This window comes from Mizuhopecten yessoensis, unplaced genomic scaffold (assembly GCF_002113885.1).
Source record: "Mizuhopecten yessoensis strain PY_sf001 unplaced genomic scaffold, ASM211388v2 scaffold3311, whole genome shotgun sequence".
In the NCBI taxonomy this organism is placed as follows: Eukaryota; Metazoa; Mollusca; class Bivalvia; order Pectinida; family Pectinidae; genus Mizuhopecten; species Mizuhopecten yessoensis.
Window position 1 is genome coordinate 247,066 of NW_018404981.1, and position 138,394 is coordinate 385,459.

Here is a 138,394-nt window from a genome sequence, read left to right on the forward strand (position 1 = left end):
ACAGATGACCCATATCAGTCGTCTCTGATTTACGATCACGAAGTAGGGTATCTATCTAACCAATCAGAATACAAAACAGATGTTAACTAAGTATAAAGTGTATAATGAAGATCTGACTTTAATCAGATTGCCATCTATCACCGTACAGGGCGTTTCCGATACGACAACCTTATTGTTCATATGTACATAATCTGCAAATGAAATTACAACACATTTAAAAGATAGAAGGAGAAATAAAGGAAAGGAGCTACAGAAAGACTCGATATATTTGACTGATATTTACTATGTAACTACTACTGAGGTTATATAAAAGGACCCCGAGAAAGCAGGAGGACAAGAAAAGAAATATATCTCAAGTGTTGCAATGAGGAGAGGGTTTCTTCTATATCCCCAGTGATTCTGAAATGGGCCAACACTTGTCGCCACTTACGGTATCATGTAGTGGGGCACACCAAGCTTATGCTTTCCCTGTCCCGCACCATTCCGCCCCTTCTTCCTCTGTCCCTCTCCGATACACCCCTTACTTGCCCTCTTCCGGCCCCCGTCTCGTCCCCTTCCTCTCATCCTTCCCCTGTCCCGACATATTCCATTTTCCCCCTGTCCCGTGCCCTATCACTTTTCCTTCACTTTCAATAATTTCTAACGACTACTTGCAGCAATGTGCTGCTGAAACTTGCACTAGACAAATGTTCGAAGATTTGAGAACTTCAACAATTGAAGTTGGCTGCTTCTAAGTTACAAAAGAGACAAAGCAACGTGCAAATTACCAATAATCAACAGGCTAAGATCTTTAATGCTAAGTTCTTAGTTCTTAGTAACACAACGACAGGGCATGTCTGACTGTTACGACTGAATGAACGCACGTGACATAAAGCGTCACGTCTGTCGTGTAAAACATAACAATGTGTTCCTTGAACTTTGTAACCATTAACAAAGACATAATCAATAAATTTGTACCTGTGGTATTCACGTGCCGGAATATTATAATACTTGACTAAGACATCAAGATAGTTCTCTCAAAAAGGACATTGTTTGTGCGATTTTGGTTAAAGATCCAACTGGCTCGCATTGTGAAAATCGGCCTATCACTTCGTTTCGAGTTCTTGTCTCATTCAAATTTTCGTAATGTATATGCGTTAAACAACTGAAATATTCCTAGAAGTTTGAAACAACTTCTCATCCGACTGTGGCAATCGGGAACCGTCGGCACTTTCCGTTTTCTCGTTAACGGAAAGTGCCGGCGGTTCCCGATTGCCAACTGTGGATGCGCACTCGTCACATCTCGGCAGATTCCGTACCTACATCAAACGTTAGATGAAGGGTACCGGAATCGGCCGAGGTTAGCCGAATGTGTGGATGCGAACTGTTATATAAGTTTAGACATCTTTAAATCTATATTAGATCCAGCTAAAGATTTCTGAACTTGAACTAGTTCACACAAAAATAACTTGACTTAGTTTAAACAATATTTATTGAAGAATAAAGTAGTACAATACTGTAATCAAAAATACCCAAGAGGGTTTGGTAACAAGCTTATGTAAAACCAATTTGACTTGCTTCGTTCTTAACGATTTGAAATTTTCTAAGAAATCACATGTAATTGAAATATTAATATAATATGGCTTCATCAGTTGGTATAGCTTGTGTCAAGTCCTTTTGTACAAAAGATATGCATCAAGACAGTTCAAGAAAACATCGGACGGGAGCATACCTATTGAACGTGCGCACAATTCCAACATCACTCCTGCCATATTTTCCCACTATTTTTAGTTTCAACACTTCTGTTTCAAGTTTTTCAGTCGCGTATGAAACATTTTTGAAATACTTTCCACCTTAGATTAGTGATCAGTGATTTCCTTGAAGTGTTTGCAGTCGCGTATGAAACACGTTTTAACGTACTTTTACACCTAGTAATTACGTTAGTAATTTCGAATGTTCTACTTCAGACGTGAAGATGAACTCGAGTGTAAATATATGTTTATTTCCTTGATCATTTCAAGATTTAAGTATGTACTTATAACAAGTGTGTCTTAATTCAATTCTATCTTCAATTGAAGAAAGTGTAACTCAATTAAACTACACTGTCCTATAACTATTCGAAGATATGTGCAATACAAATGATGTTTTCTTCAGTTAAATTAGAAATATGAACAGATACGATATATTAAACCCATGTTTCATTGAATGGAACCTATTTTCAATTGAATTGACCTTTCTTTAAATACCTGAAGATAGCTACAAAGCCCTCAATTCAGTTATTCAAATCAATAAGTTGCACATGTTTTCAATTACTTGAAGTTAGATGCAATACTTTGATTAAAAGTTAAGTTGGTGTCCAATATGTGTACGCTAACAAAAGAAATGTTACGTCTGTCTTAATATTGTTTCCTAAACTTGATAATTTTCATTCCAGCAAATTCTAAGACCACATATATTAAGCCTTACAACTCCTTTTTACTGAGCATTTAAGAGGCCAATGGTACTGCTAATTACACTGATACACAACCGAGAGTATATTTATAACCTATCTTTAAGATAGTTTTGTTTCACTTATAACTACCATTTCATCTGATCTAATTACAGCCAAACTATAATAAGTCAGAGATAACATTTCCACAGTTCAAATAGTAACACATAGTATGAAAATAGCATTGAAAGAAATCCTAAGTCCTTACGACAGCCTTGATTGGCTCAAACACTTGTGAAATTAACCTTGAACGTAAGTGACCCGATTGGACGAGACTGGCTGTGTGTTGTATATGACCATGCCCCGATTCTCATTCACAAAACATTTAAACAGTCTACGCTACTTGTTAATGTGTATACATGTGTATGTTTGTTACTATAAATAGACTTACTTTCGTTTTTACCGAAACCGTAGTAGTAGTAGTAAAACCAAAACACTGTTTGTAAATTTTTTGATATGATGATTTCACTTTTAGCTCTATTATAAAATTCCACACAATCAGGAATCGATTTTTACATAGGTTTCAGAAATATGGTATAAAAGTTGATTAAAACCCCATACCTTATCACTAAACTAGAACTAGCTGAGGAAAAGAGAGGTTTATTCTTACTAAGCAAATTAATTAAGGTGTTTTAAAACCATGAAGCAAGGTAAGATATACGACCTATGAAAACATTATGATTTATGAAGTCTTTAGTTCAACATTCCTCGTCTGACACGATGACCTCTGAAACCTCACTGCCTAATCTAAACATTACTACTAAGACTGTACGGAATAGTCTTACATATCTAACTTGACAACATTCAGTGCGATCTAGAGGAACGCCTGGTTTAGACAATTTCCTGTATCATAAGGGTTCAGAATACACAGGTTTTCTCCTCACAGAGGTTTAAGTATGCAGAGTGGGGCAAAGCAGAATACCAAGGAGATACGGTTCAGTATTTTAAAAAAAAAATTGTACCTGGAAAAAACACTTTGGACTTGGTTGATATACAGTTTCAAATGTTTGATTTATATAAAAGTGTATACCTTAGAATAATAGAGTTAAAATTCTGGTTTAAACATGTTTTCTGACTGTGGGGGTTCTGGTTTATACAGGTGTCTGATTCCACAGGTTTTAGGTTTTAGTGGAATTGTATACCGTGGAACAACACAGTTTGAGTTCTGGTTCATAGGGTTTTCGGACAGGTTATCGCTAAACGTGCCTATTTGTAAATTGAAGGGAAAACGAATTATGACCTTTTTCATTTCTCTGTTGCAGAAACATTTCAATTCAAATGTCTATGCATTTTTCATTTCAAGGAAAAAGTCTTTTCGATTGCTGTTTTGAAATGAAGCGTTACCTTTAGTCTTTGCAAGATTTAGAAGATTTTTTTTATTCGAGTAAAAAACCTTGTTGTTTTCTAGAAATGTGATAATTACATGTGTACCTCCTTTACTATCAATGTACATATAGCATGTATGAAAAAACAGATGCGATGTAAAATTAATGAAAACAAGTTTCGTTTATTTAAATTTTAAGTGAAAGCGTTGTGGATTTTGCAAACGATTTTTGGTTAAGCTATACATTTTTTGATTGAATAAATATTTGTTTCAGATATCTGTTTGAGAGTTCTAGCGTTGCTGGGGATATTCGCTAGCGCTAGTGTTGGTGTTCCGATCTCCCCCACTTATGATGAGAAGTGGAGGTACCCTTGTGGACTATCGGCAGTCCCCCCACCGCCCGACCTTCCGTCATTGACACCCGGACAGAGGACTGGTATGGTTAAATCCATCTTAACGCATTTTGAGGAAGCAATGTTACGGATCGGGAACTTACGAAACGGCTATGTGAGTTGTACTTAGTTGTGCATTTTTTCCTCATTTCTATTCACGTAATGTGACTCGTCTGAAGAGATTTCGCGAGATGTTTATTCTCGCCTGAAGTGTTGCTTTTGCGAATTTCAACAACGAGTTCTAACCATAGACAATTATACACGGGTCATCATCATAGATCCGTTTTAACTATTATCAGAAATAATAAAATAAAACAGCTGATTATTGTAGGATATAGTGTTTTGTATTAAAGTAGCACCTATATACATGGGCCCTAACGTATACAATGATGTGTTAGGCCTTAAGGTACTTCGTTATCATTACGAAGAAAAGGTCCAATTCAAAACTGCTATATTATTATCATTAATGAGTTGTTAACAAATACAACTACTCAAATTTCGATCGAACAACTGTAATTCTATCAGGTACACCACAAGATGGAACACTTCTGTATCAAAACGACTAAACAATATTTTGTTAAAGTTACAATGGTGATAATGTGAATGGTACTCTCACAACCTTAAACCATCGCATGCTTCCAGAGACCACATCTTGCCTGGACGTTGATGTATGGCAAGCCAAGTTGTCATTTATTCATGGAGCAATGTTGATCCAGTACTTAACCAAATTATATAAGATATCTCATATATTATATAAGATATCTTATATATTATATAAGATATCTTATAAACATATGAGATATCTTATAAACATATAAGATATCTTATAAACATATGAGATATCTTATAAACATATAAGATATCTTATTTTAAGTTTATGAGATATCTTATATCTTTTATAAGATATCTTATATACTTTATAAGATATCTTGTAAAAGATATAAGATATCTTATAAAAGATATAAGATATCTCATAAACTTTTCTTTATAAGATATCTTATATCTTTTATAAGATATCTTATATAATATATAAGATATCTTATATCTTTTATAAGATATCTCAATTAATTTTCTTTATAAGATATCTTATATATTATATAAGATATCTCATAAAAGATATAAGATATCTTATAAAGAAAAGTTTATGAGATATCTTATAAAGAACGAGACTCTCGCGAGACCGACAAAGAAGAAATGTTTGAAAATGACTGCTCCCGTTGTACTTAGATCACGAGTCCGATAAACGGGAGCTGTGTAAAACTAGCTTATTTTTCAACAGGAAGTATAACTAACACCAATATAGAATTTTAGTTGATATATTCAAATATTAATTATTATATTTACGCATACATTTTAAAATATTAGTGTTAGGAATCACACATTAATATATTCTAAAATGGCTGGAATAATCCAGAGTTATAAACTTTTCCGAAAGAAACTCGAGTGTTCTAAAGAGCCATTGAGAACTTAGAAAATGTCTGTGAAGTTGCTACATGTTTATTTATTCAAATGACAATTTAGTTTCGTTGGCCTAAAATCCAAAGGTTTAGATATAGTTCTTATTAGTGAGAATCACTGTCATTTATTAATCTGTTGTACGTCATTTTCAACCAGAATGAGACAAATGAAAGTAGTTTGCTGAGGATTTATATTGTGAAGGTGTAATGATGCCAAACTCGGTAAGAGCGCAGAAATATTGTCATAATCAGTCACCACATACTCAAATATAAAGTGAGATTTTAAAATTCATCTTGATTTATGTTATTTTTCGTACACAGCCTCGTTGAAGAATTCTAGTTTGGTTTGATTTGGGGAGGGGGGAGGGGTTTGGTTTATATTATTAATGAGGTCTTGTCTTATAGTTGATGTCAGAAAGCTAAGCTGAGTTAGTTGATTCAACATTTATCATTCACATCACTTGTCTTCTTTGTTGTAAGCAAAATTTATTGATTTCTGCTGATTTTCCTGTGTTATAAATTCATGGTTTAAAGTTTGTGTTCATGTATTTTGTGAGTTAACAGGTAAAGGACATGTACATCTGTTCAGTGTTCTTCCAAACCAATCAAATTAGTTAACCTACCCTCAGTGAGTCGCCCACCCCAAGTAGCTTGTTTAGATTTTGTCCCATTTTTCAAAGACTGTCCTATATGTTAATTTAGACCTGGTGGTATAGAATCTTGCAATCTACCAGATATAAGCAAATCTAAAATACACGAAGAATATTTATAATGAAATACAATTTATTATACCCAGGACATTAACTGCTTATTTTTACATTTGATCTAACTTGACCTCTCTAGGTTAATTTTAAGTCCAAGAAAAAATTCATAATAAAATATATTTATACTATATATGTGTACATATCACTATAGCAAGGTTATTTTATTATATTAAATTAATCTCATCATCTTTATTTATGAAAAGTGACTGGCACTAGATCATAAACTTAGGGAACTTAGATATAATTTCAAAAATGAAGAATGTCTTGTATTTCAGTTCCTTTTCCAAATTAATTTTATCACTCAGGGGAGCATATGGTACAAATAGGACTTTTCCCCCAAAGTTTGAAGCAGATTCCAAGAGAAATATTCAGTTTACTGATACATGTGCTTAACATTTGGGTTCAAGACTCAAAAACTTGTGGATAAGTATTGTATAACTCTTTTTAATAATAACATCTAGGATAGATATTTCAGCCCAAAAACATTTTTTTTTTTGATACAGAACAAATTCTGTTTGAGAATCAACTGTTTTGAACAGTTTTTTTTTTAAATATATAGCACCGACACTCAATCCATATTGATATGAAATATTTGAAATTTGAATATTTCTATAGTGCATAATTCCATAACCTTAAGTCTATAGGGACATGTCAAATACTACCAGGTACTCGTTTATATATACAATGGAAGATATTATATATAATGAATGGGCATCACAGTATATATATATATTTTGCAGCACACTTAATAAGCATGTGACATGTCCCTGTAACCCACATCTAATTATAGGTAAGTAGTGGGATTATTAGTGGAAGCCAATATCAACACATCCAACTAATACAGTACTTTAAAACAAGAGCCCCATGGGCCTAACAGGTCACCTGAGTTGTAATGCAATTGTTATTTGTTGTTGTGATATGTCAAAAATAAAAATTACATATATATATATGTATAGCAGGGAATTTTGCCCCTCACCAGGGAGGAATTAGTACCCAAGGGGTTGTGAAATTCACATTTTGATTAAGCACATCAGGATATTTCCATCCATGAGAAGGTTTTTTAACATATCTGGATCTGGAAGTAGACAATTATTGTTTGAGCTATTTTGGCCCCTTTTGGCTCCGCCCCTCAGGCCCTTAGCGTCCACATGATCACATCATGTAAATGTATCCCCTCCCCAAGAGTAAAAGGGCGACAATTGAAAAAAAAAACCTTAAGATATACACCTCATATACATCAGATATACACCTTCTAAACATCAGGTATATACCTTCTATACATCATGTATACACCTCCTATAGGTCAGGTATACACCTTCCATGCATCAGGTATATATACCTTCTATACATCATGTATACACCTCCTATAGGTCAGGTATACACCTTCCATGCATCAGGTATATATACCTTCTATACATCAGGTATACACCTCCTATAGGTCAGGTATATATATACACCTTCCATGCATCAGGTATATATATACCTTCTATACATCAGATTACACCTATACATCAAGTACATCTTGTATGCATGCACATATACATGAGGTATATGTAAGGTCCATATTCTCTGTAGGTAAGGTACCTCATCTTTATAATAGTTGTCTGATATTGGTTCATATTGATTGCATGCACAGGAAATATAACATGTTTGCTTGTGCTGGAGTTTCCCATTTATGTTCCCTTATTGTGGCCTCTCAAGAACAAGAAGCACAGGCACATTATTAATAGCTCACCTGGAATAATATTTTTCATTAAAAGTTGTTGATTACCTCTTACCATACAGGAAATATCAGCTTGGGGATCTCAACAATTTCCATGTTATGACTGAAGGAGTAAGTCCTCAGGGATGGGGTGGGCTCCATTAGGGACTATCTTGGTATCATGAGTGTTTTTCCTCTGCATGCCCAGCAGCATTTGGATGGGATCTTTACTGATTTCATGTAAAATTTGGGGACTATAAGCCCCTTGTGGCAGGGCAGGACCCTGGCGCCAATCATGTAAGCATGGATGTATTCAGATGGTTACATGGTGGGGGATCTTAATTATCTTTACACCCAAACTTCCTCTATTGGCACCCAAATGCTCTGGCCCAGTGACTGATTTGCCTCTGTTTTTTTCAGACCTGAGATATGCTACAATTACAGGTTTTTGAAGATGAAATGTCTTATTTTCCTCTTTACCGGAAATATACCATGTATATACTTTGTATCATGTACATTGTATCTTCTGGAAAATGAGTCAATACACTATATATAATAGAGATGATAAATACAGGTACCTTATGCAATGAGGCTGTATTATAGAGGATACCCTTACTAAATAAATAAGGACTTTTTATGTACCCTGTATACCACTCTCTATATACCATTCTTTATATACTCTGTAAACCACTTCTTATTTACCCTGTTTACTAGTTTGTATAATCTGTATACAAATCATTATATAACCTTCTCAATATTTCTTTATAAAGATATCTTTGTTGTGTTTTATAATAAACAAGAGGCACTGAGTTAGGACAAGTCTTTCTAACAAAAGTGTATCCAAGTTTTGATGCTCAGCAATATATTATATATATATATATTACTACATCCAGGTATAACACATGTAGTTACTACTACTGACAGGTATTACACATGTATATATTATCACAGATAGGTATTACACATGTAGTTACTACTACAGACAGGTATTACACATGTATATATTATCACAGATAGGTATTACACATGTAATTACAACTACAGACAGGTACTACACATGCATATACTATCACAGATAGGTATTACACATAAATACTACTACAGACAGGTATTAAACATGTACTACTACATACATGTATTACACATGAATATACTATCACAGACAGGTATTGCACATGTATTTACTACCACAGACAGATCATACACATGCATTTACTATCACAGACAGGTATTACACATGTATATACTATCACAGACAGGTAATACACATGTAATTACTACTATAGACAGTTATTACACATGCATATATTATCACAGACAGGTATTACACATGTATATACTATCACAGACAGGTATTACACATGTAATTACTACTACAGACATGCTGTAAGTGTTACCATGTATCTGGCTTGTGTGAAATGCCTTTTAGGTCACAAAATACAATTGTATCTCTACAAAATATATCTTATAAGTGATCAATATCTCAAAGACTTTAAAGAACATGCACCTGATGATGAAATATCACTTATCTGTATACATATGTATCAAATAATGAAATATTACTTCTTGTCTGTAATAGTATAAGTAAATACAAGTTTATAACCAGTTTGAAACAATGAATTAATGTTCCTTACATTACAGTATATTGATAGAACATAGAATTACAAATACATAAGTATGTTCTTTAATGTCTGTGATAGTTAAAACAATTTTATCTGAAACAATATAATTAAAGATACATAGCCTGTCTGTGATAATAAATACAGGTGTATGACCAGTCTGAAACAGTAAATAAAAAAAAATGTCCCCATGTCTATCTATATGTTATACTCCACAGAGACCAAAATGGCTTTAATGCGGTCTGTGATAAGCAGCCGAAACAATTAATAAATGTTCCTAATATGTTTAATGTCAATTACCTGTCTGTGAATTTGTACGGGTAATATTACAATTTTATCAAATTTCTTTAAAAACATTTAGAGGAAATCCGTGAAGAAAATCAAGATAAAACATTTTAATGAATAAATTGTAAGTAATACATGCAGTAGGATCGTTTTCCTTCAGTTATGAAATACATAGGAACATCCATTTCTCCACCACTTACCCCCCATCTACTTTATAAAGCTTAACCTTTTAAAATAATGTTAATACCGCTATAACCAGACCTATTTGGTGGCATTAAACTCCTACTTTCACTTTCACATACTTCATTTCCGGTTAAGAGATACGTACGAAACTAAGGCTTTCGATTTAATGCTTTACCGAGCGCTGTGGAGGAGGGTTTATTATCTCAAATTCAAATCTCGTTCTTTATAAGATATCTTATAACCGAATTATATAAGATATCTCATTTAATTTTGTTTATAAGATATCTTATATATTATATAAGATATCTTCTAAAAGATATAAGATATCTCATTTAATTTTCTTTATAAGATATCTTATATCTTTTATGAGATATCTTATATAATATATAAGATATCTTATATCTTTTATGAGATATCTTATAAAGAAAGGTATATAAGATATCTTATAAAATATATAAGATATCTCATTTATTATATAAGATATCTTATAAAGTATATAAGATATCTCATAAAGTATATAAGATATCTTATATAATTAAATAAGATATCTTATATAATTTGGTTAAGTACTGGATCAACATTGCTCCATGCATAAATGACAACTTGGCTTGCCATATTGATGTCTATCTTTCAATTTTACATCAAATATTCTTAAAAAGAAATTTTCCATTATTTTACAATCGTTCACAAGACACACTTGTGAAATTTTGGATGGCCTTAATCGATATTCTGCTATCGTACAATTTACATTCAAGTTACTATATATATATCTATAGAAAGAACTATGTACGTCTTCTTGTTAATGAACTTTATTTTATCAAATTGACCAAACCTTCCTCTATTTCCTAGAGAGCCGACCGCGTGAATGGGCAGACGTCCACCGAGTTATGCAGCTTAGACTTTGACCTGGACAACATTTTCAAACATGTTCCCAGATTTCCCGACATGGATTTAGTTCACGGGAACATTTTGGACCTATGCAGTGAGGTAATTTGTCTTAATATCCACTTAATGATGTCTACCTATTAATTTTAATCTCTCATTTTGAAACTTGCAGAACTGTCCCTCACTTTTCATTTAAGCAATATTAGAAGTGATTTTAAATGCACTGAAATTCTAGTAATTCTGCATGTAATATTCCCTTAAACTTTGCAATACGAAAATTGCTTGTTATACCCATACCAATTACCAAACCCATGTCCACCCCTCCGCTACGTTTAATTCGACTAAATACTGCGGAGCCAACGAGAGGCTGAAAGAACGTCACTATCGACTTTTCCCCTTTTCGCCTCATTTCATCCCATTCTTCCTTGCCACAAAAAATATCCCTGTTCGATTGACCCTCTCATTTTCTGACCAGAAGTCTCCGATGTCAGAAGTCCTTAAGATAGTATGACGTTGTAGCGGTATTCAAGTGTCACATCATTTAAAAATATCACTTACAAAAATAAGCAGATGTGTCAAAAAATGTGAAAGTTTCAATACCATAATTGATCTATAATGAGCTATATGTGTAATCATTTACGACGTCTCCTTCCTATTTTTGGAGATTTTTCGTACCTAACTACTAAAATGAATATCGAGTACAAATTGAACACACGGAACAATAACGGAAAGAGTCCGAATAAAAGAGACAAAGTCGTATCTTGTTCCATAATGTTTTCTCCTACCGGAAGTTTCGACCAACAGAATGAGTGTCTTACATCCGTAACGAATCATCTCTCATTTATAATAATATACAACATTTGATATAGCGCCTTATCTAGCTAGCTAGAATAAGCTACTCTAAAGCGTTTCACAGTACATAGATATACAATTTATACAATCATATCAATACAATTAGCATATATATACATTTATCAATATAATTTTGAGGAATTCGCAGGAGCTGCCTTATCAGACGCTTAATACTTGTTTAAAATCATGTTTTATATTTCGCCTAAAAGTCTTTTGTTTGTCTGCTAAAAAGAAAAAATTAAGTTATGGAACGCTAAATATCTTATATACATGTGTATGATTCCAATGACCTACATGTATACACGTATTAGGTTTCTGACTATGGTTTATAATGTTTATTTTTTAGAGTTCTACGCTTAACCTAAATTATCAACGAAATAGTAATGTATTACACGTACCTAGTCAAGCTCCCGTGATCATTCGTCATCGTTCATAGTTTATGTCAGGATTTCTGTCCTAATTTATAACCTGTTTCATATTTTCTAGATTTCAACACCACTTCTAAGTGATTATGAGAAGATGACAAGCGTGATGATATTTCTGGAACAGACCATAAGAGAGGAAGATTATTACTCTGGTGGGCAATTTACTCCGGACTTAGGGTCAATGCATGACTCGATCAAACAGGCCATGTGTCTTTTCCAACGCCTGGAAAACAGATGTATCCCAAGTCAGTCAACCCGGAACTCAACAGATCTTCTCAACAATTACGAGCAGACGACCGCAGGAAAACGGTATGAACGTGATTACCTTCTGGTCAAGGACACACACATCCTTCTGAAGGGATTTTGGATAAAATATAACAAATGTTATGAATTATTTACCAATTCTTTTTAATCAAGAGTCTAGATCCTGGTGTCTGCGCCTGTGATTCTCGCCATACAATAACAACGCAGACCAAAACTTGTAATACGATCAGACCACGGCGTTTTTATAAGACACAAAAAAGACACAAAAAATATGTTTGGGGGTATAAACACTAACCAAACCCTTTAACCTTTGTCATTTTATCTCTAACCTTAACCTTACATTCCCCCTTAAGGCAGAACTCGAGTATGGTCAAAGATAGGGTTCCTAACATCCTAATTTCGGACGCTCTTTACGATAAAATGAACCACATGTATACTAACTATTTAAGTTTTCTTCTATCTCCACGTTTTCAGACACTATCGTAAGTTCGGGCCTTACTCGGACTATATTCTAGATCTTAAATAATTTACATGTGCCTGTTTATACATTAACTATTACACTTTTCTTATTTATCTTCTGATACATTCCAATTTGTTAATGAAATATGAATATTATTTAAGTTAAGATCTATGTTACATTATCTCGTCAACCACTCGGAAACCGTCGGCACTTTCCGTAAATTTAATTTTCACAAGCAAACAATCATTATTTTAATTTCTTTAAATTTTTCTAGGGTCGTATATTTGTATGTTTATTTGATTTATCCCTTACCATGTATGCATTTATTTTTGTAATATATTGACGATTATTTCATGAGTCAAGTTGACCTTTAAACATTTGTAACCTTTGTGAATCCGTTAAAATGTCGTTATCAACATGCATTTATCTTTTGTTAATTGTTTAAGATGTTGAATGTTGTAAGATTTATGTTTTATGTTCACTTAACAAACATTTTGTAACCTTTTTTTCACGTTAATATTAACTAACCATCACTTGATATGTAAAGAAAATTTTCATAAACGATGACTCCGCAAAACGTGGACTTGACAAGTCTTATGCATTTTCAATATCTCATGATATCACTGGTTCTTACATGTGCTACGTCAGAAAGGGAACGTATGATACAGAAAGCCACTTAAAAGCACTTAATACTACAAGTTCAAAGAATAACACTTTTGAGCTTATAGTACTTAAAAACAAATTTTAAAGAAACAATATTTTCGTAAGTATTCAATTAACACTTGTCTGTTTGAAAATTCAAAAGTATTGTAAACAATAAAAGATATTGCAAAAAATAATTCTATTCAAAAAATTACAAACAAAAAATTGTGTCAGAGGGTGAAGCACACCATCGTCAAGCATATTTCTTCTTTTCTTTTCATTTATGATAATATTTTGATTTAAATTCCTATTCATAAATGTTTTCTTATTGAAAAAATAATATGCTACGTCAGATCTAATTTAAATACTGGATAATGATAATTATAAAATAATTATTCATGTGGTGGTATAAAAACTTGAAACGCTTTATGACATTGTTAGGCTTACAGGAAATGATGGCTTCGTCATTGTCGCGTGGTTGTTTAAGTTTCCATTTGTGATAAGTAAGAGTATATATAGAAAGTGTATCATCCCTTTCCTTAAATTTTCATCAAGTGGGCGAACTTTATGTGTATCTTCGGATGGTCACAAAAGTTATTTTGATTTGAAATTCACATCAGAAAAATGAGTTTTGAGATTTATTATGACAAATCAGAAAAATCCAAACGCATTTCGTCAGAACCAAACCGAAATAGAGTCTGTAAAATCTGAATTGTCTGTTAAGTGAATCTGATTACCAAAATAACGATACAAATTATATAAAAATAAACTGGTACTTTACAGACGATTTATAAACAATTGAATTATTCCATACCTTTCCTACGTCCAATTGTATCTAAATTGCTAGTGAACGGTCGTTGATTATTTTTATTTATATACAGTACATACCATTAATAACAGTACACTGTACTAATATTTCATATTGTTTTAACCAATTATTTTGTTATTCCTTATCGCCTTACGTAACTTTTCACTCCTGTGTACATTCCTTATTGTCGTACGCAACCTTTTTCTCCTGTGTACATTCCTTATTGTCGTACGTAACCTTTCGCTCCTGTGTACATTCCTTATTGTCGTACGTAACCTTTCACTCCTGTGTACATTCCTTATTGTCGTACGTAAACTTTCGCTCCTGTGTACATTCCTTATTGTCGTACGTAACCTTTCACTCCTGTGTACATTCCTTATTGTCGTACGTAAACTTTCACTCCTGTGTACATTCCTTATCGCCGTACGTAACATTTAACATGTTGTTTTGTTTACACTGTACCCACTAATCCAGTATAGTAAATTTTATGTAATAATACTCCAAGTATAGCTGTTAACATCGATATTACGTCACTCGTTTCATAGGATATTTCAATGTATACAACATAGATACAATATAACCCCGATATATGTATCCCCATTTGTTTCCCTTAGAGCCACTTCGCTTCATGGTTGCTAATCAGTTTCAGCATTCCTATTTTCAAAACAATACTTTAATTCTGCCTCCGATATGTTGGAACCCCCTTTATAACGCCAACGTACTACGTGCGTGGCAATGTACAGAGTTTACTTAGATGACTAAGTTATCAATGTTGATTATTTTGTAGATTGTATCAATCAGATAATGCCATTAAACTACGGCCGTTTTATACTGTTTAAGTGGACGTTTTTACGGTGTGAACATTTTCGCTTCTTTCGAGTTCTCTAAATTAGCGCGAAATTATGACATACACTAATAATTGACTACACACGCTAATGTAAACGTACATAGAGACTGGTCCAGTTTCATTATCTATTAATGCTTAATTGGTGGGGTTTTTAATTTGAAATGCAGCAGCGTTGACGACTTGAAAATATCCACTTAATCAGTATTCCTACTATACGCCCTTAAGTAATTGTACCTTAATTAGCATATTCATATTTTTAATTAACTAATGAATTACTGTGATTCATTGATTTAACGATTGACATTGATTTAACGCATTAGAATTGAGCAAATCAATTAAAAACAACACATTTGATGTAAACATCAGTAATAAACTTTGTATATTTAAATACGAGGGATCATGTTAAAATATGTATCGAACTGAATTGATTGAAACAGGGATATTTTTGCAAAGCTCGAATGTGATTTTTTTTAACCAAAATGGGATTGTTAAAAAAGATTTTGAAATTTGTTATTATACCTTTTTTTCTACGTGTGTTGAATTGTGGTTTACAACCTGTGTACGACTCACGGGGCAGTTGAAGGGAAGAACTAACCACACTTATCAAATGGGATAAGAACGTATTTTATTGACGAACGTATCGGTCCAAAAAATGTCGAAGCTAAAATAATTCCGCTAATGTTAGCAGCAGGTAGCGAAAATAATAAGCCCATGTGTAAATACAATACATATGCAAATGAACCACGGTAATCGCAGTTTCGCTTATTAAGTACGCTAATATTGGGCACAACAAAAAGGTGCGTGTTAATAGTAATCTTTATAAGATGCATTATTATGTAATTACATATTGTAACCATGTTTGTACAAATGTACTGCCAGTCCAGAGTACTCACCGTTGCATTTAAACTTAATCATGACTTAATAGAATGTTTGTGAACTTATCCAAGTTAGTGACTATTCATATATATATATAGATCTGTGTTGTTTGTGCATTTACATTTTTATTGTTTTACACGAACTATTTACAAAAGTATATGTTTACATTAACAAAAGCACCAGTTATTAATGCTTTATATATTTTACAATAAAAATGCAAGTTTACCTCACATCTTTGCCTTTTTTATTTTGATTGTTTCCTTATTATGTCATATAATTAAGCTTTGATGCATTTTATTACCAAGGTTTAAACCAATCTGATCATTTCGCCCCTTTCTGTTGCATGCTCCATAATGGCCGAGCGTGGTCCGCTTGAATTTTCCGAGATATAACACTTACAATAATTGTTCAAAGAAGAAAGGACCAGAGCACAGAAGAAAGGGATTTGAATAGCCCCTCTAATGAGTGGGCTAAAAAAAATCCTGTAGTATAATACGTCTCTGCGCAAACAACCTCTAAATTGAAGATGGCCAGGCATTTTGTTTTTCCAATCAGTCCAAAAATGTAATATGCGTAACTAAGGACCATGGGTAACGTTGATGTGAAGTTGGAATCAAATCTCTCTTCTACTTTTATGAAAATAGTATAAACAACATGAACTCTCAAAATTCAAGATGGCCATCCGTCTTGGACTTTCGTAACAGCATTCATGTGAAAATTGAGGTATCTCCAGTACTTTCCACGAACGAAGGGTGATTTGAACAGCCCACCATCTGATAACGGTAGATATTAAGCCTCTGCACAGATAGCTCCTTTCTAACATAAATAAAACTATAAGCATTTGTTCACTTCACTTTTTCTTTATTCTGACAATCAATATCATACCTCCCCTTCACAATATTCTGCCACAGAGATGCGGCCGGGGTGCTGGAAGAGTCTGATTTGAATCGCCTCCAACAGGTGATGTTTTCACTAACAAAAACAAATTGTCCATTAACTGGACAACACCAACCAAACGACATCACTCTATGCCTTAGTGTTCTGGTTAGAGTATTCTAATTACATACCAAACTAACCTCTTTTCTCTGACATAAGAACCGTTTATATCCGGTAATCTCTAAAACAGATTGCCTATACAGCCTATAACAGCCTATAACAGCCGAGGTTTTGTAAGCTTCAACAACAGCTTACTCGCTGCCTCCTTTATACATAGGTCTTACTGTTTGGTAGCATGCAGTAGTTATTGCTACAATAAAGTCTTCATTTTGTGTCTAGAATTTCTATTTTAGCAAGTCAAAGTTTGGACTTATTCTTGCAGGACCACAAGTATAAGGTTTTGAAGTCCTGTTGTTACGAAAATATAGATGTTTACACATGCAAATACAAATATTGCAAACATTGATCTAATGTATTATCAACTCATAGCAAAAAATACTGTTTGCAGCAAAATTTTGCCTTTTGAATTGTAAAAGCACATTTTGTCAATAAAAATACTGCAAAATTTCATAGCTATGTCAGAAATTTACAGGGAATTATCCAAAACACTTGACATAAATGTGCATCAATTTAAGTGAAGACTTTTTAACACATTTTTTTTTTTCATTTAAACACACTTGAAATCTAACCATGTCATAAAATGATGTACACAGTACACGCATATCATAAATAACAGTTTAAATTCAAAATACATGTAATCAAAAATACTTAATGCATGTATTCATCAACTGGTTACCAGGATTGATGGAATTTTTGGTGGTGTAAAATGTACAAATTAGTTATATACTATCATCACTACACCATCGGTTTCAACAGACATATTGCTATTAGTATTAAGTAAATAATGTGTGGGGTTTAAATTATTAACATACAAAGAATGTTGATTTCAAAATATTTCCCGATGTTCCTACAACAAATATTTGTTCTGCCTCTGTTCTGCTTCAAAGAAAAAAAATGTCTTCATTTTTTGTTTCAAAGACAAGCCTGTTGATGTAAAATATCTAGCTTTCTACTGAATTTTTTTTGTTGTCAAGCCACAGAATTTAGCTATGAACATCAGGTCGCATTAAATCCTGACAATATAATCCTATACATGTATGCCGACTAACACTGACCTATACAACAAATATAACAGAAACCTTACACAGGCAAAATAGGACTACACACAGAATGGGCCTCTTCTTAAACCCATAGGAAAAAAAGCGCTGTAACTCAGGTATATTTCATGATGGACTATTCATTCAAAACAAATCACCAATCTCAAGAAATTAAATGTGATCTACAGAAGGTTCATCATTTTTTCTGAATATTCTGTCATGCCTTTACATGTTTTATAGACAATAACTAATACAGAACAAATGTATATCAATTATTGGTATTACTCTGCAAAACTGCAACAGGTAACGACACTAGCCTAAACAAGTCTGTAATACAGATTTTCTGTTTAAATAGGTTATTTATACTATAATTTTTAAACTACAATTGCAGAAGTTTCAAAAAGTGAACAAAACACAACTGTGAGATTCTTCATTGCTAAAAGTCCTTTTCAAAGTCTCCTTACTATATTTCCAAGTAAGAAAACATGTTTTTCCCATGGTCTTTACATAACTGTGACATTAAAATAAACAAAAAAAGTAATGAGGAAGCAGAAAACAGTCTGTAGATCGTTGTATTATTTGACATCACTTGGTGAAAATTGTTGTTCGATTTCAAATATGATGGATCATATATATGGAAAAGCGTGTATAAACATGCTCTGCATATCAATTGGGAAGGAATGCAACATTTCAAATGTGCAATAAAAAATCATGAGAAATCAAAATTTCAATGTACAAAAAGTTGAACGTGGCATTTACAAAAAAATAAAATGTACCATGAGAATTTAGTTAGGTTTAAATACTTTAAATTATTATGATGAAATGAAAGGAACTGTTAAAAACACTGTTGCCTTGACATAAATTTTTTATACAAACTTCTGTATATATTGCTTAAAAATCAGAGAACAGTAATAATACACATTTATTTTATGATTCTATGAGCAGAAAGGCAATACGTATCACATGCAACACACATATTAGAAATGAGATGAAACTCTGAAAAAAATGGTGAGATAAACAATTCTGCAAAAGAAACACCAAGGTCATTTTTTGCAGATTATCAATACAGAATGTTTAAAAATTGGACAAAAATCTGATAACATGGTTGACAGAATAATAGACAGATATAGTAAAGACATCTTGCTTGATCTCTACGACAGCCGACAACACTGGCGACTGTCAATACACATGTGTATGGCTAAACACCGAGATACATGTGAACTACGCAAGACATCTTCGGGCGAAAATTAACACCAGATTCCAATAACAAAAGGCGAACAGGAGGACTAGATAACAATGATCTGTACAAAAGGACGACAATAATGAGTATTATATAAATACAAGCACTACGCAAACAATCAAGGAAGAAACAATAACACGTTATATGTAGATGCCATTGTCGTACATTCAAAGGTACAATTCAACAAAACGGCACAGTTATCTACCCTTTGGACAATAAAATAAAATCAAGTCGCTGGGATGCAAATGGGGCATTGTTGAAACACATGTAGAAACAAATGTCTTGGAGAAAAACACAAGTTATAAAAGGACACATCTGTCATTAAACTGCAACTGTTTGACAAGGTGAAATTGTTTTATAAACCTAAATGATTTATTTTTAATTTTTAAGGTACATGTTAACAATTAGAGAGTTTCTACAGACACATCATCACTATTGTTTCTTTAAATACTGGTTGTTACTATCTTTGAGAGTTCCTTTCCTTTATTTAAACAAAACCCTGTCTACAAAAAAGTGTATCTCAACCACTTCAGGGTTAACTTGGTTGTTCTACAGGTTGTACTTACAGACCCTACAAAGAATACCTTCTAATGTTTTGTTTTGTTTTGTTAAACAATACATAAATAACTGTTTTATAACTATTGCTTCATTTATATATTTCTTTACAAACATAATCTTAAGAATTAGAAGCTAAAATTTGGAAATTATCATTGTGATACACTAATCTTAACCTCTATATTATTATCTAGTTGTGCAGTTATTAACTCAGAACTAGAAAATAATGTCAAATATATTTACCCTTTCATCCCCATGTAACTTTAGTAGACTCTATCATGTAATGATCTGAATGAGTCCATTATGGTCCACAGTGGTGAAAGGGTTAAATGTTGCGATGATTCAAGATTGTTTCTTCTAGTAGGATTAAACCATAAGCAAACTAGTTACACAATAAGTCTGAACTCACAAAAGGAATGTCACGGTGAACATTTCAAAGATTGTTTTTCCTCTTTTTTTTGAAACACAGTGGCCATTCTTTTGATAACACTATTGACTATGACAATATAAATCTACACAATATATAAATAACAGGAAACATTAATAATGAAATGTAATTCACACAAAACATTCAACAAACTTAACTGCACTGTATATACAACAATCAGGCTAGCAGGAATAGCCTGCAGCCATTATGAAAACCTTGTAAATCTGGATTCAGAATAATTCTGAAATCTACCTTTCATATTTCATTCACAATGTAAGAATGCTGAAAGCTTCATTTAATCAAGAACATTTTTATTTGTTGTGTTGTAACTAATGTAACCCAATAGTCTGGATTAAAGAGGTTGTTCTATTTAGGGAATCACTTTTGGAAAGCATCGACTAATAACTAAAATCCATCAAGAATTTAAACAAGGAAATTATCAACAGAGATAAAAGACACAGTTTTTATGTTTTTTATCATGCATGAATGCAAGTTTTTTTATAAGTATCTTAAACAACGAAGAATTTCAATTCTACAATATCTCCATACTTGGTACCGAGATACATGAATGAAATGTTAGATGTACTATCATTCTAACTAGATACTCTGATTATATGCTCACTAATGGGTCAATGGAACCCCATGCCTTTGTTCATGAAACATCAACACGGGTAATGAACAAAGCTACTTAAGTTTCTTTTTTAATGTAGCAGAGTTGCAAAGAGTAAAACCGACAATGACCCTTTTTTTGTTTAACTCATTCACCCCTGAAGACACATTTGAACTCTTCAAATTCAAATGTTGGAATAGTTCATTAAACTATTCCAGGGGTGAATGAGTTAAAGGTGCTGAATTATTTTGTTTTCTTGTAAATGACTATTAACTGAGGTAATGAGTCACATCTTTTAACAAATCAATTGTTATAAATTCTCTTTAGGAAATTTATATAGATCTATCAAGAGAATTTATAACAATTGATTTAATAGAGGAAACACTTTTTTTCCCTTTTTATAAAGAATTATTTAATTTGTTTTTCACTTGTAATGAGTGTTAACAATTAAATAACGACAATATGATCACAGAATTATAAATTGACTTTGATAATGACAACCTGTTCCTTGACACGACGTCAATATCAACATAGTAATGATTCGGGAGAATTTTATTCCTCAATTCCATTGCAGCACAGATTTAGAGAGCACCTCTCGACAGTCCCACAAGTGAGTTTTCCCATCATTTCAACATGCTTTTCACCCACAACTTAATTTAATCATGTACAAACTGTTACTCGCATACATCCAACCACATATATAAATATCTCAAACACAACTAGTCAAGGTTTCATCACCCCCTGGCCAAGCGTTATATTCTATATGATTTTGGTGTGGAAAAACACCACCTGGTGTCGCATTAACCATCTTTTTTTTTTTTTTAAATATTTCTGGTCATAGAGTTACGGATGATGAATTCCTTTTATATTAATCCTCACAAGTTAATCCTCTCCTATAACCTACTTACTTAAGATTATAGGTCAAACTTGAGGCTGAACTCACAAAAATGGTTATAAATCTTAACTAATCTTCTCTTTTGAATATCTTCTACATAGACGTAACATTCATTCAAATCTTTTCACACACAACTAATCCCTCCATACAACTATTTAATATATTAAACTGATACACATAACACAAGATATCACAATTTATTTTATATATTTCCTAAAGCAGAGGATTATACAATCTGCAGTAGAGAAATGCCATTTATTAAATGTAGTTACAAGATTGTTGTCGAGAATTCATATGGTTTTTTTTGCCAAAACAACTTGATTGGACAAGCGAAGTACTGGCACTATTGCCGAGATGCTTATCTATTCCAAGTAGAATTCCCTCATAGCCAGCACTTATTTCATGAACCCATTGTGAAATTCACACTCTTCTCTATTTATTTTGGTTGAATCACATCTATCTACCTGGTACATCATTATCATACGGCTCATCACAAAAACTGAGTCAACAGCGCCAAAGTTACACAATGATCTTATTGCATATCTACTTCATAGGTTTAACAGAAAACCATTCTGTACACAGATTTCGCACTATGCAGTATATACCAGGCATGTGCAAACAAACACCGTTATTTATTTCAATTAATTAGATGAAAAGTTTCAGCAAGGATTTTTTAAACAAAGTAAACAAAATTCAATGTATCTTTTGAATTTAGTAACATTTCCTTACATTATCTAGGAAATTTCACCAGGCCTGGCTACAAAGAATTCCCCTTGAACAATGCATGCTTTTCTCAACAACAAAACTGCTTTTGGGCTTGGCAATATTCCAGTAATGGCAAGATCAGTTTAAAACATTTGTACTGTAATTCCTACAAATCTTTCTGACAGATATATTTTCAAGGGAACCACCCTTTATCATGGTAACCAATATTGAAGTTACTTCATGGTTTGTCCTTTCAAAGTGCTTTTTACTGCATGCAAAATATACAAACTAGTTCAATGTCAGAAATTATATATAATTCTCAGGAAGTTAATATTTCTTCCACTTCTGTCATTAAAAAGTATTTTCTATGTAAAGAGAATCAATTCACTGGAATACTACCAAGCAGACATTTCCATTACAATCTTCACGACTAGTCTTATAATTGTTTAAAAATACAGTGGAGGCAAATTTCCCCTTGGAAACAAATGTAGCAGGGATTTGCAGAGTAGATTATTCTACTAGGTCACATTGATAGTTTATATACACAAACATATAAATATATATCTTTAAATAGAGTTTCAGGGCTTGCACGATACATAAATACATGCAGAACACTTGAGATGTGCCGAATTATCTTTTTTTTTTTTAAGTTTAAAAGCGTTTTTATGCTTTAGAGTCTTCCATGTATATATTTCTTCTCTCCAATATCTCATCTCAAATCCCTCATAGTGTACTTCAGTCTGTTTTTTTTTTTAAAGAAACAAATACTCTTCATCCCAACTGCAGCTATTGTGCAAGTATCATCAACAAAATCAACAAGGTAACTTGATTTTCCATTCAACATTGGTCATACTTTTCTAATAAAACCAGAAAATATACAACAAATTTATGTCCTTTATATAAATTGAAGATATATATAACATATATTTCTATTTTGGGAGAAAAAAAATCAATATTGGTCAAATGAATTACCATGCATTAATTTGGAAGATTCCATTATGGTCTACAGTGGTGAAAGGGTTAAGTGAAACTAATCAGGAAGTTTTGTCAGATTAAATGATCAAGTATCATCTAAAAAGACATGTCAACTGAATATTTTTTATTTTTTTTGCGTCAGTGTTTGCCCAATGTACAAGTTTTTATTTCTTCTTCTATGCCCTTAAGATATCAAGTTGAAAATCACTGTACTCTACCATTCCAGGTAAATCATCAGTTATTAACATATAAACCACAGACATACAAACACTAATAAAAATACATACACATAGGGTATTTCTTTGGTACTACATCTATAAAGCATTTATACTTCTCAACACCACAAACACATTGCTAAAATACACGTCATTTATACACTTTTCCACCTATACAAAACTTACTACTTGCAGGTGCTCACAATAAAGTTGTTTTGAATCATAACATATACAGTACCTCCATTTGTTACTGGTACATATAGGTGCACAAGTAAGTGTCTAACTGAGTGCAATGTTCTATGCTGCAATCAAATTTGAATAATAGTTAAGAAATGTATTACCTCTGTGTCAACCCTGTTGGGTAGCTTCAGGCTATATTGGTGATTTTTGGTAACAGGGTTAGCTTCAGGCTATATTGGTGATTTTTGGTAACTATATAGAGACATAAATATCAACAACTACACAAGGAATCTATGGTATTTAATGCAGTACCTACATTAAAATGGATCTAAATCTAACCAATACATGGGTGTATGAATGGTTGGTGTTTTATTTTATGTATTATGGCAATGTATATTGAAGATCTTTTAAAGCATAGTTTTTTTTAAGATAAGTCACATCATAGTTGTGTGAGAGCAGTCAACGGTTATAATTAGAGGAATGTTATTACGTCTACACCAACACAAGATGCTTGAATTTTAATTTCTAGTACATAAACAATACTGCATACCAGGAAACTTTTGCCCAGTCAAATATTCACCCTTCACCAATAAATTTGCACTTTACGGAGTGAGAAAAAGGCGAAAATAAAATGGGGCAAAAATTCCAAAGTATGCAGTAATGCTACTCAGATTTTGTGCTTGTCTAAGATCTGTCCTCCATGTGCAAAGATTTAGACTACTACGTGATGCATGTGTTGATTTTCTGCGAAAATATAGAAAATATTTTAGGTGTAAAAATTCTGATATTAGGACAATCATTCAAAATATTCTTCTTCATTGTATTAAAACGATGTGACTTGTCTTTATACATTATGAATAAACGGAATTAAAAATGATGTGACCAACTTTTCAAAATATATAAAATGAAGTTTCGGGAATAAGCACCAAATATAATGGGGGAAAAAAATAAAAAAAATAAATTGGAAATTAAAATAATTGTAGGATATGATCTCCTGGGCTCACACAAGGACTTTGTGTGCACTGGTTAGACAAAGAACAGCTCTATAATACACATACGAAACTTATATATACATCATTTATCTATCTTAACATGATAGAACATAAATTCTAAAGAGAACAAACAAAAGATGGCATTTTGAAGCTTTGTTTTTGGCAAGTAATAAAAACTGACCGCTAACAGTGATCTTAAGTTTTTACTGAAGACCACCAAGAAAGCTTTCAATTACAACAAAGCAAAAAATATATTTTTTGAAATGACTAGATAAACACAGTCACTGTTTGTTTTTGGGAGCGTTGCTAGAGGTAGTCTTTCGAGGGAAGGCTGAGCACTTCATGTTGGTTTGCAGGGAGGTTTTCCCTTCGCCCTGTGACTTTTGAAGAGTAGCTGTTCCTTTATCTCCCGTCTTCATTTGCCCTCTCTTGTTGTTTTTGTTGTTTGATTTTGCATCAAAATATGGATTTTTTTTGGTATGCAATGTCTTGGACTTGCTATCACCATCCTTTGCGACCTGAACAGAAACGTTTGACAGTCTCAATCCACTGAGGAACTTGTTTTGAAAAAAACTCAAAAGATGATATATAACAGGACAGGTGTCTGCTACTGAAGTGTGTTGTAGAACTTCTTGCCAGTGATATATTCACCCCTTATTTATAAAATCCCTATTTGCCATGTTATTTCCTCCTTCACAGCAGAACTATAACTTATACATGTTAGCAGTGTAAGGACTAATATTGACTTCACCATAATGATGACTTTGACCCGAGGGAAACACACAGAAGATGAACTGAATGGAGTATTTCTCATACTCAGTATTTTAGGATATATGAATGTGCAGATCAAAGTCATGTATATTGTTTGTCTCATAAAATTATTTTATATGTTACTGTATTTTGTATGTTTCAGTATTGGCTACATGTACACCTGGTCTAGAATTTGTTTGTAACTATTTTCTGTCTTTCAAATAATTCAGAATTATCCATGAAGAATGTACAAACCTTCCTCAAATCTGGGAAATCATCCACTCGCAATTCAAATTTTGTACCTTTTGATTTACTACCTGAAGCGCCACCTTTAACCCTGCAACACATAATTTTATAATGACATTAAATTTTGAGCAACAAAAGATAATAAATTTCTGTCAAATGTTATATTGATATTACTAAAATATCTGCAAAGATTTCACATGAATAGTTGTAACACAAAACTTTACAGATTTTAATGAAAGTTCAGTCCTTTTTTTATCCAAGTGGGGTGGTGGTTGGGGCGCAAACTTTTATGTGACCACCACCTTTACAATAATTCATTTCCTAGGGCCAACTAGAACACCGACAAGTTGACAAGGGCTCCACACGATGTGTCTGACCGTACCCGTGTCCAATGTCTTTTTTTAGTAACAGTGAACTTGACCTTAGAAAGTTTTGAATCCCTATTCTACATTTACATATCACTGTATACAATCATGTTAAGTTTCAAAAGATTAATCATGTGGATTCCAAAATAAGGGAGCACCCCCCCCCCCCCCCCCCCCCCCCCCCCCCCCCCCCCCCATTTTTTTTTTTTTTTTTTTTTTTTTTTTTTTTTTTTTTTTTTNCCCAGTCTAATTTTTTTTATTAACAGTAGTCTTGCCCTTGACCTGGGAAACCTTTGAAAACCCCTATTGCACATCTACATATCACAGAGTATTCCCATGTCAAATTAAAAAAAAAAGATAAGAATTTTGGATTCTGAGATAAGAACTGTAACGTTTACCTCCAAGGTGTATTTAAAGTAATAGTGATCTTGAGCTAAGATAATGTTCAAACCCCTTTCAAATTTAAAAAGATCTCTCTTTTAGATTTGAAGAATGAAAGTTTGGAAGGACAGACATCATGATTACAATAGGGCACCTGCATAGATCTCCGTCTCGGGGCCCTAATAATACAAATATTTTAATATGAAGTATTGTTAGTTTCCATCAGGCACCCATATATCAACTGTAGTAAAATTCAGTAACATTTGTTACAGTTATACTGTAAAACATGATTAATTTTTATCGTTTTGACACATTTAACCAGAGAGCAATTCCAACACCCAGAGACAAATATTGAATATATACTGCCATCAGTACTGATAACTAATGAAGAACTCTTATATTTCAATATTAACACATTGATTCATAAATGTAGCTTTAATAAAAAGAGTGTTTACTGACTTTGGATAATATCCATGCAGGAATGGACACATCTCTGCTTTAAAGCAATCTCCTTCTGCCCAGAACCTGCAGGTGATGTTGGACACATCGTGGACAAATTTACAGTCCATGCGTCGACAGACTCCCTCCATGAAGAAGCTACAGGGTTTCTTTTTCCCACCTTCACATAACAATGGACACACAAAGAATAATAATGGATTATAAAGGCATCATGATATAATTAAGTTGGTTGCAGTGATAGAAAACAAATCCATTTACATTTTGTAACACAGGCATTTATATGATTTTAACCCAATGGCACTCTTTACATAAACCAGAGATTCTGATCAAACTAGCTGTCTGCTTTAAAAGTCTGCATTTACAATTATACTTATTCTGTTCCATGTGTTTTGACAAGAATGCATGGTAAATAAAGGCAATGTTGAAGCAGCAACCAACCAACAAAAATTGTATTTATTTGTTTTGAATGACTTTTCAATCTAAGATGCAAGCTAGCATATATAAACAACTGCTAAATAAGTAGGAGAATGGTTGGAAACTATCAAGAACAAATTAACTTTTGGAACAATCTCCATTTTTCCATTGCAATCCATTACATGGACTTTGAGAAGGGGAAAAACTGGTTATTTACGAATTATAACATCGGAGAATTTTCCTAACAGTATCATATAACTGGGTATCTGGATAATAGGTTTTAAACATTTCAATATAAAATATAAATAAGACTTTACCTGATCCCTTTACTAAAGATTGTAAGTTGAGATCGTTTTCATCATGTTTTCCTTTCAGCCACTCCTCTTCCAAATCGGTGGAGAAGACAGCTTGACTTGGCATTGGCATAAAAAACTGTGGATCAACAGTTTCCTACAAAATACAAAAATAATAAGTGTAATTTCCTATGCAATGCCCCATATGTATTGGTTTAAATCCTTTTTTAATAGTATGTAACATGATATTTATACAGATTATGCTGCAGGATTGTGAATCAATCATATGCAATATCACTAAATAATAGTTGTGCTAAGTACATGTAAATGTTTGTTGTACAGTATTCTATTTTGAAGGTACGTGTGATTTAAGTTTTAATAATTTGAGTTAAATGGAAATGATTGTATTTCAAATTAATTTTGACTTCTAAATAATATTTTTACACAACACCGTAATCCATATGAATTATCATAAAGATTGGAGACTTTGAAAACATTTGATTTTCTATACCTGTGACTTTATATTATGGTTGCCCAAGTCTGCATGTGCATTCTTTCTCTGGTGGAAAACAAGTTTAACCTTTATAACATCTTCATCCTGCTGGAATGGTTCAGGTTTAGAAGCATCTTGCCATTCCTCGATGGCTACTCCATAAGTCAATTCAGTGTTATCAGAGTGATGCCTATCGGAACATGTAAAGTTGGACACATTTCCTACACTTTCACCAATGTTACTTGAATCATTCTGAATGCATTCCCTATCACTTTGTTGCACATCTTCTTTAAGAAAATGTCTCGTGAGAATGCCGTTATCTGAGGCAAAAGGATTAACCGAATAGCTGGACTGTGAGAGATTTCTCATGTAAGGTTCGACAGAAGCTTCTCTCTCCGAATATTGTTGATCCATGAAAATTTGTTCTTCCCTCGTCGTATAGTCCTGCCCAGTACTCCACACACTTTGCGAGACTGGATAGTCAAGGTTGTCTGTGTCATCAAGCAGTTCTCCTTCACAGTAATACCCGTTTAGGAGCCATTCTTCCTCTACCTGATGCATCAGAAATTCCTCTCCATCTTCTACCTCATCCCCCTCAACATCCTCCTCTTCTTTCCCACCTTTTGCATATTTCAAATTTTTGCGTATATGAGCCTCGTTTAAGCACTGTAGTCCTAAACCTCCTTCAACCTTGTACATTACCCAGCCATCCTCCCTGCTGAACACCTGTTTCTCTCCAGAGGACTTCTCAACAGTTATACATTCAAAGACATTCCCTGCAGGAATACTTGCAACAGGAGGCACACATCTTTCAGGAAATGCATACCTAACATTTCTTGAACCTTCAAATCCTGTATCTCCTGTGTCAAAATCTTCATAGCCAGAATCTGTACAAGCATTCTTCACTTCCTTTGGTACATTCTGTGGTGTGTTTTGTTCCGAGACTGTCAAGCTTTCAACATATCCATAGATGTCAAAGTCCTCAAGAGCATTCTGGTAGAACTCCGTACAGATACATTCTGGGCCCCCGTCCTGTTCCCAGTTTCTATTCTGTATGAAATTCCCACATTTGTTACATATATTCCCATATTCTTCACCATCACAGTTTGATTCTGCTGTTTGATAAGTAACAGAGGTATTGGTTTGAATGTATTTGTCATGCTCCTTCCTTAGTTTAAACATAGGGATGAAACTTTCTTCACTGGAGTCCGATCCAACATCTTGGAACTTTTGATAGGGTGTTTTCGATGTTTTGGGGCAGCCTCCAAACAGATCTCGCAAATGGAAGTCTGAAGAGGAAGCATCTGAGGCTGTATCACCATTCTTTTCCACTGGTGTCTGGATTGGCTGAAAATGAGTCTTTGGGGAGAAAAACAGATGTTCTTTTGGACTGCTGGATTCCATTTTCTTTTTTGGTGTAAGAGACAAACATTCATCAAAAAACTTGGGTTCATTCCGATTGCTGTCAAGATGGTATTGCTGAAGGTTTGGTTCACTTACAGCATGCTGTATTCTCCTTGGTACGACATCCTGAAAAGCTGAATGTTCAGACGGTACAAGTTCAAAACTTTTCGAAAGCTGAGAATTGGAAGTCACAGATTCTGCTTTTGACCTCAGTGACGAAAGTTCATTCAATGAAAAACTTCGGTCAAAATCCTTTCTGTAGTCATGGGAAAACAAATGTTGATCTTCATTTTCTCCATCACTATCGTCATTCATGAAAGCACTTTCTTCTTCTTCAGAAATTAAGGAAAAAGTTATTTGTGGGATCAGGGTGTTGAGGGATGTATCATCATCAGATTGGTTGTTTCCCATGAAGTTTACACTTTGCATAATATTTGATTCAGTGGAAGTCTCCTGTATGTGATCGAGGTGCTGAAACGGTTTCCATGGATATGCAAATCCAAGCATTTTCTTCCCTTGGTAGTTGACATCCCAGAGCTGTGATGCTTTTCCACCAAAAGACAGTTGTGGACTGCTACTCATATCCCAACCTATAGCTGAACTGTCATCAACATCAGTATCTCTGCCAAAGAGAAATTTGTTGGGCCAGACACTCATCTGAGATGGTTCGTTACTACTGACTGGTATGGAGATCTCATGATCAACTACATTGGATGCTGGAGACAGAAAGTCTGTGGACTGAAAGGAAGTATATAATGATGAAAATGGATGGGTGAATGAATCATAGTCTGGGACTGAAGTCTTCTCGTCCGAGTGGTGTGACATCCAGTCAATGTTGGGTCTGTGCTCCATCATGGTAGTCACCGAAGCTGACGAGTTGGATGAGGTAGAGGAATCTGTGTTGGACTTTAACACAGGATCAAACAGAGATGATGAAGAACCCTTGAAAGGCAAGTTGTCTTCCCTGTAATGGTCACAGTTGATCTTAGACTTGTCATTTTCAAATTCATCTGGGACCACATAGCCAACTTCGTCTTGGTTTCTTGTAGTCTGGTAATATGTAAGACTGTTTTGAACAGGTGATGCATAATTGGACTCATTTTCTAGTTTCTTCTTCTCTGCTTCATCTTTATGTGGCACAACAACTTCTCTGAAATCTTTTTCAGTAGCTGTCCAAGGGGATGATGACAAGAAATATGATAAATGATTTGGGTGGGCGAGGGCATCTGGAACAAGTTCTCCTTCAGGCATAACAAAAATATCCTTTTCTGGTGGATTTTTTTCTTCCAATAGATTTTCAAAACATTCTTGCTCCACCATCAAAGACTGCAGACCAAAACTGTCATCATTATCTAAGCTTGTATTTTCCTCCAGGCTTAATTCCTGCAGACCAAATGCATCGCTGTCCTTGAATACTGAATTCCTGTTATTGATATCTTCAAGGCTAAGTAACTGCAAGCCGAGGCTTTCTTGACCTTCATCGTTGTCTTTCATAACCAGTGTGTCTAAATCAGGAGTCCCTTCGACAGCTTTCCTGCTTTCCTTTCCACTATCTATGTGTTGTTCAACATTTGCGTCAATATCCCTCTCACATTTCTTGGATGGACTAGACGTGGTGCTCAGAATGTCTTGGTCATTGGTCTGATTGAAGCATTCAAATGAGGGATAGCTGTGCCTTTTGTACAATCGTTGATGAAATGGAGTAGATTCATCCTCAGCTTCAAACAACTCATCGAACGGTTGGGTATACCAGAAATCTTTCTCCTGAACTTCAGGACTGAATCGCTCCTCTGATAGTGAGGCAGGTGCTGTTTTATAATAAGGTCTTCCAGTTTTCCCCAGGAAATCACCATGTTTAGAGCCTGGAAGAAGTATTTCTCTCAGAAGGTTTTCAACTTGGCTACATAGCTCTCTTTCTTTGTCCATGGTAAGTTCTTGATGATAGTCAATGGCTGAATCTGAATCATAGTTCCAATCTTGAGACCAATTTGCAAAACGACAAAACTTTCCAATGCTGTCACTGTTTTTCCCACCAATTCTTCCCTGATGACGAGCCGATTTCCTTTTCTTACTGCTTTTGTTTTGTCTAGATTCACTTCTTGTTTTGGTTCCTTTGTCTCTACGCGCTCTTTGTTTACTTTCTTTTTCTGATTCGTTTCCCGAGTCAAAATTAACACTTAAGCTTTCACCAGTGGACTTTGTGATGGGATTTTTCCTCCATACATCAACACTGTCTTGATTGTAGGGCGATGAAAAGTCACTGCATTCTGGTTTTTCCTGTCCATGTAATGCTGGGAAAGCGGCATAATACCTGCGAATTAAACATATAATATTTCAGACATGGCTTCAGTATTTCTAAAATTACCATCGTAATACCACCTACCTTTCTTCAACAGATAGAAATTAACTGCACAAGGACTGAAACACTTTTTTTTCCAAATTTTCTATGCTTATTTGTTGTTATAGCTACTTAATAATGTTTCTGTATAATTTACAAAAGTCAGAAATGCATGGTAAGAAGATATTTTTTTTGGAAATTGTGACTGAAAATTGAGAGGAAGAAAAAGAAGAAAAGTTAAACAAGTGCTGCATGTTGATATTTACAGACACACAGCAAGCCAATTCAGGGATAGACACTAACTTTTTTTGTTTGTTGAAGAAATTGTATTACTAGTCCTTCGTCAATGTAACTAGTCCAAGATTTCATCATAAGGAAACATTGCGATCTACAGCACAAAACATCAAAAGTAATCGATTGTAGAGGACCTAAATATCTACTGCCATATAAATATGAGGAATTTTAGGTAAATTTTGACGATTATAATGCAATTGATCTTATTTCAAGCAGTTTTCTAAATTTTAGAAAGTAATATTCTTATTTTTCACAAGTCCAAAGGACCAGTTAGGTTAGGTGATTCACTAGTCCTTGCTGAAATCTACTAGTCCAAGACTAGCAGACTAGTGTTAGTGTCGACCCCTGCAATTGCAACATATCAATGATTTTCCCCTGGATCAAACTGACAGTGGATAGGTAAATCATTTTCCAAATTAACATCAGAGGCCTTTTCCCAGTTAATCCCAAAAATCCCTTGGTCTTCTCCGCTCTAAACCAATCAAATACCATGTCATTTATTCATCTTAAAATTGATCTCCAATTAATCATTACGGTAATTGCCAAAGTTACCATGACTTAGATTAAAATTTAATCAGTCAGGGGTGTTTTCTGTGATTTAGTTATGAACATCACCAGTCACAACGATATCAAGAGGAGCTTGGAAAGAGGTCATGTAGAAGTGTCCAGAGCAAAAATACCGGTACATTGAAACTGTGTGGCGGCATCTAGCGACACTTCCATTGGGGATTGGGCATTACAATGGATGTTAGATTAAAGTTGCTGCCCAATGCTATTGCTCTTGCTTGGTTTACCTACCATGCAATATAAAAACTAAAATCAGATTCCACAAAAAAGCTAAAACCCTTTGTTTTCAGGTGCAAATTAATTAAGCACCTTTCAGCTGGATCTGGGCTGCTGTTGGATGTATCAGTTTCATCAGTAGTGGTTGAACTATCAGAGAGCTGCAAAACTTCAGAGTCTTCAGGGTCTGAAAACATACATAAAGTTAATTCTAAAAGTTACCATGTGCATGTATACGTTTATTATAGTCAAAACAATAAATCATTACAAATGCAATATCGAATTACTACAGTAAATTAAACTGATATAAGGAATTTGTAATATGCTAAGTGATGTACATGTAAAGGTGCATGTGGCTATTTCCCCAAGGAGAAGGCGGGGACATTTTAGGCCAAATTTATGCCAATCCCATTCCCATAGAAAATGGTGCTATCTGCCCCAAAGTTCTCGGCAATATTTCAAAGTTTACAAAAATAAATAAATAAGCTAGCCATAACTGCTCCAACTACATTCCCTTGCAAATTAATAATTATTGCTGATTAGCAATTACTAAAATCTAAATATCCAACGATACATAAACAGAATAAATATAATGGTACTTACTTGCTGGTTTACAAACTTCTTTCAGCTTTGTACACAACTCTTCAACCAAAACCTCAATACCAGTGTCCTGAAAATTAGCACAAAATTATATTACACATTGGGCAATTATTCTAGATACACAACACTTCAAAACAATGATCAACTGATCATGAATCAAGCAGGAATTCATTAATGAATATTGTATGTTTATAGTTCAAATTTTCTAGGTATTTGCCATTATTCCATTACAAGATTAGCTTTTTAATTCTACTGAAGTCATTTTTTTCTGTCATGCAAAAGTTTTGTAACGATACCTTTTGACATCAGCCACTATTTGATTGATTAAGAAATGATATTTATCTTTCCTAGCTTTGTTTGCACAACCAATCATTAATCGTGAAATTCCAACACTACTGGTCAAGTGGTAATTACATTTGACTTAGCAAACTTCTCACCTCTTCTGACACAGCTGCCTGAAGACATTCAATGGCTGCATTCTTTTTTCTGTCTTCTGTTTTTTCCGAATTTGCTTGGTTCACTTTCTCTGGCTTCTTGACTTTGCCTTTCTTGTTCACTTGAGGTTTATATTTGTTGAAATCAAAGTAGTCTGGACAGTCAATCTCTTCATCATCATCTTGCTGCAGTAATTGGATTATGTGGCGCGAGTAGATTATGGAGTCAATACCCCTACTTTCTAGCTCATTCCCCAACCATACCTGGACCGATGGCATATGCAAGGTCTCCATGTGTACCTGCTTCTCCAGGTACCTCATGAGAGCAAAGCAAGTTTTTTCTTAGCCTTCAGTTAATATTTGACCTTTAGGTCTACAAGCAAGGGTTTGAATCCATTGGTTTGATAGAACTACCACCACCATAGAAAATTCTGAATTGACTGGGACATCGTTGATGCCTTCTGGAGTTACTGCCAGCTCCCAGAAATGATAAATGGATCATTGTGAAATGTGATTGTAGCTGCCGTTGTCGTGATGGAGATGTCCTGCCTTATTCCAATTCTTCAACTGTACCCTGGCAGGGCACAGTCAACGAATGGAAGACTGCAGAGGAACATCTTGGTTCGTTTAGGAAAGGGTCCATACCTACAACATATAATATACCCAAAACTGTAAATTCATGATTAAATGTCCACGGAGATTATGCTTCCAACAGATTCTATTGATGTGTTACCTCTACAATTTTTATGCATTTAATTATATAGCATCAAGTATGTTTTTGTACTTTTAATCATAAATTTGATACTTATAATTTCAATGTTAATTATGCTGAGGCGATCCACATCAGTAAAACTATTGTAACAATTTTTGCCAATAGAAAAAAAAACTTCTGTGAAAAATAATGTATTATTTCAATAACGCAAAGTATGATATACAGTTACTCATTAATTTTATGCCATTTATAATAATCTGTTTACATATTCAATACATTGATCTATACAAGATATGATATCATCTTTTGCAAACAGTTTGTTATCAGTGTTTCTGCATCTTTTAAGACTTTTAAATCTTCAAGTTTTGATGCATTCCTTTTTGTGACCATTTTTTAGTGTTCATAGGCCATATAACAATATTTTATGATGCTGAATTTTCTGAATAGGAATGTCTTGTCCAATTCATTCAGCGGATTATGTTAATGCATTAATTAACAATGATTTGATCAGGGTTTAGATGTATACTTTGTATACAGTCAGTTTGGAACAGTGCCAGCATTCCTAGACAGACCCAAGCAGTCTGAAGGCATTAATTTTTACATTTCTAGTGTTAAATTGTATTCTTGTACAAACAAATTAACAAAAAACGAGGAAATAATTTAGAAAACTCTTCTGTATTTTCCTCGTTACTAAAACAAGACACATCATGATCACGTTGAACGAACAGGTGTGAATCTTCGCTCGAGGTTTTGCGAGGTCAAGGTCGAGTCAATGACGCAATGTTATCTTCCGGGATGTCTTCCGTTTTTGGGGACCCAACAAAGTTGTTAGTTTCCCTCTTAATTTCCAATTTACATTAATTTATAAAAAAAAATGTCTGGAGGTCCGAAAAATGAATACGATATTGTAAACAAGCGATGAAAACCCCGGTCAGCCTATATTCATTGGTCTATATTTCGTTACCCCGCCAACCTGTCAGGACGAAAGCCAATAACTGCGACCATAACATTGACAGATCCAGCAGACCAGAACATCTACGGTATCAATGTAGTATTCCAAGCTGGTTTAAACAAATTATTTTACAAAATTTGTATCGTCTCTAAACCAAGTTTTATCTATAATAATATTTCATTTTAGAGGCGGTATATTTACCGAGAAACATAACGTCCTGGATCAGTAGATATCCATGGGTCGTTCTCGATAAGCAGACGTTTTAGACATTGTTATCGACACATTAGCTTAAACTTTCCACAGATCGGGAAAACAATATATTATTAAGTTGGAATAAAAACGAAATAAACATTGTGTGCTTCGTAAATTATAGGATGGCTGGAAAAGACATTGAAATCGTAAAGATGCAGATATGCATCGGTGGTCCTAATTTTTGACTTCCTTACCTGCGAGCCGAGGTTCTACTCGAGCATCGTTTTTACAAGGCATAGCCTGTCTTCATTTTAAATCCTCATGGTTATAGTCGCACATATCAATATAACGGTAACACTTTAAATACCTGTTGATGTCGATTAAATTACATGACGTCTATTCAGTAACCACGTAATTCGTCTAGTTTTTCATTTCCAGCTGACCCCAAAATCTACCGGATATGAATACATCGCAAAATATAGTTCCACTTATATCTGCTAAATCAGCCATTATCGTTATTCTTTTTATAAATTTTGTACATTTTTTCCTAATGGAAATTCAAATTGAGAAATAGTTTTTGCAATACTTTACCTTAATTCCTCACTTACAATAAGCGCGTATGATTGTATGCATTACATAATATGATACGCCAAGCAACTGGGACTACATTCAAATCGCTCGCAGACACACAAGATGACAACCGATTTGGCGCGGAAATCAAATTCGCAAGGTGCCCGAAGGACTGTTGTCGAGTTGTTTGTTCACAGTCGAGTTTAATACATATATACAATAGATGATGTACGTTGATTTGTGATTGGTTGTTGTCAGTGATGTGAACTCATTCTTTATTTTGTACTATTCTCGTCTTATGCCAGTTATGGCTTGAACAATTTCTTTTATAACACCCTAGACGGTAGATCTACAGAGATCCAGTCGACCTTTATATTGCACAGAGACGCATATATTACGTCTCTGTATATAACAGTCGACTGGCTCTCTGTAGATCTACTGACTTGAGAAAACAAAGGGTTTTATTTGAAATTTTCGAACACATTTCATTAATTTACTTGTATTATTTTTCTTATCTCTAATAATAGATTATCCGATCAAGTATTACATTATACGGATAATGTTAAGTCATATTAAGAAATATGCCCGAATTCAAGATTTTGCGTATATAAAATATTTCAATTTTAGGTGAGACACAATCCGCATGATATCACATTTTGATGATGATGATGGTGGTGGTGGTTGTGGTGTGTGCGAGTTAGGTGTGAGTGTGTCCTTGCGAGTGTCTTTGTACACCCTCCTCTCACCGTCTATAGTGTATGTAACGTATTACACCCTCCTCTCTCTGTCTAAGTATGTAACGTATTACACCCTCCTCCAACTGTCTATACTGTAACAGTATGTAACGTATCACACCCTCATCTCACTGTCCATAGTGTATGTAACGTATTACACCCTCCTCTCACTGTCTATACCATTACTGTATGCAACGTATTACACCCTCCTATCACTGTCTATAGTGTATGTAACGTATTACCCCCTCCTCTCTCTGTCTAAGTATGTAACGTATTACACCCTCCTCCAACTGTCTATACTGTAACAGTATGTAACGTATCACACCCTCATCTCACTGTCCATAGTGTATGTAACGTATTACCCCCTCCTCTCACTGTCTATAGTGTAGGTAACGTATCACACCCTCATCTCACTGTCAATAGTGTATGTAACGTATTACACCCTCCTCTCACTGTCTATAGTGTAGGTAACGTATCACACCCTCATCTCACTGTCAATAGTGTATGTAACGTATTACACCCTCCTCTCACTGTCTATACCATTACTGTATGTAACGTATTACACCCTCCTATCACTGTCTATAGTGTATGTAACGTATCACACCCTCCTCTCACTGTCTATAGTGTATGTAACGTATTACACCCTCCTCTCACTGTCTATAGTGTATGTAACGTATCACACCCTCCTCTCACTGTCTTTAGTGTATGTAACGTATTACACCCTCCTCTCTCTGTCTAAGTATGTAACGTATTACACCCTCCTCCCACTGTCTATACTGTAACAGTATGTAACGTATCACACCCTCATCTCACTGTCCATAGTGTATGTAACGTATTACACCCTCCTCTCACTGTCTATAGTGTATGTAACGTGTTACACCCTCCTCTAACTGTCTATAGTGTATGTAACGTATTACACCCTCCTCCCACTGTCTATAGTGTATGCAACGTATTACACCCTCCTCTCACTGTCTATACTGTATGTAACGTGTTACTCCCTCCTCTCACTGTCTTTAGTGTATGTAACGTGTTACACCCTCCTCTCACTGTCTATACTGTGTGTAACGTGTTACACCCTCCTCTCACTGTCTATACTGTGTGTAACGTGTTACACCCTCCTCTCACTGTCTATAGTGTATGTAACATATCGCATCCTCCTCTCACTGTCTATAGTGTATGTAACGAATTATACCCTCCTCTCACTGTCTATAGTGTATGCAACGTATAACACCCTCCTCTCACTGTTTTTAGAGTATGTAACGTATCACACCCTCCTCTCACTGTCTATAGTGTATGCAACGTATTACACCTTCCTCTCACTGTCTATAGTGTATGTAACGTAGTACACCCTACTCTCAATGTCTATAGTGTATGTAACGTATAACACCCTCCTCTCACTGTTTTTAGAGTATGTAACGTATCACACCCTCCTCTCACTGTTTTTAGTGTATGTAACGCATCACCCCCTCCTCTCACTGTCTATAGTGTATGTAACGAATTACACCCTCCTCTCACTGTTTTTAGTGTATGTAACGTATCACTCCCTCCTCTCACTGTCTATAGTGTATGTAACATATCGCATCCTCCTCTCTCTGTCTATAGTGTATGTAACGTATTACACCCTACTCTCAATGTCTATAGTGTATGTAACGTATAACACCCTCCTCTCACTGGTTTTAGTGTATGTAACGTATCACACCCTCCTCTCACTGTATATAGTGTATGTAACGTATCACCCCCTCCTCTCACTGTCTATAGTGTATGTAACGTGTTACCCCCTCCTCTCACTGTCTATAGTGTATGTAACGAATTACACCCTCCTTTCAATATCTATAGTGTATGTAACGTGTTACTCCCTCCTCTCACTGTCTTTAGTGTATGTAACGTGTTACTCCCTCCTCTCACTGTCTTTAGTGTATGTAACGTATTACACCCTCCTCTCTCTGTCTAAGTATGTAACGTATTACACCCTCCTCCAACTGTCTATACTGTAACAGTATGTAACGTATAACACCCTCATCTCACTGTCCATAGTGTATGTAACGTAGTACACCCTCCTCTCACTGTCTATAGTGTATGCAACGTATTACACCCTCCTCTCACTGTCTATACCATTACTGTATGTAACGTATTACACCCTCCTATCACTGTCTATAGTGTATGTAACGTATTACACCCTCCTCTCACTGTCTATAGTGTATGTAACGTATCACACCCTCCTCTCACTGTCTATAGTGTATGTAACATATCGCATCCTCCTCTCACTGTCTATAGTGTATGTAACGTATTACACCCTCCTTTCAATATCTATAGTGTATGTAACGTGTTACACCCTCCTCTCACTGCCTATATTGTATGTAACGTATCACACACTCCTCTTACTGTCTATATTGTATGTAACGTATTACACCCTCCTCTCACTGTCTATAGTGTATGTACCGTATCACCCCCTCCTCTCACTGTCTATAGTGTATGCAACGTGTTACACCCTTCTCTCACTGTCTATATAGTGTATGTAACGTACCACACCCTCCTCTGACTGTCTATAGTGTATGTAACGTATTATACCCTCCTCTCACTGTCTATAGTGTATGCCACGTATTACACACTCCTCTCACTGTCTATAGTGTATGTAACATATCGCATCCTCCTCTCACTGTCTATAGTGTATGTAACGTGTTACACCCTCCTATCACTGCCTATATTGTATGTAACGTATCACACCCTCCTCTTACTGTCTATATTGTATGTAACGTATTACCCCCTCCTCTCACTGTCTATATAGTGTATGTAACGTACCACACCCTCCTCTGACTGTCTATAGTGTATGTAACGTATTATACCCTCCTCTCACTGTCTATAGTGTATGCCACGTATTACACACTCCTCTCACTGTCTATAGTGTATGTAACGTATACACCCTCCTCTCACTGTTTTTAGTGTATGTAACGTACCACACCCTCCTCTCACTGTCTATAGTGTATGTACCGTATCACCCCCTCCTCTCACTGTCTATAGTGTATGTAACGTATTACCCCCTCCTCTCACTGTCTATACTGTATGCAACGTATTACACCCTCCTCTCACTGTCTATATAGTGTATGTAACGTATCACACCCTCCTCTCACTGTCTATAGTGTATGTAACGTATTACACTCTCCTCTCACTGTCTCTAGTGTATGCAACGAATTACACACTCCTCTCACTGTCTATATAATGTTCATTACACCCTCCTTCAATTGTCTATAGCGTAGAATAAAATATTAAAATAGCATTTCCATGTGGTAGTATTTGACGAGACTGTTCACAGGAGTGTGGATTATTTTTTCATTCCTAATAATACATTTTGTGTATTTTTATGTAAATAGAATACATACATCATACAGTGAACTACAGTATGTCTTTTGTCACATCATCTGTATTTGTTCCAATGATTGTTTCATAATTTGTAGAAGTCATATTTGAAATAAGATATGTGTTTACGTGGGGCAGTCGCCAGGTACCCTTTGTACTCCTGCTTTCATCCACCACCAAAACCTGGCACGTCTTTAAATGACCATAGCTTTGCATAGGACGTTAACACAAACAAACAAACAAACAAACCAAAGAATGCCAGAAGTTTTATTTCAGGAATGCGTTTCGGATTCCTCAATATTTACAGCATAGTTCGCTATGTATATTGGAAACACTGCTGTATACGTATCTCGTATGATTAAAGTGTTTGAATTTTGTTTGACATGTTATCTTTGTTAAATATCTACATTAGAGTGATTAATGTACTGATGAAGAACGATGTTTAAGTGGTACACCCTTATTGACCATCACGTTTTGGCCATTTATATACTGTATTGTACGTATGACTACTCCACACATGTGTAGATTACTTCTTACACTGACGGCCCTACACAGGTGAGTTACAAACCACCTTTAGCTTGGTGTTCCCTTAAGAATAGTTGATGTTTCGCTTTTTTCAATAAATCTAAAACAAAATGCGTGCAAAAATGAAAGCCGTTCATGCGATACCAAGGGAGCGTTTTTCGTTTTGCATTCCTTCAAATTCCTCATTCAAACTTTGCGGGGGGGGGGGGGGGGGGGGGATAAAATAAAATATAATATATAAAAAATCAAGAACCAAAAAGGTGCCCGAAGGCCTCATCTGTATGTGTCTCGGGGATACTGTGAACATCTATAGGTGTGGATAATTGGCGATCAATTATGTGTAATAGGTATGGTGTTGAAATCCTGTTAAACTGGTTACTATCGATGACGGTGACAGATCCAAACCTGTCATACATACCCGAGAGCATTGGAAAGTAATGAGATACTTAAATAAATCAACTTCAAGTCATGTGCTTATTTTTCAGGTTTTCATATTATCTTTGTGTTTAGTTCACTTCCGTTCCGTGGATGTATTCGATTTTCTTTGGTCACTACCGCAGGGATATGTCACATGCCATAAAACTGAAGATAAATGAGCGTCACAATATACCGTGACGCCAATTATATATTTGACACGCTCCTGTGGTCACTACACGGTATAACTTGTAAGCATTAAATTAAAATACTTGTTTAACCATTGAATTGTGTCTCAATCAGACAGGATCAAAACCGTTTTGTCTCCCTTTTCCTGATTTCAGCTATTTGACTCTGTATATGTTTTGTCGTCAATGTTCGCAAAGCTCTTACAAATTCATTACAAAATTAAGGTCTGGCTTTCCTCAGGGAGCTGTACACTTAGCCTAGTTTTCCGTTCCCTGTTGTGTTTTTAATCCGATTCCGTATGTGTTCTTACAAAGGGATCTGCATTTCTTTACTTATAGTGCATTTGTGAAATATCATGTTATATAGCATAGAAATTGTGGTTTTCTCATAAATATTTCAAATTCCTTTCATAATATTAAGTTCAGTTTGACGGAGCCGCCTTGTATATGAAAATGAAAATAATTATAGAGACGATAAAATGTTAGGTCGTATTTTAAAACCAGTGTACTTCTGTGCGCAACAAAATTAGGAAGGTGTATGCTCGAGTCATGCTTTCTGTCTGTCTGTTTGTCCGTTTGCCTGTCTGTAGTCATGATTTGTCTTTGCCCCCTTTGATAAAAAAAGTATACAAAGGTCATGATTTTGTTTTGATAGGTCTTCTTTGGGCTTCCATCCTAGGTACTCGCTGAACACATGTCCTTATAGTTCCCTTCCAATATCCGTGAACTAGTGTAGGGCTTACCAAAAACATAGGTCGTTATGTGTACGTATTAGTTATATTTTTCTTATAAAACAGAGTTGCTGCCCCTTTTTATGCATTAGCATTGACCAGGCATTTATTTCTGTATGTTATATAAAGAAATGGGACCATGATCAGTGACTATTTAGTCTTGAAGGTTTAGTTTCCTTTTCAACGATAGCTTTGTTCTGCAATTTAAATACCGTGTGACACCTCGTCTCAGATACTTTTACTGTGTCTGTATGGAAACTTATCATTAGCGGGAAGGAAAGTGAAGCTCTCTGGGCCAAACTGTAAATATATTACTGAAAGCGAGACTCTCCGGGCAAATCTGTAAATATACCATTGCAAGGGGGCTTCCTTGGACGCTTGGAATCCACCACGTGACCCTGTCTTTATCAATATGCTATTTTAAACATGGTACTATTTTATACTTTTGCTAACAAGTCACCAATATTTTGTCAAATTAATAGTTCTTAATAGTGAACGCAGGATTGTAGATACAAGTTATTGCAACTTACTAATTAACGCTCTCTCTGGGTTCATACATTCATAGAACTTACTAACGCTCTCTCCGGCATCATACATTCATAGAACTTAATAACGCGCTCTCTGGTATCATACATTCATAGAACTTACTAACGCTCTCTCTGGCATCATACATTCATAGAACTTAATAACGCTCTCTCTGGCATCATACATTCATAGAATTTACTAACGTCCTCTTCGACATCATACATCTTTACAACTTAAAAACGTCCTCTCCGGCATCATACATCCTTACAACTTTCAAACGTTCTCTCCGACATCATACACCATTACAACTTATAAACGTCCTCTCCAGCATCATACATCTTTACAACTTATAAACGTCCTCTCCGGCATCATACACCATTACAACTTATAAACTTCCTCTCCGACATCATACATTCTTACAACTTACATACGTCCTCTCCGGCATCCTCCTCCATTACAACTTATAAACGTCCTCTCCGGCATCATATATCATTACAACTTATAAACGTCCTCTCCGGCATCATACATTTTTACAACTTATAAACGTCCTCTCCGGCATCATACACCATTACAACATATAAACGTCCTCTCCGGCATCATACATTCTTACAACTAATAAACGTCCTCTCCGGCATCATAAACCATTACAACATATAAACGTCCTCTCCGGCATCATAAACCATTACAACTTTTAAACTTCCTCTCCGGCATCATACATTCTTACTACTTACAAACGTCCTCTCCGGCATCATACACCATCACAACTGACTAACGTCCTCTCCGACATTATACATTCTTAAAACTTACTAACGACCTCTCCGGCATCATACACCATTACAACTTATAAACGTCCTTTCCGGCATCATACATCTTTACAACTTATAAACGTCCTCTCCGACATCATACATCCTTACAACTTACTAACGTCCTCTCCGGAATCATCCACCATTGCAACTTATAAACGTCCTCTCCGGCATCATACACCATTACAACTTACTAACGTCCTCTCCGACATCATACACCATTACCACTTATAAACGTCCTCTCCGACATCATACATCCTTACAACTTACTAACGTCCTCTCCGGAATCATCCACCATTGCAACTTATAAACGTCCTCTCCGACATTATACATTCTTAAAACTTACTAACGACCTCTCCGGCATAATACACCATTACAACATATAAACGTCCTCTCCGGCATCATACATTCTTAAAACTTATAAACGTCCTCTCCGGCATAATACACAATTACAACATATAAACGTCCTCTCCGACATTATACATTCTTAAAACTTACTAACGTCCTCTCCGGCATAATACACCATTACAACATATAAACGTCCTCTCCGACATTATACATTCTTAAAACTTACTAACGTCCTCTCCGGCATCATCCCCAATTACAACTTACTAACGTCCTCTCCAACATCAGACATTCTTACAACTTACAAACGTCCTCTCCAGCATCATACATTCTTACTACTTACAAACCTCCCCTTCCGGCATCATCCACCATTACAACTTACTAACGTCCTCTCCAACATCATACATGCTTACAACTTACAAACGTCCTCTCCGGCATCTTACACCATTACAACTTATAAACGTCCTCTCCGACATCATACATTCTTACAACTTACAAACGTCCTCTCCGGCATCATACATTCTTACTACTTACAAACGTCCCCTTCCGGCATCATCCACCATTACAACTTATAAACGTCCTCTCCGGCCTCATACATTCTTACAACTTATAAACGTCCTCATCGGCATCATACACCATTGCAACTTATAAACGTCCTCTCCCGCATCATACATTCTTACAACTTACAAACGTCCTCACCGGCATCATACACCATTACAACTTTCTAACGTCCTCTCCGACATCATACACCATTACCATTACAACTTATAAACGTCCTCTCCGGCAACAAACACCATTACAACTTATAAACCTCCTCACCGGCATCATACACCATTACAACTTTCTAACGTCCTCTCCGACATCATACACCATTAAAACTTATAAACGTCCTCCCGGCATCATACACCATTGCAACTTACTTACTAACGACCTCTCCGGCATAATACACCATTACAACATATAAACGTCCTCTCCGGCATCATACATTATTACAACTTATAAACGTCCTCTCCGGCCTCATACATTCTTACAACTTACTAACGTCCTCTCCGGCATCTTACACCATTACAATTTATAAACGTCCTTTCCGGATTTATACACATAAACCTCCTCACCGGCATCATACACCATTACAACTTATAATCCTCCTCTCCGGCATCATACACCATTACAACATATAAACGTCCTCTCCGGCATCATAAACCATTACAACTTATAAACGTCCTTTCCGGCATCACCGGCATCATACACCATTGCAACTTATAAACGTCCTCTCCCGCATCATACATTCTTACAACTTACAAACGTCCTCACCGGCATCATACACCATTACAACTTTCTAACGTCCTCTCCGACATCATACACCATTAAAACTTGTAAACGTCCTCTCCGGCATCATACATTCTTAAAACTTATAAACGTCCTCTCCGGCATCATCCACCATTACAACGCATCATACATTCTTACAACTTACAAACGTCCTCACCGGCATCATACACCATTACAACTTTCTAACGTCCTCTCCGACATCATACACCATTACCACTTATAAACGTCCTCTCCGACATCATACATCCTTACAACTTACTAACATCATACACCATTACAACTTATAAACGTCGTCTCCGGCCTCATACATTCTTACAACTTACTAACGTCCTCTCCGGCATCATCCACCATTACAACGCATCATACATTCTTACAACTTACAAACGTCCTCTCATGCATCATACATTCTTACAACTTACAAACGTCCTCTTCGGCATCATACACCATTAAAACTTATAAACGTCCTCTCCGGCATAATACACAATTACAACATATAAACGTCCTCTCCGACATTATACATTCTTAAAACTTACTAACGACCTCTCCGGCATAATACACCATTACAACATATAAACGTCCTCTCCGGCATCATACATTTTTACAACTTATAAACGTCCTCTCCGGCATCATATATCATTACAACTTATAAACGTCCTCTCCGACATCATACATTCTTACAACTTACTAACGACCTCTCCGGCATCATCCCCCATTACAACTTATAAACGTCCTCTCCGGCATCATATATCATTACAACTTATAAACGTCCTCTCCGGCCTCAGACATTCTTACAACTTACTAACGTCCTCTCCGGCATCTTACACCATTACAACTTATAAACGTCCTTTCCGGCATCACCGGCATCATACACCATTGCAACTTATAAACGTCCTATCCGGCATCATACACCATTACAACTGACTAACATCCTCTCCGACATTATACATTCTTAAAACTTACTAACGTCCTCTCCGGCATCATCCACCATTACAACTTACTAACGTCCTCTCCGGCATCATACACCATTAAAACTTAGAAACGTCCTCCCGGCATCATACACCATTGCAACTTATAAACGTCCTCACACCATTACCACTTATAAACGTCCTCTCCGACATCATACACCATTACCATTACAACTTATAAACGTCCTCTCCGGTCTCATACATTCTTACAACTTACTAACGTCCTCTCCGGCATCATCCCCCATTACAACTTATAAACGTCCTCTCCGGACTCATACATTCTTACAACTTACTAACGTCCTCTCCGGCATCATCCCCCATTACAACTTATAAACGTCCTCTCCGGACTCATACATTCTTACAACTTACTAACGTCCTCTCCGGCATCTTACACCATTACAACTTATAAACGTCCTCTCCGGCATCATACACCATTACAACTGACTAACCTCCTCTCCGGCATCATACACCATTACAACTGACTAACGTCCTCTCCGACGTCATACACCATTACAACTTATAAACCTCCTCTCCGGCATCATACACTATTAAAACTTATAAACGTCCTCTCCGGCATTATACACCATTACAACTTATAAACGTCCTATCCGGCATCATCCACCATTACAACTTACTAACGTCCTCTCCGACATCATACACCATCATACACTATTAAAACTTATAAACGTCCTCTCCAGCATCATACACCATTGCAACTTATAAACGTCATCTCCGGCATCATACACCATTGCAACTTATAAACGTCCTATCCGACATCATACACCATTACAACTTATAAACGTCCTATCCGGCATCATACACCATAAACGTCCTCTCCGGCATAATACACCATTACAACTTATAAACGTCCTTTCCGGCATCATACATTCTTACAACTAACAAACGTCCTCTCCGGCATCTTACACCTAACGTCCTCTCCAACATCATACATTCTTACAAATTACAAACATCCTCTCCGGCATCATACACCATTAAGACTTATAAACGTCCTCTCCGGCATCAGCCACCATTACAACTTATAAACGTCCGCTCCGGCATCATACACCATTACAACTTACAAACGTCCTCTCAGGCATCATATACCATTATAATTTATTAACGTCCTCTCCGGCATCATACACTATTAAAACTTATAAACGTCCTCTCCAGCATCATACACCATTGCAACTTATAAACGTCATCTCCGGCATCATACACCATTGCAACTTATAAACGTCATCTCCGGCATCATACACCATTGCAACTTATAAACGTCATCTCCGGCATCATACACCATTGCAACTTATAAACGTCATCTCCGGCATCATACACCATTGCAACTTAAAAACGTCCTATCCGGCATCATACACTATTAAAACTTATAAACGTCCTCTCCGGCATCATACATTTTTACAACTTATAAACGTCCTCTCCGGCAACAAACACCATTACAACTTATAAACCTCCTCACCGGCATCATACACCATTACAACTTATGAACGTCCTCTCCGGCATCATACACCATTGCAACTTATAAACGTCATCTCCGGCATCATACACCATTGCAACTTATAAACGTCATCTCCGGCATCATACACCATTGCAACTTATAAACGTCATCTCCGGCATCATACACCATTGCAACTTATAAACGTCATCTCCGGCATCATACACCATTGCAACTTAAAAACGTCCTATCCGGCATCATACACCATTACAACTTACTAACGTCCTCTCCGGCATCATCCACAATTACAACTTACTAACGTCCTCTCCAACATCATACATTCTTACAAATTACAAACGTCCTCTCCGGCATCATACATTCTTACTACTTACAAACGTCCCCTCCGGCATCATCCACCATTACAACTTATAAACGTCCTCTCCGGCAACAAACACCATTACAACTTATAAACCTCCTCACCGGCATCATACACCATTACAACTTACTAACGTCCTCTCCGACATCATACACCATTACAACTTATAAACGTCCTCTCCGGCATCATACATTCTTACAACTTATAAACGTCCTCTCCGGCATCATACACCATTACAACATATAAACGTCCTCTCCGGCATCATACACCATTACAACTTATAAACGTCCTCTCCGCCCTTATACATTCTTACAACTTACAAACGTCCTCTCCGGCATCATAAACCATTACAACTTATAAACGTCCTTTCCGGCATCATACAACTTTACAACTTATAAACGTCCTCTCCGGCATCATACATTCTTACAATTTATAAACGTCCTCTCTGGCATCATACACCATTACAACTTACAAACGTCCTCTCATGCATCATACATTCTTACAACTTACAAACGTCCTCTCGGGCATCATACACCATTGCAACTTATAAACGTCCTCTCCGGCATCATACATTCTTACAATTTATAAACGTCCTCTCTGGCATCATACACCATTACAACATATAAACGTCCTCTCCGGCATCATACCTTCTTACAACTAACAAACGTCCTCTCCGGCATCATACATTCTTATAAACCTCCTCTCCGGCATCATACACCATTAAAACTTATGAACGTCCTCTCCGGCATCATACACCTACAACTTACTAACGTCCTCTCCGACATCATACATTCTTACAACTTATAAACGTCCTCTCTGGCATCATACCCCATTACAACATATAAACGTCCTCTCCGGCATCATCCACCATTACAACTTATAAACATCATACACCATTGCAACTTATAAACGGCCTCTCCGGCATCATACATTCTTACAATTTATAAGCGTCCTCTCTGGCATCATACACCATTACAACATATAACCGTCCTCTCCGGCATCTTACACCATTACAACTTAGAAACGTCCTCTCCGGCATCATACATTATTACAATTTATAAACGTCCTCTCTGGCATCATACCCCATTACAACATATAAACGTCCTCTCCGGCATTATGCACCATTACAACTTATAAACGTCCTTCATCCACAATTACAACTTACTAACGTCCTCTCCGGAATCATCCACCATTGCAACTTATAAACGTCCTATCCGGCATCATACACCATAAACGTCCTCTCCGGCATAATACACCATTACAACATATAAACGTCCTCTCCGCCATCATACACCATTACAACTTACAAACGTCCTCTCATGCATCATACATTCTTACAACGGCATCATACATTCTTACAACTAACAAACGTCCTCTCCGACATCATACACCATTACAACATATAAACGTCCTCTCCGGCATCATCCACCATTACAACTTACTAACGTCCTCTCCGACATCATACACCATTACCACTTATAAACGTCCTCTCCGACATCATACATCTCTACAACTTATAAACGTCCTCTCCGGCATAATACACCATTACAACATATAAACGTCCTCTCCGGCATCATATACCATTATAATTTATAAACGTCCTCTCCGGCATCATACACCATTGCAACTTATAAACGTCCTATCCGGCATCATACACCATTACAACTTATAAACGTCCTCTTCGGCATCATACATTCTTACAACTTACAAACGTCCTCTCCGGCATCATCCACCATTACAACTTATAAACGTCCTCTCCGGCATCATCCACCATTACAGCTTATAAACGTCCTCTCCGGCATCATCCACCATTACAACTTATAAACGTCCTCTCCGGCATCATACACCATTACAACTTATAAACGTCCTCTCCGACATCATACATCTCTACAACTTATAAACGTCCTCTCCGGCATCATACACCATTACAACTTACTAACGTTCTCATCGGCATCATCCATCATTACAACTTATAAACGTCATCTCCGGCATCATACACCATTAAAACTTATAAACGTCCTCTCCGGCATCATCCACCATTACAACTTATAAACGTCCTCTCCGGCATCATCTACCATTACAGCTTATAAACGTCCTCTCCGGCGTCATCCACCATTACAACTTATAAACGTCCTCTTCGGCATCATCCATCATTACAACTTATAAACGTCCGACTCGGCATCATACATTCGTACAACTTATTACAACTTATAAACGTCCTCTCCGGCATCATCCACCATTACAACTTATAAACGTCCTACTCGGCATCATACATTCGTACAACTTACTAACGTCCTCATCGGCATCATACACCATTGCAACTTATAAACGTCCTATCCGGCATCATCCACCATTACAACATATAAACGTCCTCCCCGGCATCATCCACCATTACAGCTTATAAACGTCCTCTCCGGCATCATCCACCATTACAACTTATAAACGTCCTCCCCGGCATCATACATTCGTACAACTTACTAACGTCCTCATCGGCATCATCCATCATTAAAACTTATAAACGTCCTCTCCGACATCATGCATTCTTACAACTTACAAACGTCCTCCCCGGCATCATCCACCATTACAACTTATAAACGTCCTCTCCGGCATCATCCACCATTACAACTTATAAACGTCCTCTGCGACATCATACATCTCTACAACTTATAAACGTCCTCTCCGGCATCATACATTCTTACAACTAACAAACGTCCTCTCCGGCATCATACATTCTTGCAACTTATAAACGTCCTCTTCGGCATCATACATTCGTACAACTTACTAACGTTCTCATCGGCATCATCCATCATTACAACTTATAAACGTCCTCTCCGACATCATATATTCTTACAACTTATAAACGTCCTCTCCGGCATCATCTACCATTACAACTTATAAACGTCCTCTCCGGCATCATACATCTATATATATATATCACATATTCCATATCATCTATTCGTTATCTCTTTTATTATTTTAACCCCCTTTTTATTTTTTATTATCTACACATACAATGCGAATGCTTTTAAAATGAACCATTTTATCTGATTTTATCTTCGCTACTCACATGTTTGTTAAAAAAATTAAAAATAAAATCAAAAAAATCACCATGGCCCTAAATGACCACAGCCGTCGATGGGCCGTTAAACATAAACAAACAAACAATATAAACGTCCTCTCTGGCATCCTCCACCATTACACTTTCCATGTTCACACATTCCTACATGTATGTAAAGGGCTTTAGCCGATAAATAATGTTAGGGATTTGTATTATAAAAAAGCAAGGTGAATTTTTTGCATAAGAATACCAATGGTCATTTTACGTCCATAATCTGAAAAACCACACCCCATATTGATAACGTGTCTGTTTTCATTAATGATAAAGATGAAATACAAACTGACATAATACGAATACTGAACTTAAATACTTTTTGTTAAAATCTATTACTTATATCCAAATACTATCGTAAAACAAACGATTGCTCGTCGATAAGGTGTTTATATGGTTAACATGCATTGCTCAAATTAAAAGTAGTCGTTTAACATACATTTTAATCGTGACAAATAACTGGGTTACCTTTTAATGACGTTGACGTTTTGGACAAAGACAAAATTATTGAAATGGCTACATTGGTCACAACAAGAGGAAACTCCAAAAAGCTTTTCAAGAGAAGGATGAGGCTCAACATAATCAAGAACCCGTACAGAAGTAAGGTCGTGGACGAGTGGAACTCTCTCCCAAATATTGTTATGTAGAGGCCATCTCCCTGAATAGTTTTAAATCCCGGCTAAACAATCATTGGCGTCATCATTACCAGATGTGTGTACCTACATGCTTCGACATTTTTCATATCGGTCTGTCGTCGATTAACGACAGACCGATATGAAAAATGTCTGTAAAACGTCAGAATAATTCGGACTACTACATGCTACTCCGGACACCACTACAGAACAGTATCAGCTTACATCGACGTCGACGCTACATGAAAACTTCATGAAATACATAGGTAATTTGAATCTGACAGCATTGTTAGTTAAACAATGCAAATTCACATGTCACACTTAAAACATACTTTTTAAAAACGAACATTTTTAATAATAATATTAATAATATTTATTCAGGTAAAATATAGGCATATTACAACATATAAATATCACAGAGTAGAGTACAGTACAACATTAAATTTTGCGACAGTACTTGTACCTTAAATAACAACATTGAGCACTTGTTAATATATGAGATCAATAGGTTAGATTTTTTACCGAAGTTGCAGCCTTTTTCCTATAGGATAACCCAAAAAGCTAAAAGCTTATTTCCATAGGGGTCCTTTTAAAGAAACTAAAGTTCAATTTTAAAATTGAACATTTGTGGACATCATTCATAAAATAAACTGCTACTCCATTAAAACATGATGGTCAGTTTAAAAGTACACTTAATACTTTCTTCTATTTGAATGTGAAACATACAGTAAAATATTCAATAATCTAAAACATAGAATCATATTAAAAGTACAGATATTCACTTTCTTGTTTTCCTTTCATAAGCTTCTGTAAATGACTCTTCACTTTGCATTTAAAAGTGAATTGATTATTTTCACTTTTGATGTTTTCAGGAAGTGAATTCCAATCTTTGGTACCCGAAAAATAAAAAAAAGTTGTAGATTCAGAACCTTTTAAATTAAGAACAATAAAATTACATAGATTTGAGCGAGTAATATACGGACATGGATTCCTGTTAAAAAATTGATACATATATTGAGGAGCTTTTCGATGGAAAATATTGAACATATGGTTAAGTCTAAGTTGCCTTGCCCTGGTATTGACATCCAGCATGTTTACACAACTAAAATCTTGGTATGACAAACTGTGTCTATTGTGTACATTTAATACAAATCTTATCACCTTGTTTTGTGCCACTTGTAGATTTTTTTTATTTTTTTTTGACAGTCCTTCATACAAGCTAGCACTTGCATAGTCAAAGTGACATAGAATAAGCGCAGAGCACAAGGTCTTCCTGGATTCGAAAGACAAACAACTACTATTCCTATACAGAAATTTTAATCTCTGATTAACCATTTTAATTATGGAATCAACAATCTCTTCACCAGATAACAAGTTGTTAATATATTTACCAAGATATTTTACACATGATGTAACTGAAATAGTATGATTATTACAGCTTACTGTAAAACTCTCTTCACCATAAATCTTTTTTTATTTTACTCTTTGGACAAAAAATAATACTCTCAGTTTTTCCAATATGTAACAATAACTTATTATCGACTATAGCCAGTCATGATAAGATTCCAGCACTGATAATAGTTTTCTGGATATAACCCTAGGGTCTTTGTGTAAAATATGATCGGTAAGATGTATTAAACACAAGTCAGAGTATGTGCTTCTAAAACCTGACTGTAGCTCATATAGTAAATTATTTTTAACAAGGAAAGATTCGAGCTGATTATACACCGCTCGTTCTAGAATTTTAGATACGATACTGAGAATGCTTACAGGTCTCTAATTTTCAGCACCTAGACTACTATTTTTTCTTAAAAAGAGGTTTAACTTTGGTCATTTTTAAGTCATCAGTAATCTGACCCTCAGAAATAGACAAATTGATTAAAAAAAGTAATAGGCATTTTAATGACAGAGGCAGCATCCTTTAAGAATCTACCTGGTATGACATCAAGGCCCGTACTCTTAGATATATTAAGTTTACATAGTTCCTTATATACAAACTCTTCGCTTACATGGGTTAAATGTAACTTTTTATCACTTCTACATTTGTAAAATTGTTTTACACTATTTTATAAATCTAAAATGTACCTTTTGCATTTGGTAGTTTTTTAACAAGTTTGGCCGCTATGCTAGTAAAGAACTTGTTAAAATGGTTTGCCATTGGTTTGCGACCATCACGGCACTTTTCATAATTTATGTTCAAGACTACCTTTGATTCTGATTTGGTGTTTTGTTGATAACCCAAATTTTCAAATTGTTTCCACAGCTCCTTCGGATTTTTACTGTTTTCTACAATCTTATTATTAAAATATTCAGTTCTAGCAGGTTTACACATTCTCTATACCTGGTTTCGATATTTATTGACTATCGATTGAATATATTTTGTAAAAACTGTTTATTTGCATTGCTCATTATTGAACATTCAATAAGAATTCAGGGGAAATACCTCTATGAAATATTTTGCTATTATCCACGAGTTACTCCCCTTCAAAAGAAATCTTGTAACAAAAGTACGTGTTGTTATTGTGCAGAGGATGGGACCGAGAGAGGGAAAATGTAATTTGAGTATGTAACTGGGATTTAAATACACGTTTGGCTCAGGTGGGTTTTTAAAACGTGTACGGACATTTCTGAAAACCAAAATTCATATATGTACCTTAATATTAAGTCTTATAACCTCTCCGAAACAACTTTTACAAACTTTTGTTTGATGGGTGTTTTTGACTTCGTCTGAATCACTGATGGCTCCGGGCTGTCATATGGTTTGTTTCTTTACCTGTAATGACGTGGTATGTACCCCAGTGGGAGCGTCTGTGTGTTTTATTATTTTGAGTATTGTAAAATGTATCGTGGTTTAATCGTTATATAATTAGAAATATGGCAAACCAGAAGTCCATGGTTCATCAAAAGCGGGGACATTTGAAATTCAATAGTTTACTGCTAAGATAATACGAATTGACTACAGTAACACGTATCTATAATTGTCAGCTATTCAGTGGTTGCCCCTACTACAGTGTTCGCTCATATATATTTAACTTTGATCTATAATTTCTTTTGGAAACTTAGGAGTCCGCATCCTTTGACCATGTTGGAATGACGTCATAACTAAAAAACGTAAACATTCTTCTCTTCTAGTTTTTCTTCATCAGTTGAAAAACAGTCCTGCAAATTGAATATTATTATTTGATTTTTTTTTAATAATACACGACTCCTAGTAGCACCTAAATGTATTAAGGATTTAAACATGATATGTTGGACAATTATTCATCTTTATGAGATTATTGAGTAGGTTGGGAATTCCCTTGGCTTCCTGAGGTTGCAATTGTCTTCCAGGTTTGCTACATGAAAAATCATAATTTTGTATTTTACTTTTAAGATTGTAAATCTCGTTATATATCGTTCATTAATTAGACATCACTAAAATGTCAACACTTGAAAAACTGTTCAACCAAAGTTGTTTTATAAACAATTGATACAACAATTTTTGATTAAAGTGATCATCACCCTGGTAAAATACTAGCTGCTTCCTACCGACTCAGCTAGGGAGAATTTTTCTTTAGCTAATTTGGTAGAGTTTAAGGCTAGTAAGACAGAGGTCCTGGGTAAGACTCCTAGGGGAGGCGTTTAAATAAATATTAACCGCTGTTACATTAGCGCCCACGTTCAGCTCAGGTTGGGAAAATTTTCCTACGGTCATTTGGTACTGTAGAGCGTAAGACTATTATATATATATACCTATAGTAAGCCAGAGGTCGGACCCTGGTACCGGTTCGATTCCTAGCGGAGGCATTGAAATATAATGTCCTCTGTTATATTAGATTGATTGATAGGTTTTACGTCCGCTTCACTACCGAGTGGTTCGGGTATCCAGCAGACGATTGTTACATTAGAAAATTGAGGGAATATGTGACCCTAATTACCTGTTGAGATCTGCATTGAGTGATAATTGATTTATCAACTTGTTTTTACTTGTAAGTTTCTACTTTACAGTGAACTTCAGATCTTACTTTATAGACTTTCATACACAAAAAGTTCCAGAAATTTCTCACATTTTAGTTGAAGAGAAAATAGACCTGATACATGTACAATGTTTTCCCCAAATCAAGTCTAAAACTCCCAAAATGTAACCAATGTCATGCATGAAACCTGATGAATAACAAGTACAGTATACATGTTGTATAAATCTGGCAAATCATGACCTATGTCTGTTCTGCTTTTATGGTGATGTTGGTGCCAGGGATGTCGGTAAAATTCACGAAAATGAATAGTGTCACTGTCAGTCTGATTTTACTGATTGACTCTGACAATAAACTGATACATGTAATCCTAATACAAAGATTGGAACTCGTAAGCCATTTTTCTGAATTGAAAGTATTGAAACAAATTTTAGTGATTAGCAAAAACCGAACAGAAAGACTTCATATATATATATGCAAAATTTGTTCATAGTAACAACTTAAAAAAAAAAAAATCTCTGAGAGTCCCCTTGTCCTAGTTCAGAGTTACATTTACCTTATCAGGTTATGAGTCTAATTTTAAATTCTGTTTTATTCATAGATTTATTTAAATGATTACACACTTTACAATCGCTTCTTGTTTTGTTAACAGGTTGATTCTTAATTAGATACTCATTTCCCTCCATTCGGATTCCATTTGCTTTACATACCTAATTTTACTACTCTGTTTATATATTTATATAACTATTTGTTAATTATATCATACTTGTAAAAAAATCTGTGCTTTTACAGATATTGCTGACCAAAAATAATTTTACAACACCTCAAGTTTCCCACATTCAGAATAGAAAAGTTCCCAAAACAGCCAGGAAAAAACACTGAATTGTACACAGGGGTCTGTTCTCTCATTTCTAGTAAGGTGGCTATCAAATGTCAAATAATAAATGAATCTTGAAATTGTGAACTGTGATTTTTATGAAAACATAATATTTATTAATATCAATATAGAGAACATGTCTAAGGTCAGATCCTATAGACACAATACTGTTTTATGATCTGTATATTGTTCTATAGCTATTACTTTGTTTGTTGGAATGCTACAATATGTTATATACATTTTCTGAATTATCAACCAACACCAAATGAAATAACAACACAAAAAGGTACAAAGAAATCCATTTCTCATATTTTTGGTGAATGTATCAAAAGTGAATTCTGAATCACAATATTGTTTTGTTTGAATACCAATGTATTAATATTGACCTGTGTTACTGAACTAAACTTGATAAAAAACTGATGACCAGGCAGCTCTCAATCTGTTAGTGTTGATCATGATAATAAGAGCTTGTACAGCGTCCACCTATAGAGTTGATCATGATAATAAGAGCCTGTGCAGCGTCCAACTTTAGAGTTTATCAGAAGAGTTGATGTCCTGGACATGATTCTTCATCTGGTATACTTGTATGCATTTTCTCACTTGTGAAATCTTTCTCCTTTTACACTGATCCAAACTTGCCTGTGTACAATCTGGAAATCTGTAAAACATGGACCATATATATACCTTCAACTAGTTAATTAACAGTCATACATGACAAAGTTCTACAGGTTTGAAATAATTCATAAAAAATCTGCATGATAAGAAAATTTTCCTCACCAGATATTCAGAAACGAAATGGTGGTCCCTGGACTGTTAGGTTTATACATGTTTAATAACTATGAAACCTTGGACTGCTACCATCGGTACAAAACAATGATGTATAATCGTTGGAAAAAATATAGAAAAATGTGACCTGTAGATACAGTATGTTGAAATTTAAACATATCATAAGCAAGACTGCAAGACCAGTAGACTGCTACCATTGGTACAACACAATGATGATGTATAATTGTTGAAAAAAAATAGAAAAAAATGTGACCTGGAGATATGTTGAAATATATTATAAGCAAAAGAATGCAAAAACAACAAATTTTAGAACACATTTTTCGATAATTAAGTAGAAATTTATTTTGTGCATAATTCTGTCTCTCAACATATGCAAAGGGAAACTTGTCAAAATCATCAGAAAATCAGTTATAAAGTTATGTTTTATGATTTTGTTTGTTTTTAGGAAATTTTGCTCATCAAAACAGTGATGATGATGACTACGAACAACCATACCAACATTAGAAATTGATAAGGATGATTATGATGATGATGATTTCCTTTTATTAATTTGTTCTTTAATTTCTGTGTTGTAGGTAATTTGGAAGCTTGATATTTGTACAGTGTATATAATCAAACAATGGAAGAAGACAGACACTCCCCAATTCCTGTACCGAAGGGTTCTTATAACTTAAACTTTGATGAGATTGATGAAGACTCCAATCCATTTCAGACAAAGACAGTTCTTGGACAGTCCCCTCCAGTAGGTGGAAATATAAATCCGTTCCAAACTATATCGAAAATGGGCCATTCGCCCCAAACAAATTCGAACAATAACATTTATGATATAGATATAGATATTGGGGAGGATCCGTTTAAAAGTAAAAACCAACTATCATCATCTCCTCCTCAAACAGAACAAGTGCTCCCCACAAATTCTTCCCCAATGTTGCATGAATCCTCCCCTGTAGAGTCAGGACAAGAAACAGTAAAACAGGGCAACAAGATACCTCGCTCACCTGAAGAACCTCAGCAGACAGCTACATTTACAGAACAACAAGGCCTTTCAACAGCTGATGAAGCAGACAGCAATCCCACAGACAGCAAGCCCACAGACATCAAGGAAGAATCGGATACCGCAGGCAGTGCACCTAAAGAAGACAAGGTGAAAATGAAACCTCCAAGGTAAAAAACAAAATTCTGATGGTCAGGAATTGGAATGAAATTATTAGCAAAAACAAAAAGATACAACTGCCATTATGCATATATATATGGAAGAGAATTATATCTAAGTCAATTTTGTTAAATCTTTATTTATAATTTAAAAAATCTTTCACTTTCTTTCTTATTCCTTAGAAGTGTGTATGTTAGTTGCTATTTATCATGTAAAGAACATCATTTTTATTTCTATCTATATGAACATTACCTAATGTCTTGTTTCCAACTTTCAAATTCAATGATTTCGAAAATGTTTTACTTTTAATATTTTTTATTCAAAGTCCTAACCATAACTTACTTTATGATAGTAGTTCCCTTCCCTATTTGCATACATTGTACCATAACAGTAAACCTGTCTCTGAGCAATACAACATTTTAACCAAATATTACAGCATCCCAAGGAAATTAACATCTTAAAATAAAGCTAATGATGCTGTTACTAATATTACTGACTCAAAGGATATTAAAAATATAAAAGCCATTCAGTATGTTAAAATGTAATATGCTGACAATAATAATATTTTTTGTTTTGTTCATACCCAGTAAAAAACCTGGCGGGAAAAAAGGAATAAAAAAACCTAAGATCCGATCCAAGTTTAAACCTCCAGAAAACTTTGGAATACAGGTGAGTTATCTGCCCCTAGTCCACTACATTGAATTGACAGAACTTAAGTAAGCTTCAATATCTGATTTTAACTAAACAGTGTTTTCTATGAGTTGGATAGAATGGGTGGATGAGCATTGGTAGTATAAAATGGGTGGATGAGCATTGGTAGTATAAAATGGGGAAAATATACAAATTGATGGGGGAGGTACAAAGAAAATTTTCTGAAGAAAACACAGCTATACCACATTTTTATAAAGTTTATCTAAGAATTATATTACCTTTTAAAATGTTAAAAAGATTTCTGTATCTGTTAAATCTGTTTTTGGAATTCCAGCAAGAATGCCTTTTGCAAATTAGTTTCAGCATACAAAATGAAAACCTGGATAGATGTTGGTTATCTCAGGGCAGCCCTTGATAACTTATGACTTTATTACCCAAATGTTAACTTATGTAACGTGTATTTATGTAAGATATAACGAAAATAACAGAAGTAGGAGGGAAACCTATGGAAACTTGAAGCTGTTTTTCAGGAACTGTCGTTGTTTTTTTTGTGTTTTTTTTAGATATTTCTGTAAGTATATTTCCTGTGGAGTAGGCAGTATTTACAATTTACATTTGATTAATAAATGCTTATCTATACAGAAGTAACAAAAATATTAAGATATCATTTCAGTTATTGAATAAAAAAATAAAAAAATTGTTGTAATTCCGATCATATACCTATTGTAAAGGGGAGTGAAGACAAACTATTTATTGTAGAAATATACTTTGAAGTTGTGGAATATTAAAAAAAAATCAATTCACCAAGAACTATCTTCTGACTTCCTAGACCATTAGCACATATACGAATTACAGTTCTTTACTTGCATTTCGATTTAGGGAGGTGATGATGATATTCAAATTTTCGCTCCGAAGAAGGAAAGTAATCCATCACCACCAAGAGAAGAAGACCCACCTAGAACGGAGGAGCCGGTCAAGGAGGAGGTGCCACTCAATGAGGAGGCGGACCCAAAACAGCAAACAACCAATGAGGAGGCTGGAACTGGGTCAGGTGAAATTGACTCCTCCAATCAGATGACCCGGAGTTTGGAGATGATGCATGACTTTGGAGCAGCTGAGATGCCAGATTCTGATGAGAACGAAGGATTTGTGCCTGCAAATGAAGGTACATTAATTGTCAAAGAAAAATTTCAAATATATTAATTTGTTTACTTGTCATGGCTTTCTTATGTATCATGGGTAAATAACGTTATTTTTTCATTTCCATTATACAATCCTTTGATAAATCTTTGAAATAGTTCACGAGTGTTTTTACAAAACCAATAACTGTAAGAACTATTACGTACACCTGTATGTTTTCCAATCTGAAACTGTTTGTGTCTTTCTGTCATACTGTTAGAGTAATCGGGACTAATTAATGAATGATGTCAAATTAAGATTATTACACAAATGGTTCTGATTGATGTTTGTCACTGTTCAAAACTTGTGATATAGATCTAGAGTTTGTCTAAAATTGATCATTTTCCCAAACACTCTTGTAGAAAGTGAAATTTTCTTTTTTGATTTGTTGATTTGAATGTGTTTATCGGATGGAAATGCAACTTTTTAACATTGATAACAATATGCAACACAGTTCCATTCAAACAACTCCCATGGTGCTCGCTAGCACATCTTGGAGACCATGCATGTCTGAAGAGAACTCTGTTTTATACCACCATAACTGTTAAAACAGATAGATTTTAATCCTGAAGAGACTGGGATGATAAAATGGACATTCAGTACATTTTAATTAGCCTACAATTTAAGATAAATAAATGCCAAAATTAAGATGCAAATCAGGTAGCTTTATATATAATTACCACACTTGTCGACTACGTATGAGGGAGACACCCGATTTTGGATGCTAAATTTAGTATTTTCTTATATTCTAAGATCGACTGATTTCATTTCAAAGAACTACTCTAAATTTTGAGCATGCTCAATCTCCCCCATGGAGATTGCAAAAGGTTGGCAAGTATGCTTTACAAATATGGCCTTAAAAAATACTTAATGTTTCTGAATAGTATAGTGAGAGATAGGTTCTTTTACGACTATTGCACGATATATATTCTTTTGACAGACAGATACCGATGTTTCTATTAAAACCTTTTTGCTAGATATTCTGTATATTTTTCTGTTCATATTTAAATACATACAGTACGTATATGCATAGAATTATGGTGAATATTGCCATTTAATTTTATTTAAAATTTTACGTTCATTCCTGTTGCAGTTTTCTCTGACACAGCTGACTGGGAAATGTTGGAAAAATTAAGTGGTAAAGGCCAGGTAAGATATCTTTTAACCTTAAACTAAAGCCAAATGCTCTACCCAAATTGTCTATGTATTGCATTGATTTGATTTTTATTATATCAATAAGAATAGATTATTATTCAGAAGTATTGAAATTAAAAAAATATTGTAAATTATTAACAGTTAAATGTTTCGAAAATGACAGATTTAATGATATCTATTTTACTGCATTTAATAAAAAAAATGATCACATTAGTGTGTTAACCCAAGGTAGGTTTATGTTTTAAATATTTTGTAATTTGTTTACCTGTTTCTTAGAAAAGATATGACTTTCCTCTATAGCCGAGGGTAATTTTGCACCTGCATTGCTATTTTAACAAAACAAAACAAAAGAAACCCAAAGAAGATACCTGTTTTGTTGAGGATCCTTGTATACAGTGTGCACATATAGTGGACTTACTTTGATGCTACATGTACTTGGTTGTTTCAGGGAGATCTAGTGCGGGATTCCTTGTACACCAAGTTTGATCCACTTGTACAAGAGAATAGTACTGCTAATCAAGGTAAGTGATTTGTGCCAATATTCCCTGTATTGTAGAGATAACCTTACATTCCTAACCATTTCTACAACTACTGAGCCTGTGATATTGTCATCTCCCTGAAGTGTTCAACGTTTTTTAGGTGTTCTATAAACCAACATATCTTTAGCGGGCTTTTCCAGATATGAAGGGTAGGGTATTTTGATTTTGACGGGTTTATGTCTGCTATTACGGCCTGGCAGCCTTTCAGCAGACGCGAAAAGGTAGAAAAATACAAGGGACAAAGCATGTAGAAAAAGAGGAGAAAGGGAGAGGGTAGAGGTGGAGAAGATGGGAGTCGTCTGACCTATATGTCCTATACAGGAGATGCTAAAATTTTATAAGACGACTCCTGGGCTGAAAGATAGTTTACCTAATATTGTTCCATAGCGCATCAGGATGTTCGGACGAGGGAATAGAGAAGGGCGGAGGGATGACATCTCACCAACTCTCCCTATCTTGAAAGGAGATTCCCGATTTTATATCCTAAAATTGAGCATTTTCAAATTCATTTTCGCCATACCCTGGCTCGTCAGTCGTCTGTTGTCTGTCTGTCGTCCGTAGGTCAACTTTTTCTTTAAACGACTTCTCCTTCTTAACCACTGATTGGAATTTAACTAAATTTGACTGGAAGCAGCCCTAGGTGGTGGGGATTCAAAATTGTACGAATGGTAGGGCTGACCCCCCAGGGGCCTGAGGGGTTGGGCCAAAAAGTGTTATTTGGCTATATTGCTTTAAGCAACTTCTTCTTTGGAACTAAGTGATGGATATCAGCCATATTTGACTGGAAGCATCCCTAAATAGTGGGCATTCAAAATTGTGCAAATGGTGGGTCTGACCTCCCAGGGAGTTGAGGGGCGGGGAATTTGGCTATTTTGTTATAAACGACTCCTTCTGTATAACTGTGCACTGGATATCCATCATATTTGGTCAGAAGCATTCATGGGAGGTTGGGATTCAAAAGTGTACAAATGGTGAGGCTGACCTCCCAGGGTGCTGAGGGGTGGGGCCAAAAAGGGTTATTTGGCTATATTGCTTTTAGGGCTATTCCAGTTAAAAATTTCACCCACAAGCAGACTTCCCTTTTTTCAAAGGGGTACCACCAACAGAAGCGATTTCTTTCAGATTGTCAGATGGAATAGAAGTGTTTTCTTCCTTTAGAACACCACTCATTGAAGCAATTTTTTTTAAGTCAATGAAACAACCACCCACAGACGTATTTTTTAATCAGTGAAGCAACCACCCACAGCAGTGATTTTTAAATCAGATTGTCGTAATATGGGCGTTACCACGACTGATATCGCCGGCATTCACCTACAAACAACTCTGAACTCCAATGGACGAATTTGATTTAGGCCTATGTATTTGAATAGCATGTGAAAAACGTATCTTGAAGACATGTTAGGATATCTTGCCTATACATTTTGATGTGGCACTAGCTTTGCTGGGCCGAAATATTTTTTTGGGGCGAGTTAAAAATTTGAAGCACAGTAGTGGCCCAAATGATATTGGTGGCCCAAATAATTTTGTGAAGAAATATTCCACAGCATTTAACACAATGCTTCAGCACATTTAAATTCCATATAACATGACAATGTTTGTAATATGTAAAACAGAATAAAACGTTATATTTTCTTAATTCTTCAACACAAGTTGAAACCTGACATGATCCACTCAATTCAGGTCTTTAGTAATTCCCAAAGAACAACACAAAACTTGCACCTCAAAGAAGACACCCTGGCTGTATTTTTACGGAGTTCGGAAGCGATCTATTGCTCAAAAAATGACACAGAAGTTTTTATTTTTTTATTTTCAGTAATGCTACCAGGAACAGAAGTGACTTTTTTCATTTTATGACATGGTTTAAGAGTGATTTTCTGTCGACTCCCACCTGGAATAGAAGTTTATTTTCATGAACATCTGCTAGTGGGTGACATTTTTAACTGGAATAGCCAGTGATTGATATCAACCATATTTAACGGGAAGTATTCCTAGGTAGTGGGAATTCAAAATTGTACAAATGGTGGGGCTGACCCCCCAGGGGGCTGAAGGGGGGAGGGGGGGGCAAAAGGGGGCAATTAGGCTATATTGCTATAAACGAATTCTTCTGTAGAACTATGCACTGGATATCAATCATATTTGGTCAGAAGGATTCATGGGAGGCGGGGATTCCAAATTGTACAAATTGTGGGGCTGACCCCTTGGGCTAAAGTGTGGGGCCAAAAATAGTTCATTACTTGGACATGGTTGAGATTCCCACCCTATAACCATATATACAAATACTGAGTATAAAAAGAAGAATGCACATATGCTTCCAGGCCCACCCTTGGAGACATAGTCCCTGGGTCATAACTTTGAAATGGTTGAGATCCCCACCCCAAAACGCTGGGTATAAAGAGACAAATGTAGTCATGCTATCAGAATAGACCCTGGGGTCTGGCCAAACCCCTAGGGACCTAGTTTCTGAATCACAGCTTGGAAACAGTTGAGATCCCCACCCTATAAAGAGACAAATGCACATATGCTTCCAGGATGGATACGTGGTCTGCACCACCCTTGGAGACTTAACCCCTGAGTCATAACTGCGAAACGGTTGAGATCCCCACCCCAAGACTAAATATACAATTGTTGGGCATCAGGAGACAAATGCAGTCATGATATTAGAATTGACCCCCGGGTCTGCACAACCCATGCAGACTTAACCCCTTGGTCATAACTTTGAAACAGTTGAGATCCCCACCCCAAAACTATATATACAATTGCTGGGCATAAAGAGACAAATACAGTCAGTCATGATATTGTAATTGATCCTGGGGTCTGGCCACAACCCTAGGGACCTAGTTTCTGAAATAGTTGAGATCCCCATCCCATAACCAAACATAAAATTGCTGGGCATGAAAAATCTAATACAGATATGCTACAAGGATTGGCCTTGGGGTCTGGCATATTCCCTTGGATCTCACTTGGAGAATATTTTGCCATGATTGCTTAGATATCCAGTGAGTGATACAGGCCTTCTGTGCCTCTTGTTTAGTTATTCACCTGAGCTGTTGAACGATGTTGTTTTAAACTTCCTGTACATACATGTGTAAATGTGGACTAGGGGCGGTGGTCTGTTTACAGTTGTCGTCTGAATAATTGGTCGTTTGGTTATAGTCGGTGATGTAATTCTGTACAAAATAGGGTCAAACTTTATTAAACAACCGTTTGTTTAATAACCCTTGGGTGGTCGCTTAATACAGATTCCACTGTACTTAGATAAGTGTACAGCTCAGTGAATAAAGAAATAATTACTGGTGGGAGACTATGGATTGCTTTGCAATTCTTTACCTTACTTAGCCTTAATCTTACAGTTCTGCTTTATATAGGTAGGGGGGGGGGTATTAGTTAACCTTTGGCTTACAGTTCTAGTTAATATTACTTGGTTCTAAATTATTTAATTGTTATGAACTACAAAACTTTTTTCAGCCTTATAGGTGAGATTCAAAAGATATAAACCTTCATGTGGTAGAGCTCTCAACAATATGGGGGATATGGGGTAGAGCTCTAAATAATATGGGGGATATGGGGTAAAGCCCTCAAAAAAATGGGGGATTTGGGGTAAAGCTCTCAATAATATGGGGGATATGGGGGAGAGCTCTCAATAATATGGGGGATATGGGGTACAGCTCTCAATAATATGGGTGTTATGGGGAAGAGCACTCAATAATATGGGGGAAATGGGGTAGAGCTCTCAATAATAGGGGGGGTATGGGGTAGAGCTCTCAATAATATGGCGGATATGGGGTAAAGCTCTCAATAATATGGGATATGGGGTAGAGCGCTCAATAATATGGGGGATACGGGGGATAGGGGGTAGAGCTCTCAATAATATGGGGGAAATGGGGTAGAGCTCTCAATAATATTGGGGATACGGGGTAGAGCTCTCAATAATATTGGATATGGGGTAGAGCTCTCAATAATACGGGGGATACGGGGTACAGCTCTCAATAATATGGGGGATATGGGGTAGAACTCTCAATAATATGGGGGTTATGGGGTAGAGCACTCAATAATATGGGGGAAAGGGGGTAGAGCTCTCAATAATATGGGGGATACGGGGGATAGGGGGTAGAGCTCTCAATAATATGGGATATGGGGTAGAGCTCTCAATAATACGGGGGATACGGGGTACAGCTCTCAATAATATGGGGGATATGGGGGAGAGCTCTCAATAATATGGGGGATATGGGGTAGAACTCTCAATAATATGGGGGTTATGGGGTAGAGCACTCAATAATATGGGGGATATGGGGTACAGCTCTCAATAATATGGGGGATATGGGGAAAAGCTCTCAATAATATTGGGGATACGGGGTACAGCTCTCAATAAAATGGGGGATATGGGGTAAAGCTCTCAATAAAATGGGGGATATGGGGTAAAGCTCTCAATAATTTGGGTGTTATGGGGTAGAGCACTCAATAATATGGGGGATATGGGGTACAGCTCTCAATAATTTGGGTGTTATGGGGTAGAGCACTCAATAATATGGGGGAAATGGGGTAGAGCTCTCAATAATAGGGGGGGTATGGGGTAGAGCTCTCAATAATATGGGGGATACGGGGGATATGGGGTAGAGCTCTCAATAATATGGGGGATACGGGGTAAAGCTCTCAATAATATTGGGGATATGGGGTAGAGCTCTCAATAATATGGGGGATATGGGGTAAAGCTCTCAATAATATGGGTGTTATGGGGTAGAGCACTCAATAATATGGGGGAAATGGGGTAGAGCTCTCAATAATATGGGGGATATGGGGTAAAGCTCTCAATAATATGGGTGTTATGGGGTAGAGCACTCAATAATATGGGGGAAATGGGGTAGAGCTCTCAATAATATGGGGGGTATGGGGTAGAGCTCTCAATAATATGGGGGATGTGGGAGAGAGCTCTCAATAATATGGGTAGAGCTCTCAACAATATGGGGAATATTGGGTGAGCTCTCAACAGTATAGGGGATATGGGGAAGAGTTCTCAACATTATCGGATAAGGGGTAGAGCTCTTATCAATATAGTGGGTATGGGGTAGAGCTCTCAACAATATAGGTGTTATGGGGGAAATCTCTCAACAATATTGGGAATATGGGGTATAGTTGTCATTAATATGGGGAATATGGGGGTAGAGCTCTAAACATTATTGGGGATATGGGGTAGAGCTCTAGCAATACTGAGAGCTCTTGGACAGAGAGCATAGGGCAGAGCTCTCAACTGGGGTAGATCTCTAAACATTATTGGGGATTTTTGTAGAGCTCTCAGCAGTACAGGGGATAAAGGGCAGAGTTCTCAACAATTTGAGAGATATGGGGGTAGAGCTGTCAACAATACCGGAGAAATGGGGCATAGTTTTCAAAAACATGGAAACATTGGGTGGAGTTAAAAAAGGACCTGTGAATTGAACTTGTTCAACGTTTTTAGCTCACCTAGGCCGAAGGACCATGGTGAGCTTATGCCATACCGCAGCTTCAGTCCTCCGTCAGTCGGTTTTCCGTCCGTCAACTTTTCCTTTTAAACGCTACTAGTCATGAACGACTAAGCAGATTTTGACCAAATTTGGTCAGAAGCATCCTTGTGGGAAGGGAAACAAATTTTGTATAAATGATGGGTGTGGCCCCCCTTGGGGCTGAGGGGCGGGCCCAATAGGGGAAATATAGCAAATTCTTTAAAATCCTTCTTCTTCTGTAGGAATAAAAGGATTTGTTCCATATTTAGTGTGAAGCATCCTTGGGTGAAGGGGAACCAATTTTGTATAAACCGTGGGTCTGGCCTCCCAGGGGCCTGAGGGGCGGGGCCCAATAGGGGAAACATAGCAAATATTTTAAAATCCTTCTTATTTTGTAGGAAGGAAAGGATTTGGTCCATTTTTGGTCTGAAGCATTCTTGGGTGTAGGGGAACCAATTTTGTATAAACCGTGAGTCTGGCCCCCTAGGGGCCTGAGGGGCGGGGCCCAATAGGGGAAACATAGCAAAATATTCTTTAAAATCCTTCTTCTTCTGTAGGAATGAAAGGATTTGTTCCATATTTGGTCTGAAGCATCCTTGGGTAAAGGGGGAACAATTTTGTATAAACCGTGGGTCTGGCACTCCAGGGGCCTTAGGGGCGGGGCCCAATAGGGGAAACATAGCAAATTCTTTAAAATCCTTCTTATTCTGTAGGAATGAAAGCATTTGGTCTGAAGCATTCTTGGGTGAAGGGGAACCAATTTTGTATAAACCGTAGGTCTGGCCTCCCAGGGGCCTGAGGGGCGGGGCCCAATAGGGGAAACATAGCAAAATATTCTTTAAAATCCTTCTTCTGTAGGAATGAAAGGATTTGGTCCATAATTGGTGTGGAGCATCCTTGGGTAAAGGGGAACCAATTTTGTATAAACGGTGGGTGTGGCCCCCCCCTCCCCCCCTGGGACCTGAGGGGCGAGGCCCAATAGGGGAAATATAAGTAAAACCTTTATAACCCTTCTTCTACCATAGGGATTAAGGGATATTATCCTAATTTAGTCTGGAGCATCCTTGGGCCAAGGGAACTCAATTTTGTTTAAGCAGTGGGTGTGGTCTCCCAGGGGGCAGAAGGGCAGGGCCGAATAGGAGAAATAGAGGTAAAATCTTTAAAATCCTTCTCCGACCATTGGTATTAAGGGATTTTATCCTGATTTAGTCTGGAGCATCCTTGGGCCAAGTTGACTCAATTTTGTATAAGCAGTGGGTGTGGTCTCCCAGGGGTCAGAAGGGCGGGGCACAATAGGAGGAATAGCGGTGAAACCTTTAAAATCCTTATCCGACCATCGGGATTAAGGGATTTTATCCTTATTTAGTCTGGAGCATCCTTGGGTCAAGGAGACTCAATTTTGTATAATTGGTGGGTATGACCCCCCCACCCCCCATAAGGGCAGAGGGATGGGGCTTTCTTTGAAGTTTGTTCTTGCTCTATCTCTAGTGCTGGATGGATCTTTCTGAAATTTCATATGTACTTACAGCACCTACCATGGAGTGCTATATCTTTACTTCATACCAATTATTTTAAACATATTCAGGTGAGTGATACAGGCCCTCTGGGCCTCTTGTTTAAGGAAATTTAAGGCGTAAACTGCAAATTTTGGGAATTAGTTTTCAATAGGGAATTGGGCCCATTAGCGACCCGAATATTTAATTCCATATTACTTGGTTCTCAATGATTTCATTGTTATAGATTATAAAACTTTGAAGCTTAAGACTTTCAACATTATAGATGGGATAGATATTATCAAACCTTCATGCTTTACTTAATTAGTTTGACTCCCTAAACTTGATATCATGCTTGTGGACTTTCCCTACAATCACACAGTTCATGTATTGTGTCACCACTACATGTACACCATGTTGTCAGCTTGTTGACAAAGCTTGTTCCTTACCTGGATCGAGGTCACCTCCTTCTCCACTGGTAGACTTTTCATGGTGGTTGAAATAATTCCCGGAAATGTCTTTCAGTGCTTAAGACCAAAGTCCCTGACCCATTATCACACAATCGTGGACAACATGCCACATGTTGTACCATTGCTGAAGACTATCTGCAAAGGCACAAACGTTTTAGCTAACCAGGGTGTAATCAATAATTCATCGAGAAATGGGAGACCTGATCAAGACATTATTGTCTTGGCTGTGTTGTTGTGTGACAGGGTTGTTTGGTTGAGGTTTAAAGGTACAAGTCGGAGTAAGGTTGAAGCCACAACAGTAAATAGTTTATTACATGGTGTATTACCTGTAGTTTGAAGTACAATGTAAGTAAATATGGGTATGAGAGCTTGCATACAAAGGCATTGGAGAGGTCACCTTGGAAGAATTAGTCATAGATTAACTATAAGCTGTTTTGTTTGGTGTGTAAAAGTTGACAGTGTACTGTATACATACATGTACATATGCCAGTACATACATAATGGGACATACAATGAACACTGAGTACCATATTTCTTCTGTTACACCCTCTTCCTAATTAATAACCACCCTTTCTTTCTAGACACAAGTTTCTGGATAGAGTTGACAAGATAGATAGGTATTTAGTTAGTTCCTTTTAAAAACAATATACTGTATTCACCATAATTAACCCCCTTCTCCCTATATACATGTAAGTGCATGCCCCTCCCCCGTTTTTGGAAGGTATTGAAATTATATAGACTCCCTCCTAATCCAGACCTGGCCCAGTCAATGATTTACAGTACTAGTACATACAGTCATACACTTAAAACTTCCTGTGAAGCGGATGAAACATTCAGTTACTAAAATATTTATAATGTTCTTTTCAACCTTTTGAAATACAATGGTTGAAGCCGCATAACTTTTCCCGTCATAACTCCCATTTTGTTGTCTCCAAATAAGTGCCCCCNAAATGCAGCACAAGAACATCGGTATATAAATACATTATTTTTAGCAGATATAACTTTTGTACATGGACAGTAAATCAGGATAATTATGTTACTGTTAGTTATTTAATTATCTTCTAAACTTATAAATGTGATTAAACCTTTAAAACAAGTAACTTTAGCCGACATGCTATCATCTTGATTTAACAAATTTAATCTTGACATACTCTGAAAGTCACTATGATCATGAGAGATGTTTTTGCAAACATAACTGAATAACAGATGAGCGATACAGGCCCATTTAATTTTACCTCTTTATGTTCCGTAGCTATGTCATGAAAAAAACTGCAAGTGTGAAAATTGATATTTCAAAAGCTCCTTCCTGGGACAGAACGATTCTGAGTTTCTGCTATTTTATGTCCTATTAATTTCTTTGACTCACTGATATTCCTATAAATATGGGTCCCAGTCCAGTCTCAAAATACAAAAACAAAACGTGTGTTGTTATATGTTAGCTTAATGCATACAGATGGTTGATATGAAAAATTGATAACTTCCACTTCATTTAGAGGTAAATAGCATGTATTATATACATTGTGTTGGAGTTGGGTGGATCCTTAATCATATATATATTATTTATGTACCTGTGTAGGTATTACAGGTATGATCAACAGGTAAGCCTTGGCATTGTCACAGGTACAATTACAGTAATTGTTTGATGTGACAAACAGATTTATATGTTATTAAGGTTGTTTATATTCAATCATACACCAACTGTCCTTGTACACACACCAGGCTAACAGTATAGTGTACAGGTGACTTTCTCCTGGTACATTCACAGTGGTAAACCCCTATCATATGATCTAGATGGCACACCTGCAGACAGTATCTTAAATTTTGGAACACTTATCTAACACCTGGAGGATAGCCAATTGTATCTAAAATTGTTGTGGTGGAAGCTGATTTCATTAGAACATATGCATGTAATTTAAGTGATAAATAGTGTATATATATATATAGTACACTGTTAACGACAGTGAAAGAAATTGGACACCAGACGCGGACAGTTATGCTTCTATTCTTGCCAAGAAACATGTGAGGAACGGTGGAAGTGGATTCTGTGTTGGATTGTACTTCATTTGGAAATAATGTATTCTATCATACAAAATGTACATTCTTCACATTTACATACAGGTAAACATTTCACACTGCCTGGTAACTGCTTACTAATTACATATGGATAAAAGCTACATACCAACTACAGGTGATGGGCTGATGATTGATTTTAATCGAAAATCGATTGGATTGCCCTTTCCGATTCCAATTATCGATTACAAATGCCATAATCTATATCAATATATGATAAAAATGCATAAAAGTTGATTGATATCCATTCATTATAAGAGAACAAAACCTATTGTATAGTGAACAACTCTGTCCATTGATGTAATAGTAGTGTTTTCACTTTATTTTGGTATTTAGTCCAAAAAAATTATAAACTGATAATGCAATTGATAATCGGTCGGTTTACTACTTCTGATAACAAACGGATTTATAATAGATTTTGATTTTAAAACGATTGCCCATCACTACTAATTACATACAGGTAAAAACTACACACTGATAACGTATAATTACACACAGGTAAAACTGTACACTTTCTACATACAGGTAAATACAATTCACTAACTACATACAGATACAAACTACACAATAATTATATACAGGTATTGCAAAGAATTCTTATAAACTTGTAAAATCTACATACCTTTTTCATTTAGAAAAAGTCAAATAAGTCTACTGTTATAATTGGATCAGGTACCAGTGGTGCCATATTATGGTAAACAAAAACGTTTGTTGAAAACCAAGGAAGGTGGACATTTTAACAAATATTCAACATACAGTATATATCAATGTGTGTTTATTAAGGTGGTTTATATAACCCAGAAGACTCGGAATCATGTTCACTGATCAGTGGACTCGGTATGCTTTTTCATCTTTAACTAGCAGAGTGGACCTTATATGCACAGGTGTTGTTTTCTGTGTTTGGGGGTGCAAGTCTTTGGAACAGCTAAGGTCATGTGATATAGGACAGGTGTGATCTTATAGATATGTTTCATTCAGGTGGAAGCTGTGAAATCTCAGGTTGAGGACGTTTAAATCCGATGCTTTTAAAATCTTGTTATTTTTGCATTGAAACGAACAACTCAAATGTATTGTTTAAATGTTGAAATATATATAAAAAAAAAACCAACGGGTTATTGTTCTAGCCCAATATACACTGTACATGTATGTATATGATATGATCTCTCAGTATTCTTGTACTTATTAAACTAACAAAAAATCATATTTAGATTAATCTGAAGTCCTTGTGCCAGGACAGTCCTTAGTATAGGAAAGACTTGATGTCAGACAAGATAATTATTTTAATCTGAGATCAATTTAAAAAGAAATATAATTAAATGTGTAATTTTAATTAAATTAATTGATTCCTTTGAGGTGCTGAATTATTCAAATATGACTGTAGCCCTAATTTTCATTCTTTATAAAACACACTAATTTATTAAAACATCTGGAAGTTTCCCCGAAGGAACAATTTCATGCTAATTTGATCACTTCGGAAGTGTATTCCTTGTACGAGTTGGTGAGCCAGAACCCCAAAAGTTAACATTAGCGTGACACCATTGAAGTTTCAAAATATCTCACAAGCACCACTAGTAAACAAACAAGTTTTGTCTTTCAAAGTATTGGACTGAGAATAAGGAACATGAACATATTTGAAAAGAAACTTCTGAACATTTATTAACAAGCTTCACATGAAGCTAACCTAGCTTTAAATACAGTATGAACTGACTATAACAAAAGGGGAGACAACTGGTTTGGAAAACACATGTTTGGGTCACTTTAAAATATAATACTCTACACACAAAGTGTGTCTGCTTTGTACAATGACTGAATTAAAGGTAAGTTGACTGGAAACACCTGATTGTTTTCACCTGATCAGGTGTATTCTTGTTCCTACCTGCAGCTGTGATTACCTGTTAGGTTTAATTTGTATAGGAAGGATTTTCACCTGGGAAGGGGACTAGGCCTGAGTGTAATTCACTTGGTGTGCTTTCCGTTTTCAAAAATCAGGCTTTAAAATTGAAATATTTCTTTGAAAATGCACTTTGGCATTGTACAGGTCAGCATTTTGAACCGTGAAAATAACAAATCAAATTCATTGATTTATTTCTATTTCAAGATTTTATGAAGCGAACAAATTTTCTTTTGCTTTGTTTCTACTTCCCACCTACATATTGGATTGTGCTTGCTTCCTATAGTGGCAAAAATTAACATGAAATGGACTCATTTCCCTCCTTAATTATGTCAGAATCTAGGAAGTAAAACGATAAATACAGGTCGCATGTAATAGATTAACATGGGACATTTCACAGTTATGTTTGTTTTTAGCCTTAGTGGTGTAAGCTGACAATACTTTCTACACAGAGATCTTTTGTAATGGCAGCCAGTTATTTACTTATCTCTTGTAAGCTTTAGTTTGTTGAGTCAATGCGATTGAATGGATTGGGGGGTTTGTATACATTCCCATAGTACAGGAACACTCCGGTGGACGGGTGAGTTAGACCAGTAATGGCTGGTAGAACGTAAATGTAAGATTTGTGATTTGGATCGTAAATGTGAGATTCGTGATTTGGATCGGCTTTTAAAAAAATTGAAGGGTGAGTTTTAACATTCAGTTTACAGTAAATGTGTGTTTTGGATAACAAGTTCATGTGGTTGTATGTTTGACTGTTGTGTTCTGTAGAAGTGTGGTAATGTGGTGTTACCTTTATGGGTACACAGTCACCCTTAGACTACATTTCACACACTCACTGCATTAAGACCCTAGTGAATTGCTAATTCTGTGTAGAAGAAAACCTCGTTAGCAAATAAAAAAAGGTTTGGGAAAACTAATTTTATGGATGAATTAAATAGGACTTGGCTTGTTAAATTAAGGCAGCTTTAGGATATAGAATTAGTTGAGAAGAACTAATTCTGTATAATCAATTTATACAGATCAAGATAATCTGAAATAACAGTTTGTTAACTAGTAATTTAATTACCAGATATATATCAACCACTCAAATCCACCTCAAGCTATGTTTGAGTTTAATTTAAATTAAGTTACATTTTGCCAAAGTAAAAACTTAAGCTCAAACTGAACTTGAGGCAGACCTAATGGGATTGTTATATCAGAGCCAGGTGTTCTGAACATACAGGTACACATTATACAGTTTACCATCCATTATACCCTTGTCTTGACTGTGGTATAAGGTGTCAAGCCTGTTTTCTACACAATTGTCTTTCTGTTTACAAAAAAAAAATATCTTAAATACTGTAGGTAGCTATACAGAGTTTTAAACCTTGTCTGTAATTGTAAAATCTAGGGTATAGTTTTACATCCATTATAGTCTTACCTTGACTTATTCCTTCAGTAGTAATTTTAACTTTCTCCAACGTTTTGCTCCTGTCTTCAGTCAATGGGCCATTTACTATCAATCTGTTACTTGCCGCGTAAAACATGTAGAAGGCAGTGGTGTACTGGTGAACGGTTGGGCCATCAAATATCGATCTGAATGGGTTGTCGGGTCATCACATATAATATTGATCTTGTTATACTTACAGTATAGAACATATACCTACCCTGTTTGGGGCACTCAAGCCTGATGTAGGGCGACACAGGAACCTCCGATACCTGATGTGTTTGTTGTACAAGGATCAACAGCAATTTCTACTGTGTGATGTTTGTTCAGGATCTACCTGGTCTCCACACTGTTGTAATTTCTACAACCAGTTAGGACTTTTGAATCGGATTCCGATGTCCTGCATATATTAGTGATAAGCTGGTCTTATAGACGCTTGTTGACATGCACAGTCATCAGTACCGACCCACGGTACACACTGCTAGATATTGACGTTTTATTTGTTGCTAGTCAACCGGTCGCTGGAATTTTATTTCCCATTCAGCCATTTTTGTTTGGTATAGTGAGCGTGTTTCTACACTGATATGCTAATTAACATACAACCTGCCGTATGAGGACGGATGTGAGACTATTTACCAGTATAATGAAGAGGTATGCAGATTTCTGTAGCCCTATAGTACTTTAATACTTTGGTTGATATATATCTGTATGAGGGTACACATGGTGAATGGATTTAAGGATTGTGTAACAGTATAAGTGTATCACATCAAAGGTGTAACGGGCGCAGTACAGAAACTGTAGGGGAGTCCAGTATGGTATTGTTTACAGTGGAAAAAGGGAAATCTGGGGTGGGGGAGGCTAACAGGTGTTTGTGTTTAGATTTTCATGGAGTGTATTATACATGTGGTTACAGGTGCTTTGGAGCAATATAATAACTGTTGGATAAGAAGATTAACTACCATCATTGTTTATTATAGAAACATGCATGCACGCATGTGACATTTAACTGACCAGCTTGTTTCTCTCTTAGGTACTGCAAAGTTATACTCAGGTATGAGCAAAGATAGATCAGGAAAGAGTAGTATAAAAGACACAAGGGAGAAAAAAGTGGTGAGGGAATGTAGGGTCAGATAGGTGGTGTGGGGCAGGGGTAGATAGGTGGTGAGGGTGAGGGGTAGATAGGTGGAAAGGGGCAGGGGTAGAGAAGTGGTGAGGGGCAGGGGTAGATAGGTGGTGAGGGTGAGGGGAGATAGGTGGTAAAGGGCAGGGGTAGATAGGTGGTGAGGTGCAGGGGTGTATAGGTAGGAATGGTTAGGGGTAGATAGGTGGTGAAGGTGACGGGTAGATAGATGGTAAGTGGCAGGGGTAGATAGGTGGTGAAGGGCAGGGGTAGATAGGTAGTGAGGATGAGGGGTAGATAGGTGGTGAGGGGCAGGGGTATATAGGTTGGGATGGTTAGGAGTAGATAGGTGGAAAGGGGCAGGGGTAGATAGGTGGTGAGGGGCAGGGGTAGATAAGGTGGTGAGGGGCAGTGGTAGATAGGTGGTGATGGTAAGGGGTAAATAGGTGGTGAGGGGCAGTGGTAGATAGATGGTAAGGGGCAGGGGTAGATAGGTGGTGGTGGTTAGGGGAAGATAGGTAGTAAAGGGCAGGGGTAGATAGGTTGTGAGGGGCAATGGTAGATAGGTGGTTAGGGTAAGGGGTAGATAGGTGATGAGGGTGAGGGGTAGATAGGTGGTGAGGGAAAGATAGGTGTTTAGGGGCAGGGGTAGATAGTAGGTGAAGTCAGGGGTAGAAAGGTGGTAAGGGGTAGGGCTAGATAGATGGTGAGGGGCAGGGGTAGATAGGTAGTGAGGGTGAGGGGTAGATAGGTGTTGGAAAAGGGGGATGTAGATAGGAAATTAGGAGGGAATAGGGGGGTGGGGGTGGGGTAATTAAGTCATATATATATTTAAAGAGGAGGAAAGTTTTTTCAAACAATGGAAAGTGGAAAAGGGGAGAATAGATACCAATGTAGTTAAAAGAGGTGATTATGTATAGGAGGACTATACGAGGGTAGACATGGGAAGTGGTAGGTATTACTAGGAGGACTATACAAGGGTAGACATGGGAAGTGGTAGGTATTACTAGGAGGACTATACGAGGGTAGACATGGGAAGTGGTAGGTATTACTAGGAGGACTATACGAGGGTAGACATGGGAAGTGGTAGGTACTACTAGGAGGACCATACGAGGGGAGACATGGGAAGTGGTAGGTATTACTAGGAGGACCATACCAGGGGAGACATGGGAAGTGGTCGGTATTACTAGGAGGACCATACGAGGGTAGACATGGGAAGTGGTAGGTATTACTAGGAGGAGTATACGAGGGGAGACATGGGAGGGGGTAGGTATTACTAGGAGGAGTATACGAGGGTAGACATGGGAAGGGGTAGGGATTACTAGGAGGACTATACGCGGGGAGGCATGGGAAGTGGTAGGTATTAATAGGAGGACTATACGAGGGGAGACATGGGAAGTGGTAGGTATTACTAGGAGGAAAATATGACGGTAGGTATTATGCAGTGCTTTTTGGCTGGGGACTCTTTGGGGCCTAAAATGCACCCCATTCCCAATTGAAATTATTTCATATTTATGCTTAATTCCCAAATTTGCTGTTTACTCCTGGAAATTTCCTGCCCAATTGGCATACTTTCTTTCCAAAATAAGATGAAACGGTCCTATCCCAAATTAACAGAAAAATCGCTGGCATTGAAAGTGGTAGGTATATATATATATGACTTAAAAGATACAAGTACATCTGTAATAGAGATGAAATCTAAAGGTCTTCCTAACAGTTTGTTGTCCTCATGAAACATTCATTATGTTTGTATGTTGGTTATTGATTGATGTGAGCTAGAGTCTAGGGTTTAATGCATTAAGCTCTGGGCATATACATCATCAGCAGCACAGATCGATCTCCATTGTCTTTGGTGATGTAGAGGACAACATAAGAAAGCTCATGGAGTATGATTTACTTATAAGCTCATTAATGATATAGGCACTGTTAACCTTTGTTCTTGGAGTCTTAATCGGTTATTTGACCAATAGGTACTGTAGTTCATGGTGTCTGGTTATCATACAGGACCATTAACTGTTGTAGATACTGGAGTTGGTGGTATCTGGTTATCATACAGGGCATTAACTGTTGTAGATACTGTAGTTCATGGTGTCTGGTTATCATACAGGACCATTAACTGTTGTAGATTCTATAGTTCATGGTGTCTGGTTATCATACAGGGCATTAACTGTTGTAGATACTGGAGTTGGTGGTGTCTGATTATCTTACATGATCATTAACTATTGTAGTTACTATTGTTTATGGTGTCTGGTTATCATACAGGACCATTAACTGTTGTGGATACTGTAGTTCATGGTGTCTGGTTATCATACAGGATCATTGACAGTTGTAGATACTGTAGTTCATGGTGTCTGGTTATCTCACAGGACCATTGAATGTTGTAGATACTGTAGTTCATGGTGTCTGGTTATCTCACAGGACCATTAACTGTTGTAGATACTGTATCTCATGATGTCTGGTTATCTTACAGGACCATTAACTGTTGTAGATACTGTAGCTCATGATGTCTGGTTATCTTACAGGACCATTAACTGTTGTAGATACTGTAGTTCATGGTGTCTGGTTATCTCACAGGACCATTAACTGTTGTAGGTACTGTAGCTCATGATGTCTGGTTATCTTACAGGACCATTAACTGTTCTAGATACTGTAGTTCATGGTGTCTGGTTATCTCACAGGACCATTAACTATTGTAGTTACTATTGTTTATGGTGTCTGGTTATCATACAGGACCATTAACTGTTGTGGATACTGTAGTTCATGGTGTCTGGTTATCATACAGGATCATTGACAGTTGTAGATACTGTAGTTCATGGTGTCTGGTTATCTCACAGGACCATTGAATGTTGTAGATACTGTAGTTCATGGTGTCTGGTTATCATACAGGACCATTAACTGTTGTAGATACTGTAGTTCATGGTGTCTGGTTATCAAACAGGACCATTAACTATTGTAGATACTGTAGTTCCTGGTGTCTGGTTATCTCACAGGACCATTAACTGTTGTAGATTCTATAGTTCATAGTGTCTGGTTATTTTACAGTACTATTAACTGTTGTAGATACTGTAGTTCATGGTGTCTGGTTATCTTACAGGGCATTAACTGTTGTAGATTCTATAGTTCATGGTGTCTGGTTATTTTACAGGACTATTAACTGTTGTAGATACTGTAGTTCATGGTGTCTGGTTATCTTACAGGACCATTGACTGTTGTAGATAGTGTAGTTCATGGTGTCTGGTTATCTTACAGGGCATTAACTGTTGTAGATTCTATAGTTCATGGTGTCTGGTTATTTTACAGGACTATTAACTGTTGTAGATACTGTAGTTCATGGTGTCTGGTTATCTTACAGGACCATTGACTGTTGTAGATAGTGTAGTTCATGGTGTCTGGTTATCTTACAGGGCATTAACTGTTGTAGATTCTATAGTTCATGGTGTCTGGTTATTTTACAGGACTATTAACTGTTGTAGATACTGTAGTTCATGGTGTCTGGTTATCTTACAGGACCATTGACTGTTGTAGATACTGTAGTTCATGGTGTCTGGTTATCTTACAGGACCATTAACTGTAGTTGATACTGTAGTTCATGGTGTCTGGTTATCTTACAGGGCATTAACTGTTGTAGATTCTATAGTTCATGGTGTCTGGTTATTTTACAGGACTATTAACTGTTGTAGATACTGTAGTTCATGGTGTCTGGTTATCTTACAGGACCATTGACTGTTGTAGATAGTGTAGTTCATGGTGTCTGGTTATCTTACAGGGCATTAACTGTTGTAGATTCTATAGTTCATGGTGTCTGGTTATTTTACAGGACTATTAACTGTTGTAGATACTGTAGTTCATGGTGTCTGGTTATCTTACAGGACCATTGACTGTTGTAGATAGTGTAGTTCATGGTGTCTGGTTATCTTACAGGGCATTAACTGTTGTAGATTCTATAGTTCATGGTGTCTGGTTATTTTACAGGACTATTAACTGTTGTAGATACTGTAGTTCATGGTGTCTGGTTATCTTACAGGACCATTGACTGTTGTAGATACTGTAGTTCATGGTGTCTGGTTATCTTACAGGACCATTAACTGTAGTTGATACTGTAGCTCATGGTGTCTGGTTATCTTACAGGGCATTAACTGTTGTAGATTCTATAGTTCATGGTGTCTGGTTATTTTACAGGACTATTAACTGTTGTAGATACTGTAGTTCATGGTGTCTGGTTATCTTACAGGACCATTGACTGTTGTAGATAGTGTAGTTCATGGTGTCTGGTTATCTTACAGGGCATTAACTGTTGTAGATTCTATAGTTCATGGTGTCTGGTTATTTTACAGGACTATTAACTGTTGTAGATACTGTAGTTCATGGTGTCTGGTTATCTTACAGGACCATTGACTGTTGTAGATAGTGTAGTTCATGGTGTCTGGTTATCTTACAGGGCATTAACTGTTGTAGATTCTATAGTTCATGGTGTCTGGTTATTTTACAGGACTATTAACTGTTGTAGATACTGTAGTTCATGGTGTCTGGTTATCTTACAGGACCATTGACTGTTGTAGATAGTGTAGTTCATGGTGTCTGGTTATCTTACAGGGCATTAACTGTTGTAGATTCTATAGTTCATGGTGTCTGGTTATTTTACAGGACCATTAACTGTTGTAGATACTGTAGTTCATGGTGTCTGGTTATCTTACAGGACCATTAACTGTTGTAGATACTGTAGTTCATGGTGTCTGGTTATCTTACAGGACCATTAACTGTTGTAGATACTGTAGTTCATGGTGTCTGGTTATCTTACAGGACCATTAACTGTTGTAGATACTGTAGTTCATGGTGTCTGGTTATCTTACAGGACCATTAACTGTTGTAGATACTGTAGTTCATGGTGTCTGGTTATCTTACAGGACCATTAACTGTTGTAGATACTGTAGTTCATGGTGTCTGGTTATCTTACAGGACCATTAACTGTTGTAGATACTGTAGTTCATGGTGTCTGGTTATCTTACAGGACCATTAACTGTTGTAGATACTGTAGTTCATGGTGTCTGGTTATCTTACAGGACCATTAACTGTTGTAGATACTGTAGTTCATGGTGTCTGGTTATCTTACAGGACCATTAACTGTTGTAGATACTGTAGTTCATGGTGTCTGGTTATCTTACAGGACCATTAACTGTTGTAGATACTGTAGTTCATGGTGTCTGGTTATCTTACAGGACCATTAACTGTTGTAGATACTGTAGTTCATGGTGTCTGGTTATCTTACAGGACCATTAACTGTTGTAGATACTGTAGTTCATGGTGTCTGGTTATCTTACAGGACCATTAACTGTTGTAGATACTGTAGTTCATGGTGTCTGGTTATCTTACAGGACCATTAACTGTTGTAGATACTGTAGTTCATGGTGTCTGGTTATCATACAGGACCATTAACTGTTGTAGATACTGTAGTTCATGGTGTCTGGTTATCATACAGGACCATTAACTGTTGTAGATACTGTAGTTCATGGTGTCTGGTTATCATACAGGACCATTAACTGTTGTAGATACTGTAGTACATGGTGTCTGGTTATCATACAGGACCATTAACTGTTGTAGATACTGTAGTTTATGGTGTCTGGTTATCATGCAGGACCATTAACTATTGTAGATACTGTAGCCATGGTGTCTGGTTATCTTACAGGACCATTGACTGTTTGTTGTAGATAGTGTAGTTCATGGTGTCTGGTTATCTTACAGGACCATTGACTGTTTGTTGTAGATAGTGTAGTTCATGGTGTCTGGTTATCTTACAGGTCATTAACTGTTGTAGATTCTATAGTTCATGGTGTCTGGTTATTTTACAGGACTATTAACTGTTGTAGATACTGTATTTCATGGTGTCTGGTTATCTTACAGGACCATTGACTGTTTGTTGTAGATAGTGTAGTTCATGGTGTCTGGTTATCTTACAGGACCATTAACTGTAGTTGATACTGTAGCTCATGGTGTCTGGTTATCTTACAGGGCATTAACTGTTGTCAATTCTATAGTTCATGGTGTCTGGTTATTTTACAGGACTATTAACTGTTGTAGATACTGTAGTTCATGGTGTCTGGTTATCTTACAGGACCATTGACTGTTGTAGGTACTGTAGTTCATGGTGTCTGATTATCATATACAGGACCATGAACTATTGTAGATAATGTAGGTCGTGGTGTCTGGTTATCATACAGGACCATTGACTGTTGTAGATACCCTAGTTCATGGTGTCTGGTTATCAAAAAGGATCATGGACTGTTGTAGATACTGTAGTTTATGGTGTCTGGTTATCATGCAGGACCATTAACTATTGTAGATACTGTAGCCATGGCGTTTGGTTATCTTACAGGACCATTAACTATTGTATATACTGTAGCTCATGGTGTCTGGTTATCTTACAGGACCATTAACTGTTGTAGATACTGTAGTTCATGGTGTCTGGTTATCATACAGGACCATGGACTGTTGTAGATACTGTAGTTTATGGTGTCTGGTTATCATGCAGGACCATTAACTATTGTAGATACTGTAGCCATGGTGTTTGGTTATCTTACATGACCATTAACTATTGTAGATACTGTAGCCATGGTGTTTGGTTATCTTACAGGACCATTAACTATTGTATATACTGTAGCTCATGGTGTCTGGTTATCTTACAGGACCATTAACTGTTGTAGATACTGTAGTTCATGGTGTCTGGTTATTTTACAGGACCATTAACTGTTGTAGATTCTGGAGTTGGTGGTATCTGGTTATTTTACAGGACTATTAACTGTTGTAGATACTGTAGTTCGTGGTGTCTGGTTATTTTACAGGACCATTAACTGTTGTAGATAATGTAGTTCATGGTGTCCTGTGCTGTAAGACTGATTCGTTGTGTTAAGTTATCCATTAATGTAGTGGTTAATAGAGTCTGTTTAAGACCTTTAACTGTTATACTGATATATGATGTACTATGTTTAAAGCTTGATTTCATTGTTTCATTAACTTCAAGTTATCAAAGTTTTGCTATGACTGATGTAATAGGCAATACCTGAAGGTTACACTACTATCCAGAGAACAACACAAATGTTCTTACATGTGTTTCTACATTTTGAGTATTGTTTAAATGGAATGTGTCATATTCCGCCGTAAGGGGCTGAAGGTAGAGATATAGAGAAGGTAACATAGGATAGATATCTTAGAAAGAGAAGAAAGAAGATAGAGAAAATGGGGTTGGGGAGTGATGCAGGACAATTACCTCATACAGAGAAAGAGAGAGAGAGTTAGGGAGGGATATTGATATTGGACATATATCTCAGAGGGAGATAGGAGGATAGAATAACAAGGGTGGTGAATAGGGTTAGGGTTGAAGGTAGCAAGTTAACAAACAAAAATGGGGAGAGGTAGATTAGGGGCTGAAAAAAGGATAAGAATTGTTGGGGAGATGGAATCTCAGAATGAAGAGAGAGGGGTCAAAGTTGAGGCTAGAAAGTCAAGAACCCAACTTAATATAGGATGGAAGAATAGATGAAAAGAAAAATCAGGGTTCTGTGTCAGGTAGTAGGTAATGAGTCATGAATAGACAGGGAGGAGAGAATACACTTGTGATATTATTATGGTCTAAGGAAGGAAATGACAGAATACTTACTTGAAAATTGACAAGAGAGATGCTTTTTGTAAGGTATAAAGAGGAATATATTCTGGCTCCAGGAACGGTCTAGTATATAGAGGTCCCAGGTAAGTATAGAAAAGTAAGGGACGTGGAGGGGAGAGAGAGGGGCCTATAGCGAGGAAAAAGTAAGGGACGTGGAGGGGAGAGAGAGGAGCCTATAGCGAGGAGAAAAGTAAGGGACGGGAGGGGAGAGAGAGGGGCCTATAGCGAGGAGAAAAGTAAGGGACGGGGGGGGGAGAGAGAGGGGCCTATAGCGAGGAGAAAAGATAAACACAGGCCTGAGAAAAGGAGGGGGATAAATACAGATTCCAGAATGTGAGAAAAGGAAGGGGATAAATACAGATTCCAGAATGTGAGAAAAGCAGGGGGATAAATACAGATTCCAGAATGTGAGAAAAGCAGGGGGATAAATACAGATTCCAGAATGTGAGAAAAGGCGGACCTACTGACAGTGATTCAGAAACCAAAATTAGCAGCCATCTGTTTAACTCCAGTTTGTTGCCTGCACTTTCATTGCCAGATAAAGCGGTGGCTAGGTATATGTGTTTAATGTACATGGTCTGTTCTGTCTTTGCAGTGCCAGACTCCAGTCGGATCAGGAATGACAACACAGAAACTCAGGCTGACCAAAGGTAAAGCTACACGTGTATATTATGTATTTACACAGCACCTGTACACATACCTCATACTTAACTCACGTGCTGTACACAGGTCCAGATGATGGTTCTGTATACATGTAACACTATATACTCGTAATGGTATTACATGTTTATAGCCCCAGGTCTGGTGCTATATGTATACCTCACCCTGGTGGTACATCATCTGTTGTGGTTGATCTGTTAAATTATCATTAAGGGGATAACCCTGCTGAGATTTGTGCCCGTATTATACTGTCGCGAATTGAGTTTTACTGGTGACAGGGATAGAGGTGCCAGTAAAATGGATATTTGTGACAGTACCAGCAAAAATAACAAAATATAGAAGGGTTATTCGCATTCTAATTCATTTCAAAGTTAAAAAAAAATGATAGAAACAATGATTTGAGGTTATTTTTGTGCTTTTTTTCAAAAGTCTGGTTACACTGCAATGGATTTGTGATGTCATTCACATTCAGAGTCAGGTGGAATTACATACAACTCTCAGGCTCATGTTATTGTTTGATAATCAATGTATGTGTGCCTGTTATGGTGGATATATAATGAGGGTGAGAAAATGTTGCAAAAAATAATTAACAAAAGTCACTTGTGGCCTGAGTTGATAATTTTTCCAACATTTGTGAATTCTGAGTAATATTTTCTACCAGGAAATACAAACATATGTTGATTATATCTTTTCTACCTTATAAAATTTAATGAAAGTCTTTTTCACGTCTACCTCAGTGTCCATATACTTATGATCAAGGTGACCTTGATAATCTAGTTATTTAAATCAGGCTGTTTTTTTGTGTGTGCAAACATTTGTCACGTGATCATGATGCCTATATCTTTATTTCACGACAAGCTGCATGTTTTTATCATTTTTGAAATTTTGTCTATTCAACCTGAATATCTTTTGGAAGGACCATTCATTTTCAGTTACCATTTGGTCGACAGACTATAAAAATAGCCTTTGATGTCATCATTTATACCAAATGTTTATTTTGATGAATCAAAACCACAAATCTATCGACATTGTTCGTCAACAGATTAGATCAACTTTTGACAGATTCACAAAAACCATTTCATGTCACCTTCATGGTAAGTTGGGTGGATCATTATAACCTTGAACTTGACAGGTTAAAAGTAGATATAGGTTAAATAGAAACGCTTTTGTTTGTCTGCTAACAAATCTTCAAATACATACAATATTAAATGTGGGTACCCTCATTAGACCAGTCCCACAGCTTACTTGTTTATGCGTGCAGTTGCTGGGGAGGTTTTGGTCTGTTGGAAAATAATGCATGCACATGCATGGTCCAATTTCCAAACATCCATGGTTATTAACCAATGAAAAGTGCCCTTCCATCACAGGGGCTTATCAGGTACCTTTAAGGTCCGTTTAAAGGACCCATTCCCAATTGAAAAAGTGTGATTTGTTTTTACCAATTTTACCCTTTAAAATTGCCAATTTGGAAATCTAAACAAATAAATGTGTCTATTTAAATAAAGTCCTACCAATTGACTGAGTTCTCAAGATGCAGCATACATAATAATAATAATATAAAACATTTATATAGCGCCCTATATAATTTGTAAAATTACTCTAAGTCGCTTTACAACATATGGATAATAGTAATGGTTATAATTGTGAAAACAAAAATCAAAGGCTTACAATCACTTTTATACATTCAAGCAAGCAATGTGCACATAATTGAACAAATAAAAGGGTGGTATTTACATGACGTCTTTGCAAAGATTCTAAAATGCAGACGTGAAGAGGTGAGTTTACATGTATGTATAAAGGACAGAATGACCATGTCGTTATAAAGTCTCATTTCATGTATTCAGAGCTAGTACAATGATTATCCAGATTTCCCAACATGGCTATGATGTCAATGATTTTTCCCCAAAAACATTGTATGATCTGTTACCCAAAACCCCCTGATAAACCCCAGCATAGCAGAATAACCAATGAAAATAGTTACATCAAAGATTTGGTAGAATCATTAATAATCAATAGCATGAACGTTGATTGTTCCATGAATCGCTAATCCATCTAGATATCAGGACAACAAGATAAGTGATGTAGCTATAGATTAACTAGGCTTGACTATATATCTAAAATAAAATGATTATCGTACAGAACTACCGTAATTGGAAATTCTTAATGAAGTGGATGATAGATAGGTGTTCACTCCGTGAGCCAGATTCGACTTAAGTATAAACCACTATGTAATAAACAGTTATATGTTTGTCAAGTGAAGTTGATAGTATTGTGGATGTGTGCTTAGAGTAAGAGTCTCTATTCAACAGTGTGGATTTGCTGTCGATGACGACCCCCCCTCCCCCTAGTAAGACGTCCCGCGTCCCCAAACATCCTGCAGCCCGTGTGCTCCAAGAACAGGTCGAGGAGAATGGCAATGCACAGCAGGATGCAAGTGCTCGCAGTGTCGACAAGATGCTTTTCAGCCCCACAAACAGTGTAAAGGTGAGTTTTTTTTGCAGGGGAGGTAACTCCAAGCATGTCCTCTGTCAGCTGGCGAAGGCAATCATGGGAGGTAACTCCATGCTGTGTGAATTGCTATGTGGTTCCAGTGCTTCAGCATATATAGCAGTATTCATTTAGTATAAATATATTTCATATATAAGTTTTGTATTTACAAGCAGCAGTACCGGTAAGCATTTCAATTGAGATTTGAATGATATGATGATATGCAGAACTCCTTAGCATACAGCTGTATATATAGCTATTTTGATACACCAGTCAACACCAGAAACAGTACTTTGCCATTTTCCTGATACAAAAAGACAATAAATGAAAAAGTAACAATAAATATCATATTAGAATATACATTTAAGCCTTGAAAACTCAATGAACATGGAAGCTCTTACCAAGTGACTGCAAGATTGGGGAATAATGATTTTTACCTATTAAACATTCTCAAGGTCACTTGTTAACCCATTCACCTCTTAAGTCTTGTTATAACCTTACCAAATCAAAGACTGGGCAAGTCCAGTTTAAATGTGTAGGGGTAAATGAGTTAATACAAGTCTGTAAAAGATTTGGAAATAATGACTTTTACCTATTAAACATTCTCAAGGTCACTTGTAAATACAATTCTTTTAACGATTTGGGAGTGATGATTATACCCATTACCCATTTTCCTGGTCACTAATGATACTTCATAAAGTTTGGTTCGAAAAGTTATGAGCATCCAGCAATTGAGCCAATGTCCTTAACCTTAGAATAACAAGGCTCTACTGTGGTTGTCTTATTGTTATAGTTCAGTGGGTGTCAATAAGCAGGTCTTCAGAGCATTGTCAGCTTCATCCATCTCATTTATTAGAACGAAAATTAATATCTAGTATAAGGTTTGAGTTCCTATGTATATATATAGGTATTCACATGTATAAGTACCAGAGGTAGATTGAAGACTTCATGTTAGAGCAAGTGTATAGTGTACTGAAAATCTCTACTTAAACTTTTCCCCTTGGAGATATATGAAAAAACAAAAATCAGAATCCAAGCTGCCTTACATAAAATTTTGTAGGTTGTAAGATGAATTATTAAGGGAAAAGATGATGAAAATCAGCTTGGTTTTGTCCCCTTGATCTGAGGAAGTATCATACCGTATTTGTCCGGCAATAAGCCCATGCCTGGTAATTACCCCATCAATATTTATTATAGTTCAGTAAAAATGCCAACAAATGCTGTTTCATCACCGTTTAATTAATAAGCCAAGCCTCCGTATGTGAGTTAGAGATCATGTTTTGGCCACATGGGTTTAATGCAGGTTACATATGTTATATATTGCAATATGAGATATCATTATAATTGTTGTGTAATAATTATTATAATTACATTTTTGTTGTATTTGTGTATAAGTAGTCTCGGCTTGGTATGCTGATATTGTTATTGTCCCCAGCCTTTTCACAAATCAGATTTTTCATGGTTAAAGATTGAATATCAAAGGGTTTGCAAATAATGCCTCATTTCAAGAACATATTCATTTTGATACAAATATTCAGATTTGCTAGATTATGTTATGACTGATTCATATGAAATGTGGTATGGTTTGTGAAATTTTGTTTGATAAGATTTTTAACTTCAGAAAGTCGATTTATGAAATATGAGCTAGGCCATTGATATTACAGTTAGAGCATGATAAAGAGCCTGAAGACCGTCATGGCATCACCCTAGCTTATGTCCATCTTGTTGGGATTTTTTGTTTGTTTTGTTCACTGAATTGTACAAATGATTTATGTACAAAATTTCAACGTAATTTATCACAGTTTTTTGTCAGTTTTATACCACCAAATATGGTAAAGAAAATCCTACTCACATTCAGAAGAGGAAAATGTGTTTAATTTTGATATTGTACAGGGATAATGAAAGAGAAAGAAATGCCCAGAAAAAGTCATATCTTACTCAGCACTGTTAGCTTCCTTAGTACACAAAGGTATGTGACTGTACATTGGTTAGGTGATGCTGTTTTCCTGAATTAAAATTAATTATTTATACGGACGGATTATTGTCAATAGTGTCAACCTAACAACAGTGATATAATGTTCGTACCCTTTAAACATGCTTTAGAAGGGGTTATGGATCCTACTGTATCTCAATACTGATTGGAGTGTTGATAGGGACACATTTACTGTCCTATGAGAAGTTATTTCACATGTAAAAAGTTTAAATAATTTATTTTTTTCTCTAAGAAACTGCTTCAGGGAAACAAACAAATTAAACAAACCTATTCAAAATTGGTACAGAATTTTTAAAAATAGATAATGGCAGGCTTATATAAGGAACTATAAGGAACAGATGAATTACTGTATATTTGCAAGAGTTTATTCTTTGTGTTAATTCACCAAGAGGCACTCATTGGCAAATTCAAATTTTGCAAAAACATAATTCAAGCTTACTTAAGTGTTCAAAGTATACCAAGACAAAGCTAACTTCAAAGGTGAACAATTCCTGTGCATGGCATTGGATGGGCGTACATTGTTCCGCCCCAGCAGCACTGTTGTTTATATTTCATATAGGAATTTTATATACTTGTACAATAAACATAATGTAAATTCACTCACATATTGTATAACACATTGTAAAAAAAATCCTTTCATGTTGAATAAATATTGTAAGTTGTTAGAATTGTGTCGGTCCATTCAAAATTATTCATTTACTTTTACTACAATATAAAACAGAAACTGAGGTCAAACATTTGAATAACTTGAATGTGGTTACTGTTATTCTCTAGAATGTATTTGTTATGACAGTGTACTGTTATATATCAGTTAGAGGTAACATACTTTGTAGATACTTCTCATGTAATTATCAATAAAACTTACAGCTAGAAATATTTCGGCTCATAAAAATATTTTATACCCTTTTTGTGTTTACCGAAACAAAATATAACTAAAATAATATATGTTATTCTGTAATTGTAGATATTTGTTAAATAAGAATCCTTGTTTACTTTGTGTTCTCTGGAGAGGTATTTCATGTTGTCTCACTGTTACACTCAACACATACTCTCTCTGCCATGTAGCACAAACTCAGGGGACAGGACACTGATACCCATGGCCATCGAGAGCCTCTCTGCCATGTAGCACAAACTCAGGGGACAGGACACTGATACCCATGGCCATCGGGAGCCTCTAAGTTCTTCAAATGAATTTCGGCTAAGCAGTTTCCAGCTCTTTATGTTGAATTCTACATTGAGATTGTACCAAAAGGCAAAAATTATCTTTCATAAACTGTATGGAAAAGCAGATAAATGTACCTATACAATAAAAGTTAACTGAAAGGCATAACTTTCCCATTTGTGAAATTATGTTCTTTGCAATCTTTCAGTGTAAATGTGAAAAAAATATCTATCTTTTTGATAATTCTATAAAATACATAAAATCTTTTTGGTAAAAATAATGATGTGTAACCATAGATTGACAATCAGTTATATTTATTATCTCCCTTTGTTCATGTTTCAATCATTTCGTTTCGCAATCTCTTCATCACAACGTCACATTTTGCTTATGTCCTATCTATTTATTCATTTTTTTAATATTTTTATATCTGGCTCTCCTTTGGTGAAATAAGAATATTATCTCCCTTTGATGATGTTGCGAGTTGTTTCTTTGTAACTTTCTTGTCATTGTTAATGATATCACAGATTATGTAGTAAAACTCGTTTATCAGGCTCAGGAAATTCACTTCTTTCTTATGTCTGTTTCTTTGGAAGAACTCTTTCAATGGTTCATCAAACTGATTACCAAGTGTCACAAAATTTCATTATTCTCATTCACCAAGATTCATTTCTCCATTTTTTGAGATGTCTTAGACAAGGTCTGTCCTTTTTCAGAAGTTGAATTTCACAATCAGCAGAATGTTTTAATGCCAGTTTAGACATCTATATACTTCATTCTGAAGTTTTCTCTTCTGAAAAACATTTTCTATAGTTTATCGTACATAATTTAAAATTTCCAAGAGTTATCATAAATTTCATTAAGTCATTTACATCATAAGCATTGGTCTTCTTGCTTGATAACCATGTTGGTTTAACAATAGGTTTATTGCTACTAGTCAAAAGTAAACTGTCTCATTTGTGATATTCAATTATAAGCATAAAATATTATTCTAGTCCTTTCAAAATTACTTTCAGAATGAAACATTTCACCTACCTTACATTTTTATTCAAATGGTTGACTAGGAAACAAAGTTTAACTCATATACAAACCCCATTGATATATAAGTGGATGGAATTGGATGTACATTAATTCAAAAATTTATCCAAACATTTGCTTCATTGAGCCATGTTCTAAGTTTCAAATTTCAAATTTCAATTAAGCCTATAAAACATAAAAAATAAAAATGAAAATAATGATTAAAGAACATTACTCCAAGCAAAGCTCAAGCAAATACCTGTATTTGAAAGAAAAATATTGGAGAATGTTGACGCTAACTTGCATTGACAGTAATTTTAATATCAGTTAAAAACGACAAAGCTACTGTTTGTTGGCCCTGCTTTAAGGATATTGTCAAGGAAGTTAGTTATGACTCCGCCCTGATCCTCAGAGAGATCTATAAAGTATCAAAATAAATGTGCCGGTGAACATGGATGGATTCCAGATGTCTTTCCAGTGTCAACTGGGGTCAGATCTCTACACAATAGCTGGAATTAGTAAACAGATTGTTAGGTGTTTAGGATACATGCCAAATGATGAGGAAATTGCTTGTCTGCATTACCGTTGGATTTTTTTTTTAAGGGAAACAGAAATATTCAAGCTTAGTTAGACGCCATGTGTACAAGCTTGTAATGGTTGTGTGTGTTTTGCTTAATAGATGCTTAGCATTATTCCAGGTCATTTTTTCGGTCAGTGTTATTTATCTACTGAAGGTTTTGCTGCTGTTTAACGATGTCCAACCGATGATCAATTTCTCCTGACCTTGTTTTTTGTCGGTAGCTGCAGTCGCCACCCGATGAAATTGATGGTACCAGATATTACGATGCTTATGACTTTCCACCTACTGCCAGGGGTCGTAACTCTAGAGGCTCAAAGGTATTGGAGAGTTATGGAGTCCAGTCAAGCCTTTGTGTATACCCTATATCCTCTTTGCCTGCTTTTGCTAACACTAACGCCATGCATTGTATTTATATAGGTGTCGGAAAAGCCTCGACGTTAAACTCCATCGTAATGGAAATCTTTTTCGAAATCTTTTAGCATGTCTTATATTTACAGTAAAAGTTATTTTCGTAGTTGGAGTAAATACAAATTAAGATATGTGAATTATTAATTAGAGCATACATTTTCAATGATGTGTTAAGAGTTTGGAATGTGATTTTAAGAAGAAAAAAAATATTTTTAATAAAATTTGATTTTACAGCTGTATTGATGCAAAATGTTTAGGAAGTTTTTGTATTTCTTTACACTGGAGAGGCCAGATATTGCTGTCCAACTTTCGTTTTATAGATAGATATCATTGTTTCTTTAGTAAGAATACCTTTTCTATATTATTGTTTCCACTTTTCTCTAGTAAGGCTTGTAACTGCATGGAATGGATATGCATGACTGGTCGGCTTTATTGCATGTGACAGATAAATGTCCATTTATACCTTAAACCATATTTAATTGTAGTGATCTATTACCCAGTGCATTTTATTTATTTCATTTACAGGCATTGATTTACTTCCAGCTTTATTTCTTTACAATATCTTTTTGATTTAATTTGGTTACTAAATATAAAATACAGGCTTCAAATTATTAACCAAGCTAGTCAAACTGATATGCACATTTAGGTCAGATTTAAAAAAAAAAATGTTTATACGGTATATGTATAAATATTCTTTTCATGATTTAGGTGAGCTGCAACTTTATAAGAAAAGTATTTTCCTCGAAAGACAATATGTTGACATACTGCTTTATAAAAACACCACACAGACAAAATACACAAAAAACCACCACCATTTTATAAATTTTGCTACCATGGACTACTACATATTGCAGTCATCTTTAAAATTTTGCTCGGAAAAGGAGGGTAGGCAAAACTTTATTTTGTAAATATTTTCATAAAAGTTATATAAATACAGCATTCCAGACATTGTCAGTGCTTGTTAAAATAAGCCAAAAAATAAATAAGGGTACATCCTAAATTTCAATTAGGTAGAGGATTTGGAAACAGTTAATTGGAAAAATAGACTCTGTGATGGTCTAAGGGGAGATAATTTGATCATATCCACCCAGACTTATAACTACATACCAAGCTTGTACTGGTAGACTTATTTTCATTTTGATTTGGTTTAAGGATATTACTTTTTGAATACTATAATTATAAATTCAATATAAAGAAACATGATTAATTTTTCTTTATCAATGGAGTTGGGACCTTTTCTTTTTTCATCTACCTATAATCAGAATAAATTAGAAAATGTGACTAAAAATAAATTAAAAAAAGTATTTGATCTATCAGGAATTGTATGGTAGTGATGCTAAGTCAGTGAAAATCAAACAGATGTAGAATATCAGTACGATTTATACTGCTGAGGAGGTTTGTTGTAGATGAAATTTGATATACCTGATGGAGACATTGAATTTGTATTAAAATCTATTAAATTCATGGAAGTTTTAAAGACATTCAAGTTTGACGTAAGAAAGAAAAATAGAAGTTTTGTAACCAGCTAGGATACTATGGACTTTGTTGTCTAATTTTTTTTCTGTTATTGAGTGTATAATGAAACACTAGTTATATTTCAAAATGAGTTTATGTCTTAAATATCAGTTATAGTAATTATGATGATGTGAGAAGTAAGGTAGCAGCACTCCTAGATCATATCAAAAACCTCATGACAATCATACGGACCATAGGAAAGAGTAATTACCCAATTGATGGATTGATCTGGTATAAGAACCTTAACTCTAATATTGACCTTTGACCAGACTTTTTAGCAACTAGACCAAGTTATAACATTGACAGAATAATAAAGCCTTTCATGGTGATATTGACCCCTGAACTTTAACACTAATTGGTCTCTGGATATAGTTATTGAATACAGTAGTTGAGTGATGAATATAGCAAATGACCGATGGATACATTAATTGACTAGTTGATACAGTTATTGACTAATGTATACAGTTATTGACTTGTGCAAATATATTAATCTTTGGCCTATTCATTGGACCCAGGACAAATATACTGGCCCTTGCACTTATTTATTGATCCCAGGACAAATGTACTGGCCCTTGTACTTATTCATTGATCCCAGGACAAATATACTGGCCCTTGCACTTATTTATTGACCCCAGGACAAATATACTGGCCCTTGCACTTATTTATTGACCCCTAGACAAATATATTTACTCTCTGGGCAGTGATACATGTACTAAATTTAGTCTTAGGTTGAGACATGGCTGTGATAATTTGCCCTTGGCAAAGATAATGACTCAGACTAAGATATTGACATCAGGATTGAAATGTTGACTCATGGATAGACTTTTGGACTGAGATATTGACTCACAACCTGAAATATGGACTCCAAGAGTGAAAAAATATATTGAGGGCTAAGATATTTGTTCAAGGAATGAGGTATTGATTCCTTGACAGAAATATTTACTCCCGGACTAGTTATTGACACATTGGTGGTATTATTGACACCAGGACTGAAATGTTGACTCCCTGACAGAGATATTGATGCGTAGATTCAGATACTGGTATGTAGACAGAGATATTGATGAGTAGATTTAGATACTGGTATGTAGACAGAGATATTGACGCCTCGATAAAGATATTGACTCCAGGACTGAAATGTTGCCTCCCTGACAGAGATATTAATGCCTCGATAAAGATATTGACACCAGGACTGAAATGTTGACTCCCTGACAGAGATATTGATGAGTAGATTTAGATACTGGTATGTAGACAGAGATATTGACGCCTCGATCAAGATATTGACACCAGGATTGAGAAATTGAGTTGTGCAGTGTGATATATCGACCCCTTCATATTGAGATACTGATGGCCAACTGACACTAAATGCATATGTATATAGGAGGTATCTGTGATGGCTGTGTCAGCTAGAACGCACTGCAGTATAGCAGACTATCTCTGATGATCTTGTGATCAATAATTACGTCACTGAAAATCAGAATAATGATTTAAGGCAACTCATCCTTAACCCAGAATCCTATCAGCATTTATAATAGAAAGCTCACAGGATCAGCTACTTTTCTGTATTACCTGAAATATTTCCAGCAGAAAATCAATTGCCTCAACATGTTACATGTGTCTGAAGGGGACTCCTAGTTTTATGCTGTGAAATCTTGAGCAATGCAACGGAACACAGCAGCTGGTAACAGGATTAAAACTGAGAAACGAAGAAAACAGGCATGACCAGGTTTTTTATGTTACGTTAAATTTTGACTTGGCTGCATGCAAGCTTACTGATACTTACTGAACACTGGCTGTGTACATGTGTGTACAGTGGCTACAGTACACGTGTGTATTGGGGGGATATTTGGGTTATGTGTTGTACACATGTGTATAAAGATTTGGTACTTATGTATTTTTACAGCATGGGTCAATAATTCTGTTTTCATCATGGCGTATAAACACATATGACTTGTACTTTGTACCTTCCTGTCAAGTATCTTTAGGGACGTACTTCATTTCAATGTATAAATGTTACAGGCACAAACCTCATTATCACTAAGATGTATATCCGATCGTTTGTTTCACTGTTGGACAGAAACTGGATACAGCTAATTTTGCACATCATTTAAGATAGTAATAGGTTTTGAAATAAGTTGATGTGTTCGGATCAGTGATGTTACTCTATTTTCATGTATGTATGATAGTGAACGGGTCTGTTTGATCCTGACATTAACTTCCGGATGACCAAGTTGTCGTGGTGATATGTGTGATGGGAGGTTCAGCTTCGACAAAACCGTGTGAGGACAGTGTCGTAAGTGTTTATGGTAACACACAGTGGTGGTTAATCTCCTAAAAATTATACGTAGGATTGATTTTTGTAAATCATTCTCTCTTGTCATTCCTGCTACTTGATACAATGTATTGTCATGAAGCAGGTGTCTATTAGTCATGAGAAACAGCTGTGATAGGAATTACCTGCCTTCATGGAATAAAAAAAATAGCCTCATGGTATCAGTGTCATCATCATTTACTCTACAAGTCGAGTGAATATCCATGTAAAAGTGAGATAATTGGGTAAGCTTTATGTTAGCCAGTTTAGAGTACCGGTAATAATCATTCTTGTCAACTTTGAATATATGTTCTAGTTAATATTAGAATCTTGCTGATAGTTTATACATGTAATCAGTACAATATATGTTAGAGTGAAATTGTAGGTTAGTTGTAAATTCTCTGTTGATTGGTGTCTTTCTGGTATTATCGGACTCGATTGAAAACGATGGTATGTAATTAAGTCTCTGATCTGAGCATTAATCAAAGACATGACTTAATTCTTTTATCAGGCATTTGACTGAACTCTTATAACAATTTTAAAAAGTGAAGACTAAAAGAAGAAATCCCAACCCCATTTCCTTAGTGTTTGATTGTGAAGCTATAAAGTCACTGATATCATTTGTGCAGCGTTCCCCACATCCACCCCTCCCTCTAACAACCCTCGGCCCATCCCTGGTATACATAACTCAACCATATGGCACCTGATGATTCAGATGTAGCGACATGAGGCTGGTAGAGAGTGACAGAAAATGGTCCGGTGATTTTAAGTCGGTGATTATAAGTTGGGGAGAGTCTAAAATGGTTTGGTGAGTACAGGTTTGGCTGTGTATATATGGGTAGGGGTAGTGTTTTGTATACAGCTGATTCTCACAGTGTCCCACTACCAGGATGTACAGCTGTATTACTATATAGGATGTCTTAAGTGCTGATTGATTGTGATGTTTTGTATACAGCTGATTCTCACAGTGTCCCACTATCAGGATGTACAGCTGTATTACTATATAGGATGTCTAAGTGCTGATTGATTGTGATGTTTTTATCCAGTTAAGTTCATTGTCACTTATATTCTGTGAGCACAAAAAGATTGTTTTGATATTAACTCATTCACCCCTAAAATTTCATGATGAGCTTTTCCAACCTTTGAATTGGAAGAGTTCAAATGTGTCTTCAGTAAGGAATGAGTTAAACTCATCAGACTTGAAATTAAACTTGGCCAGTTATCATGAGTTGAATGTTTTGTTCCTCTCATAACACATTTATTGAACTTTTTTTTATGTTGAATGGCATGTTTGACATTTCCAACTGCGACAGAATTATTTGTAAAATATTACGACATCGCACACCGGGCAGACATCACAGAGCATGGCAATGTCAAATAACAATTTGTTGTAAAAAAAATGTTGTGGAGCTGGAGTGATGTAAGTTATAGGAGAATGAAAGTATACACAGTGAAATGTTTAAAGCAAAGCCCTAGTATAGACAAAATAGATTTTAATATCCATCTGACAATTTTTGGCCAGGGACATATATATAGGACTTTGTTTTGTGGAAAAGTTCAATATGGTAAAACCTCAATATAACGCCATTTGTTTTATTACCATCTTGTTTATTGTCAGTATATTTGAGTGTCCCCTTTTACCCAGAGTTCATTATATATTTCTTCCTCTGTGTATCCCCCATTCCCTTTATAATGCCAAACTGTCACTGGACAAATGGTGGCAGTATAACAAAGTTTTACTGTACTACCACCTGTGTTCATAATAAATTTAAACATGATCGGAAATTTTCGCCACAGTTTTGTTTTTGGCTTTTTCGCCCTCCGTAATTATATGATGAGGGCAAATTTATCATTACAGCGAATAGAAGTAAGCGATTTGATAAACATATAGCAATCAGATGTGAAGGCAAAAAAAGCATGGGGCGAAAATTGATTATACCAGCGCAGGGCGAAAATTGATTATACCAGCGCAGGGCGAAAATTTGACTTGGAAAAAATTCCCAATATTTGTAATAGCTAGTATTATGTCATTCTACTTTCCAGTTTTGTTGTTTGCAGCTGTTTTGTCAATTGTGCCAGCCAAATGGCTTACATTCTTCATGAACAATGAGCTGTTCATTTTGTGAAATCTCAATTGGTGGTCTAACATAATCTTATTTGTGATAGTTATCTGACAAAATCATGTTCATGTTAGCTGGAGATTGTTGAACGCTATACAGTTTAATTTGTGACAGGTTGTCAATTACAACCATACAGGAAAAATCTACAGAAAATCTTGTTTACAGTTGAATAAATTGATTAGAGAAGAAAAGTTCAAATTGAATTATGACAAACCATTTTGCAAATAACGTGGGAATTACAGAAAAAAGAGGACAATTTTTTTCCAAGAATTAAAAGAAAACTGATTTGTTGTTGTTGACAGAGTGATGGGGAAGGTGATCGAAGCGGTTACAAGATGGAGAATACCGAGTCTGTGGTACAACTCGTACAAGTAAGTACCTGATACAGTACTGAGAGGGAGGGTCTATCATGCCCCCTCCTCGGGAGTATGGAAGGCTCTTCAATATCATATTTAGTTAAATTGGAATTAAAAAATTAAAAAAGACTTTCCCCTAAATTGTATTTCTAAATGACTCGCTTCAAAATTTGATATTTAGAGTGGCTACCAGGTATGCACATAGGCAATTCATCTGTGGAGAAAACATCTTTGGTAATATTATACCTTTATGATAGTGTTCTTATGTAAATCTGATGTTACTCCCAGTTCCGAATTTGACTGGTAATTGAGGAAAATATTCCAGCGGTAACCTTGAAATACAGATCTGTAGGTGGAACAAAGTGCAGTGATTGGTTGAAAAGTTGATATTCTGCTGACAGAAATATTGCCTGGCAATGATTTAGGAAATTTATTGCTACATTGAACAAAAATAATTAGCATTTTTCAGATACATTTAAGATCTATAACATGAAAGTTAATCTTTTGCTTTTCAGGTTGTTTGAACATGATATTTGATGTAGTTAGGTTAATTAAAGAAGTCAAACTCATTCCCTTGTCATGTGCACTTTTATAATTCATGAATTTAAAAAAAAAATTGCATGTGCTAAGAACACATTAGAGATCATTTCTATTTATAGAACTGTTAAATAAGGGAGCCGGTTTATTGTCAAGCATGGGACTATCACTGACCTCAGTAATATTGTAGATACGTTTTATGATTTTAATATAAATGGTATTACATGATTGTTCCCGCAGGAAAACAGTCTACAGGTAGAGTATACCAGTACAACAGTACTGTACATTCTGTGTGATGATGCTTCTAACTGCAAACAAACTGTCCAGTTGGAGCCCCATGGGATCCAGCACTTAATTCATTATAAGGCTCTCCTTTACTTTCCCTCTCCTCAATCCCCCCCATTCAGAATGATTGCATTCCAACCCTTCACATAACACAGCTGATCCCTAACACCCACCATATTTGGTAACTAAAATTTTATGAAATATTTAAAATTTTCATATGTGAAATTAAACTGGTAAGAAATATGAGCAGTTGAAGAGATTACCTGACGTGACTGCTAATAGAATGTATGATACATCGCATGTCAGCCTGGACAGGCCAGGTCAAAAATTGGAAATCTCATGGAAGGGAATCAACTGTTTTACATAGTGGGTCAAGGTCATAATGGGGGAAAAAGCTCAGTTTATGTAACACATATTGTTCTTATTAAAGGATTTGTGCAACAGCAGTCCAAAAGCACACAAAAAAAGATATTTAAACGACTTTGAGTAAAGGATATCCAGTGGGTTCAATTAATTCTATACTATAACCAAAGAGGTTCATAGGTTAAGGCACTGGTTATGTAGAATACATGTACATGCCAAATAACAATCTAACAAGACCCTGACACAAGGTCTGATGTTCTGATATATTTATATTTCAAAATAGGGTTCACCCATAAGGCTATTTTTAAATATGACCTTGACCCCCTATACCAAATATCAAGAGTACAATTGACTCGCTAACATCAAGTTCCTGTTACGGTGATGGTTGTTGAAAATTAAGGGTGATGCAGGGTTATCTTTTCCAAGTTTTGAGATATTGAGCAACATTTCTTGAAAAATTGAGTTTTTGTGCAAAAAATGAGATAACTTTAATTTTCTGCATATATCTCTGCTTCAAATCTGATAGAAGGTTTGGTCGTTGTTGAAGATTATGTGGGTTTCACTCTTCTTATAAGTTTTAACAAGTCTTTTTACAATAACATCAATAACTATTTTAAATCAGAAATCCAATATTCTTGAAATGAGAGTAAATACTCATTAATATATTGATAACTCTTCAGTCAGATTACAAAATACACCTACAGTACTTTAAGTTTTGTGAATATTTGCAGAAGATAGAAAACCAATTGTGGGCCTTATTCCGTCTTTGCGTATTGCAGAGTTATCTTCTCTTGTGAGCAGGTATTGATTGTTACGTCATTGGTTTGTGTGAGAAAATTATGTCGTTTTCTCAAAAATCGATGACATTACTCTCACAAACAAATGACATAACAATCAATACCTGCTCACAAGAGCAGATAACTCTGCAATACGAAAAGACGGAATAGAGGGCATGTGGACACTCACACAAAGATTTTGTTAGAGCAAATTAAAAGTAACATCACGTTGTATTCTTCAATTTGATCACATTTCACTCACAAGTTATTGAAAGATTTCTGAAATTTTCTTTTTTAAATTTACTTGATTAAATTAATAAAATTTAATCTGTACTGGTAAGTAATCCTTTTTTTTCATGTTGTGCTATTCATTTAAACATCTTTTCTAATACAGTCAGATATCACTATTTTAAAGGACATATGCAGTATTTTAAATATCCAATGACTATATCGTATAATATTCTTCCAAAGTTTGTAACAACATTGTATGGTTGTATATCAATAATTATATATCATTAACTATAACTACATATAAAAAAAGATACAAGATATCCGGACTGCCACTATTATATATTACATTGGACTATATATCAGTAAAATGGGAAATAACGTTTTTTATAGCATGTTTAAACTTTTTCACCACTGTAAACCGTAATGGACTCATCCATATTAATGCTGGTAGAGTCTACTAAAGTTACAATAGGGGTGAAAGGGTTAACAGAATCAGTTAACAACAATGTTTTACGTTAATTTATGTACATTTATTGGCCAGATTATTTAACCATGCAGACTTTTTTTACATCAAAAGAAGAGAAAAACAAGCTTCGCACACAAGAAATAGATTAGTGTCACTTGTTTTGAGACAGAGATGCTTTGTAGAGCTTGATCCACTGGTTAGCCATGATCACTCCGGTAAGGAGAAAGCTTGGCGGAACATTGAAGCTTCCTGTGCTGTCCTTTTAATTACAGATTTCCATCCATGGAGAAGTAGATTTCTTTAATACATGTGTTTATATAGATTGAATTAAGTGTACACTTCAAATTGTACCCAACAATGTTATCCTGCACTCAGATATGCTTATAGAGATCACCCATAGGAAATCTAAAATATGGTCTCTCAACACACGGGGGCTCTTCATACAGGTTCAGTTCACAGAGAAATAACTAATGGCAAAATAGTCTCTCAGCACAGGTTATGTCTTACTAGAGTTGATCGCAGGAGCAAGTCATACAGGTTCAGTTCACAGAGAAATAACTAATAGCAAAATAGTCTCTCAGCACAGGTTATGTATTACTAGAACTGATCGCAGGAGCAAGTCATACAGGTTCAGTTCACAGAGAAATAGCTACCATGGCGAACAGTGGTCTTGTAATTACACAGGTGTTGTATTACTAGAGCTGATCATAGGAGCAAGTTTGACAATATTAGATGAACATATTTCAAGTACTTTCTCTCACGGTTTGTTGTTCCCATAAAATTCCGACATTCATAGTCTGGTGCTGGTATATTGGAACTTGTGGATTTGATTGGTTAGTTAACGTTGTACATGCAGCTATTGGTTACAGGTAAACAGTAACAGATGTAAAAGAAAAAGTCCTGTGTTATACAGTAATATGACCTCTGTTCATGACCTTTGAGGCAGGCATATATGACCTCTGTAGACTAGACATTACCCCCAGTATTGTTCTCTGTTGACCTATGGCGGGCATGACCTCTGTTTGACCTTTAGGCCAAGCATGACCTTTATTGGTTTATTATGAATTCAATTGTAATCTCTGTTGCCTGTTGAACAATATATATATATATATATCTAGTTTAACCTAAGTTATTACGGTATTAATGTCTGACTGCATGGTACATGTATAATGATACTTAGTTGGTGGTTAACTATTTTCCAGAGGTAAATCATGTGTTTGGCTGTGTATTTGAATGAGCTGACCTATTATTTCAATCTTAGAAATAACAACCAAATGAAATGCCTTGATTAAGGATTGACTAAAGCAATTTAAGAATTATGACTATTTCTTGAGAAGTCTTGTACTTTACCAGGTCTTTATACCAGTCTTAGAATCTAGAGGTCATTTCTCTTAGACCAAACATGTCTTTCCAATTCAGAAAGAGAACACAGTTTATATATTGAAGACTTTCACATATTATCTTTTACACCATCATTATGATGCATAGGAATTCTCTCCCATGGTGGATAATTTCGATTAAAAAGGGAATACAAATGGACAGTTTCTGACTTCATGTATAAGCAGATATTATATATACCTGTCCATAATGTTTGTGGTTAATTTCACCACAGGATCTCCTCAGGAATAAATTGTCTGAATTACAGAAACACGAAAACAAGTTCAGCGTAAACAAAACTTTAGTTTTGCCTGTTCTTGACACAGCTAGACATACATGTGCTTGCTTTTGTTACTGGTGCTAATGATAGAGAGAATAAAGGCTTGTTGTTTATAGGGCATGGTATGAGTTCTGTAAATATTGAAAAACTTTAGAACAGTGAAATATTGTAGGTTAGAAATCTGATAATAATGTTAGTTGAAGTTGCTGTATGTTTACTGATTAATTGGACATCAGGAAAGAAAGAGTAAAAGAACTTCGTTGCATGCATTACTAGTGGTAGATTTGTTTCTGTGGTGTGTACTGACTGAGAGCTGGTGACCTTGAGCTCTGGAAGGACACCAGTCTTTCTTAGGGTTACTTACCAGCATGTTGGTACTGATTTTTGCAGCTGATTAGACTTTGTCATGGTTAAGTGTTTAACAGTGTACACAATAGCTGTATGTAATTGATTTTCACATCTACTTAAACAGTTCTGCCAATAGTCCCAGTGGAGATGTTAATGAAAGCCAGAGACACTGTCTTGGTTGAGGTGATTAATTTCCATATACCCTGAATCTCATAACAGTTTTGATGTTCTGACAGGTGCTGAAGTACTCACAGTCCGAGTGGAATAAGCTGAAGCAAGACCTTGACTTAGAATTTCAAGCCAAGCTTCTCAACAAGGAGAGGGAATGGAGTCGAAAACTTGCCGATCGAGAGAAAAATTTATCTCGCCTCGAAGATCAATGCAAGAGCTTAAAACAGGCCAATCACGACATGAGGTATACACTATAGTGATCATTTGTTGTTTATGAGGTATAAATCATGATCATTTGTTGTTTATGAGGTATAAATAATGATCATTTGTTGTTCATGAGGTATAAACTATAGTGATCATTTGTTGTTTATGAGGTATAAACTATAGTGATCAGCATTGTTTATGAGGTATAAATCATGATCATTTGTTGTTTATGAGGTATAAATCATGATCATTTGTTGTTTATGAGGTATAAATCATGATCATTTGTTGTTCATGAGGTATAAATTATGATCATTTGTTGTTCATGAGGTATAAACTATAGTGATCATTTGTTGTTTATGAGGTATAAACTATAGTGATCAGCATTGTTTATGAGGTATAAATCATGATCATTTGTTGTTTATGAGGTATAAATCATGATCATTTGTTGTTTATGAGGTATAAATCATGATCATTTGTTGTTTATGAGGTATAAATTATGATCATTTGTTGTTTATGAGGTATAAACTATAGTGATCAGCATTGTTTATGAGGTATAAATCATGATCATTTGTTGTTTATGAGGTATAAATCATGATCATTTGTTGTTTATGAGGTATAAATCATGATCATTTGTTGTTTATGAGGTATAAACTATAGTGATCAGCATTGTTTATGAGGTATAAATCATGATCATTTGTTGTTTATGAGGTATAAACTATAGTGATCAGCATTGTTTATGAGGTATAAATCATGATCATTTGTTGTTTATGAGGTATAAATCATGATCATTTGTTGTTTATGAGGTATAAATCATGATCATTTGTTGTTTATGAGGTATAAACTATAGTGATCAGCATTGTTTATGAGGTATAAATCATGATCATTTGTTGTTTATGAGGTATAAATCATGATCATTTGTTGTTTATGAGGTATAAATCATGATCATTTGTTGTTAATGAGATATAAAACTATAGTGATCATTTGTTGTTTATGAGGTATAAACTATAGTGATCAGCATTGTTTATGAGGTATAAATCATGATCATTTGTTGTTCATGAGGTATAAATCATGATCATTTGTTGTTTTTGAGGTATAAATCATGATCATTTGTTATTTATGAGGTATAAATCATGATCATTTGTTGTTTATGAGGTATAAACTATAGTGATCAGCATTGTTTATGAGGTATAAATCATGATCATTTGTTGTTCATGAGGTATAAATCATGATCATTTGTTGTTCATGATATATAAATCATAATCATTTGTTGTTCATGATATATATAAATCATGATCATTTGTGTTTTATGAGGTATAATCTATGATCATTTGTTGTTCATGAGGTATAATTTATGATCATTTGTTGTTCATGAGGTATAATCTATGATCATTTGTTGTTTATGAGGTATAATCCATGATCATTTGTTGTTTATGAGGTATATTCTATGATCATTTGCTGTTCATGAGGTATAATCTATGATCATTTGTTGTCTATGAGGTATAATCTATGATCATTTGTTGTCTATGAGGTATAATCTATGATCATTTCGTGTTCATGAGGTATAATCTATGATCATTTCGTGTTCATGAGGTATAATCTATGATCATTTCTTGTTAATGAGGTATAATCTATGATCATTTCGTGTTCATGAGGTATAATCTATGATCATTTGTTGTCTATGAGGTATAATCTATGATCATTTCGTGTTCATGAGGTATAATCTATGATCATTTCGTGTTCATGAGGTATAATCTATGATCATTTCTTGTTCATGAGGGATAATCTATGATCATTTGCTGTTCATGAGGTATTATTTATGATCATTTGTTGTTTATGAGGTATAAGCTATGATCATTTGTTGTCTATGAGGTATAATCTATGATCATTTCTTGTTAATGAGGTATAATCTATGATCATTTCGTGTTCATGAGGTATAATCTATGATCATTTGTTGTTCATGTGGTATAATCTATGATCATTTGCTGTTCATGAGGTATAATCTATGATCATTTGCTGTTCATGAGGTATAATCTATGATCATTTGTTGTCTATGAGGTATAATCTATGATCATTTCGTGTTCATGAGGTATAATCTATGATCATTTGTTGTTTATGTGGTATAATCTATGATCATTTGCTGTTCATGCGGTATTATTTATGATCATTTGTTGTTTATGAGGTATAAGCTATGATCATTTGTTGTCTATGAGGTATAATCTATGATCATTTGCTGTTCATGCGGTATTATTTATGATCATTTGTTGTTTATGAGGTATAGTCTATGATCATTTCTTGTTCATGAGGGATAATCTATGATCATTTGCTGTTCATGAGGTATAATCTATGATCATTTGCTGTTCATGAGGTATAATCTATGATCATTTGTTGTCTATGAGGTATAATCTATGATCATTTGCTGTTCATGAGGTATAATCTATGATCATTTCGTGTTCATGAGGTATAATCTATGATCATTTGTTGTTTATGAGGTATAATCTATGATCATTTGTTGTTCATGAGGTATAATCTATGATCATTTGCTGTTCATGAGGTAGAAACTATGTTCATGTTTTTGTTCATGAGGTATAAACCATTCATCCCATCTCTATGGATGAAAGATACACATGTCCCATGTGGAACACCCTTGAAAATCTTGTACTGAAGCTTACCCTAAGGTTCTTGCATAGATCTTTATATTTCAGGAATACCTATATTTTGCTGTACTTTTTCTGCTCTTTCCAAATATGGCCTTAGGGCGTGTATAAGTTATCAAGAAATTTTGCTATATTAAGTGTTGCATTTGCATTGTACCAAAATTTCAGTTAAGAGGTGGAAAAAAGGAGTCGTTCATTATGGTGGAATGGATATATTCTAACCTTAGGTGCAAAATTTGGAAAAGCCCTTGTTCTGATCCAAATTCTACTACCAGCCTCGGGTAGAATATCCATATCCGACATAAATACATATGGTTAGTCATGTAAGGTATCATCTATAAACAATAGTGATCAATGTTGTTCATGATGAAAATTCAATTATCCAAATGAATTTCAGCAAATCCTATTTTTTTCTTGAGTTCTCCAAATGCATTTTGAAATACTCCCTTAAAAATCTGGAGGAATCCAGACCAACTTTAATGAATCACCATAAAAAGCCTATACATTCAATATCATGTGTCATCTGAAACATTGCAGTAAAGAACGATTTTGAAATATTTGAGCTCACAAAAGTTTGACATAAAGATATTGACTTTCCTGATACAGGTGTGTTGTGACCGAGTTTGAAAAAACGATCGCCCAATTACAGGGTAAGTATATTTTCTGTGTTTACTGCTGTGATATCAGTGTAGGCTGAATACCTGTGTGACACAAATTGGTTAGCTTAGATAAGATGTCAAAATACATGGGTCCTACTGTAGTGCTCATCACAAATGTAATAAAAACATTGTCGGATTACCTTGGGCTGGGATAGGTTTCACTGTGTATTTCAAACTAAGGACGAAGATAAAGATAACCTTTTTGAAAAAAAATAAAAAAATTGCCATGCTGTGTTACCAGTTAAAGGGGACACTGTGGATGCCAGAGACTTTTACCAATACCAATATGTCATGACAAAGTGTAACTGAGGATTATACCACTAATGTCTACTAACCTAGTAAAATATTATTATATACATTGGATTTATATTCTTTCAGCGGAAAAGGAAAAATCATGTACAGAATCTCAGCAGTCTATGGAAGATATAGTTAAGGAGAGGGACCAGGTGAGTGCAAGGTCGTGACACTGGAGTTCAAGTTTGTATCAATGGATCTGTGTTTGGTTATGACATTTGGCTAGAGTTCAAAGTTATGACACAGGATCAGAGGTCAAAGTCATGAAACTGAATCATAGTTCAAGGTCATGGCAATGGATCTGATTTCAAGGTCATGACTTGTAAAACAAACTACTTACTATGTTGAAGGGTAAAATGCATATCATATTGTATGATATAAATCTTGGTGTTGATGTTAGATTATCCCAAAGAAAATTGAGTCTGTAGTAATTTAATTGGTAGTATTAATTTACCAGAACAAGGCTATGTCTAGCATGAAGCAATTCCCTTAAACAGTTCAATACAAAATAATGACAAGTGTTTATAAGTAACATGGTATCAGTCCTGTATGTTCATACATATATATTTCTGCCTCTGTAATGCAGATTGGTAAGGACTGGTATCACACAAGTTCTTCCTTAATACATATCTCACTATGTCAGTTGACATTTGAGGAAGTAAAAGGTTTGAATTCATAATGGATTTTGAAAATTGTGGATGTTCTTAATAGAAGAAAGTTTTGTGGCAGCAAGTACAGGTACACATTTAAAAGTGACGTCTTTTCATGCATTAATGTATGTTCTAACACAAAAAATTACACTGAACCTGGATGGCCTGTAATGACAGTGATACCTGTATGACTTGTAATGACAGTGATACCTGTATGACATGTAATGACAGTGTTTACCTGTATGGCCTGTGATGACAGTGTGTACCTGTATGGCCTGTAATGATAGTGTTTACCTGTATGGCCTGTAATGACAGTGGTAACCTGTATGACCTGTAATGACAGTGTTTACCTGTATGGCCTGTGATGACAGTGTGTACCGATATGGCCTGTAATGATAGTGTTTACCTGTATGACCTGTAATGACAGTGTTTTCCTGTATGGCCTGTAATGACAGTGGTAACCTGTATGGCCTGTAATGACAGTATGCACCTGTATGGCCTGTAATGACAGTGTTAACCTGTATGGCCTGTAATGACAGTATGTACCTGTATGGCATGTAATGACAGTGTTAACCTGTATGGCCTGTAATGACAGTATGTACCTGTATGGCCAGTAATGATAGTGTGTACCTGTAGTGCCTGTAATGACAGTATGTACCTGTATGGCCTGTAATGACAGTGGTAACCTGTATGGCCTGTAATGACAGTATGTACCTGTATGGCCTGTAATGATACTGTGTACCTGTATGGCCTGTAATGATAGTGTTTACCTGTATGGCCTGTAATGACAGTATGTACCTGTATGGCCTGTAATGATATTGTTTACCTATATGGGCTGTAATGACAGCCTGTGATGACAGTGTGTACCGTTATGGCCTGTAATGATAGTGTTTACCTGTATGACCTGTAATGACAGTGTTTACCTGTATGGCCTGTGATGACAGTGTGTACCGTTATGGCCTGTAATGATAGTGTTGATCTATATAGGCTGTAATGACAGTGTGTACCTTTTTGGCCTGTAATGATAGTGTGAACCTGTATGGCCTGTAATTACATTGTGTACCTTTATGGCCTGTAATGATAGTGATAACCTGTATGGCCTCTAATGACAGTGTGTACCTCTAAAACCACCTGTAATGACAGTGTTAATTTAACCTGTATGGCCTGTATTGAAAGTGTTTACCTGTATGGCCTGTAATTATAGTGTTTACCTGTATGGCGTGTAATGACAGTATGTACCTGTATGGCCAGTAATGATAGTGTGTACCTGTATGGCCTGTGATGACAGTATGTACCTGTATGGCCAGTAATGATAGTGTTTTCCTGTATTGCCTGTAATGACAGTGTGTACCTTTTTGGCCTGTAATGATAGTGTGAACCTGTATGGCCTGTAATTATAGTGTTTACCTGTATGGCGTGTAATGACAGTATGTACCTGTATGTCCTGTAATGGTACTGTGTACCTGTATGGCCTGTGATGACAGTGTGTACCTGTATAAACTGTAATGACAGTGTTAACTGTAGTGCCTGTAATGACAGTGTGTAATTGAATAACCACCTGTAAGTATGTGCCTGTATGGCCTGTATTGACAGTATGTTCCTGTATGGCCTGTAATGAGAGTATGTACCTGTATGGCCAGTAATGATAGTGTTTTCCTGTATTGCCTGTAATGACAGTGTTTACCAATATGGCCTGTAATGGCAGTGTGTACCTTTATGGCCTGTAATGAAAGTGTGTACCTGTAGTGCCTGTAATGACAGTGTGTACCTTTATAAGCTGTAATGAGAGTGTTAACCTGTATGGCCTTTTATGACAGTCTAATCTGTATAGCCTGTAATGACAGTGTGTAATTGAATAACCCCCTGTAATGACAGTGTGTACTTGTATGGCCTGTAATGACAGTATTTACCTTTATGGCCTGTAATGACAGTGTTTACCTATATGGCCTGTATGACAGTGTTTACCTATATGGCCTGTAATGACAGTGTGTACCTGTATAACCTGTAATGACAGTGTTAACCTGTATGGCCTTTTATGACAGTCTTAATCTGTATAGCCTGTAATGACAGTGTTAACCTATGTGGCCTGTAATGACAGTGTTTACCAATATGGCCTGTAATGACAGTGTTTACCTAAATGGCCTGTAATGACAGTGTTTACCAATATGGCCTGTAATGATAGTGTTTAACTATATGGGCTGTAATGACAGTGTGTACCTGTATAACCACCTGTAATGACAGTGTGTACCTGTATGGCCTGTAATGACAGTGTTAACCTGTATGGCCTGTAATGACAGTGTGTACCTTTATGACCTGTAATGACAGTGTTTACCTATATGGCCTGTTGCCTGTAATGACAGTGTGTAATTGTGTAATGACAGTGTGTACCTTTATGACCTGTAATGATAGTGTTAACCTGTATGGCCTGTAATGACAGTGTGTACCTTTATGGCCTGTAATGATAGTGTTGAACTATATGGGCTGTAATGACAGTGTGTACCTGTATAACCACCTGTAATGACAGTATTTACCTGTATGGCCTGTAATGACAGTGTGTACCTTTATGACCTGTAATGACAGTGTTTACCTATATGGCCTGTAATGACAGTGTTTACCTATATGGCCTGTAATGACAGTGTTTACCTTTATGGCCTGTAATGACAGTGTGTACCTGTATGACCTGTAATGATAGTGTTAACCTGTATGGCCTGTAATGACAGTGTGTACCTTTATGGCCTGTAATGATAGTGTTGAACTATATGGGCTGTAATGACAGTGTGTACCTGTATAACCACCTGTAATGACAGTATTTACCTGTATGGCCTGTAATGACAGTGTGTACCTTTATGACCTGTAATGACAGTGTTTACCTATATGGCCTGTAATGACAGTGTTTACCTATATGGCCTGTAATGACAGTGTTTACCTGTATGGCCTGTTATGACAGTGTGTACCTGTATAACCTGTAATGACAGTGTTAACCTGTATGGCCTTTTATGACAATGTTAACCTGTATAGCCTGTAATGACAGTGTTAACCTATGTTGCCTGTAATGACAGTGTGTAATTGAATAACCACCTGTAATGACAGTGTTTACCTGTATAACCTGTAATGACAGTGTGTAATTGAATAACCACCTGTAATGACAGTGTTTACCAATATGGCCTGTACCTGTATGACCTGTAATGATAGTGTTTACCTATATGGCCTGTAATGACAGTGTTTACCAATATGGCCTGTAATGACAGTAATAACCTAAATGGCCTGTAATGGCAGTGTTTACCAATATGGCCTGTAATGGCAGTGTTTACCTATATGGCCTGTAATGACAGTGTTTACCAATATGGCCTGTAATGACAGTGTTAACCTGTATGACCTGTAATGACAGTGTTAATCTGTATGGCCTGTAATGACAGTGTGTAATTGAATAACCACCTGTAATGACAGTGTGTACCTGTATAACCACCTGTAATGACAGTGTGTACCTGTATGGCCTGTAATGACAGTGTTTACCTACATGGCCTGTAATGACAGTGTGTACTTGTATGGCCTGTAATGACCTTGTTTACCTATATGGCCTGTAATGACAGTGTGTACCTGTATAACCACCTGTAATGACAGTGTGTACCTGTATGGCCTGTTAAGACAGTGTTAACCTGTATGGCCTGTAATGAAAGTGTGTACCTGTAGTGCCTGTAATGACAGTATGTACCTGTATGGCCTGTAATGACAGTGTTAACCTGTATGGCCTGTAATGACAGTGTGTACCTGTATGGCCTATTAAGACAGTGTTAACCTATATGGCCTGTAATGACAGTGTGTACCTTTAGTGCCTGTAATGACAGTGTGTACCTGTATAGCCTGTAATAACAGTGTTAACCTGTATGGCCTGTAATCACAGTGTTTACCTATATGGCCTGTAATGACAGTGTGTACCTGTATGGCCTGTAATCACAGTGTTTAGCTGTATAGCCTGTAATTACAGTGTTTACCTATATGGCCTGTAATGGCAGTGTTTACCTATATGGCCTGTAATGACAATGTGTACCTGTATGGCCTGTAATGACAGTGTTTACCTGTATAACCTGTAATAACAGTGTTAACCTGTAGTGTCTGAAATGACAGTGTTAACCTGTATGGCCTGTAATGACGGTGTGTACCTGTATAACCACCTGTAATGACAGTGTGTACCTGTATAACCACCTGTAATGACAGTGTGTACCTGTATGGCCTGTTATGACAGTGTTTACCTTTATAGCCTGTAATGACAGTGTTTACCTGTATGGCCTGTAATGACCGTGTTTACCTATATGGCCTGTAATGACAGTGTGTACCTGTATAACCACCTGTAATGACAGTGTGTACCTGTATGGCCTGTAATGACAGTGTTAACCTGTATGGCCTGTTGTGATCTGTTAGTGTAATTGAACCAATCAACCATTTAGTATCTATCAGAGACATAAATGTTTATTTGTTGTATGTTTAGGCCTTGGAGGATCTGCAGTCAGTAGAGATGGCCTTCTCCGATCTCCATCGACGTTATGAAAAAACCAAAGGGGTTGTTGAAGGCTTCAAAAAGGTTAGTTCCCATATTTGTAACCTTAGATAACATAAGATATTAAAAAAAAGTTGTATTAGGCTGGAAAAAGTTTGATTTAATTTACAGTTGAAATTCAGACTATTGTTTGAGACTGTTTCATAATCCCTGTGCCTGGTCTCCTATTCATTAACCGTTTCATCCCTATGTAACTTTAGTAGACTCTACCATGCATTGATCTGGATGAGTCCATTATGGTCTACAGTGTTGAAAGGGTTAAACCCTGGAACTTCAAATGATTTGCATTAACCAAATAAATACCTTGGAACTCGCCGATATCAATGGAATGAAAAAGTTAGCACAAAATTTTGGAATGGTACCCGTATATAAGACAAATAGTTTGTAAATACCTTTGTAAATTTAAGTGTATTACCACAGAGTTTGAGCATGAAATCAGTTTTATGAACAGTTGCTCCACATTTTGATTTTACAAAGAGCTGTATCAAGAAATGTATAAGTTTAGTAGCAGATAAATGTTGAAAGATGTATCTATCAAAGAATGAACAGCCATATAAATATAATTAGTATGCCACTTTCACCGGACATAAAGTCCAGGGTTGATTTTGAGTTGTGAGCACAATATGTAAACTCAAGATCAATTGAAGTCTGACTGTACCTTAATTTCACATATTTTTGTTTCAGAATGAAGAAGTTTTGAAGAAATGTGTTCAGGATTACCAGTCCAAGCTGAAGAAGTCCGAAGATAAACTACAAGATGTTTTACAGCAGGCAGAACATAAATTAGACCGGTAATAACTATTCACTGCAAATATTATTTATCTCATATATTTATCTGTTAACTTTCCTCTGGTTAGCCCATAGTCAGTATCATGTAACGGGTGGTGTGTCATGCTACTGTATGTCAGTATAATGTGTCTGGGTGGCGTGTCATGTTACTGTATGTCAGTATAATGTGTCTTGAGTGGAGTGTCATGTACTGTATGTCAGTATTATGTGTCTGAGTGGAGTCATGCTACTGTATGTCAGTATAATGTGTCTGGGTGGAGTGGCATGGTACTGTATGTCAGTATAATGTGTCTTGAGTGGAGTGTCATGTTACTGTATGTCAGTATTATGTGTCTGAGTGGAGTGTCATGCTACTGTATGTCAGTATAATGTGTCTGAGTGGAGTGTCATGTTACTGTATGTCAGTATAATGTGTCTGGATGGTGTGTCATGTTACTGTATGTCAGTATAATGTGTCTGGGTGGTGTGTCATGTTACTGTATGTCAGTATAATGTGTCTGGGTGGTGTGTCATGTTACTGTATGTCAGTATAATGTGTCTGGGTGGTGTGTCATGTTACTGTATGTCAGTATAATGTGTCTGGGTGGTGTGTCATGTTACTGTATGTCAGTATAATGTGTCTGGGTGGTGTGTCATGTTACTGTATGTCAGTATAATGTGTCTGGGTGGTGTGTCATGTTACTGTATGTCAGTATAATGTGTCTGGGTGGTGTGTCATGTTACTGTATGTCAGTATAATGTGTCTGGGTGGTGTGTCATGTTACTGTATGTCAGTATAATGTGTCTGGGTGGTGTGTCATGTTACTGTATGTCAGTATAATGTGTCTGGGTGGTGTGTCATGTTACTGTATGTCAGTATAATGTGTCTGGGTGGTGTGTCATGTTACTGTATGTCAGTATAATGTGTCTGGGTGGTGTGTCATGTTACTGTATGTCAGTATAATGTGTCTGGGTGGTGTGTCATGTTACTGTATGTCAGTATAATGTGTCTGGGTGGTGTGTCATGTTACTGTATGTCAGTATAATGTGTCTGGGTGGTGTGTCATGTTACTGTATGTCAGTATAATGTGTCTGGGTGGTGTGTCATGTTACTGTATGTCAGTATAATGTGTCTGGGTGGTGTGTCATGTTACTGTATGTCAGTATAATGTGTCTGGGTGGTGTGTCATGTTACTGTATGTCAGTATAATGTGTCTGGGTGGTGTGTCATGTTACTGTATGTCAGTATAATGTGTCTGGGTGGTGTGTCATGTTACTGTATGTCAGTATAATGTGTCTGGGTGGTGTGTCATGTTACTGTATGTCAGTATAATGTGTCTGGGTGGTGTGTCATGTTACTGTATGTCAGTATAATGTGTCTGGGTGGTGTGTCATGTTACTGTATGTCAGTATAATGTGTCTGGGTGGTGTGTCATGTTACTGTATGTCAGTATAATGTGTCTGGGTGGTGTGTCATGTTACTGTATGTCAGTATAATGTGTCTGGGTGGTGTGTCATGTTACTGTATGTCAGTATAATGTGTCTGGGTGGTGTGTCATGTTACTGTATGTCAGTATAATGTGTCTGGGTGGTGTGTCATGTTACTGTATGTCAGTATAATGTGTCTGGGTGGTGTGTCATGTTACTGTATGTCAGTATAATGTGTCTGGGTGGTGTGTCATGTTACTGTATGTCAGTATAATGTGTCTGGGTGGTGTGTCATGTTACTGTATGTCAGTATAATGTGTCTGGGTGGTGTGTCATGTTACTGTATGTCAGTATAATGTGTCTGGGTGGTGTGTCATGTTACTGTATGTCAGTATAATGTGTCTGGGTGGTGTGTCATGTTACTGTATGTCAGTATAATGTGTCTGGGTGGTGTGTCATGTTACTGTATGTCAGTATAATGTGTCTGGGTGGTGTGTCATGTTACTGTATGTCAGTATAATGTGTCTGGGTGGTGTGTCATGTTACTGTATGTCAGTATAATGTGTCTGGGTGGTGTGTCATGTTACTGTATGTCAGTATAATGTGTCTGGGTGGTGTGTCATGTTACTGTATGTCAGTATAATGTGTCTGGGTGGTGTGTCATGTTACTGTATGTCAGTATAATGTGTCTGGGTGGTGTGTCATGTTACTGTATGTCAGTATAATGTGTCTGGGTGGTGTGTCATGTTACTGTATGTCAGTATAATGTGTCTGGGTGGTGTGTCATGTTACTGTATGTCAGTATAATGTGTCTGGGTGGTGTGTCATGTTACTGTATGTCAGTATAATGTGTCTGGGTGGTGTGTCATGTTACTGTATGTCAGTATAATGTGTCTGGGCGGTGTGTCATGCTACTGTATGTCAGTATAATGTGTCTGGGTAGGGTGTCTTGTTACTGTATGTCAGTATAATGTGTCTGGGCGGTGTGTCATGCTACTGTATGTCAGTATAATGTGTCTGGGTGGTGTGTCTTGTTACTGTATGTCAGTATAATGTGTCTGGGTGGTGTGTCATGTTACTGTATGTCAGTATAATGTGTCTGGGTGGTGTGTCATGTTACTGTATGTCAGTATAATGTGTCTGGGTGGTGTGTCATGTTACTGTATGTCAGTATAATGTGTCTGGGTGGTGTGTCATGTTACTGTATGTCAGTATAATGTGTCTGGGTGGTGTGTCATGTTACTGTATGTCAGTATAATGTGTCTGGGTGGTGTGTCATGTTACTGTATGTCAGTATAATGTGTCTGGGTGGTGTGTCATGTTACTGTATGTCAGTATAATGTGTCTGGGTGGTGTGTCATGTTACTGTATGTCAGTATAATGTGTCTGGGTGGTGTGTCATGTTACTGTATGTCAGTATAATGTGTCTGGGTAGGGTGTCATGGTGTTGTGTCTAGGGTGACAAGTCAGTTAGATGGCACTTCCAAGTTGCCATCCAATGTCCCATTATCAGAAGACACTGTTTTCATTAACCATAGCTGTTGCAAGGACATAAGATTTTCTAATAAAACAACAAATAAAACCATTTCCATGATCATTCAGCTGTTAGCATCCACCTGGACATATACACTGAGTTAATATGTAGTAGGGCCCTTGCTGACCATTTCATTGGTCTAGTTCAGTGATGAAACTGATTTGAAAGTATGGAAGAAATATTTGATTAGTTGAAACATTCAATTCTTCAGAGCAAATCAAGAAATTGAGAAAGTACGGAAGACAACAATAGCTGATGTGGCTCGGCTTGAGGCAGCCATGCGAAAGTCGGATCTACGTGTACAAGGGCTGGAGAAGACACTAGAACAAAAGGTAATTATGTCTAAATCAGGCTTCTGTTACTACAACTGTAGCTCTAAAAAGGGTGCACTCTTCTATCCAGTTCAATAAAAAAAAAATCAATCGAGGTATTTCCTTTGAATAGCCTTTTTGAACTGTCCTAATGTTTGAAGAAAGATGTCTGATAATGTTTCCAATGTTGACATATTCTATTTGCCATTCCCTTATACTTCAGATTATTTTTAGCCCACCAATGTATCCTTTCCTTCTTATGTAGTCTTCATTGCTAGGTTTAACCATGTGAAACTAGATATGCAATGATATCGCACCAAAAAAGGTGAAAATCAGTCTGAAAAGAGGCCAAAACAAACCATTCCTATGTGTGACAGTATCAAAAAAGATCAGAATACACCACTAATGTTGATGCATTTCTCGTCTTTCACAGATTCAGGAAAACCAGGAGTTGACAGAAATTTGTGATGAACTCATAGCAAAGGTTGGAACAGACTAGTTCAAATGTTAATCGTTAAGAGTGGACTTGCTGTGGACAGCTTCTTGACAGTGGTTGGATGACGAAAGTTGTTGTGGTGAAAACAGAAATGAATGCAAGTTTTAGTGTACATGTAGCTTAATTGAGGTCTATACGCAAAGTTATTCATATTTTCCATACTTTCAACTATTCGGACAGTGGAGATAAGAATTATTTTTACAATTTATTTGGAAAATGCTTTGGTAATGTCTGATTGCAAGCATGTTATTGTTTTGAGAGGATGATATTGGGGTACGAGTTGTCTGTTACATTAATACTTTGGTACTGGGAATCCTTGACGTATGTGTGAATTCTGTGATTCCTGATTCAGTACCATATTTGTAAGGATTTTAATTTGCAGTGGATGCATGTGCACCAGTAATGGTAACACTGTTGAAAATACCTCTGAATCAATAATCTTTTATTGGAATTTTATTTTCACAAATGAAGATAAAAATCTAACCAGTTAGAAATGTTTTCCAGGATGTTGCGGTTCCATCTATGACTTCTTTGGAAAGCACATAATGTGTAACAACGGTTCACAGAAAATGTTCTTTGTATCCATGACAACATGTACCATGCATGGTCAAAGATAAGCTTGCCTCTGAATAGCATGGTAATCATGGCTTTTGAGAAACTTGTCTGTAATCCCAGTTGAAGATTTATCAAGTTTTATGACAGGTTTGTTGTTAGCCTTTTATTATGTTTTATGACAGGCTTGTCGTTAGCCTGCTATCATGTTTTGTGACAGGCTTGTCGTTAGCCTGTTATCATGTTTTTGTGACAGGTTTGTCGTTAGCCTGTTATCATGTTTTATAAAAAGCTTGACTATAACCCCAGCAGTATCATGGTTTGTCAAAAGCTTGTCTCTAGCCATAGTTATGGTGTTGAGAAGCTTTTCTGTAACCAGGGGCTTGGTCGTTTATGCGGAACAACCAGGTTTTCCGTTTTTAAATGTAACAATTTTGGGTACGAATCCTGGTGGACCTGCAAATGTTTATGCAGGCCTTGCAAGGCTTTCTCAAAGCTCGCCTGAAAGCAGTTCCAGATCACTAGGTCCAACCTTATTTAATAAATGAACAACTGTGGTCCGACTGGTTCAACCGTTTAAACGAAAACGGCCCAGTTATTTCTCAGCTTGTTTCTGTGTAGCCATAGTTAACATTAGTGTATGAAGCATCAACTGAACAGTTTTATGTTAACAAGTTTCTGTGATCTGTTTTCTGTTGGAAATATTTAATTGTCTGTATGAAATAAACATGTACTTGATATTTTATCCTGTAATTTAAAAAGGTCATACAGTGAGCCTGGATTACCTGCATGTGTGTACGTGTAGTTGGGTACTTGATGTTTAAAGTCTTTCATAGTTTTAGTTATGATCTGTATTTGTCATTCAGTTATCTCCCTTGATCGTCCCTACCAGTTTTGTCTCTTTATTAAGTAGATGACATACTTGCCAACCCTCCCTATTTAGGAAGGGGACTCCCTATTTGGACCCTTAGAGTTCAACCAATGAATTTGCTAAACTATTCCTATATTCTAAAATCTGATTATGTCATCTGAAGGTATGTCAATTAAAGAGTGATTTTGGCTCCAGGGGGTATATACATATCTGATGTACACACGTGGCTATGTTAGGAAAGCAGTTAAAGAAAAATATCTACCTGTTGTTGAATTGAGACATTCATTGCAGTCCAAGACAACACATTTTTTAAAGTTCCGAGCTTGGTAGAGCATCAGGTTCTGGATACATAATGGGACCTGATGTTTTGAGACAGAGCACTTAACCAAAGGGGCCGATTTTTGGAGATCAGAGCTTCATATAGCCTGAATATATATCATATATTTATACCCTTTATATAGATGTGTAGCGGTGATCAATTATATAATGCTATTGTAAATGTAATTGGCCATGCACAAATTATTAATTCTTCCTTTCATAAAGAATGTGAGGTTTTCATATATTTTGTCGGTGTGACTGCCGGTCAAAAAATGCGAAAAGATTTGGTTAAGTTTTGACAGTTACACAAAAAATATCTTAATTTTACAAGCTGCTCTTCTTTTAAATACAGAGAATCCTAATCAATAGCATAGTATGCAGCTATAATGAATGGTATTTACTGATGAAAACTTTTCTATATCAGATTTATGTTTTCTTTAACTTCAATGTTGGAGAATATCAATTTATATGCTGTTAATTGTATTTATAGTCAAAAAGCAATTTGAAAGAAGATACAAGTGTATCAGACTGAGCATTATTTTATGCTCAGTATTACCAGACTTTTACATGTTTACGAGGGTCACATCTGGAAATTAACGCTTCCTATCTATATTCGGTGAATTTTAGAAATATGCCCAGTGCTTGTGTAACTTTGTATTTAAGAAGCAGGCCCAAGGGCTTATTACAGGGAGAATACTATAGGCATGTCACACTCTTGGTTAACACACTCATTGCCTTAGCTTAACATGCATGACAAATTACAGCAGTTGTGTTTATTATTATTGATAACAAAATCAAGGTGATAGCTAGAATATTTCTGTCTGACCATAACGGAGCCTCTTTAATGTGGATAGTTTAATTTCTGGAGAGAAAAACTGAAACAATGGGTATTTTGGTCAGTGACACAAGAATATGACTGAATTTTATCTCATTCCTAAAATAGTTCCATGTCAGGCAACAAGTAAAATGTGATCTGTTTATGGCAATAAGGACTATGTTAATTAACTATTTATAATAATTAAATCTTATTTTTAATAATTGATGATCCATCAGAAAGGTAAACAATTCAATATACAGTAAACCTTCGGTCAGTTCGAACAAAATTAAATAAATATTGATAAACCTGTTCAAATTATATGAAATTATGTAATTCCAGCTTTGATAATGGCAGATAAATCCAAACGATTAGAAACTTTTGTTTGAAATTTTAAATAAATGGTTCTGTAATTGAGGAGCTTTAGGACCATGATATTCCATAGATTTTTCAAAGTAGATAACAAGAATAACAACAGTGTTTCCTGGTGAAAAAGATCTCGTCAGTACAGCTGTATTTAAATTTGTTGTGACCATCAACAGAGAATATTCATAAGAGAATCAGGATTTTGTTTACCAAGAAATGTGCGAGTTCCTCCTCATTGTCCGAGTCCAGATAAGCTAGGTTTATATGTTTTGTGTGTGTTTACAAACCTGGTGTTATCGATGCCTCATTGCTGATAGTTTTAATGTCAACATTTTTAACAGCACTTTTACAACAGCAAAGTTGGATTTTATTTGTTCTGAAATTTTCTAAATTGAAATTCCCGTTTTATTTTTTTTATTTTTCCAAATTAAATTTGTTTGCAGTAACTCCATGTTAAAATGTCCATTTTACAAAAGATGCATGTTTTATTTATATCACACCAGTTCTAGATTACTCGGTGACAGATAGTTTCACGGTATGTACGCTATGTATTTAATGTTTTAATTACCTGGCATTTTACCAGAACGGTGCAGAAAAGGATTGAATTCTGGGGCGATACAGAATTGTCTTTATTTAATGTACATAATTTTGTTACTGCCAGTCCGTTATATTATATATCCCCTCCTTGTAATTTTATATTCATTTTAATAGAAAAAAATAATTTTATTATGAAATTTTGTATATTAGCACATGCAAGATACATTTGCGTATATATTATTTGCTATGTATATGCTGAACACCACTAAGTCAAATTTAATCATTAAAATGTATATTGCCATCACATAGCTTGCATCAACATCACATAATTCTCTGTGTTACTTGTACAGTCGAGTAAGTTGTAATTGATTATCACATGACTTGTATAAAATTTTCCCTAGTTGGTCACATGCCATGTTATACCTTATCATGTGATTAAAGAGGATGTTTGTGTATCAATAGCCTTCCTGTCATGTGACTGCAATGCAATTCTTTACTTCCATAAATAAATTTTCTTCATTTTTCAAATTTTAACAAGTTTTAAATTTCCTCTCCTATACAAATGTACTGTACTCGGTTAATACAAAAATATTGCAATTTTTCAACCACATGCTGAATTGGCCTTCAAGCTGTTTAAAGTAATTCGTGTTTTATGTAATGAACGTACATCACTGCTTGATTATTGAAAGCACCGACAAACTTGCGTGTTTGTTATAAGCTAACAGAACATAATTTTTGACTCAAATAAAATTGTAAACAAATTGGTTGTTCCTGGAATGTATAACTATAATATATAGCTTGTTGAAAGACGTTCATATAGATATTTGCAGCAGATTTGGATTTACTACTTTGGAAACTGGTGTCAATAGAGATGCTAAGTATATGTAGAACAGGGGAGAGATTTACGTTTCTTTCTTTGCTGTCAGATGATACTCAGCACTTCAGAGTTCTAATAAAAGTTGAAATGGACATTGATGTTTTTTGTTCTTTTTAATCAATATATTGAGAATAACTTGGCTTACCTGGCTTAAAGTGCCTATGAGCTCTTTGGTATGGTGCACTGTCCGTTGTCCATCCATCGATTTGGCTAGTAGTGTATATAGTTACCCGAGATGGAGCATGCTACAGGCGTATAAGGTTTCCTCATACAAGTGATCATGACTTTGACTTACTTTCAAAGTCACAATGGTTAAATATGTTTAAAACTTAATGCAACATTTTCAGAAATATAGACCAGTAGTGCAAATCTTTTTCTAATATACATTTATAGGTAAAATGACAACTTTGAGTCTGGCTGGGGTCAAAATTTAACAGTGACAATGAAGGGCAAAAGCTATGGAATTTCCATAAGGATTTAACTGAAACTCGGTCTAGGTATGATCAGCTCATGGTCCTGACAAACTTAAGTTAACGTTATACTTAACTATTTTGTACTCAAATTGGTACATATTTCAACAACAAAAATAAATACTGTAGGACTCAGGTGACCGTTAAAGCCCATGGGCCTCTTGTTTGTCTATAATATCTACAAATTTTGTTTGTGACTAAAAAAGAAAATGTGTCGCAAGAATGTGGGACAGATAGACTGACCAACATGAAAAAGAACATAACTCTGAGAAAAGTGAACTGATGGCAACAATAAATTACAGATGGCTACACTGCACATCTGTAATTTGTGTAAGGAGTTATCTCCCTTGTACATTTGTGTAAGGAGTTATCTCCCTTGTACATTTGTGTCGTTACCATCTTATCTGGGAACATAAAGACGAAATAACCAGTCATGGAACAAAAAGGTTGGTTGAGTGGTGCAGTGGATAGGCCACTCACCTATCACCCCGACGGCCAAGGTTCGATTCCCCGATTGGACATAAAAGAAATGGGGTTACCTGCCCGATCAGTTTTCTGTGGGTACTCCAGTTTCTCCCACATTAAGACCCCTTATGGGGCCAACAAGAATGATTAATATAAGTTGATAGAACCTGTTTCGCGACTGTTGTAAAATAACTTAAGTTTGATTTTTTTAATTTTAAATTACTTTGAAAAGATTTTATTTACATGTAGCAGCGTAGTAATGGAACGCAAATCTTAATGTTATTTATTGAAATAATAAATGTGTTCTACTTAATCCAATAACAAGGAGTCTTTTCTCTTGTTCTGTACCTTTATTTACTTATGAAGTATGTAAGCATGGTATCGGACAAGAGGGTGACATATCTTAAATTGGCTTCACAGGAATACATCTATATATTATAATGAAAGCGTGGTACATATACTCCCCAAAATATCAGACAATAGGCAAGAAAAGAAAAAAAAACTCTGGCACCCAATACCTTCACAGACTCTCTCTCTCATTTTACCAGCATTCAGACTAAGAGAACATTACAACGTCTAATTGTCACAATAAGATCACTAGAAATTTCTGATTGAAAAGATATTTTTCTTGATTCAACAGATTCACAAAGCAGTTTTAAGTATGAAAAATGGTCTTGAAAATTCTGTTAGAAAGCAACTAATCAAGTCTGGAAAGCGCATTCACATTCAATTCACAAAATGCATTGGCATAAAGGCATTGTGTTTTATTGAAGCTAGAAAATATTGTAGAGGAAATTCCGAGGTTCTTGTTACACATGGTGCTTGCTATTGCAGATAAAAGTATTGGCCAGCCAGTACCCTACTTGTCTTCTATATAAACGTAAAGGATAAAGAGAGATGTACAATTCCTTGTTACCCCATATTATAGCATATAGGCTCTTTTTACACAGTCAATTATAGAATCCTGATCTCTATGGGATCATCAAATAAACCATACACCATTTAAAAAAGCTTGTTCAATTATTCACTAACCATTCAAGGAAAAGTTTACCCTGGTACGTCAATTCTGTTAGAAAATGTGTTTTGTTTGGTACAAAAAGCATATCCCTTGATAATAACAATTTAATGTTAAAATTCATTTTCAAATCTTCAATACCTGGTAAGCACTTTATTAATATATACACAGATGCATTGTTACTTGAATGATTTCGTTTCTTGATATTTAAAATTTCATATCAAGATTATATATGGTATAAATACAAACAAATACCTGGATTTATGATCTATTTTGTCAAATAAAATGACAGCTAAATTTGGAAAACTCTTTAGAATAACATTTTCTTGATTAAAATTTACCATGTTATATCGCAGAAAAGAACTAAGGTAACAGTGAACTCTTGAAGATGTTTTACTGTCACCTGCCAGTTATTTAGCTGTGGGTATGACAAGAAATAGCGTTAATAAAATAGTGCCCCAGTATTGCAGTGTCACCTTATTAAGCTCTTTCTAAACTCTTCCATACCGTCTCACACCCAACAAAAACCATGGAAACATACATTAACGATGACGTGCGCAATACTAGGCTAGATGTCCACGACCTGAAATTAATTTCTCGATAATAAATAATAGATAGATTTTCTCAAAGTTATTTTTCAGCATTTTGTTTTTATTAAATTTACAAGAATCTGAAAAACACAAAAGATATTCCATATACATTTAAATATCAAAATTCCAGTTTTAACATTCACATTTAATTCTGAAATGAGATGTCTTGGCGAAGTGTCGAGTTTAAAAAAAAAAAATCTTAATTCATAAAATAACTTCCAATATTCTAATATATTTCCTGAATGTGAACATGCTGTTTAAAGAAATTTTAGAAAAACTCTAATCAAATCTTACCATTGAATATTTATCGAGAAATGTGGACCTGGTCGCGGAAACATAGCAACGTCTACATACATCAATAATACACAAGTATATTCTATATATTATATACACATATACACAACTGTCACTTAAATTTTGGTCAAATAAAATGGGACAAATCAAACTTAAAATGTTACTGCTTTCAGAGTTATCTAACCGGTAGAAAGAGTGTACTGTCATGAGACAAAAGTGGGCTCTACAAATATTACCAGTGTTTCAGAACAAAGTTAGTTTTTCTTAGTTTCTTCTTTAGAATCAAATGCATGTAGCTAGGTTCCCAACGTTTTTCATCTTATCAGTTGCATGTGGGTTCCAACAAAATGGTTTGAGCATTTCACAGATTTCATGATAGTCTATATATTATCAGTAACCGACAAAGAAACGATAACAGAAATCAATACAGTATAATATTACTTGTGAAAATATGTGAAATAAATTAAAATTCAAACACAGCATCCCCATAAAGATGAGTGATAAATTGTACAATGACTGCTAACAGTACATAACAGAATTTACCAGTTGATGATCAATTTATATATTAGTCTTGTTCTGTTGATTGTATTGTTGATTTTGTTTATACGGCAACGAGAATTGGATCAGTGGTAAAATCACTTTAAGGAGCTATTAAACAGGAAGCAGCTCTTTGTGACTGTCAATTTGAATTATCATTATTGGAGAAAAACTACACAATTTAATCAAACATGCACCACATATACCAAGGGAAAACATTGTAATGCTTAATACCAATGAATGATTCAGGCCGATGTTGCACAAGTATATTTCATTACTGAATGCATAACAAATGACAATTAAGACATTGACTTGTAGAAGTGTCTTTCCCTACTTCCATGATTTTATCTCCTGCAAAAAAAAAAAATATACACAAGAAGATAAGTGTCATAGTTGTGGTAATTATAACAGCGTCCATACCTCATCACCCAACTTACTTCCTGCTCAAAATACGTAGTCGTATTCAACTTTGCTCTACTTTCCACTTTTCAGTGATCACAGAATCAACCATTTCCGAGGACTACAAATCATTTCAGACTAAAATCGTATTCCTACCTCGATCTGAAAAAGAAATTAGAGGAAAAAAATCCTGCAGCATGTTTATCAAACAACCATCTCAGAAACCGTCACATGTTATGATAGAAACAGCGATGTTCAAGATATTGATATCGGACAGCATCTTCCACAGCACTAAGAGTCTCTGGGGATTAAATTACTGTGCGCTTTGCTCCTCCTCTTGGTTATTCATGTGAGGCATATTTGTGAGGTCTATTTCTTTACCAGTTGCTCTTCTGTAAATGTCAACGACATCTTCGCAAGTTGTTTGGAAATGTGAAGTAGAATCATAAGATGTTGATACGAATATCTGAAAAAAATAAGTTAAAACATTTGAAAGAATATACTTCATGGTGGAACATATATATAAGGATCATGTTGAATTTATTAAAACTAGAACTGTAAGCCTACTGTTACACTAATACCCTCTATCGACCAATGAAGTATTTAATGTCTCAGCAAATCAGAATTCATAGCAGCCATCTTGAATCCCAAAATTTAAAGATGACCTCTTAATATATAGTATATTCCCCATGTATCACTCCCACTTTTAAATGCATTGTTAAAGCTAAGTTTTTGCGTTAAGGTCTATTTCTACAAAAGTATAAGTGCTAGACTTTTGGGCCGCAGTTTCATCTTAGCTTCTTCCATGCAAATTCCACATTACCCATGACAAACATGAAAATATCTAAGGATTGACATTTGAACACATTTTTCAACAAATATGTTCAATGATGCGCAATAGCACTCCTTAAAGAAGACTTTTGGTAAGATCAGTACAGAATTTTGGTAAGATTCCTCCAGACTCCAGACTTTCTTATGAACCCCGAAGAACTTATTGTAAGATCTGTATCGACAACAGTAAAAGCAAAACAGTGCTCGACTTTCTGCAGTATCTGTTGAAGGATTCCACAACTTACGTTATCTGCTGTTCCATCATCAACCGGTTCTAGCATATCAGCTACAGCAATAAATCTGAAATATACAACATAGCAGGTCATTTTCAAGTCATTCATTATTCAAGATAATGGTATCAATGTAAAATAGCAATTATACTTTCATGTCATCACATGTAAATACATTCAGCCAGGTGAATGAATAAATGCAAACAGTCCAAACAAATTAGCTTATTTCTTAGATGCTATGGGGTGATGATCAGGCTGTACCATACATACTTTTCTGCAATATTGCTTTTGTCCTTGCCGTTGAGAATGTCAATGCCGATTTGTAACTCTCCCTCTGGATCACTGGTCTCCACCGTGGTACTGACGATCCCAAGGTAAAAACCCTTGGCCGTCACACATTGTTGATTGGAGAGCACACAGATGTAAATATCTGTAACAGTAACACCAAACTTAATACTGTATTAAACATAATCCTGGAGAATGATGTACTTCAGATATCTGTAACAGTAACCCCAAACTTAATACGGTATTATACATAACCCTAGGCAACGATGTACATTAAATATCTGTAATAGTAACAGCAAACTTAATACTGTATTAAACATAACCCTGGGCAACGATGTACATCAAATATCTGTAATAGTAACAGCAAACTTAATACTGTATTAAACATAACCCTGGGCAACGATGTACATCAGATATCTGTAACAGTAACACCAAACTTAATACGGTATTAAACATAACCCTAGGCAACGATGTACATCAGATATCTGTAACAGTAACACCAAACTTAATACTGTGTTAAACATAACCCTGGGCAATAATGTACGTCAGATATCTGTAACACCAAACTTAATACTGAATTAAACATAACCCTGGGCAATAATGTACGTCAGATATCTGTAACACCAAACTTAATACTGTATTAAACATACCCCTGGGCAATAATATACATCAGATATCTGTAAAAGTAACGTGGTACTAAGATATACTGTATTAAACATAACCCTGGTCAACGATGTATATCAGAGATCTTTAACAGTAACACCAAACTCAATACTGTATTAAACATAACCCTGGACAATAGAGAAAATCACTGTAGTACCTCTGAGTCCGGAGAAGAAGATTTTTGAAATATTGGATAATTTTCCTTTTGGGGCCCCGCCCTGGCCCCAGGGGCCGGGGTAGGAATCTCAATTTTACAATTTGAAACTATCTACCTCCAAGGATAATTCTCACCAAGTAAAAATAATTTCCTACGGAAAGTTGTCAAAATATACCCAAAAGTGTTATTTCCCTATATAAACTATAGTAAACTTTACCCCCTCCCCAAGGGAGAACGGATAGCTCGGGGGTCCTGAAATTTACAACTTAAGTAAAGCCCCTGATGATCTTTCTTTCCACGTAGAGAAAATCACTGTAGTACCTCTGAGTCTGGAGAAGAAGATTTTTGAAATATTGGATAATTTTCCCTTTGGGGCCCCGCTCTGGCCCCAGGGGTTGGGGTAGGAATCTCAATTTTACAATTTGAAACCATCTACCTCCAAGGATAATTCTCACCAAGTAAAAATAATTTCCTACAGAAAGTTGTCAAAATATACCCAACAGTGTTATTTCCCTATATAAACTATAGTAAACTTTACCCCCTCCCCAAGGGAGAACGGATAGCTCGGGGGTCCTGAAATTTACAATTTAAGTAAAGCCCCTGATGATCTTTCTTTCCACGTAGAGAAAATCACTGTAGTACCTCTGAGTCTGTAGAAGAAAATTTTTGAAATATTGATTAATTTTCCCTTTGGGGCCCCGCTCTGGCCCCAGGGGTTGGGGTAGGAATCTCAATTTTACAATTTGAAACTATCTACCTCCAAGGATAATTCTCACCAAGTAAAAATAATTTCCTGCGGAAAGTTGTCAAAATATACCCAACAGTGTTATTTCCCTATATAAACTATATTAAACGTTAACCCCTTCCCAAGGGAGAACGGATAGCTCGGGGTCCTTATATTCTCAATTTAAATAAAGCCCCTGATGATCTTTCTTTCCACGTAAAGAAAATCACTGTAGTACCTCTGAGTCTGGAGAAGAAGATTTTTGAAATATTGGATAATTTTCCCTTTGGGGCCCCGCCCTGGCCCCAGGGGCCGGGGTAGGAATCTCAATTTTACAATTTGAAACTATCTACCTCCAAGGATAATTCTCACCAAGTAAAAATAATTTCCTACAGAAAGTTGTCAAAATATACCCAAAAGTGTTATTTCCCTATATAAACTATATTAAACGTTAACCCCTTCCCAAGGGAGCACGGATAGCTCGGGGTCCTGATATTCTCAATTTAAATAAAGCCCCTGATGATCTTTCTTTCCACGTAAAGAAAATCACTGTAGTACCTCTGAGTCCGGAGAAGAAGATTTTTGAAATATTGGATAATTTTCCTTTTGGGGCCCCGCCCTGGCCCCAGGGGTCGGGGTAGGAATCTCAATTTTACAATTTGAAACCATCTATCTCCAAGGATAATTCTCACCAAGTAAAAATAATTTCCTGCGGAAAGTTGTCAAAATATACCCAAAAGTGTTATTTCCCTATATATAATACGGTATTAAACATAACCCTAGGCAACGATGGACATCAGATATCTGTAACAGTAACCCCAAACTTAATACGGTATTAAACATAACCCCGGGCAATAATATACATCAGATGTCTGTAGCAGTAACACCAAACTTAATACTGAATTAAACATAACCCTGGGCAATAATATACGTCAGATATCTGTAACAGTAACACAAAACTTAATACGGTATTAAACATAACCCCGGGCAATAATATACATCAGATGTCTGTAACAGTAACACCAAACTTTATACGGTATTAAACATAACCCTGGACAACGATGTACGTCAGATATCTTTAACAGTAACACCAAACTTAATACTGTGTTAAACATAACCCTGGGCAATAATGTACGTCAGATATCTGTAACACCAAACTTAATACTGTATCAAACATAACCCTGGGCAACAATGTACATCAGATATCTGTAACAATACCACCAAACTTAATACTGTATTAAACATACCCCTGGACAACGATGTACATCAGATATCTGTAAAAGTAACACCAAACTTAATACTGTATCAAACATAACCCTGGGCAACAATATACATCAGATATCTGTAACAGTAACCCCAAACTTAATACGGTATTAAATATAACCCTAGGCAACGATGTACATCAGATATCTGTAACAGTAACTCCAAACTTAATACTGTATTAAACATAACCCTGGGCAACAATGTACGTCAGATATCTGTAACAGTAACACCAAACTTAATACGGTATTAAACATAACCCTGGACAATAATATACATCAGATGTCTGTAACAGTAACACCAAACTTAATACTGTATTAAACATAACCCTGGGCAATAATATACATCAGATATCTGTAACAGATACATGGTACTTAAATATACTGTATTAAACATAACCCTGGACAATAATATACATCAGATATCTGTAACAGTTACATGGTACTTAAATATGCTGTATTAAACATAACCCTGGGCAACGATGTACATCAGATATCTGTAACAGTTACATGGTACTTAAATATACTGTATTAAACATAACCCTGGACAATAATATACATCAGATATCTGTAACAGTTACATGGTACTTTAATATAAATATACTGTATTAAACATAATCCTGGACAATGATGTACATCAGATATCTGTAACTGTAACACCAAACTTAACACTGTATAGAAGATAACCCTGGGCAATGATGTACATCAGATATCTGTTAGTGACATCACACTTGATACCGTATAAAACATAAACCTAGGCAATGATGTACTTTATAAAGACCAGCTTTGATCTGTATTCCTGAGAGTTGTATTCGAAAAAATATCTTGTTTCCAAATATAACTGATGTATCATATAGACCTGCTTAAAACTTATAATTTATATAAAAAAAAAAATGAAAATAACGACAAGGGATGAACAAAATACTCAAGTTTTAATGATCTGTATGTAAGGCAGTTTGATGGTCCTTGTCAGACTATATAGCTCCCATGCATCTTGTCACTAACCATTTTTTCTGTCAACCTGGTTCTGTGGAATGATGATCTGGAGAGATTCACTGTTATTGACTCCCTCCACTTTTCCTTTCAGAATACAAATAGCTCTCACCACCTGAATCAAGCAATGTGAAAAAAAACCTGATTTATAATTATAATGTCTAAGAAAACTTAATTTTATAGTTCCAGAAACGACAAGTCCTGACTAACAAGATCAGTCAGTCCGATTTTGCTTCCATAACAAAGTGTGAAGGCTTACAAAACAAAGTCTAAGTGAAATTAAAATAGATTTCCTAAGTGATATAACAGGAAAATAATTATCTCACAAATTATACAAGTGACTAACAGCCTCCTCACCCTTCCGGTTTTCTTGACTTTGTGTGGTACATACGAGGGATCACAGATGACCATCTTGGTTTTAGCCACCTCGCCGCCACTCTTGACACCCACTACCTTCCCATCCTCCATCACCAGTTCGTCCACTGTTTTTCCGAGCATGTAAGTTCCGCCATAAATGGCACTCAATCTGAAACAAGAGCAGAAGATATAATTTACCGTAACAGATAACAGAGATAACATCGCCATGTTCATGGTAATTATGTCACTTGTGTAATGATATAAAACACTTTACAATATAACAATACCGTAGAGACAGTATACATGTGTCACATGTCAATAGACATAGAATCCTTCTCAAACCATCTTCTACAGAGAGGAATGCAAATATTGAAATGTAACAGTTTTATAGTGAAGTTAAACCATTTCTGGAGTGTGGTACAAGGAGCAAATGTAAGCCATGTCACTGGTTGCTAAGTTATCCAACACATGGACAAGTTTTAGTGTTTTCTATTTCTCTTTACTGAGTGCTATTGGTAATGTCGCTATAAGCTGCATATAAGTAGAAAGAAGTTACTATTCCGTCTTTGCGTATTGCAGAGTTATCTTCTCTTGTGAGCAGGTATTGATTGTTAGGTCATTTGTTTGTGTGAGAAAATGACCTCGTTTTCTCAAAAATTGACGACGTTACTCTCACAAACCAATGACGTAACAATCAATACCTGCTCACAAGAGAAAATAACTCTGCAATACGCAAAGACGGAATAGAAGATACCACAGAGCACATAACAAGTACACATATATTCCAAACAGATGACATCACATACACTTTTTACCAGACGAGTGTAAAAATACAGTCGACACAATTCGATACTAATAAAAATATATATATAAGATGATAGGCAGAGACCACAGTATGGTATAAACTCACCTCAAAGTGGTCCTTAGGACCAGGTGAGCTAAAACCCTTACACAAACTAAGAATATTGCCCAAACGTAACCAATCATTAAAGAGATCTAACACGATTCAAGAACAATGCCCAAAAGTAACCAACTGCCAGAGAATTGAGAATAATACCCAATGTAACCAAATGTAAAAGAGACTGTACAATGCCCACAAGTAACCATCATCATAGATACCTTAGACCATCTCAGAACAATGCCCACAAGTAATCATCATCATAGATACCTAGACCATCTCAGAACAATGCCCTCAAGTAACCATCATCATAGAGACCTTAGACCATCTCAGAACAATGCCCACAAGTAATCATCATCGAGACCTTAGACCATCTCAGAACAATGCCCACAAGTAACTATCATCATAGAGACCTTAGACCATCTCAGAACAATGTCCACAAGCAACCATCATCATAGAGACCTTAGACCATCTCACAACAATGCCCACAAGTAATCATCATCATAGATACCTAGACCATCTCAGAACAATGACCACAAGTAACCATCATCATAGAGACCTTAGAGCATCTCAGAACAATGACCACAAGTAACCATCATCATAGAGACCTTAGAGCATCTCAGAACAATGACCACAAGTAACCATCATCATAGAGACCTTAGACAATCTCAAAACAATGCCCACAAGTAACTATATCATCATAGAGACCTTAGACCATCTCAGAACTATGCCCACAAGTAACCATCATCATAGAGACCTAATACCATCTCAGAACAATGCCCACAAGTAACTATATCATCATAGAGACCTTAGACCATCTCAGAAAAACGCCCACAAGTAACCATCATCATAGATACCTTAGACCATCTCAGAACAATGCCCACAAGTAACCATCATCATAGAGACCTAAGACCATCTCAGAACAATGCCCACAAGTAACTATATCATCATAGAGACCTTAGACCATCTCAGAAAAATGCCCACAAGTAACCATCATCATAGAGACCTTATACCATCTCAGAACAATGCCCACAAGTAACCATTATCATAGAGACCTTAGACCATCTCAGAACAATGTCCACAAGCAACCATCATCATAGAGACCTTAGACCATCTCAGAACCATGCCCACAAGTAATCATCATCGAGACCTTAGACCATCTCAGAACAATGCCGACAAGTAACCATCATCATAGAGACCTTAGACCATCTCAGAACAATTCCCACAAGTAACCATCATCATAGAGACCTTATACCATCTCAGAACAATGCCCACAAGTAACCATTATCATAGAGACCTTAGACCATCTCAGAACAATGCCCATAAGTAACCATCATCATAGAGACCTTAGACAATCTCAGAACAATGCCCACAAGTAACCATCATCATAGAGACCTTAGACCATCTCAGAACAATGCCCCAGGGTTCGAATTTAACCAAATTTTCTACTTGCATTTTTTTGCAAGTGGTATTTTTTCTAACTTGCTAAATGAGAAAACAACTGGCAATTTGCATTTTTCCAACTTTATCAGACATGTTAACTTAGAATTAAATTCTAAAACAACACAGTATTAACTGACATTTTAAATTATGGTCATTGGGATGTATACATGACGCAAACCTTGCTGTGAAAGGATGCTGGCCTGCTCAGTCTATTCTAAGATATAGCATAGAAACTGCATCTTAGTTTCTTGCTCCATATGGTAGAGTATTTGGGCTTTTCTGTTTTTGTCCTGACAACCACCATCTTGTCACAGCAGGTTTTGGGTCATACTCTCTAAGGGCAACATCAGCAACTTGTCCATTTCTTATTTTGCCGGTGCAGCGAGCTTTGAAATTTAACCTTGGGAAACCCTAATACAACCACGTGACTAGTCAAGCCTATCGTATTTGCACTATAAATAGTAACTAAAAATAGATTACCGAAAAACATCATGCATGCGGTAAACGTCATCATTATTTGTGCAGGTACTTCCTAACGGACATGCCCACAGGACATGTATCGATTGTAAACTTCCGTTAATGACAAAAGCTGAATCATTCGTTCGGCGAATGACAAGAATGCGCTTAAATGACCGCGAGTTGTCAAAGAAAGAATTTGTAAAGACCGACCATTAGAAATGAGGATTATTCAGCCCAAAGTTTTCACTCGCAAAAAAAAGGTGGTGTCTGAAATCTCTACTCGCAGTTTGCAATTTGTACTCGCTTTTCGCGAGAATGCGAGCTTAAATTCGAACCCTGTGCCCACAGGTAACCATCATCATAGAAATAAATACACCCCTTAGATTCTCTAGCACTGTCTATTTAGCCTTTCACCTCTTCACAAGACTGCTTATTATGAAGCACTTAAAATAAACTTCAAGGCAAGAACAAGAAACCATTTTGTTTATTTTTCTTTTATCATATTTTTTCCTTACCTTGCAAATCCCTGCGGAAGTTCTCCAAGTCCATACAGTGGGTACAGGTAAGGGGATTTGCCATACCTGGCTAGAGACCCGGAATACAGCTGAATGCGCCTTATTAGCTCCTTGCAATTTTTGTGCAGATAACTAAGAATTGAAATAATAACAGGTGTGAGGTAATTAGTGGTTGAAAATGTGATGCAAATTTTGCTAAAGCTGTTTATTTTACATACATGTAGGTGTTAGAAATGAAACATGAAATATTGTAATCATTTTCAAAATTAATACATTATGAAACATATACTACTGCTTTTTATAAGATTCATCGTGTTTCTTTTTCAATCTATTAAATGGATGCATTTTCAGTTGAAACCATAATTGTTAGCACAGGCTAACTAAATACCGCAATTTATAGATGGAAATCAGAGAAGGGCAAACCCAACAAAGGACATAAAGAAATAGTTATCCAACATATATTGCAACTCCACAACCACCAAAGATGCTGATCATTTGCCAAGTTTCATAAAAAATTGTTAAGAAGTTAAGCTTTATTGCTCCTGACACACTTGTGTTTACAGACGGATGGATGTTGTGATTCCAGTATAACCATAACTTTGTTGTAGGGGGGGGGGGGGGGGGGGTGTCAATGCAATGAAGTGTCAGTCTGGCTTTTATCACTTTGATAATTACATTTTTTGCCAGTAAACATGCTCTTTGAAGGGTGGTCCATTTACACAGCCTGTGTCACAGGTTGATAGTACGGGTATAAAAACTAGCCATGTAACACCTTGTCTGCGTGGTCTATGTACACATGTTAATCGTAAAAAGAATTACAACATATTTAGACAAATTAAAGAAAATATCCAAGTTCACTAATGTTACTACTATAGCTAGTATACAAGAGATCCCAGAGGGATCTTGGCGCCCACCATTGTATCATCTTTATTAGTTCTTTGTCAGTTCAAACTTTTCTCTTCATTTCTCTTATCTGCTTGATCGAGACATGGAAACAGTAAATGTGCCTTGAGGTAACTCATACTGCTCTGTATAAAAGACAACCTTCAAAGTGAGTTTGTCTTTTCACATATTAACTAGTACAGTATTTAATGTTAAAGAAATAACCCCAATCATTACAATATGAAAAAGATCTGCTAATTATAAGTTCTTTCTGCAGCCACCTTGTTTTTGTTATCACTCTCAAAATAAAAACATGCACAACTAAGGAACAAGTAGAACTATATATCAAATTTGAGAAAGATTCTTCCAGTAATTTCTGAGAAAAAGCACTATCAAACTTTAACTCTAGAAATTCAAAATGGCGCCTCTTTGCCATCTTGATTTTCCTATCAGTCCCAAAATTTGTTATGCATAACTAGGGACCATGGGGTATCTTCATATGGGATATGAGAAAGATCCCTGCAGTCCTTTCTGTGAAATAACGCTAACAAACATTAACTCAAATAAAAGATGGCCGTCTGTAGGCCATCTTGGTTTTGTGATCAGTCCCAAAAAACGATATGCATATAACTAGGTACCATATGGGGAACCTTCATGTTGAATTTGAGAAAGATCCCTCCAGTCCTTTCTGATAAATAGCGCTAACAAGAATTGTTTAAAGATGGACAGAATGAGGGACGGACGTAATGACAGACGGACGACGAACCACAAACGCAGGGCGATTTGAAAAGCCCACTATCTGATGATGGTGGGCTAAAAAACTAACTCAGATCTCAAAGTATGGCGGTTTGGTAAAATGACTTACTCATCATTGAGGAACAGTGCAATGGCGTGCCCAGTAAAATCCTGCGTGTTTTTATCAACGCCAAATTCTGTATACAACTGTGTGGCATCCAAATTGTCTGGGTCTATTTTTTTATCGTCTTTGTTTTTAGCAGCAGGGTTGTCTAGATCCAAACTCTGGCAATAAGAAAGCAACTTCTTGAAACGTCGCTTTTCAAACAATCCCATTAATGCTAGAAAAAAGAAAAAAAACAAACAATCATCAACAATCCTTTTGAATTGAATACTGAACAATCTGGTGATGTGTCTATACAAACACAGAACAACCCATGTCTTGGTCTATACCAGAAATTAGTACCAGGTACAGCATTATTACTGATGATGGGACAATTATTAAATCAACTAATTGATTAAGTATTCAATTTTAATCCAAGCTAAAATATTAAATTAATTGATTCCAAATTCCCATTATCCAATAATCAGAAAAAATTTAAGCTTTATTTTATCAGGACTACGGTAAACCTCCGGTCAGTTCGAATCGGCAGATAGTTCGAACACATATTTTTTTCAATAAAAACAATAATTTTCTAGCCTGTGATAGTTCAAACTCTTATTGACCTTATTTCGGATAGTCCGAACTTGTCAAATGAAAACGTAAAGTAAGATTTTTTTTCGGCAAACTCCATTGAAATCTCGCTGCGATCGGCCCCGGAAAAATGCCAATACTTTGATCAACAGACACGTTTAGGGTAATGGGTTGTATGTGTGAGCATTGCAGTACAGCTGAGACAGACAAATCATAAATATATGTCACAGATTTTAGCGTTGATTCATTTTTTATTACATTGTTTGGAAAATACATCGTGCACGAGACAGCCAATTTCAACTTAGGCCCCGACAATATTAATGTATAAATAACATGCGATCCGTACGAACTGATGTCACGCTGTATGGCTGTACGCTAAAAAATCACCCGTGTGTTGTCAAATACAGTGTTAACTAAGCATTTTGATTATTTTATTGCGACCAGACATCCCTTAATTATTGCCAATCAAGGTATTACCTGTAAACGTGTGCCTCACACCAGGTAGGGCAGGACCCGATGTCGCGGTAGGAATCGGCCGCCCAGCCATGGTGCGTGACGTGATTAGCATTCATGTCAAAGTCCAAACATATCCACAGGTGTCCCAATTAGCGATGGGTAATTTTGAAGGTGTCAAATAAGTTTGGTAGGTATTAGGACTATATCACTTATAATTTAAAGCAGACATGTTGATGTTCTGACCTAATTTTACTAACATATAGACCTATATTTACTGTACAGTAACGCTTTGTAAACACAACAGGTTATGTAGACTATGTTTTCAATTTATTAAACGGACCATTCATTACCAATAATATATACAATAGTCTCTGATTCAAATAAAACCTAACCACGCAGAGACTCAATATTTAGGTCTCTGATACAAGCTAGGTAGTCTCAACTTTTGTGTCACAAATGAAACGTGTACTGTTTCGGGGCCTACACAAGGGCCTCTGCTTCGCAATAACGATCATAATAATCACGAAATGAAGAAAGTTTAATGATCAATTAACATTGAATTAAATAATATACTATCATTTTACCCATTTATAAATGTGCCATTGTTCTATGCCAGGCCGTCGTTGTTACGTATCACCTTACATTGGATATATAGAGGTATACTCCGGTGAAGAAAATATGTCGGGTATATGTTTGTGACTTGATTTGCACTTTGCCGAAATTTTTGCCGATAGTTCGAACTCACGCTTATTTTCTGAAGCATAATTTTGTATAATCCGAACAGGTTCATCAATATTTATTTAATTTTGTTCGAACTGACCGAAGGTTTACCGTAAATTGGAATTAATATAATACATATGTCCTTATAAATGGATGTGGTCTTAATAAGGCTGTACCATGTAGTTTCCATGCAATTTTGATTTACTTTCATATAAACTGATCCAGATTAAGCATGTGTTGTCAGATGTTGCTGATACCGAGTCTGAAATCACATCAAAGAACAAGAGGCCCAGAGGGCCTGTATTGCTCACCTGAAAATTGTTTAAAATAATTGGTATGAGGCCAAAAAAAAATATAGTCTGTTTAGGGTTGCATTGGCAAAAAAACTAGGGTAGGTAGGACAGATTTTTTTATTTTTTTTTGTTTGTATATTTTTGGTCATGTGATTATGACCCTACTATTACATAAACAAGATTCATTTGGAGGCAAATTGTGCTCAATATGATGACATTTAGCGCCAACACGGAGCTGGAAGCCATTTTGAAAGGCAAGGAACCTTCTAAAATTCGAAAATCAGCGGGTTTTTAAAAAACAAATTTTTTTTTCATCAAAAAATTTTGGGTCGTGGTAAAAAGCTAGGGTCAGTCGGGAACCCTAGACAGACACCTTTTTTTTTGGCCTGAAGTAAAAATATAGCACTCCATGGTAGATGCTGTAAGTACATATGAAATTTCAGAAAGATCCATCCAGTAATTAAGATATAGCAAGAACAAACTTCAAACAGAGCCCCACCCCTATGCCC

General features: G+C 35.9%; 4 protein-coding genes and 2 long non-coding RNA genes across 12 annotated transcripts in view; 2 read left to right on the forward strand and 4 right to left on the reverse strand.

The window, feature by feature from the left end:
* Positions 1-4,217: 4,217 nt before the first annotated feature.
* On the forward strand, positions 4,218-13,310 carry LOC110447311. The gene is made up of 3 exons (XM_021492919.1): positions 4,218-4,298; positions 11,043-11,180; positions 12,417-13,310. The coding sequence occupies exons 1-3, from the start codon at positions 4,230-4,232 to the stop codon at positions 12,765-12,767; spliced, it is 558 nt and encodes a 185-aa protein (XP_021348594.1). The 5' UTR covers positions 4,218-4,229; the 3' UTR covers positions 12,768-13,310.
* Positions 13,311-17,096: 3,786 nt separating this feature from the next.
* LOC110447327 lies at positions 17,097-36,700 on the reverse strand. 2 transcript variants are annotated; one of them, XM_021492939.1, is made up of 9 exons: positions 36,617-36,700; positions 34,397-35,038; positions 33,963-34,029; positions 33,453-33,546; positions 28,559-32,255; positions 28,072-28,204; positions 27,341-27,500; positions 26,145-26,226; positions 17,097-25,657 (listed from the first exon to the last, which is right to left on the reverse strand). In XM_021492939.1, exons 2-9 carry the CDS (start codon positions 34,712-34,714, stop codon positions 25,421-25,423), a joined length of 4,788 nt encoding a protein of 1,595 aa, XP_021348614.1. In that variant the 5' UTR covers positions 34,715-35,038; positions 36,617-36,700; the 3' UTR covers positions 17,097-25,420. The 2 variants fall into 2 exon arrangements, with proteins under 2 accessions (XP_021348614.1, XP_021348613.1); XM_021492938.1 differs by having other exon boundaries at positions 36,504-36,698.
* An 18,102-nt stretch (positions 36,701-54,802) lies between these two features.
* On the forward strand, positions 54,803-121,613 carry LOC110447328 (transforming acidic coiled-coil-containing protein 2-like). Of its 6 annotated transcripts, none has more exons than XM_021492940.1 (18): positions 54,803-54,894; positions 58,488-59,076; positions 59,653-59,734; positions 60,596-60,881; positions 61,989-62,044; positions 62,499-62,571; positions 84,792-84,846; positions 87,166-87,340; positions 92,314-92,409; positions 98,746-98,814; positions 99,577-99,591; positions 103,699-103,877; positions 107,098-107,141; positions 107,529-107,596; positions 112,581-112,673; positions 113,334-113,440; positions 116,591-116,711; positions 117,124-121,613. In XM_021492940.1, the coding sequence occupies exons 2-18, from the start codon at positions 58,532-58,534 to the stop codon at positions 117,187-117,189; spliced, it is 2,130 nt and encodes a 709-aa protein (XP_021348615.1). In that variant the 5' UTR covers positions 54,803-54,894; positions 58,488-58,531; the 3' UTR covers positions 117,190-121,613. The 6 variants fall into 6 exon arrangements, with proteins under 6 accessions (XP_021348615.1, XP_021348617.1, XP_021348618.1 ...); XM_021492942.1 differs by having other exon boundaries at positions 92,320-92,409; XM_021492941.1 differs by having other exon boundaries at positions 54,819-54,858.
* Positions 57,129-60,757, reverse strand: LOC110447329. Its single transcript, XR_002462579.1, has 3 exons — positions 60,672-60,757; positions 58,911-59,042; positions 57,129-57,784 (listed from the first exon to the last, which is right to left on the reverse strand). It is a non-coding gene; the product is annotated as an uncharacterized LOC110447329 (long non-coding RNA).
* Positions 60,785-76,070, reverse strand: LOC110447330. Its single transcript, XR_002462580.1, has 3 exons — positions 75,640-76,070; positions 70,009-70,164; positions 60,785-60,869 (listed from the first exon to the last, which is right to left on the reverse strand). It is a non-coding gene; the product is annotated as an uncharacterized LOC110447330 (long non-coding RNA).
* Positions 121,614-122,791: 1,178 nt separating the features above from the next.
* The window catches only part of LOC110447331 (rab GDP dissociation inhibitor alpha-like), a 21,738-nt gene continuing 6,135 nt past the window's right edge, over positions 122,792-138,394 (reverse strand). Inside the window, exons 4-10 of the mRNA XM_021492947.1 lie at positions 135,853-136,063; positions 134,106-134,237; positions 130,791-130,959; positions 130,446-130,548; positions 126,623-126,782; positions 126,368-126,422; positions 122,792-125,757 (exon numbers count right to left, since the gene is read on the reverse strand). Of these exons, the coding sequence (XP_021348622.1) occupies positions 125,605-125,757; positions 126,368-126,422; positions 126,623-126,782; positions 130,446-130,548; positions 130,791-130,959; positions 134,106-134,237; positions 135,853-136,063 (983 nt within the window). The 3' untranslated portion in view covers positions 122,792-125,604. The remainder of the gene's footprint in view (positions 125,758-126,367; positions 126,423-126,622; positions 126,783-130,445; positions 130,549-130,790; positions 130,960-134,105; positions 134,238-135,852; positions 136,064-138,394) is intronic.

Excerpts from the sequence above, each read along its gene's own strand:
- LOC110447311 (XM_021492919.1), top strand. The coding sequence starts at position 4,230 with ATGGTTAAATCCATCTTAACGCATTTTGAGGAAGCAATGTTACGGATC. Across the intron at positions 4,299-11,042 it reads GGAACTTACGAAACGGCTAT|AGAGCCGACCGCGTGAATGG; the intron begins GTGAGTTGTACT and ends TCTATTTCCTAG. Across the intron at positions 11,181-12,416 it reads TTTTGGACCTATGCAGTGAG|ATTTCAACACCACTTCTAAG; the intron begins GTAATTTGTCTT and ends CATATTTTCTAG.
- LOC110447327 (XM_021492939.1), bottom strand. The coding sequence starts at position 34,714 with ATGAGGTACCTGGAGAAGCAGGTACACATGGAGACCTTGCATATGCCA. Across the intron at positions 34,030-34,396 it reads AGGCAGCTGTGTCAGAAGAG|GACACTGGTATTGAGGTTTT; the intron begins GTGAGAAGTTTG and ends GCTAATTTTCAG. Across the intron at positions 33,547-33,962 it reads AGAAGTTTGTAAACCAGCAA|ACCCTGAAGACTCTGAAGTT; the intron begins GTAAGTACCATT and ends GTATGTTTTCAG.
- LOC110447328 (XM_021492940.1), top strand. The coding sequence starts at position 58,532 with ATGGAAGAAGACAGACACTCCCCAATTCCTGTACCGAAGGGTTCTTAT. Across the intron at positions 112,674-113,333 it reads TTGTTGAAGGCTTCAAAAAG|AATGAAGAAGTTTTGAAGAA; the intron begins GTTAGTTCCCAT and ends TTTTTGTTTCAG. Across the intron at positions 116,712-117,123 it reads AGAAGACACTAGAACAAAAG|ATTCAGGAAAACCAGGAGTT; the intron begins GTAATTATGTCT and ends CGTCTTTCACAG.